This window comes from Blennius ocellaris (assembly GCF_963422515.1).
Source record: "Blennius ocellaris genome assembly, chromosome: 6".
Classification (NCBI taxonomy): domain Eukaryota; kingdom Metazoa; phylum Chordata; class Actinopteri; order Blenniiformes; family Blenniidae; genus Blennius; species Blennius ocellaris.
This window is the reverse complement of record NC_137655.1, coordinates 19248996-19382175: the sequence shown is the minus strand read 5'-3', so window position 1 is coordinate 19382175 and position 133180 is coordinate 19248996. Positions and strand designations below refer to the sequence as shown.

The window sequence follows — 133180 nt, the reverse complement described above, 5'->3', positions numbered from 1 at the left end:
TGACAATCCACTGTGTACCAAGAGACTGTGTATTTAAGTCTGTGTGTGTGTGCGTGTGCGTGTGCGTGTGCGTGTGTGTGTGTGTGTGTGTGTGTGTGTGTGTGTGTGTGCATGTGTGCGTGTGTGCGTGCGCGCGCGCAATGAGAACACACACGAATCTTTTGTTTTTGTGCCACACATGAGCCAATTACAGCAAATTGTCCTGAAGTTAATTAGAAAAGGTCTTAAATCAGCAGCACCATATTTGCATGAAAGTATTCTGACTTTCCACTTCCCACTCTTTTGGTATTTTAATTTGAAATTAAATTAAAAAAAAATTCCAATAGCAGTCCTCTAATATCAATTAAAAAAATTTAAACTAAATCTATTAAAAACAACAACATGAAATCACTCATTTACATAAGCTTTTATTGCTTTGACTATATCATATCAATTTAAAACAATTCTCAGTTTATCCAGTTATATCATCAACATGACAAGTCCATACTTCAAATATATTTTCTGTAGCCATGTCTGCACGACAGTAAAGTATGTACTGTCTGTTGGTGAGAGTGAATACTAAAGTACCACAGTAAGAAGCTTTCAGGTTTGACTCTTGGCTTCGGCACATTTCTGCGTGGGGTTTGCATGTTCTCTCTTTGTGACTCCTGTCTGTAATCTTACCACGGTCCAAAATTAGATTATAGGTGTGCTAATGTGTTCTTGGGTGTGTGTTTCCCGCACTGTGATGGACTGGTGACCTTGTCAGCTGGGAGAGGCTTCAGACACTCTGCAACCTTCAGCTGGCAAAAGTGGGCATAGGAGTTGGATTGATGGTTGGATGAGTGACGTGAAGGCTGATTCTTATTCATGTCCCATCAAAGCCTAAACATTCAACACTCTGTGTTTCCATGATTATTTTCTGCTGTTCGACTTCTATGAGGTTTGCTGTGACTCAAATCACTCACAAAAAAGACAAAAGTGGAGTCATCTATTTTTGTTTTTATATTCACACAGCAACCATTAAAACAAACGGTCATTGTCATCTGTGGCTAAATGTTCTGACAGTGGCTTCATCTTTTAAATTCTACTTTCATGTAGAAAAATCCAGACCACACAGCTGTGCTGTAGTTAGTTCTTGTGCCTGATATCAAGAAGACTTGACTTTCTGTGTGGAGTTGTATGCTGTTATTCGCCCATATTCGCTGGGATCACTTCCATCTTCCTTCATAGGTAGATGTGTGGGTAGATTTAATATTATATCAGGAACATGTTATTCTGAACAGTGAATTGGAATTGCTGATCGAAGCTAGAAATAATCTTGGATATTGCATTGCCTTTCCATTTCACGTTCGACAAAACATTTTCAATATTGCTCATTCAGAATTTAGTTGATTTGTTTGTTTCATTAGACAGGTTCGTTAAAAGTTGTTTCCCTCCCTTGCTAATGATTTATGTCTCCCATCTACAGATTTAATTATGTTACTTTACCTGTGCTTTACAGCAGCATTACCATTCAACTTTTTGCATATACTTGTTTGCTGCTATGCTTAACAGCAAGAAGATTACCATCCATGACCAGCCATTGGTAAAGCAAATGATTACAAGTGTTTGCACCCAAACAATCTCAACCTCTTCCCAAAATGTAAATATTTAGGAAACCTGACTTGATGTCTTATAGCCTGGCATTGAATTTGAGCCAGCAGAAGTGGAGCTACATAATGAACAGACTAGTTTTACAGTGTGCACGGAAGTTCCTGTGTTTACCTTCACAGCCAAACACCAAACATCAGATTTTGCTCAGAGTAAATCTTGTGATGAACTGAGGAGCTTGACTCTTGCTCACAGTGACTAGTGTTTTTAATTCGTATCTCATCGTCGATTTTTGAGCAGTTTGCAGGTTCTTTTTGTGCATGCAACCCCTTTTTACACTAATCCATGTATAGATTAAAACATGTTTACCGTAGATTTGCACTTCAAATGCTTCTCTTTCTCTGATTTTGTCCTACATAACATACCCAGGCAAATTATAACGAAGGGGGCTTCAGTTCATATGAAGGAAATAGACTTAATTTAAAATCACATGTGATCCGGTTTCGTCTGACAATTATAAACAGGTGCATTAGCATCTTTAAACTCATAGACGCACCCTTGGAAAACAGGAGATTCTTGCCTTTTTGCTTGATTTTGAGGAGCTAAAGCTCAAAGCTCAAGTTCCTGGTAAAATATTGGTACATTCTTAATGATGTCTTTGGAAGCTGATTCTTATAAAACAAAGTTTGAGGTTCAGCAAAATAGAATTTATCTTTTGCATATTTTTTTTGAGACTCGGTCATTGAACTTTCAGTGATTCTATACTTAAGTATATCTTTTCATCTTTGTTTAAAAGTGAGTTTCACAGTATTTTACAGTATTTCTTGCGCCACACTTTGAACTACTTTTATGCTGCACTCATAGGTAAGCTAAAAAGGCTCATTCATTCTGCAGATATTGTGCATAGAATGGGAGTAAAGTCATATATAGATCTAGTCAAACAACAGAAGAATAGCTTCTTCTTTACATGGATAAAGTGAGTGTTTTGCTGCTTCAACTTGGATGTGACTTCTTAATTTTTCAGCAGAGATGTTGCAGAGGAATGGCTTGTATTTCAATGTTTGAAGCCCATCACATCACCTGCATCATTACTTTGTTTATGTTGACCCTCAGGTGGAGCTAAACTTCATATTCTATGTAGATTTTTCCTGCTGTGTTGCTTTAAACCAGTCAAATACATTGATAAACTTCCACGACACACTTTGATTGTTTTTCTGTCACAGATGCAAGAAGCAGATTAACATAAACAGTATGAATGCGTTATCTGATTGAATTATCTATGCAGATTTGTTTGTGTATTGGCAAGAGCACATTCATGTGTTCTCGCTGTCATGTTGCATATTTTATATTTGCATTTACAATGTAAAATGATAGGATCAGTACACATTTAGGAGGCTGGCTTGGATAGGACTGTTGCATCTGCAGGCTAATAAAAACCTACAGGCTGCTGTAGGTCAGTAATAATGTAAAAACATCAACTCTACTGCTTATCTGTGTCTAAGTCTGCCCCCCCATTCATTTCTTATCCAAACCCATGTGCATGTCAGATAGCAACAAGTCAAAAAAAAAATAGCGCTCTAAAGCTGAAAAGAGACCTTCCATAGTGTATGTATCTGAAGGTGAGTGTGTATATCTGTTATGTCTCTGCTGGCAACCTTGCACCAGCACCCCCTCCCAGGCCATTTTTCATCCAGCTGCTGCAGTACACACTGCAGTGGGAGACAAAGGGGTGTCGAGTGGAGATGAGGTGGGGTAGGAGGTGGCATTGGATATCAGTGAGAGATTGCATTCCTGCAAAAAAATAAAAAAAAGTGGGGGGGGGGGGGATTGATGCTACAAAACTGTGCGGCTGTTGGAAACCGTTTCACAGATTACTTGCATTTATATAAACGTTTTTTCACAGGTTGGGACACTGTAGTGGGAACCCCAGAGTTGATAACTGAGACACAGGTACATGCAGACAAGCATGGTCTGGTTGAGCTAACATGAGGCTGTATGACTGCAGTGGGTGTTGATTCATCACTCTCACTCACAGTAGGCCCATCTTGTTGATAATTATCATTGTCAAATTAATTATCAGTGTAAGTGTCACCATGGCAGTGCCGATGGATTACATCCAGATAACCTTGATTAATCAACAAAATGAGTTTGGGGGCATTTTTTGGGCATATGGATAGCCTCTCTGAATAAAATGTCCTCTTCCATATTCATCCATCTTGATCTCCTCACATCCATAATTTTTCATATCTCTCTTCCTGTCTCCACTCATTTTGCTCCCATAAATGAGCTTTTTTTTTTTCTTCTCTTATCTTGTCGGTCTGTACACAAAGCTGTCTGGCTACAGTATGGGCACCAGACACAACAGCTGAGCTGTGAATGGAAACTTTACTCCAGCCTGAATTATCCAAACAACTATCCAATGGACTGCCATGAAAAGTAATGAAACATTGAACAGACATCATGGTGCCAAGAATGATCAATCTCAACGGCTGTTGTGATCCTCAGAATTCTCCTCCAACTCCAGTCTGAAGTTTTGTTTAACAGTGACTGAGGTGGTCTTGATTCCTTTGTAGTTTTGACATCTTGGCAAATGAATTCAGAGTTTTTGGTTTATGATCAAATGAACTGCATTTACTTTTGATAGCAGGTTGCTTTCCTGCCCTGGTTCAAAGGTTCAAGGTTCAAATACGGTTCCCCCATACGCAAGGCCAAGTTTGGACCCAATGCGCCACCAGGGAAAGGACTTTTCACATCAATTACTGGCTAAATGCCAGCATTTAGTCAAATACACTATCTGCTGGATTTTAACCTTTTGGTGCCACTTGTAAGGTTGTAGACATACAGTAACATGTTACAATATAACAGTGATTCCCAACACTGATTCTGCACGCGATATCTAGCTGATTGTATTAAAAGTGCAATAAACTGCAGGTAAAAAGCTGTAAAGAAAGGCAGAAGTGTCTGAAGCCCAGATTACATCTTCCCTACAATGCTTGTCAGGCTGCACCACAGAGAGAGCAAGATAAGGGAACCTTATGCAGTTGTAACCTTAAAAGACTTGTTGGGAAAGCGATCACATTTCACTAGTTGTGTTTGTAATGTGCTCAAGAAACATTGTCCATGACATCTTGGCAGAAAGCCACCTCAGGAGACGCATAGGGGAGCACAGAGCACCACCTGCTGCATACACGAGCGTCATACGTTCATTATTAATTCACACACTTGCCATGACCACGTCTTCCATTCTTTTCTTCTTTTTTTTTCATGCAGCCCTGCACTTGTGGTAGTTTGTCATTCAGCACTTATGAATTATACTTGTTATATTCTTGCCTATTCGAAGGGAAGCATCATTCTCTATTCAACTATGCCCCATCAAATATTTCAGCATAACAGCCAACGATTTCAATAATGTGGGTTTACTGTAACACAGACAGAGGGAGAGAGAGAGAGAGAGCGAGAGAGACAGTGAGAGAGAATTTCTTTATGTGTGCATGTTTGCTGTATAGTGTTTCAGCAGGATATGGCTCATCTTGGAGATACCAGTCCTTATGTGTCCAAATAGACACTGAAACATTAGCATCGATTTCATTGAATCATTGCACGAGTGGCTACTACTTCATTCTTATCAGTGTGTTGTGATGCGGCTTCAGTCTGCTGCCAGTCTCACTCATGCATTTGTGTCACTATTACATTCTCAATGGCTCCTATAATCATCTTGGCTAAAGCTGTCTGCTCGTTTTTACGTCTGTCTTGCTGCTGAGATCATTAGTTACAGTCAAATTTTCTCTATATAACGGCTGCTGACACGGTTTGTAAGCATGCCAGGTATTGGCGCCCCAGGCGCACATCCATTAAAGTCACGGTACACACAAGAAAATAAACATACATGCAGAATCCAATTACATGTTATCTGCCCAAGTTCGCAACATCATAATGCAATGATACTGAAGTCATTATAGACGGACTATCTGTGTAGAGATCTCTGGTTTGCTTTATATTCCCTTTGTGTTTAAGTTCACGCTTGAATTCATTCATGAAATTATTGGTGTGCTTAGCCATGCACACTGTGTTTGCCCATGTGAATGCTGGTGTTGTTTTGCTGATTATAGTTGGTGTAACCTTTCCTTTATGACCCCTCTGCTCATTATTTTGGATAAATCTCCACGGAGGCTTTGCTGCAGGAATTAAGGGGATTTTTTTTAGTAGCCAGTTTCAACTCGAGAACACCCTCTGTTTGACCCCTCGGATCTTCGGTCTTCTTAGCGTCACTGCCTGAATGGGTTGCTTTTACCATTCAGCAGTATGAAGAGCAGGCTGAACGATAATCCAGAACAAGCTCAATATAGGGGTTTTATCCAAAGCTGTGTACATTGTATAGGGTACATCAGTTACAATAATAAATGATGTGAAGTGTCATTAAAGTGAGTCAGAATAATCCTATTTCTAGTGAAAAGTTTAACATTTCTTTCACACAGTTAGGGTGAACATAGTGCATCTGTCTTTTAAAAATATTGTCATTGTTGACTGTAATGTTCAGTTTGTTAAGATAAATACTTTTTTAATGTTACACAAACACAATCTAGGAGATAATCATTTCAAGACAGGGTCAATGTCCTGAAAGAAAGAAAAAAACTTTTTTATTCTCAAGCAGCAAGTCATCTTCTTTGCCTGCTGTTATTTTCATCTACTCCCAAACCTCAAGTCTTACAAGGCTTAAGAGTAGTCAAATGCCAGGCTAGTGTGCTGTACACTTGTCCCAGTTGGGTTTTTAAGACAGGGATCATTTGAATAAACAGAGCAGAAAAGAGGATGAAACACAGGACAATTACCTAAATGCAGAGATGCTGCTGAACGCTGCTCTTCGTTGTAATTGACAAAGTGGCTCTCAGAATCCAGCAAGTTTATGTGCGGCGAGTTATTGTAATGTATGTTGAAAAGGAAGCTGTATTTTTTTCTGTGCTTCCTCGGCCTCTGCCCTCTGTCACATCCACGAGTCCAGAAGAAAAAAGAAAGGGAAAAAAGACATTGAAGATCAGGCACTGACAAGGCAGGGCCATCCGGGGCCACTTAAAACCAATACCGCAGGGCAGGGTATAAGGCCTTCCATCAATTACAACCTTATTAGCCTAATCATAATGAAATAATCCAATTCAGGAGACAGCTGAGTCTCAACTCTGCTGATCACCAGAAGGCAAGCAAACCAGTGGAGAGATGGATGAGAGTGAGTTATAACAACATTTTGCAGCATGGCGCTTTCGATTACAGAACTGATATCCAGCGAGAGCTGAGGAATAAATTGTCCTTTTCCTTATGTTTTCTCACTTTGACTGCTGAAGAGCCAAGAATGTTTCTCCTTTTACCCTGTAGCAACCAAATAATGTAATAATTGGAGAAAATGTAATGAAAAAGCCTCATATATATCCTCAGTAAATGAGTGTGATGACAATCCCATCCACTATATCTATTTTTGACAAGTAAACTGCTCAAAACCTTCAAACAAACCCTGTATTTCCAAGACATGCAGTCTTATTGATGCATTAATAAAGTATTGATTCCATTTACTACATCTTGAAAGATTTTCTTTTTCAAATGTTTCTCCTTAATGTGATCACTATTTATATTATTGGGAAAATGTGATTAAAGCAATAGCTCAAATATCTTATTACATTATAGGCTTTATTACATTGAAAAAGGATAAACTCATCACATTATTGGCAGGTATTACATTATTCATTGTTACCTAGCCAACGTGAGTTTGTCACTGCTGCCTTCAAATTTTGGTATCATCATCAATCCAACTTCTATACCAAACTTATCCAACTTGAGCTGGAGTGAATGCAGCCGACCACGGGTGACGACAGTGTGTTCTGACACAAACATTCACACCTATTGGCAATTTAGGACATCTTCATATGATAATTAAAGTGAAAATAGTGAACTGTTGGCATAAGTGTGTGCTTGTTTTACAAAGATATAGCACTGACTAGTGGCCTGGCATGCAATCCGTAGCATTTTTGGTAATTTTGATGTATGTTTGACAACTTTTCAGTAACTGGTGTTCAGACTCAGTCTGGAGACACGGTTACTTATCCCTGCACCACCAACGTTCCCCTGTTCCAGGTCGCTATCTTGTCTGACTAGACAGAGGTGTTTGGTATGTTTGGAATGAAAACAAGCTCATATGACATTTTTTCGGGCAATTTGAAGGGTTTGCAGAAATATGCTGTCCGTCACAATTCCTGCATTTTTGGTCACTTTGTATTCATAAAATGTCTACATGTCACTTTGGATTGCAAATTTCTGGTGGCTAACCAGGCACCAGGCACTTAGAAAACATTCAGCTTCGTCATAATATGGGTTCTTTATGCTAATTAGGACATTCCTTTGCTATACATTCCTTCGTTGACATGCATCTCATTTCCATCAATTTATTTGAAATGTATTTGAATTTATTAAATCCACCTCAGTGTACATTTTCCATATCCGTGCAACGAGGGAACTTCGTCATAAAGTGCCTACGATGAATTAAAAGGACTTTTTCTTTAAGTGTGATTTTTAAGATGCAGTCAAAGGATTGTCAAAGGCACTCTATTCAGATTAAAATATAACACTTCGCTTTTGAGAAACACAAGTAAAGCTTTACATCTCTTATCTTGAAGTTTGATCTGTTCTCACAGTTCTTCCATGTTTGTGTGGTGTTTGATATTCGTGTTCATGCAAACTCAACAATTCATTTCTGTTTACCTGTTCTCAAGAAATACATCAAATACAACACATAATGCAGCATTGATACACACAAATTTGGTTTATTTAGTGTTGTGCTACATTCAATTGAACTTTATTTATATAGCATCAAATACAACACAGTCATTTCCAGGAGCTTTTTACTGAGATAATCTCAACAGATCCATTCAGTTGTTTTCTTCTTGTTCTGTTATTATATATTTATTTGCTGTCAATTAACGTTACTTTCTTCATAATTATGAGCCACACAGTGTGCATTTTAATGTTCTCTTTGTGGGCCTGAAGGAATTGTCATGTATTTAATGAGATAAATACATATGTTCAAAAGCTATTATGCAGTATCAAGAAGTAGTGAGAATAATGTCATTGCAGATTTGCACTAAAGTGATCTTTTTTTGTGTGCGTTGTATTGTCATGGAGACCCATTGCACCAGAAGTATGTGGTGCTGTCGTGAAAAGTGAAAATGATCAAATTAAATGTTGATATTTGTATGCTGAAATTAGGCACTGTGAACAGATGTTTATTATATGTTGTCATTTTATATGAATTTTTTAAGTATAGGTAAGCTGTTCTTGCTGAATTGGCATCAAACCTTTAAAGAGCGCTCATTGGAATATTGTATAATTTAAACACTCAGCATTTACTAGAGAATATTTCGACACCTCTGTTTCTACGAATGCTACGTTTTGGAGTCGGACCAAAAACAAAATACGGAATCAAAGTGTAATATAGGGAGGAAAGTCAGTTGTAAAATGTTGTGAAAATATGACTTTAAAAAAAATAAGAAAAAAGCGTAAAGCAAACATACTGTATCTGGTCATACACGGTTAAACAGCGGTTACAAAGTAGAAATTGAAGCAGTTAGTACCTTGGCCTCACTGTAAAGGTTCGTGTTAATCATAGTTTTTTTTCCCCCACTGGCATGAAGCTGAAACCAGGGTGTTATAGTAGTTTGTAATACTATTGTCTCAATTCATGACAATGCCTTGGCTAATCACGGATTCTAAATTGCATGTGAGCGTGAATGTGAGAGTGTGTCTTTCTGTGCTTGTCCTGCGATGAGCTGGGATCAGCTCCAACATGAAATCACAATGAAATAGTAGGAAATGTTGCAATCACCTGCCTCAGCCTCACTGTGAGGGGCAGTGTTGAGCAATGAACACTATGCACACACTGCAGTCTTTACCTCAATGTGGTCTGTGGTCCACAGAGTACAACACAAACGCAGAAATGAAAAAGTATATCATTTGGAAAAATAAATATTTGAAAATGACGCTCACCTGCATTCCATGAAAATACTGTATATTACTAAATTACAAGCAGTGACGAGTTGATTCCTCACTTCATTCCGAAATACACTGACTCTTGTCAGACTTCATTACAGTGATGTGATCCACTCAGTGGGATAAATGGCAGAGTGACAGGTGTTAAGATAGTAAAAGTGAATGAGAGATGTAAAAGGAATTGATGAGAGACTTAAAAAAAAAAAAAAAGAAGCAGGATGAAAAATTGAGAGCCAGCTGGATGACCTCTGATTCAGTGACCGAGGAGCAAGCAAGGTTTTATTCCCTCCCGAAGGGGGCCGAGCAAACACAGGAGTTATATAAAAGGGAGAATGAGCCATACCGCTCTCTTCATGCACACACACTCTCCTTTCTATGAGTGTTTTGATGGTTGCTTCTTTGTCTCTCTCTGAAAACTGACAGACGGAGGATAAATTGCCAGTCATGGGTGTACAGTAGGTTGACAGTTGATGGCGTGCTGATCTGGTATGCAGCAGCAGCAGCGAGCTGCACTAACTGGGGCTGAGTGCAAAAGGACATGACTGAGTGGCAAAACGCCAAAAAAAAAAAAGAGCTGTTGCTTCGAGGCCGTATCTGTCACAGCCCGTGTGTTTAAGATGGATATGCTGCTGACTGACACCCTCAGCGTCCCGCTGACAGTCTGTCTGTGAGGTTTTGTGGACTTTCAGTAGTTGACACCCAGATCGAACCTGCTGTACTGTTTTTGTCTTCTGAGATAGGCTTTAGTGTTATTCGTCCATCCATTCATCTTCCCATACAGCTTCATTCACCACAGGACTGCAGGGTGCTGGAGCCGATCCCAGGACAGAATCAAGTCACCAGTTAAACCTCAAATGCACATTATTATGTTCACTGTGAGACAACAGTGTAAAACCACGAGTATAATAATAATAATAATAATAATAATAATAATAATAATAATAATAATAATAACAACAACAACAACAATAATAATAATAATAATAAACAAAAATACAAAAAACAGCTATAACAACAGCTGAATTGAGATCAAATACAAATAACAGGAATTGACAGGCTTAGTGGCTCGGTCACCACTGTGGGTCTCTGTGCATGACCCTTGACCCCTCACTAGCTGCCCGGAGCATCGTCATGTGGCTAACCACTGCATTCTAGAACTAAAATGGGTAAATGCAAAAAAAGGAATTTCCCCCAAGGAGATTAAAGTATTATTAATTCTGTTTAGAATTTAGAATTTTAGAATTCATAACCGAATAGACAATAAGAATTTAGACAGGGTAAAGGGTGTGTTGACTAAACTTAAGCTAAAAGGATTAATTTACTATAATGGCAACATGTATCTGCATAAGAAATCCTTTCAGTGTGTTTCATATTAAAATGTATAATATTGGCATATATTTATCTTGAATCAACCGCCAGCCCCAATGACCCAGCCCACAACCAATTTATCCATCTGTAAAAACCAAAGCAAACATGTGATGTTTAAAATGCAATCCTTCCTTCAAGTTATTGATTATTTGCTTTGGAATCTCATTCTCTTTATTCTCTGTGTCTCAGTGCGCATGACCAGACAGACCCAGTTGCTCATGTTCCTTTCTGATACCAAAATATCTGATGAATACAAAAACAGACAAATCCTGACAGTGATTCCTGCCAGTGTTGTTAATGTAGCATGATAAGTATCTGAGAGAGGACAGCTTGCATTTTTCCTCAGTTTGTCTTGTATCTCCCTGTCCTGACAGCTATAGCACGCACAGTTACCTGAACAACACATTGATGGTGCACAATGATGCAGAACCATTTGTACACACTCAGATCATAATATCCTTACTGTATTCATCTTATCGCAATGATTCAGCGTCCATATCTAGCAAATGTTGCATTATGTTCATCAATGTACCACCACAATAATGCAACAAAGGGTTAAATAAATGTTGACTGTTTCAGGACAATTCTTCTTGTATTGGAGAAAGTTTTTGTGTGACGTCAATAACATTAATTGAACCCATTCACTGATATACTGACGCCAAGCAGTATGTATGAAGGATAATATTCCTTTATGTAAAAAGTTATCATTTCTAATAACAGCACATCGTAAGTTAGATTATAGTACAGGGGTTTCCTGAATTCTCATTTAACATATGCATGTGTGGGGCAGCACCTTTGATGTTGCTGTCAAGGTGATCTGTGGTTCAGGTGGGAATGCAGCTTGTCCTCCAATCCCATTACTGTGGGTTCGATCTCCGGCTCGGCTTGTCAATACACTGAAGTGTCCTTGGACAAGACACTGAACCCAGAGTCAGCACCATGCTTTGCAACAATTAGTGTCCGTGTGTGTGAGTGTGTGTGTGTGTGTGTGTGTGTGTAATTGGTGACAATGCAGTGTGGAGTGCCATGAAACTTCTGTGAAATTGCATTTTATAACATTTACTGTTTGAAAGATCTTTCTGTGTACTTCGCTCCAAAAGTAACGTGACATTTCCACCATTAAGCTGTATGCGCCTCTGTGAGAGTATCCAGCTGGTGTACACACATATCCATGCAGTGAAAGTGAAAGTATTCATTGTACATCTTTTGACCAGATACAAGAATTAACTTTCTACCAACATATGTTCTGAATGTCTGTGTTAAACCACGTTTTCAGCAGAAGAATAGCCAATAAATGTTAATGTCACATGTCATTTGAGACCAGTCACGGGAGAATTTATTTAATAAATCCTAGTATTGGATCGATTTGAAATTTTACAAGCAACCAAATCAAAATCTACAACAATAGTACCTTCTTTTGCTTCTCATAGTAGACTTTATTGACTAGACTTCTTATCACACTGCATATTTATATCTGTTCCAAGCCTCCACATTGTTTTCATTACAGTAATATGAACCAATCAATATAATGTCCCTAAAATGTTTTCACTGTACTGTACACACACAAATATACACTGGGGGTACTGATAGTTTAGCAATATTAGCATAACATATGCACGATATGACTAATGTAACCATATTTTGCTACTGACTGACATTCATGGTGTGATAGCTGATTAGAATGACGGCGTGGGTGTGTGTGTGTGTGTATGTGTGCGTGCGTGCGTGCGTGCATGCATGATCCAGCCTTATCTTCAACTGGACCTCTAATTATTAGCACCAAGCCATGTCTATTTCTACACTATGTGTAAATGTGTACTGTGTGAGTTTGTGTGTCCAGTCACATGTTCAGTCATGCCGATATAACAGGCCGATCAGCGTGTAATATTCAGAACCGACATCGCCCACCAGTCCCTCTGTCACTTTTAATCAATATTTGTGTGATTTTAAACATTACAGGTTTTATATTTGAGGTACTAATCATTGTATTATGCTCAAAGAAGCACGAGACAAAAGACACGTGCCACAATAAAGATAAAAAGATGACATGGCGTAAATGATATAGTGTGAATGCATATTGACACTACCAATAATGCTTCTCCAATGTCCTATATAATGAGATAGTTTGTTATGCGGTAGACATTAATGTTGTAAAGCCTAAAGAAAATACACTTTATCCGCTCTTTAAAACAGTTACAAGGAGAAATCCAAGGATTTCTATTTTCTAATTATGTATTTTACTATAATTACAACTGACAACTCAGGTAATGTCTCAACAGCATGTGTACATTATTAGGACATTATTGTATTAGAAACAAGAAAATGTGATTTAATACACATTTTCAGGATCATAATATATTTAAACTGAATGATTGAAGTTCTTTTTCAGTATTTCTGAAGCTATGTTTTTCCCCTTGTATTCATGGATTGCATGAAAGTGTTAAGGAAGAGTGAAGGATTAATCAATAAAGCTGAAGTATATCCCTGGCATTGTCTGGGATTTTCTGTACTCTTCTGCTACCCTGTATTTCTTCAGTTCTGTCATTTTTGGTAACCAGCAGGAACATTTTTCATTGATTATTTTTGTTTTTGTTGAGATGCGAACTCGCGGCATGTTGTAAAAATACTGTCCTGTGGCCAGTACAAACATTGATTTGAAGTTATAATTATTCAGGATGTTTGGAGTCAAATCGCTCTGCTTGTTGTTTCTCGGTAGGCTTTCAAGTACCCCCCCCCCAAGAAAAAGTAAATAAAATTAAATAAAAAGATGATGACCCCGGTCTGCAACCTTCAGGACCAAAATAGATGTTTTTGACACTTTTCTCGAATACTATTGCTCACAATACTGTTATTGTCCCATTTTTATTCCCTGGCTTTTAACCCAGCTTGGAAATCTGCTCATGTTTTTATTGTTGTCATTTTAAATATATATATATATATATATATATATATATATATATATATATATATATATATATATATATATATATATATATATATATATATATATATGTTTTACCTACTTTGATTTTCTATTTTTAGCAATTGTATTTCTTTACCTGCTGTAATTTGTAACTTTTTTAGACATTTTAGATATATATATATTTTTTTTATCTTTTCCAGTGGTTTTAGCCACATTAGCTGTGTTATCCATTTCATCTATTTGCATTTTAGCCAGGAGATAAAACAAGAATGAAATTAAATGATTGAATGAAAATGAGTCCTTGCAAATAATATTTGTAAGTTCGTGTGTGTGTGTGTGTGTGTGTGTGTGTGTGTGTGTGTGTGTGTGTGTGTGTGTGTGTGTGTGTGTGTGTGTGTGTGTGTGTGTGTGTGTGTGTGTGTTTGTTCATTGTCAGAGCTTCAAGAAGCCACTATAGACACCTAAAGAGCCACGGGTTGCACTGCCATGCTGTTAAAAATGAAAATTGCACTGCAGCTGACCTGCAGGCCAGAGTTTGTACACCTCACACACAGAGAAAACAGTTTGCACTGTGATATCAATGTACACATCTTGTATGCACACACGCATATTTACTCAAAACATAAAGCCTCTGGCAGACACACACACACACACACACACACACACACACACACACACACACACACACACACACACACACACACACACACACACACACACACACACAAATGGCGAAGTATAACCACCCGTCACGGCAGAGCGATATGATCTGTGGTTCGGTCCATTGTTTTTAGTTGTGATGATTAACTCAGAGCAGGTGCTAGCTCACCTGAAACTCCCTGGGGTGTTTTACAGGAAATACCACTTAATTACTGCAGGTGATAATACCAAACAATGAGGCAAACACCTTATCACACCAGAAGAGAAAAACAAAGTGTAAAGTAGATCATTTGTACCCACTGGTGCCCTTGCAGAGATGAGAAAATTGGTGTTACCAAACGGCAACACACAAACATCATTACCACGACAAACCATAACAAAACAACCAAACACTGTATATTTGAATCACCCCTGCATGCACATTAAAAAGAAAAAATGGCGATTTACCATTCATTATGTTTCATCATGAACAGCAGTGTTTGTGTTATCAAGTGTTTATGAGCTAAATTCCATCTGCTGTGTTTTCAAGTGGTTTCGACGCAAACAGGCTTAACAGCAGCTATCGCTGAGCTCCCCAACACCAGCTGACCGGATCGGGTGAATCCAGTTCACTCTCAGTTAAATGGTGAATAAAAAGGATGAAAAATAAATAAATAAAACACAGCAGGAATCATCAATGGAGCTCCAATATTCACCATGGCAACAAATACAGAGCGCAGCTTCCATTTTAACCCAGCGTAGGTAGAAATGTTGTGTCGAATACACAGTGAATTAACACAGTGACACTCTTTCATTTATTCACCATTTAGAAGACTGGAAATTCTTTAGTGGATGGTTAAGTGCCAAAGCTTGACAGTATATGACATTTGTGACATTTGTTTATCCATAAAGTAGAAGAAAAGCTCAACATAGCAGATAAAATACTACAAAAACAAATCAGCCATAACATTATGACCACAGACGGGTGAAGTGAATGAAGTGGCATCTGTTAGTGATTGGGATACATTCGAAACATTATGTCCTCAGAGATTTTGTGTTGGAAAGAGAAACATGTAAAGGTCTGACAAGGCCAGACATCTGGTCAGAACAGCTATTGTGGAGTTCTCCCATCTGCAGTGATCAGTACCCATATAACGTAAAGTAACCAAGGAAAGAAAGGAAGAGACAAGGTTGTCAGTGGGGCAGGAAGGCCAGACAATGTGATCCGATCCAAGAGGATCCACTATAGGTCACATGCCTGCAGACGTTAATGTTGTTTCTGATGGAAATGTATTTGAATATATCACAGTTTGTTACATTTGAACCTTCCTTAAGTGATGGCCGCAGTAGTTGCTGGAGAGATCATATTGTTCTATCCACAACAATCACAGCCTATGTCAACATTGTGACTTAGGTTGGATTTAGTGTAAATCACAATACAATGTAAACATCAATCATGAAATTGTCTTTATTCAATTCAGTTTTTTTTCTGTTTTTAATGGAAAACTTGAGAGCATTGATAAAATGCATGGCTTTAATTCACCACACGATAAGTATAGACAGCATATGAATGTCTGATCTTATCACATTTACAGCTTTTCAGTGTTTTTACACATCATTATGTTCTTAAAGTGTATGGCTTAGGCCTCCTTTGTCTCACAGGTGTTCATTTCATCTCCACGAAGAAGAGCCTGCAGCAATTATTGCTTGCATTAATTAGCTAGAGATGATGTGTTATATTGATGCACATGAGCTGAATGAACGACGAGACATTAGCATGCTGATTTCAAGCTTCTTTTTTGTTCATTTTAGTGAAACAGTGGATTTTTCACTATTAAAGACAACCGATCCTCTCGACCCATTGTTTACTTAAGTGAGCTCTGCACTGATAAAACAACCGTATTTGTTGCATTTCTACAATAGTGTTTTTGCTGTTTTAGTATTATTATTAGTAGTATTATTATTGCTGTTGTTGTTGTTGTTGTCGTTGTTATTTTAATGACAGTTGTTAAGTCAACCAAATGCAAAATGACTTCAGAAAAAGATATTCCAGCTTGGATTTTGTCATCTAATTACAGTTTCTGAATAAATGTGAAAAGATCCATTTTTTATTTGAATGTTTGTGATTGTAAACTGATAACAGGGTACTGGACTGAGTCTTTACAAGTGTATGAAGTCAGTCTTTGGAGCTCTGATGCTATTCAAGCTTGCTAAATTGTGGAAATATTTATGTCAGATACACTGCAAATGCCCTACACAACAAAAGCTACCCTTGTTTAAAAAAAAAAAAAAACCAGTGACAAGAAAGAAAGATGGGTTATACTTTAGATGAAGTGGTCAAAGCCCAGCAACAGCCACATGTAACAGTGCACCTTAGGATCACCTCTGAGAAATCGATAGCTGTAGAGGTCATGATGATGCACGTACATGTGAGAATGTGCATGTGTGTATGCGTATCATCCAACGCACCCTCCCCCCCATCCTAACTCATCAATATCCTCTCACCTCTCTGTCTTCCACCTAGATGGTTTATAAGCCCTGGCTGTGTTCTCAGTACTTCCAGACCACCCAGGAGCACTGCAGCAAGCGAATCCCCTGTGGTCAGTACTGCCTGGAGGTGCAACAGCGGTGCCCCTTCGTTCTGCCCGACAATGATGATCTCATTCACGGAGGCAGCCCCAGTTTTATATGCACAGGTACAAAACCATTGCCTTACAGTGCACCCAATGTTCTGCTTGTATTTCTTCTTCTTCTATGTTTGTTCCTTGTGAAGGTTGTTTTTCATTCAGGGGAAAAAAAAAAAACAACATTAGTAAAGAGGAGTGAGACTTCGGTGCTGTTACCTCAGCTGCTCCTTCCAACTTCACTGCCTTGGAATCCTCTTTTAAGCTTTCGTAACTCATAATACGGAGAGTGAATGACTTTGTTGCTCAGAGCTTCAAACAACAAATAAGCACACTAAACTGGATTTGCAAAATGTCTTATATCTAATTTGACAAAGAAAGTACACCAAGCTCCAATCCACTATTAAAGGAAATGGTTTTAGAAAGAAAAAAAAACTTTAATAGCTATTTGGGACATTTTTAGGCTGTCTCTCCAAAACTTGATATGTTAACTTTCATCTGCTCTTAGTATCTGTAGTGTAGCTAACTCTACACAGGATGGGCTAAATACAGAGAAGTGACTTCCCCGAATGAATTAATAAAATAAATCTTCCTGGCTTGAACACAAAGATGCACAGTTCTGAATCAAAATCAATAATTCGATGTATCAGAATATGCTTCTGCTCTCCACATACTCTATATTAGGGGTGAATCCCAGCAATTGGGCTGTGAAAGCAATTATACAGGTTGATGCTTCCATCTGGTGGCCATATTGAGTATCACGCTACATGATTATACACTTCAAAATGAGTTTGAATTTGAGAATTCTTTATTCCTGGTGTGATGTGAATAGTTTGAGCTGATTAGTATCACAGAGAAAACTGAATGAAGCATGACATTATGGACATTTCATCTATGTATGTATGTATGTATGTATGTATGTATGTATGTATGTATGTATGTATGTATGTATGTATGTATGTATGTATGTATGCATGTAGGTACGCAACGTCATTGTGTGAACCATACATGTAGATTTTGTCAGTCGCACACAGTGATTTACTTGCCCTTTCTTGTCACGGTTGAGCTGCTAATCGTCAAACTGACAGTAAAAAAATTGTTCAAAGTTTACTTCATCACATGAGCTTGCTCACAGGCTGTGATCACTCATGACAGCACTGGGTTCGTCCATGTGGCATCAACCTTTCTATTGTAGAACAGAGTATAGCAGATTAAAGGAAAGACATCAGCTGCAGCATACAAGTTAAAATCTCATCATGCAGCTGCCACAGAAAACTTTTGTTTAGAAAGGTAAAGGAATAAACTTTATTGTTGACATTGAAATGTGCTTGAGAATGCTGTATATATCTAACCTCTTTTTCTACATATTGTATAAAGAGCAATAACAATACATACGTACGTACGTACGTACATTCAAACAATACATACATGCATACTTACATACATACATACATACATACAATCAATAATCTATCAAACAGGGATATTGAGAACTGAAACTGGTTGGATGGTCTAAATGAATAAGGATATCTCTTGTTTGTTTGTTTGCACAAAATGTGTGGGTTTTTTTCCCATTAATTTTCCTGAATATTTCTATGCTCCCTTGTCTCGTCTCTTAATCGTTCATTCTCCACCCCCACTTCTCCGAATCGCCCCCAGGGCTGCTGGAGGACCACCCATCAGGCGTGGACCCAGAAGCAAAGTGCTGCGACGTGCGGTGGGACTTGAAAGTGGACAACCGATCCCGGGGGACCCTGAAAAGAACTCACCCGCCATGCCAGCACCGCACCTCCCTCAGCTCCTCGGCAGCCTGCAGACTGTGTAACAGCCGGCTCAAACTCTGCCTGCTCGTCCTTGTCCTTCTACACACTGTTGCCAGCCTCACTGCATCCCACAATGCAACAGGACTGGGTCTCCCCACCATCGCGCCTCTGGAGGAGAGCCCTGCCAATGAGGAGTGATGGTGCTGCCAGGAGGAGGTGAGGTTGTTGAGGTGGGGGAATCCCTCGCCATGGCAACAGTTGTGGAAAAATACAGCCGCGGTTGCGTGAGCGGCTGGAGCTGTGTGCCTGTGGACACTCTGTAACACTCTCTGGCCAATGGGAAGTGTGGGAACGCATTGGGATGAAAGACACACAAATCAATCAAAGCGAATAAATAACTGAACACGCAGACGTACTGAGGGGTCCATCCAGTCCCTCCGGTAGGGAAAAGAGGACAATGCCACAGCCTTTGTTGAGAGGGAAGATCAGCTTTCGTTTGGGCTGAGTTTCTCTCACTACGCTTTTTTACACTGTGTTCCAGTTATTGGTTTCTGTTGCACTGGCTGACTATGGAATAACACAATCATATTCTCTCTTAATGTTCATCCTTTGTCTTTGTTTCTGGGTCTCTCATACAGGAAGAAAGTGTGTTCTCGAAACAGGATGGAAAATGTGTCACAAAAAAAAACAAACAAACAAAAAAATTGTTGCAAATTTGTGTGTGTGTATGTGTGTGTGTGTGTGCATGTCTGTGAGTGAGTGAGTGAGTGAGTGAGTGAGTGAGTGAGTGAGTGAGTGAGTGAGCGAGTGAACAAGAGATGGCTTCTTTTCTAGATTAAGTGTGCACGTGCAAACGTGCGTGTTTGAGAGGAGGAATGCGTGACGCTAACTCGTACCCTAAGAGCCTACCTAACACGCTGGTGCAGCTGATGTTTTTATAGAGGCCCCTCCCCCCTTCAGATGTCACCCTGCTCCGCCATGCTAAGTTCGTTGGCCAAAATCCTTCTAACGTGCACTGGGTTTTGAATGTGGTTCTGGTGTCTGTAATAAACTCTTGGTCGACACAGAGTTTATGGCATCCCTCCCTTTGTTTTGTGAGATAATTTTGCATTTATTATAAGACTGTTTCCAGGGTCTGTGACGCGCATCTGATTAAAAAAAAACAATAACACATGGCTCAACTGTGCAAAACACGATGCATTCCTCCATAATCTCAAATATAATATATTAGTCTCACCTCTATTAACCTTCTTAAATAAAGGCTAATAGAGGTGGGATGTACTTTCGGTCAGTTTGAATAAACCCAAGCAAATCACAGCAACTTATAGAATATTTTCTTACTCCTGTTATTGTGAAATGAGGATTCTTCCTGAACTTTTTCATGTTTCGAAGTTTTCAGCAAACAAACTTAGATAAAATATTATTATTGCCAATAGAACTGATGGTGAAGTGACAACCAGATTTATAGTAAAGGCCAAAACTACAATAGAGCCACATGATCAAACCAACTCTCTAAAGCAACAAACTGATATTGGAAAGTAAACACCATGGTACAAAAAAAATAAAAAAGTTCTACCATCTTTTTTAGTTGAATCTGCATGTGCTGACTCACTGGAGTAATGTTTAGCTGCGCTACCAGAGCTTGATTCATGTTTTGACTGTTTATGAACAAATGACAAGACCAGAGTACCTCTAAAAATGTTTACTACGCATATCAACGTGAGCAGAAGTAGGACGGTTAGTGAAAAGGATCGATTTTAATCTATGAGTCTTTTATAATACTTGCTGAAGTACTACATCTGGAATATCTTACAGCTTTAATTTGTGCACAGAAAACACATCCCCCTAAAAAAAAAAAGCACAGACCGAATAAATTTATCTCACCTAACAAAAGAAAGCTTATTTTGTTTCTCTTTACCAAAACCCCATTCAGGATCTGGTCACAGACGACTCAGTGAGACTAATTGATGACCAGATGAACATCTTCAATACTGTTACTCCATTTAAGTTTGATTATAAAGGTAGTATCCAGTCATCCATTAGGGGAAAAAAATGGTTTCGAAGGTTATTCTGTCTTACTTTATGTGATTTCCACCCAATCCCATAAACACTGCTTGAAAACAAAATTTGCCCCCTGGAGTGAAACTGTATTAGTTGGATTTTAATCTCAGGCCTTTTTCAAAGAAAACAGGATGACTGAATGTTACCTTTAAAGACTTGTCATCATTTGTTTACTATAAATATGCTGTGGCAGATGTAAGCAGGCTAAAATGTCAACTTCTGACTGCGAATGATCGCCTCCTGGTTGCAGAAATGCAGATTAATGTTACTCCTGCTCCCCGGCTCAGTGCATTGATCCAGTCCCACATAATAATGCCATTCTGCACCCAGTTTGTTTCTGTTCAATCCCACTGTGCGATATACCAACTGCATGTGCAAGCCTCTGCAAGGTTTTATTCTCAGCTTCACTTTCTCCTTTTTCAGCACCACATCCCCAAATCAGCTGCTGTAGCATGCCCCGCCACTGTCGTCCAGTTCCCTCCTCCAAGCACCCAATTAATGTCTCATCAAGTAAAGGGCTTATTAAAAATATACAGTACAAGCATCCTCACCGACACAGTCAGACACATTCAAAAACATGTACATTCAAAAGGGTAAAAGCATTTTAGACATTTTTTTTTTCCATGAATGAAGGCATTTGACTGGTGGTTACCGGAGAGCAGGAACAGAAACAAATATGGAGAGAGGAGCATGTCATTGTATGTTCAAGCACTGATCGCATTACCCGATAATCGTCAAAAGTCAGCTGACTCCCTGGGTTTCTTTTTTAAATGTTGATGTGTGTGAACAGAGAGGAACGGCGTGACCTTAAGGGCTGACTTATTCCTTTTGTTTCAAAGTTGTTATCTTCTGTTGTCTTCAACGGCTGTGAGATCAGGTATCCGATAAAGACAAGCAGGAAATTTGTTCGATGCGTTTTCTTTTCCCACTTTCAAGTATGACTATTACTGATATGAGATGTCCGATATCTGATGTCAAGAATTTTACTGTGTACCTTATATGAGAATTTCCATTTCATTATGATTGATACCATGTCTATATTACAGGTATAGGCTATTGACTTTTCTTTTGTTTTTAGCTGTTTAGATCTTCCCCCAGTCTGCACTGTATCTACCCTGTTTGGATGAAACACACACACACACACACACACACACACACACACACACACACACACACACACACACACACACACACACACACACACACACACACACACACACACACACACACACACACACACACACACACACACATCTGCTCATGCTCACCTGGCACAGCACACCCATGCCCACTTTGGATGACTGCTCTCTGATAGAACAATGCTGCTATACCAATGTCCACCAGTAGACGGAACCATAATTTTTACATTGACGCTGCTGCTTAAAGGCCTACCACACTGAAACTGTCATTCATGCAGGAATCAGAAAAGCTGACTCTGCAGGAATATGTGAGTCCTGGTAGTTTGTGGGTTAAAAACTGCTGTTGTATACATGCCTATCATTACATGCATATTGTTCTGTGTTCATGTCCGATTGCTACTTCATCAAGTCCTTGGGGTTGTTGGACAGGTGTCTGCTACATAACCTGTTCCATCAATAACTGCAATCACAGTATAAGACAATGCAGTGTAAGAACTGCATAATTGCTCCAAGACCCAAAACAGACAAGTGATTAATCATAATCTGTTTGCCAAATAGAAAATATCCTGCAATATATTCAATATGAAATGAAGTGGGAGAGGTCAGCTGGAGAGCAGATAAATCCAGGGTGAATAATGTGGCTTGATCTAAAACTTGTGCCAAAGCATAGTAGAATGCAAAAAATGTCATGATGAATTCATAATTAAACATATTGAATAAGTGTAGGAATACAGGGTCTGTCAGCCGTGTAGAAATGTGCCATGTCAGCAATATGCAGGCCTCACGGAACCTTTGTAAACACATGGAAGTGATCTCACAAAAGAGCAATGGATGTGAGTCCATCCTCCCCCATCATGTCAGCCATCGTGTTCGGACCATTACCTCTACTGGACATCCATTGAAACATAATGCAGAGAGGTGTTTGCTTTACATGGAGTGATGCATTCCCACTGTGGTTGCATGGGTGCGAATGCTGTGCATATTCGTCGTCATGTGTTTGTACACAAAAATGTATGTTTTTATGTGCCAAAAAAAGAACCTTCTTCTAAAGCAGAAACAGAATTCCATTTGGCTGATGTGAATCTCTGATTTGATATGAATGCAGGCATGCACACAACAGTTAATCGTTGATCATTTAATCATGTACTTTATTATTTGTCAACATTTACAGCATTTAACTGAGATGAAATTGTGTGGAGTCAGTCTCGATCCCAGACAATGGTCTGTAGCAGCCATAAGGTACGGTCTGTCACAATCCATCATACACCAACCTCCACAAGTTTGTGACCCTGCACAGACTACAAATATCCTTTGACCCTACCCAGTGCACCACCACCAAATAGTATGTACACAAATAATCCCCCCTTTCACTCTTTCTAAGCCTCTCTCTGTTTTAACGATAGTTCTGTTCTCTATCCTGTGGATCTATGCAGAAGCCCATTCTTTTTTTTTTGGTTGTAAATACGTTCCCTAGGATGCTGAATAATGTATGTCTCCTGTGTATTTTCATTTGATGTCATGTTGTTTCTTTCTTCTTCTCCCTCTTCTCCTTCTACTCCTTCTACTACTCCTTTGTTTTTCTTTTTTTGAGCGTCTGAAATCATTGATGTTAAAAGAGAATGTGGTGAGGTTTAACCAATAGACGTGTCCTCAGCTTCGCAACCTCATTGTGAAAGGTTGTGGTTGTGTGAGTGTGAGTGTGAGTGTGAGTGTGTGTGTGTGTGTGTGTGTGTGTGTGTGTGTGTGTGTGTGTGTGTGTGTGTGTGTGTGTGTGTGTGTGTGTGTGTGTGTGTGTGTGTGCGTGTGTGACTGAGTGAGAAAGCAAAAGATTTATGATTATAGAAATGATAAAAGGTTCAAAGGCATATAGAAGTATCATCGCGGTTATGATTATTATGATTACTATTATACTACCAGTATATTGTAATATTATAGATGCTTTAGTTCGAGTAACTTCTTTAATTTTTTTACAAACAACTTTGATGAAATGATTTATAAAACAGTCTCACAAGTCATGACCTTTTCGAAAAGTATGAAAACTACTGCTACAATGATTAAAATTGTGTTCTGATGAAAATAAATACAGACATATATAATCTGCTCCTCTATTGTGGTTTTAATTGATGGGATTTTGTTTCAGGTAAGATACAAAAAGTAAAAATAAATAAATAAAATGTACATGTTTCAGGATAATATACAGTTAGCATATACAGATAATGGGCTCTCAGAAAAAACTACATCAAAGTGTGAATGAACAGCAGAATAATGATGATAGAAAGGTTACCCCAACGTCATGATGACACAAGGTGTAATAATTCATTGCTCAGATGCAACAACTTCAAAAGTCCTTAATGAGGCAGTTGAGTGATGTGTAATGACAAGAGGCGTGCCTGTCTCCAGTTTCCTGAGCAAATAAAAGAAAGTAAATATTGAAAAATATGCAAACAAAAAAATAACTGCACATAACACAGATGAAAAGCCCTGTGGTTGAAGTATCTAACTAAAATTTGAAGAGCAGTGTGCACGACACAACCCTGAGATATCAGTGATGCTGCCATGAAAGCTAGCTACCTCAAAGCTATGCTGTAAATACATGCATAATGCAATAGTTATAGGAGAGGGTTTTTTTTTTTTTTTGGGGGGGGGGGTCACTATATATGTTTATATATAAAATATTTATGTTGAGTTTGTAGTCATTTTTGATAGTAATTGTTCAATTAGCTATATGCTATTTGACAATATATAGACATTTTCATCATGTGAACTGTGCCACAAAAAACAAAACCTTCAGGTTTAAATTTAAAGGTAATTATGTCAATATTTTTACTGGTCTGGACTATTTAAGATAAAATTGGTCTGTAAGTGGCCCCTCAACTAAAATGAGTTTGACACCCCTGCTCTGGAGGCTATTTTCATTGATCACTCAGAGACAGGCACTCCGTCTTAGGCACGCAACCAGCGAATACACGGTTTCATCCTTGGAGCTTTCTCATCACACCTCTAGTACTCAACCATTTCCAACCTGCCCCCAGCCGATTCTGGTCCGGCTGGGGGCTGGTTGGGGTGGCCCGGTTGGCCTGACATAGCTGGAGATGATTGCTGGAGCGAAACACCGGGGGAAAAATTGTCAAAAAGCTCCATAATGGACCCCCACAACCCTCTGCATGGGCCCACGTGAGTGATCCCACTCCTGGATACACTGTCTTACAAGACTTTGTGTGTTTTGTGGAAATACTTATCCACAATTTGACCTGTCGGTCAGATGTATTCATGCTCCTGGTACTCCAAACAGACTCTTGGCTAGAGTACCAGGGGCAAGGTAACATTTTGCCATTTTTCTGACTTTGCATGAAGTACCAGGGGCTATTGATGTACCTGTCTCGCACCTCTCACCCAGCACCTCTAATCCTGGCCGGGCACACACCTCAGCATATCTGCTGAGGAGGGCCCCGCTGCCAAAGACGTCACGGAGAGCCAGCGATCGGCTTGACATTATCCAGAGTCACCAAAGCTTGGTGTCACCCGGGGGTGGGAACATCCCCGCTTGGGTTTTGGATCTGATAAATACACGCATCCCAGAAGCTCAACGCTTATTTGCATGTATTAGCTCTAGAATTACCACAGTTATCCAAGCAACGGTGGAGCGATCAAAGGAACGACGCTTACGACATACGACACGGCCGGATGCACGGTGGTTCAGAAGCTCACGCTCTCTCCGGTTCTTGATGAGTGTCCCGCAGGTGCTTTGAGACGACAGCCAGGTTCTTTCTGCACAGAGGGCAAACATTTGAGTGCTTACAGCAAGGCTTCCTCCTGCAGTCAGACACTGCTTCCTTCTGCATTCAACAGGTGCATCAACTTTAGGGATGCTAATTTGGGTCCAGCGCTGATGCACCCTGCCAGCTATGTATCGACTATGCTACTTAAGATTAGGGTTAGTGCAACCACATGTCAGACAGTAATCCTTCCATCTTCTATATACACTTTCTTCATGTTAGGGTAGTGGAAAATGGAGCTGATCGAAACAAACATTAGGTGCAGTGATTACAGAGTTCATGTCGGACCGTCCTAGAAAGGGCCAATGCAGATTACTAGCTCCAGCTCCCCAATTTGGACAAATACAATGGATGGAGGGGCATGCTCTACAAACCATGCAAAAAAGCTTTCATGAAAAAAGACATGATGGAAAAGCAATGCTAATAACAACCTCAAGATGGCAGTGAAAACATGTTATAGGAAGTATACCACAACCCAGTCTAAAAATAGAATATGTTAGTGGGAAACAGCACAGGTGCGTAACAAGAGCCAGAGCAATCATAAGTGAATGTTAACTGATTCAGCTATGAACTGAACTCATCATATGTGACATACACTCACCAACCACCTCATTATGTTACAATTACCTACTCTAAAGTTATCCTGTACAACTACTCTACCCTTCTCATTTATGGTAATGGAGCATGCCACAACTGTAACAGCCTCTCCCAGTGCAATGAACATAAACAACCCTGACAACCACAACTTCATAAATTAACCATACAGTTTAATTAAACCCTCTCTAATGACATCTGGTTAACTATTTTGCAGACTGTGAGTGTGCATCATACTGTTTACAATGTGCCACCTTCATTCAACCACAACAGGGACATTATTTCCCCATCATACATTATGAAGCCGTGGACCAAGACCTGCTCAGGCCAGCCAGGTTATTTGCATACACACTCAACCTTTCAGTATTTCACGCCACAGCTCATACATTCATCCCGCTGTTTCTCGAGCATTAGTCACATTATATTTTCCCTGGGTTTACAGCACAATGTGTTAAAACTCTGATGGTTAGGTCACGGTTCATCCATTTATTTGGGGCCCATCAGATATGTCATAATGTGTGGATTAAAATGTTGAGATGGTTTGTCTCAGCTTTTTTTTCACTCGTTCACTAAAGTCAGTGCTATCATTAATGGTGGATTACAACACTGAAGAAGAGCATATTGCATATTCATATTTGACTTCCGCTCTGTCCCTGTGGCCCCTCCTTGTCGGATTAGGCCCTCATTTCCATTCCAGCTTGTTGGTGGGGATGAAGTGCTCAACTGACTAATCCTCAACTAGCCCGCCAATAGTCACCATCCAATATTCCAGCTGTCATTCAAACCACAATGTGGATGCATTTCATTGAAGCACGTGCATGGGTAAGTGGATTCCTCTTTATCATTTTGATTTATAAAGAAAATAGATCACTGATGCTGATGTTGTTATAGAGATTAATTCATCTTCATTGGCATAATAAAGAGGTTCATCATTATTTTAAGTGAGAATCATGGACACGCTGGTTTAACACAGTGATGTGGTGCATTCACCAACAGAGGTCAGTGCCATGCAGTTGATAAGAAAATGTGCAATTTCGGCTCTGTCTTTCATTTACCACTGTGGTAGCTGTTTCTTTCTCCTCTGTATGCATTGGCAGAAATTTCATGTAAGTGTTTGAGAGGAAAATAAACACTGTTTTTTCCAAAGAACAACTTTGGACAAATCATTTTGGTACAAGAGGGCATTTTCTGTTTGTCCAAGCAAATGAAGAAATCTAGGCCAACTTAGATTGTTGTATTGCCCATGGCTGATACCAGAGAAGAGAAAGGCTCAAAAAACTTCCACATGATTGTTAATAGGTGAGTTATTAGCACTAATATCCCCCCCCCCACTCTCTCTCTTCGACATAGATCTACTGTCAACACCAGGAACACAGGTAAAGTGGTGTATGTGCAGCGACAGAAACCTGATTTGAACTATCGCCAAATGTTCTTCTTTGTTTTTGTGTGAAAAAAATACAAGAAGTCCAGAAAAAGACCGCGCCATTAAATGTCCTCTATTGGAGTGTATTTTCTTTTCCTCTTTGCACTGCTTTCCCCCCCTTCTTTCTCTTTGTATTAAAATCTAAACTTCTACCTTCCAGAGTATTTTTCTTTGAGTTGGTGTACGACATGGTTTCTGCAGCTTTCTGAGCGTTTTAACAAATATGCTTTCACAGTAAGAAAGCACATTTTCCAGCAGACACTTGCTGAGCCTCAGTTCAGCTTTTTTTTGCACTTAACAATGTCCCTTCATGGGATATATGTTTAACGCCCCTACATAACCAAACAGTAGCATGCTGCAACCACTATGACCTCTAGTAATAGAAGTGTGTCCCATTGCTGGTTTGTTCAAATTCAAAACACAGACCCTGCACATTGCAAAATATATGGTCTTTCTCATCATAGCCACAATGAAGATCACACAATTATAGACATTAATGGAAATTTTATACATAATTTGACTTCTATGGGACCAGGATGGATGCTATATTCTGCATAAACCATGTTAATATCATGGAAACAGATTGTACTCTTAGTTTAAAAGTTTTGCAGGAAGGAGTACAACATGAGTGACACACGTGTGCACAAACAGGTGTATTAATATGAAACTTCTACGAAACCGTGTTGCTTTTGGAGAGATTGACTGGAGCAATGAGCCCCCACAAGCACAACATTAAGTGTGATACAATGGAGAGAGACGTGAATGGAGGAGGTCATCATATGACAGAAAACAAACCTGAATTTGGGAGGTGACTGGTGAAGTATTTAACAATGTAAAGTGCAGAATTAAAAGTTGGTTCAAAGGTTGAACTGCTTTGCATGTCCTTTTCAAACAGATATACTCAACACAAGCATTTTGAGATGTCAGAAATCTGGGCTTAATATACGGATCTATTCATATGACATCATATGCTCTCCATATAACATGTTAAATTGACAGTGTGCGTCACCAACAGTGTGTCCCATTCGTGGATCGACTTCCCTACATGTTTGGGTGGTCCTTAATATACATGAAAATGTGAATTACTGAGTTAACATGGGATGCTTTTTTTGACCTATCCCTCTACCTCGGCCTCCTTATCTGGCCTTTCTACCACTTAATAACTTCAGAATCTTATCAGACTGACAATGATTGCAACAACTATTCGGAGCTGGCGTACTTAAGTATAACAATAAGTTGCATTGAACATGACATTTAATGATCTTTGCATTTTATTAAAAATTAGCAACCAGAAAATAGTGGTATACATGCTTGTATTGCAACAGAAGGATAGGCCAAGAAGAGGTTCTCCATTGTGCAGTAGAAACACCTCCTTTTAAGTTTAATTGGTGGTTCTCCATAGCTTGTAGGTGTGTGTTGATATTTGTGTTTGTGTGCTTGTGATCCCCACACCCCTAACCTGGATGAAGCAGGTATTGAACACGATGGATGAACCTGTCTAAGCAGGTGTTGCTGTGCATGTACCGTATCCCATTGGTAGGCTTCTCTTGAGAGCAGTTGAAAAATGTCAGCCAAGATTATTATTTCACAAGTTAAAGCTTCTGAAGTTATGTAACTGTCCCTCGTAACCGTTTTTAAGCCAAGTCCTGGCGCATCCTCCTTTTTTTTTTTTTTTTTTTTTTGCAGCACAGTCTGTTTACTGTGTCTGTGTCTGTTCAGGTTTTAGAACATGTGGGAGGCTAGGAGAGCAACATCAGCACTAAACGGATTTATGGGGAAGAGGATCATTTTCTTGAGAGCAATTTCTACACAGAACAGCAGTGTCACTCATACTATTGGGCAACTCTAACAAAAATGGGAAAATCCCAATTGTTTATTTGGTTACTGTAGTTCATCAGGGTTCATGAAACAGGCTTAATCCAACAGATGTGTACGCATCATCAACTCATTAGAGAGATTTGGGCCTTAGGCTACAAATGTTGCCACGACAGCATGAGTCAGTTCCAGCCAGGGAAACAATGTTTAGGGCTGTGAATTTATTTTCAATGGCAAATGAAATAAACACTGATTAGGTGATAGTGTTGATGACTGCAGGCCGGGGACACCACTAAAGAGTTGTTTTCTGGAGATACTCTATTTTTGCAGCCAATACAATTTTGGCATTGACAAATGTCTGTTCACACACCAACACAGTCCAAACTCAAGAAGCCCACTTAAACATCATTCATTCTTCAGAGGCCCACCCACCTCTAATATCTCGAACTTCATAGAAATACAACACTAAGATTAAATTGCCTGAAACATTCATTCCAGAAGCACATCAATGAATACAAACATGGACTGATGGCAATAAAGTGCATCTTACTTATACATCTAGGAATAAAAAAATGTAACTCACAAAACCATCCAGTTAAACTGTTGAAATGAATCTTGCAGCAAAAAACAGAAAGCAAAAGTCTATGAATGTCCACACTGTCTCATCTACATGAATGCAACTCTTATTTAAGCAGTATGCAGAAACAAATTATGCACAAACCATTGATTGTTGATTAAAAAACACTTCATCACGGGCCAGCATTGTTCCAAAGTCTGGCAAAATATATGACTAGAATAGATTAGAAAAGAAAAACTTTATTAATCCAATGCACTCCCTTGTGACTGTGCCTTTCAACTTTCAATGATTATGATTGCAGACTCTTATTAGAGTCAGTTTTGAGAGTCTAATATAAATATTTACCACTGTGTAGGTTTAGGATACTAAACTCAATTATATAATCCAATAGTGAAAAATTTACATGTACATATTGTAAATGACCTTTGACAGCCGGCAGTACCTTAGGAAAGGTGGCAGGATGGAAATATTAGTAATATTCTATGTAACTGTCAGAGGTGATTTTGACATCGATAATCAATGTAGGTCATGATTTCACAATATCATAGTCATAGAGAGCATTATTTGGTGTCTGTCTACACTGAAATGTGATATAAAACAGAAGTTTACAAGCCTTACTGTTCTCCTGCATGAGGCCACAGCAATATTTCTCAGTATTTTGTAATGACTTTACAGCATCTTTAATCCTCAGTGGACCCGCAGAGAAGACATTTCAAGCATTGTTTCATATGGGGCTCACAAGAGTGAGCAGATAAACACATACAAAAACAAAGCTGGAATAAAAACAGTACAAACTTCTAAAAACTAGTTCGCTTCTAATGAGAATGATGACATTGTGAATCTCTTCCTGCTTTTCAAAGCTTTAATTGAGTTGTCTGTGTGAAGATTACAAGGTATGAATCACACAGGGCCGACGGTTGCCAGGCAAGAGCACACTCTCAAACGTGTTATCTGTAAATTTCAAACACTCTATGTACGTAAACACTTTATATCTAATATGTACATACTGAATATTCACACACCCACTCAACATATATCTGTTGGCATACCGGGACAAATTATGACGTACTCCAGTTGAGATATGAACGCATGGATTAGTCAGGTTTTCTGGTCTGCTGATACTCTTATCGACAGATAATCTTGATACATAATCATTCTGAGATTATGATGCAAGACGACTACTCTCTAGCTGAACTCATGGTGGAAATGTCACTTCGTTGCTTGGATTCCTACACTTCATGGTGAAGAAAATATGAGCTTACACTAGTGTGCTGAGCTACCTTTGGCTGTAATTATCAGTCAGAACACATAAAAGTAAACAATGTAAGTGGTTGAGTGTGTTGGCAAGTAAGCGCCCAATGTCCTATGCATTTGCTCAACCATGTCCATAATGAGAGAGAGTAAGAGAGCCAAGAGTTGCTGTGATTAACTTTTCTGTCCTCATTTCGACTGCCTTAACAAAAGATCGCAGACCCCTTCTCAAATTTCCGATATGCTAAACATTGCAGAGAAGCATTGTGGGTAGTTTCACATATCTTGTTTTGATTCTGTTAAAATAACTTAAGAGACCCCAAAATGCAATTTCTGTGTTTGTTTTCTTTCCACTGACTGTGGGGCATGCAGTAGGGAGCAATGCTGCTACTATTTTGTCCAGGTTGCCCTGCTTACTCATCCAATCCAAACACCTGTTAGGTTAGATTAGGTTAGGTTAGGTTAGGTTAGGTTAGGTTAGGTTAGGTTAGGTTAGGTTAGGTTAGGTTAGGTTAGGATAGGTTAGGTTAGGTAAGGTAAGGTGATGAACTCTAAATTGTGCAGGTGAGTATTTAATTTCAGCAGCAAACAACTTGAGCTTCCAAGGGCCCTAACTTAGGCATAAGGGTTAAGGTTAGGGTTAGATGATGCGTAGTTGCAGTGGTATTGATGCACACTTACCCAGGAGAGTAACTTAATAAATGTCTGCTCTTAAATCTTTCGATAACAAAATATTTCGGTCCCTCATCCCAAGTTGAAAAATGTCAGTCCACCATTAGGATGGGCACCACCTTTCATTTTTTTAATTCAAAACAAAGCATCAAGTAACATTTGTAAGTGTAATTATAGCAATAATTAAATAATGTGGCTGTTTTCATCATTGCCATTGTTACAGTTGCAAAGTATTATAGTGTTCATTGGCTGCACTCACAACAAGTTGGACACAATAGAAATGAATTATGTACTGCTGTTTTCAGTGGTACATTAGTCACAAGGTTACTAGGAAAAAGAGGATGCTTGCATGGGTGGTTCTGATGTCTGTGTTGTTCTCTCTCCACTGGATTGATGACAGCATTGATGGACAGAATAGAGACAGAGAATATTCCAACGAAAGTCCCACCTGAAATCTTTAAAGCCTCACTGAGCAGCAATTGGTTGTTCTTTGGAAGTACCTGACAGCAGCTGCAGTAAACAGAATTAATGATTATGAAATCTTTTGGGCTACAACATTCCTGAAAAAGAGACTGAAGTGCGCATCTGTAACTATGTAAGTAAACTGAGAAGAGTGACCTTTAATGAAATGCTGAAAACTTTAATGCGATTGATCTGAAAACGTGGTTTCAGATCGCAAGGTAACATGAAGGGCTTGAACTCCTGATCGGCTGTTTAGAAACATGGTGCTTCTCCACCAGCCATAGGCTGTGGAGACCTTTGATCTAATTCACCCGGTTCAAAGGAATAAAGAGTTGAAGCCATTACTGGGAGAGACCTTCAAATGGTCTTTTTTCTTATTGATAAACATGTTTTTACATACATCATGTGGTATTATGAAAGCGGCGATAGAATAGATATATAGTTGTTAAACTTTCTGAGAACAGGAATGCTCCCCCACGTACAAAACACCAACCAGTTTAATGGTCATGGACTGGTACTTTCAAAAACATTTTTGGTGAGTGGTCTGCAAGGGTTTACATAACTGACTACTTTACCCTCCTTCATCCGCCACATTTAGAAAACACTGCAGCTTTGTATTGACTCCTTTTTCCTTCATTTATATCTATTGTGCTTTGACAGATTGACTATTTTTGGCATTTAGGATCGTCTTTTTTCTTGTATTGTCTCAATGAATCTATTTTCAGGCAGCAGTGGCCTTGAGGTTCGAGAAGCGGACACGAGTTTAGAAGTTTGTACATTTGAATCAAACAGCTGACAGGTCGCCACGATGGCTCCCGGAGCAAGACTTGTGAACTCTTGTCAGTTCCCTGTGTGCCACACTGTGGCAGCCCACTGCTGCTCACAGTTGAAGTTAAGGTGAACGATATGAATGAACTGCATCTCCCTAAGGTGTTGCATAAAGTGTTTTCTTTCTTCTTGCAATAAAGCACTGTCATAAAAAGCACAAGTTGAATTGCACCCATATTTACAGTGTTTGAAATGAGGATCCTTGCCACTCCATAGATTTTTATGGCAATGTTGTATGAGCACCTCAGCCCAGATTACAAGTACGTAGATTTACATTCATTGCTTTCTTCTACATCATCAGCCTGATTGGCACCATGGGACCTCCTTGAGGTCTTGTTTTTACACTGTTCAATCCAGCAGCTCTGACTCATATTAACGTATCAGTGAAATAAGGAGGAGCACACAGGTATACAAAGTAAGATGTTGACAGAAGTTAATGTGCGGTTTTGTTTTCCTCTTTGTTGGTCATATGAAAAGTAAAAGCAATATGATATGGGTTTGTCATTATAATGTATGTTTTTTTAACAGACAGAACAGACACAACGACAACAACACATTAAAGCTTCAACTTGGCTGTATTGAGTTAACAAAAGTGTACCCATATGCAGCAATTACTTCATGCAATCAGAACATCCACTTCAATACACAAACAGACATTGTGCTTCTGCAGTCGGCTATGAATGAGTGAGGCCTATTCTCTATCTATCTGAGACATGTTGACATGAGGCAACTAGACAAACAGAGCAATTTTACATTCACAGCTCTTATTTTAACAACCGCTGTTGCTCTGAGTAATAACAAGATTAAACACAAAAATGTCCACAAGAATGATGACATTGTGATATTATTTTTTTCTATCTCACCCTCTTTTGCCATTACATCTATTCCCATGATTTACAGGTTTTGAATGCATTCAAACTAGTGCTGTCAATCGATTAAAAAAAATTACTAATTAATTGTACACTTTTCTGTAATTAATTACGATTAATCGCATTGTTTTTCTACTGAAGACTGAAGCTTGTAATGGATATTTATTCAGGGAACACCACAAAAGTAATGATGACCCAACACAGAGACTACATTTAAATTCAAAGACTAGTTTTATAAATACCTGCAAGTATTTCCTCCAGCTTTAGCAGTTTGGTGGCTACATGTCAGCCAACATGGCAACCTGCTGTTTTGCTACAGAATTACTTCTGTGGTCATTAAATTTGGCTTTACAAAGTGTGCTAGTGACTTTCACTTTCTCAATCAGCCATCAGCTAACTTTTTTTAAAAGTGAAACTTTCTGCCTTAATATTATTCCACTCGGTATTGTTTTACGTTACATTTTTTTAACGAGTTAAACCTCTCAAATCAATAAATTGAATGAACGCGTTATTTTTGACAGCACGAGTTCAAACATTTCAGCAACTGAAAGCAGAGGGTGTCTCAGCTGGCCATCTGTTTAATCTCAATATTTTTTAATGTTGCATTGTAATGTAGCAAGCAGCTGATGCACACAATGGGCTGAGCCTGTATGGAGGACCATACGTCCAAAGAGCAAGCTAATAAATCCTTTTTTCCCAAGTACTAACCTGTGTGAACACATCAGGAACATTATATTGTAAATTCAAGGACTCACTATTCTCTTTTATTTATTGTCTGGCCTCAGGTGGCCATTGGGATTGAAATCTATTTCATATTGTTCAGTTTACCTAATGGGATCATTGGAGGATGTCATAGATTCAGTATTGTCCAGGGCCATTGGTAATGAACCAAAATGTAATGTTAGAAATCAAATGATAGAGAGCCAGAAGAAACATTATACAGAATAAATATCAAAAGGAGCTCAGGGAGGAGAGATCAACTTTGCAGAGCAGTTCAATTATGCCTTTAGTGTTCTTCCATCTTTTCAGAAATATGACATTTCCGATCACGACCACAGTGGACACACATCAAAAGTGAAAACCTACTCATCCAAAAAGAAGACAGTAAAATAGTGGTAGAAAAGTAGTAGCTAAAACTTAATATGCCTTTATGAGGCAGATAAAGCTTCTACTCTCTGTGTTTGCTTTGTGATTGATTGGTTGACCTGTCCAGGGTGCGCTCTATTTAACTACGTAACATGAAGTGTTTCTGACACAATAACTTGCAGATTTTGTTGAATCCTGGAAAAGTGAGGTTAAAGTGAAGAAGCTTTGCATTTGTTAGCTACAAGCATTTCAGCTGGACACAAATTCAGCCAATTGCTTAGATATTGGACAAATTTTATTATTAATGCCATCGGTTTCTGATAATGTCACATTTAAGTAATGCAGAGGTAAAGTCTTTTGATTTCTTTGAAAAACGTTTGCTTGGCATATACATTGTCAATTTTTTCTTCCCATTGTGTGCCTAACTGAGGGTTAAAATCTTCAAAGTTCAGGAAGAAATCTCCATCCAATTATTGAGATTTTATCCACAATCTTTTCCAATATCCTATTATTTCATTTTCTGTCACTTTTTGCATCAGTGAATAGTGTATACATGTGAAAAAGTTTACAACAAAACAACAGAGACTAATTCTGTTGTGCTTTTCTGAACTTTTCCTTAACTTTTATTGCTTCCTCTGACATGAGAAATGGTCTAAATCCCACCAAAAAAAAAAAAACACGTGAAGTCCTGCTTGGTTTCAGTCCCTATAATACATCAGTGCAGCGGAGTTCTCATGCACACAAGGTTCTCATGCACACACGTTACAGAGGACCTGTCATGAATTACAAATACCACAGGACTCAAGTGTGGCTATGCTTAATGCAACAGTTCCCCTATAGTGTTATTGTACCACTTCTCCATTAAAAGTATCCTCACACATGGATCCGGGTGTGATGTAGCAGCTCTGCAGATGATGAAAAGGCCCTGCATAATGAGAAAAACTATACACGTCATAACAAACCACCTTGCCATCCTCACTTCCTGTTCCCATCAAAAGACACGCAACATGCTAAAGGACCCATTATCACCTCCAGTCTGCTGGAGGAAGATGGGTGGATGTTGTTCCCTAAAGCCATTATCCTGGGGAAGATTGAAGTGAAAGCACCCAGTGTCACAGCTTACAGTCTTCAAATGGTGAATATTGTATTAGTATGAGCAGTAATTTCAACTGCTTTGGCAAATATGAGTACATCCAGGGTGCGGTTTGCTGGAGGGGTGGAGGAATTACTTCCTCCCCTCATCTACATATTCTCAATCATCTAAAAAAAAAATTAAAAAAAATCAAGACAAGGAGTTAAAATGTATTGCCCCTTCATAGCACTTCAAACAACTTTACCATCATTCTGAAACACTGTTGTAAACTGCATATTGGGCGACAGGCCCGATATCATACATTCATGAAGACAAACATACTAAACATTTCGAGTGTGTTATTCTGCTGATCCACAAATGACTCTTTTCAAGTATCTTTTAGCATAGTTTCACACATCTAATTCTCCCGTCGTTATTAAATGCTTCTATAACAAGTCACATCCATATTTCTTTTGTGCATATTCATATATTAGTGCCTGAGTAAAATCAAACGGTTTGACTGTGATACTGTGTGCTGCAACTAAGCTCTGCAATTCATTTAATAATTACAGGTAGAGCAGAGCAGGTGCATGAGTGAGTGTGTGTGCTGTAGCCACAGAGGAGGTCACAGGCCACACAGATGGGATGGAGAGGAGATTTGAAAAGGGAGAGGGTAACTGGGTAAAAATGTTGGTGTCTGTCAAGCTGTCGACTTTGGTTCAGGACGGCTACTTTTAGATGTTACTAATCCTGCACATCCGCGCGCGCACACGCACAGTAACTATGTTCTCTATGACATGAGACAAATAGCTGTTGTTGATTTTAGCAAAAAAATTCTAACTTAAAAATATTTTACTCTCTCTCTCTCTCCCTCTCTCTCTTTCTCTCTGGTACACACACATCATGTGCATGCATGAAAACATGCTCACGCACAGGTCACAAAGAGCATTAGTGATTAGACCCAAATGGAACTAAACCTTGACTGATAGCATCTGTTTCTAATGCCATCTGCCACAGACATCAGTCAGATGATCTGCTTCGGACTAAAACAAACAGACCAGGAGTGAACACAGCTAGACTGACATCATATTGTTTCATAGTGGAAGCAAATTGCTGCATATTGTTTTGTCTTTATTAATCAAGATAAAGAATGTTAGAGTGATGCATGTACAGAAATTGACAGCATACAATCCTTCATGTTTGTTAAAGGCTAGAAAAATGCCAATCCATTGGTGAATTGTCAAACCCTGAATGCAAAAAATGGTAATGTTGAATGAAAATCCTATCGTTGAATTAGAAATGATCAAATTATTGTGCTCATCTTTTTGGGATATGCTGCACTTAGCGATTCTAGGTTGTAAGTCAAATCTGTGAACTGCATTTATCTTGAACAACAGAGCGGGATCACTTTCAAAACAGTATAATTGTATAAAAATCCGAATTCAGCCGAAATATATTTACTATTGTATAGATAGATATATCTAGAGATATAATGTTTGACAATGTAAATCACATTCATAATAACATATATCATGTGTCAACAAATAAAACACAAAGATTTTAGTTATAATCTTTTAACTTTCAAGTGTACTATCCACTATTTAAAAAGCCAGTAAGAGGGATGCAGGGAAGATAAAGTATCTTTTCAAATTTCGTGACTAAAAGCACAAATTAACAGAAATTCTCAAGTTCAGTGTGACAAAAATAGGAATGCATTGTTGCTCGGTATGTCTGTTGTCGACTTCACTCTTATATCACGTGTTGTGTCCCCTTATAACACTGATTTTATTTTTCCCACTTCAGCTGTTATTATAGATTCCCATTGTTTTAATTTAGTCCTGCATTTAGGTCCCTTTCTGCCCTCACTTTGGCAAGTTAGGACCAAATCACTGTTAACCTTACCTCTTTAAAGCCAAGGATAAAAGTTGTAATGAGTATTGAGAGTGGATTAATGAGTTGGTTACATGGTGGACAGTTTTTCTGCATCTGATCGACCTTTTCTCTGAGACACGACGCAAGTGTGCTTAACTGGTCTTCTCCTTTATTAGCATCATCATGACTCACCACTTATTGAAAGTTACGATGATATTTCCAAAACATGGCGAAACCACAGTACGTTTCTCCAATGAGGCTCCAAACTCAAGATTAATGAGGCAACCTACATACCTCACGCAGCATACACTATCAGGTGGGGAGCTCGGAGATAAAAGAACACCTTCTGTCGTACAGAAACTGGATTTGAGCTTGAAATGATCTGGATGGAGTGTAAAAGACAAAGCCTTCCAATCACTAAATGAATCTGAAGATTGCTCTGCCATGAACATTTACAATGATGTCTATCTCTTCCTGCTATGAGTCCGACATGCAGGATAAGCCTCCCCCCACAAGCCTTCGCACACATACGCAGTCGCAAATTAATTCACTCGTTAGACTCGCAGATTCCAGAAAGTTGATAATAGGATATTATATTAATCACAGTGGTGGTATGACTGATTCTGATCAGCTCATTAGTGGCGAGTGAACCTTCACCTTGAATTAACAATCAAACAGTATGCAGGAAAGAAAGGGCATGACACGGAATATGATCTAGTGTATAGAGTAAAAAAAAACACACTCAACTGTTCCTGTACAGATTTGTCACAACATATTTATACACAATTTCTATCCCAAAGCAGGTTCTATTTGATGCTAATATCACAGTGTATACATATATTTGCCATACGCTTTATAAGATGTTAGGTTATAAACATTTTCTCACATTTTTATGACAGAGCACGACGAGCAAGCTTTTCTTTCTTCATGTCTTCCGATTTCACAAATGCATTGTTTCCACATTCATTAATATCACCGAAGAGCTTTCAAATGTATCTAGAAAATGATAAATGGATCAACTACAAACAAAGTATGCATCACAGAGCTGTGCAGCTACCAGCCCATGCGATATGACATTGTGTGTGTGAAAGGCTCAACTGACCACCAGTGGCAGAACCATGCGAGCAGAAACATAGAAATTACATTAAACAGCAACATGGATTTAACAAATCCAGTTATTCTGCTTGACTTCTGCCTTAAAAAGTCAAGTAGAATGGTAGTGGAGCATTAGTGATCTCTTAATGCAAAAAAAATTTAATAAAGAGAATGTGGATCTCATGAATTCAAGAGCTTTCATTGTTTTGATCAGTTTGATTGTTTTTCTTTTCTTTCAGGTTTTTTCTTCTTCTTTTGTTCCCAATTGCGACAGATGGCATAATTTTTGCTCCCTTATTTTGATACGTCTAAACAAAGCCAGTTCTATTGTGGAGCAACATTAAACAACAACACCATCATACGGTAAATGTAAAAGTAAATGTAAACCATTGTGCAAAATATCTTGGTTTGTGGTTCACACAGGACAAACTAGAGAAATCGTCCTTCTTGCTTTAAAGTCAAAGCCTATTTACATTAGGTCAGCTCTGTTGTCAGGTGCTTTATAAAATGCTGTCGGGCTCGAACAACATGACAGGAATCCATATGGTGGCAGAGATGGTGTTCATGAAAGGGAGGTCAGCCCTCTATTCAGCGTTCACGGAGTTCATCAGTCACTGGTCTACATTTGACGGTTAAGTGCACGTCTCCGTGAAGCTAGTCACTCACATTGGTTAAATGATCCCCTGCTATACATTTACAGTGCTGAGTGACTGAAGTGTTAATGTATGTGCCTGTGAATTATCCATAAAAGCAAAAAGACATTCAATAATTGTTTTAATTAATTGTGTAGCCTTTGTGATCAGCCTGTATCAAGCGCTGGACACTACTGGTTCTAGAGGGAAGCAATCCTGCATGTTTAAAGTGTGTCTCTGCTCCAACACACCAAATCTATTTAAGTTGTCCCCTGAAAGTCTAATTTTGAGCCTCTCACTACATCTCAAGCAGGTAGACAATGAACTGTGACCACCCAGTAGCCTGATAGAACAGGAAGGCCCTCCTCTGCTGTATACATTTGAAGTGCCTCATGAAACTGGCTTCACCCCATCTGGACCGTGTGACTAAATAACTGTTTACTGGCCTTTATAACCCAATTGCAAGCTTTTCTGAGTAAATGTGACCCCAAAAAATTTGGAATTTGTTTACAAAACATCCAGTTGTAACATCTATCCACGCTATGGGCAAGTGAGGGTCATTACCTCAATTACATATACTTTGGAAACTGGAGTAAATCCATGCATGCACAGGAAGAACATAAACTCCAAACTCCAAACTCCAAACTCCACCTTATCCATTGGTGCAATGAGGGGAGAGCGCTAACCACTGCAGCTACAATTGACACTAATGATATTACACTCTTAAATCATGATCTCATCCTGCCTTGTTGTTGTTTTAAATTGGGATGTGCAATACCAAAGATGTTACTCCAGATCAAAAACCAAATAAAACCAGCACCAGTATCACATTTATCAATCTCATACCAATTTGTTTTGCCTCCAAGTAAACAACAGGAGTAACATGCAATGAAATTGCTACATATATTAATCTTTGTGTCAGTAATTAAGTAATTAAGTAAGTAAGTATGTAAGAAGGTAAGTTTTATTTATATAGGGTCATGTGATCAGGTACAAACTTAAGAAGCTTAAAATGCAAAGATAAAAACACACAGCATCAGTGGACTAAAAATGCTTCGCAGTGCTGGGATACATAAAACTCAAGTGGATAAATAGGGAGATAAAAATGCTTAAAAAGCAGCAACACATTGAAGGTCAGCTCAGTTTTAAAATGCTTGCTGAAACAAAAACGTTTTAAGGTGCTTTTTAAAAAGCATCAAATGAGGCCATAGAGCACAGGTCTAAAGGAAGTGCATTCCTGAGGTTGGGGGCAGTGGCTTTGAAAGATGGGTCGTTTTAAAGCGGGTAGGTGGGACCATCAGCAGGTGCTGCCCAGACGACCTTAGTCCTTGAGCTGGGCGGAAGGGCTTGATTAAGTCTGTGATGTAGGTGGGGGGTCAGCAGCAAGATTTTAAATTGGACATGATACACCACAGGGAGCCAGTGAAGGGATTATAATACCAGTGTGATGTGGGACCTTTTGTTGGTGCTGGTCAACAGTCTTGCAGCAGAGTTCTGGACATACTAAAGGTGAGCTAACTCATTTTTGTTAATTCAGGTGACAAGGCTGTTACAGTAGTCAAGCCACGAGGACACAAATGCATGGATAATCATTTCAAGCTCCCCCTTAGACACCATGGGTCTGAGCTTGGCAATGTTGTGCAGCTGAAAGAAACAGTTTTTGACCAGCTGTCTTGAATAGTGCTCTAAGTGACATAGCTTGTCAAAAGTCACCCCAAGATTCCTCAGTTTCGCTTTAATAGAGAGGCTGAGTTCACCTAAGTGTTGCCTGATGGTGGGGATGGCGCTGTCTGGGGCAATAATAAGCACCTCCGTTTTTTCAGAGTTGAGCTGAAGGTTGTTGTCACTTCGCCACTGACTTGTGCCAAGCACTTTAGGGAGCTCAATTTGTACGCTTCAGATGCCTTAAATGAACAGCACAGTTGAAGGTTGTCAGCAAAAAGATGGTATGATACCTCACTGAACTGCTGGATTATCTGACCGAGAGGAAGGACGTACAGCAGAAACAGGATGGGTCCCAGAACAGGGCCCTGAGGTACGTACGCCACACCACAGGTTTTCTGGCTCCTGACTCCAACCAGCCAAGTATGAGGAGAACCACTGGAGCACTGGACCTGACAATCCAACCAGGTCCCGCAGCCTGTTTACCAGGATCAAGTGGTCGACTGTGTCGACGGCAGAGGGCAGGTCACTGGACACTTTCAGTAGTGCAGTTTCTGTGGAGTGGAGTGCGTCTTGTATTTTACAGGAACTGTTTTTAAGAGTGGCATAATTAACATCTTCGCCTGAATGATTTCAAATTGTGAATAGTTGCACAGAAAACGCCTGAGTGTGGCTGAAACTTAGTGGAATTCTGTGCAATATAACTTTGTTGACTGACAAATATTGCACACAGTGTTGCTGTTTTCACAGCTACATTTGGGGTTAACCATTGTCAGCACCAGTAAGAACAGTCACACATGCACATGGCAGGCTGAGGTATTTTTCCAGTACATATTTCTATAACAGGCAGAATAAGTTGTCCCATCAAGCTGTGAAAGATTTCATTCCAAATATTAAAACCCCTTTAATATAGGGTGGATTAAATCACAAAGTTAAATCACATCAAAGTTTTTTGTATTTGAATTAATATGGTCTCAAAATGGATCTTTACCCTCCTTTAGCTTTCATATATTCACATACAAACAGTCTCTTATGTAAATGAAAGCTTACACAATCTCAGCCTCTTATGATCACAAAATGTGCAGCTCAACAACGACAGAAATAGGAACGCAGAGACTTTCCTTTGGAATGAATGGTCCTGCCTGTGTGCAGAACACATCAACCTCAGGTTGCAGTGAACACCTCAATTCATGAACAAATGACTGTTTGGATCTGGAGCAAGCAAACGAGAAAAAGACAACACAAAGGAAACTTGGGCTTCACTCAGAAATGGGTCTAATGTTACAAATAAGTTTGTCCATATTGTTGACTTTACCTGCAATTAATGACACGATAAAGAGTTGCTACTGCAGTGTGTTTATGCTTTCAGTTATTTCCAGCAGCAGCTTTTACCAGTCTTTAAATGCCCTGTTAAGGCAATGAGTGTGGAAAGTTGCTTTGCCCTCACAGAAGCGTGTCTGTGGAGTGTGTGCGGTCGACAATATCAGATTATAATCATGACTGTGGGGGTTTCATTATGTCTTTTCACTTAGGGCCTCCAAGTGGCCAGGAGCAAGACTGATTTAAACAAGTTTGCCTGTTGGTAGAGATTATCAGCTGATGATTACTTTGAAATAGCTTCGGAAGTAAAAATAGTCACAAACGTGTGTTTTCTTTGGCTTTGTCAGGGCTCAAAATGCAATTATGTGCATTTTAAACTTCAACAATTGTGCTGGCAATTATGTCTGCTCCTCTTTGTGGTGCATGTTGCATTGCAGGTTTTCATTTATGAGCAAATGTAGTAAAATCTTGTTTTAATACGACATTCCCCTGCACGAGAAATCCCTTTTGCCCCGGGCTATTTTCAAAGTGTGTGTACACGTCAAATAAATAACAAGATTTGGACTGGAGAACACAGATCTATTATACTACTTCAATTATAATTGATTTCCAGCAATTGAACTATTCCCAGGTTGAAACCAAACAACTTTGCAGGTGCAGAAATGGAAATGTAATGACATTTTAAAAACGGTGTTAAACCACCACTGGAGGGTGTGCTCAGTGTAAAAAAAATTTCACATGTTCACTTTACCAATAAATAGGTAGTATTCAGAACAAAACATTTCAGGTAATATTGTTTGTGTAAGAGCAGAAATGATAAACGATTTTTTCCATCTGTAAAACCGATAATGTGTGTGCTTATTATATTAGAAATCTTTCTCCTAGAAAGAATAAATATTGTATTAAAATTTCTAACGCATGTACATTTAACATTTGGAAACACTGTAAAAAAAAAAAATGCTTTTCTCTTCTGCAGTTCCTGCAGTGATACGTATTTATGGCACACACAAGGATGTGAAAAATGTGTATTTGAAGAAATGCTGACAAAGGAAAGTACATCTGCTTGTGGACTTTTATTCTAAGTTTTCTATAAACCACACATGGGTGTTATACAACCCGAGGAACATATGCACCGTCACGGCTGTCCCGAGGTGTGATGATTGAACAAGAAATGAAGAATCAGATGAAGACGAGTATACAATCTGCAAGTAATCCAATTACATTGCTTCTATTTTGAAGGTGGTAGCTTTATTTTATTTATAGTGTTCATAGTTCATGCTTGTTAAAATGTTTGAAATGTTCAAGTTGTTTTGCAAAACAATCTAACATGCAACTTTTTAATAGGACACATTTTGTGTTGACCAGAACTTGTTAAAAACTCTATAGAAGGCTGAATCAGTCACCATCTTTTCAAACATGTTATACATAAAGAGACACGAAATGACAAACATTTTCAGACATTGTCTGATATTATAGACAATGTATATATTATATACTATATTATAGTATTTTGTTTTCTACTGTCTGTTGGCATAAAGTCTTTCAAGTGTTTTATATGATCTGATACATATGGTTGATGATCCTGATTAAAGAAGCATTAGTGTCTGTCAGATGTGATCATCAGTGCGTCCTGTTAATCAATATCAGATTTCCCCAATTTTGATACTTGCAGACCTTTATGAGATTGGATCTAAATTTCTTTTTTCTCTCATTTTATCCTCTCACCCTAACTGGAACGGCAGGAAGCCGCCACCTCTGAGCCAGGTTCTGCCCGTTGTTGTTTTTCCTGTTATAAGGTAGTTTTTATTTTCTACTGCTTGCTCAAGCATTAAAGCGCCTTGAGATGACTGCGTTGTATTTAGTGCAATAAAGAACTTAAATTTAATTGAGTTGAGACTCAGATGTGACTGTACTCTGACCAGCTGTACGAGGACTGCTTTAAACACTAAACCAACATGCTGCAATAAGTCATCTTTTAAGCTCATACTGAGAATGTGAGACTCTGGTCATTAATATGTGAAGTGTGCACGTGGTAAATGAGATATGTCAGGATACCCCACCAAAGAGGTGTTAGCTCAGCTTTATCTGTGATTTGACATTGTTAGTATCCCTGTGTCTTTTTACGTTCACCCCTCGATGAAGTGGTAACCTGTCCATGTTACCTTTTAACCTTTGTCAACTGGAATCAGTCCCAGCTTCCTGCGACCCTAACTTGGATAGAGTAGGTATATAAAATGGATGAAAGAGACCTAAAAACAAGAAGGCTCAAATAGAAGTTGATTGACTTTCTTATCATGACACACCTTTATCTCTGACAAAAGCTGCTTTTGCCATTCAACCGAATCTAATCCAGGCACACCAGTTTCTTTAGTATGGTTGTCTATCAGTATTCTTTTTTAAGCTCAATGTTAAGAGTTACGGCTTCTATATTTCATATAAACAGTAGTTCTTATATCTAAATTCCACTCCAACTCCATTATTTCTTCATGTTTGTGAGCAACCACTTTTATGTTGGTATGGGAACAGAGGGCACAGTGGATAAAGCCTCCTCAACATGTTCCTCCATTTTCTGTTGGCCGTATTGAGTCACCAGTTAAGCCGAGGCAGATCAGTGTGTCAACAGGAGGATTCCAGTTGTTAAGCTGCTGTGGGTGGACTCCCACCCAAATAGGCAGAGCATTGTCTGTGACGTGCACTTCTCTATCTAGAAGTGGAAACTCTATCACTTACCCAAGTTTTATCACCGAATCTGCTACCCCACAATCAATGTTTTCCATCAGAACGACTGAAAGGTGCCAAGGCCGGGCTATTGTTATGTGTAAACAGAAGGACGTGTCCATGAGGATATTTTAGATCACATTGGACACCACAGTGCACACAACATCAGAGGGCAAATCTATTTAATGAGAAACTGAAGAGCAGCACTAACATTAATGCACAGCTACGAGACATCTTGCTTTCTCCCCTGTCAGATTGAGCCTATTTTCATGTTTCAAATCATATAGTCAGTTTATACCACTGTCACGCATAGGCTGCACAGTGGTGACATGTTTATTAGATATATATGGGACATGTCCTTCTTATGTAAAGAACCTCCAGAGGAATTATTTTAGCAATGCTGTGCGTTCAAAATTACAGTCGATGTGTATGGACATATTTAAGGTTTAGTTTGACATGGTTTATAACTCAGTTGAGTTAACATCTGCACTCCTGGGAAATGGGCCTGGCTGATTGCACTTCAAAGTAATGACTATGGATTTCCTGAATATCAAAACCCATGAGATGAAAGTCATGGGACAAAGACATCTGAAGGTTTCAGCAAGGAAATCATTAGGTTGCTAATTCATCTAGTTGTACTGTCAGGAGAGAATCAGTGATAAACCCCTTTACAAATCTCTTCGGCAAAGTTACAGTCACATTAAAGAAATGGATCTGCATGCTGAGGAAAAAAATATCCAACATATGTCTTATGTGTGAGCAACTTTTAATATCCTGTAATTACATTTCAGTATTGGATCTACAGCACCCGTTATAATTATGTCCAAAGGAGCAAGTAGGATGAGGTTGTATAACCATGTAATCCAGGCAGAGGTCAGGTTGGATGAATGGATTTTAACACAATAGAACCATGTTCTCTAATTTCAAGACGATAAGCAGCAATAGCCTTCATAATCAGAACTGATTAATAACCTCATCTTCATGTTCATTATTCTAATCACTAGCATATGCATCATCTACATCAACTGAAACTATATTACTTCCCTATCACATTAGAATCTTGACCTAGACAATATCTAAAGTTACTTTGCAATCATCCTCCAAAAACGAAACATTAATAAAGTAAACTGGCTTGAAATCAGCCAGTCCTTTTAACACCAGGGTTAAAATGACAAACATAGTTATGTGTTTTTTTTTAATACTGACTTGGATGCAAGTTATATAATAGAAAATCTCACAAAAAGCAAGGAAAACAAAATTAGTCAATGAATTCAATTCAACTTTATTCATATAGCACCAAATACAATACAGTCATTTCAAGGCCTTTTTATAGAGAAAACCCAACAATTCCACTTGAACAAGAATAGGAGACTGGAAGATAAAAATCACAATAAAATGGGGAGATGAGGAAAATTGCCCAGTACAAAGTCACAAAGTGTGTTGAGGCAAAACTATGCTTCCTTCACGCATTTGAAACATTGTCATACTTCCCTTACATCAGTGTGCTTGTTAATCATAGTTAATCATTCTTTTGCCGGTTGCACAAGAACGATACTGCACAACATTGCCCCCAACAAACAAACCAGGAATTGAAAAAAAAAAAGAAATTGCGAATAGTTGCAATACAATAGGTGGCATGTTATGTTTAATATGAACAATTTTATAATGGTGCCCTTTATGCTGTATAGTCCATTACTGAGCAACCTCGGGATGTGAAGGAGCCACATTTGGATCTTATTTTCATCTTCAGCTAGAATGGCCACAGCTGTTTTCCTCAAAGCAAAATGAGCTGTAAATTCATGGTGCAGAGCTTCTTCCTCATCAACAAAGTGACTACTTACAGATGTCTTTTTATTTCCTGGTGCATCAGAAGTTTTACAGGTGCACTGATAATAGTTCTGCGTTGAAGTAAATGTGAAATTTTCCAGGAGTCATTTAATTGAAAATTATGTTAAAGTCTCAGTGTTGCTTTTAAGGGTGGGATTTTGTGTCATACTGTCGTCTATTTTTTATCCTGCTGATGATCAATGCGTACTTAATAACAACAAGATCATATCAAACTGGAACTCTGTGTTAAAAAGGTCGCCACCCTTGCTGAAGTCCATTCTGTTAGATAATATAATCACTGATCATCAGGCAATAGAGACTTTGCCAATGACACTATGTAAAAAAATTTATTAAAAAAAATGCAGTTGTGTATTTCCAAACACCTACTCAGACCTGGTTTGAATGACAACTTGTACAGATAAATCTGATTTCTTAAGTTGTCAACACCACCATGGTACTGTAACAGCCTCCAGCCATCCACAGCTATACCACAAGAGGAATAAGGGAGAGGAGATGAAGTGCCACAAGGTTAATTGAAGGTTGATGAGACATTTCATGCCTGACTATAAAGGAACATTAATATTTCATAAAACATGACATATTGGCTCAGTCGCCATGCCTTAAACATTCATGGCTTATCTTTGCTGTACATAAAGACTGAGGTAATTTGAGAGTCAACAGGTGTGTTAGTAAAACACTTCATTTATATGGATGCATATACAGTGTTTGTTTTTGTGGAGAGTGGAGGTGTTAAAACCTGGTATAGTAGAACTGACATGCCTGCTTGTTTTCTCCTTGTAACCACATGAATGTAATAGGTGCCTTTTTAAAGGCTCTCTGCAGAGTTTAATTTCACTAGATTTAGGTGCAATGGAGCTGGGAAACTAAAGACATGCAGAGCAGTAGCCCTCGTAGTCTGAGATACACCACAATAACATTATCTTTTAGCCTGTTTTTGTCATGCCTGGGTTTATGACTGACTTATCTTTGGTCCAAACAGCCTCACTCTGTTGAAATTCAGCTCTGTTGCTGGAATTTATCAACAGCCCACAGGCAGACAGACAAAATGTTCCACATGCACCAATTGGCAATGGGCACGAGATTACTCCTTCCATTTCCTTTACTTGCAATCTCTCTTTCTGACTCCATCCATCATCATTAGGGGAAGGGGGGGCAGGTGATTTTATTAATTGCCTTTAACTATTTATTTGATGAGATGAGTTCCTTACAGTACACGTAGCGCATGTGCCCAAACATTTGCTGTGTGGAAACTAATTTCCTCATCATCCCCTCAGCTGGTTGGTTTTTGCTTCATATAATCGAATAATTCAGACGAGGGGTCAAAGTTCCGCATGCCGTCTCTAATCTCGTGTCCTAATGCTTGACCTCATAAATATGGAGATGGACCATGACCTGAGTGTTCTAAAACAGGCTCTGGAAATGAAATGGGAAATTCAGCTGCCTTCAGTCAAACCTGATTTATGTACCCCATCCTCAATTTGCCCATTTTACTTCCGAGAAAATAGCAAATTGCCTCTTGTGCATGAATAACTTTTTTATTGCTATTTTTCATTTTTGTAGATTCGAAAATACTTAAGTGATCATTTTACAAGAGGAAGGAAGCAATAAATCTGAGCAGCCTGAGCGCATTTGAGTCATTGTAGTCTCATGTGTGCAGTTTTAACTATTACTGCACCATTAAGGCACCGTGTGCAGTGGCGAGACATTTCAACCACAGAGCAACCCCTTTTCCCTACTTCATATAAAGTGGGTACAGAAGATGGATAAATAGATATTTAAACAAACAATTAATCTTTTAAATATATTTATCAGAACACATTCCTTACTAAACAAGTTTAGCATCTATGTTGTTGAATATTTTCGCAAAAGTGTATGTGGTGTTTAGCAACCAATATATTGTAGAAGCAGATTTGCTGATTGTATGATACAAAAACATTTAGCAACCAAAACTAATGGTCTGATATCTTGTTTTGAAACAGACTGATATTAGAATATAGGTCTTATAAAAGTTTTACATTGTGAATGTGAAGTCATCTTCTGTATCCAACTTAGAACTTAAGCAAGAGCTGATTTCGGTTCACGTTCGGTGAAAGCAGAGGACATTATCGACAGGACTCCCACCCATCACAGGGCTAACACAAAGGGAAAAATCACACGTGGACTATTTACAGCAAATTTACACTATTTAAACTATTTTTGGACTGTGGGAGGAAACCAGAGTACTCAGAAAATGCATGGAAGGACCTTTAAATCTGAAAACTTCACATGCCGTTAACCACTACACCACAGCTTTAAATGTGAACGTTAACTGCAGCTGAGGGGCAGTTGGTAGAGACTCATCTTACAGTGTATAGTGTAGTTGCAGTCTTTGGTGTTGAGGGTGAAGAGAAAGCGAAAGAGCACAGTCCCCTGACGGGCCCTGGTGTTGCTGACCACTCTTCCTGACCCACAGTCCTGCAGGAGCACACACTGTGCCGGTAGTCAACAATCCAGGACACGAGGTGGGCATCCACCTGTATTAACGTTAGCTTCTCATTGAGCACAGCTGGCTTAATGGTGTTGAAAGCACTGGAGAAGTCCAACAACATGACTCTCACCGTGCTGACTCGTCTGTCCAGGTGGGCGTGGACAGAGTTGAGCAGGAAGATGATGGCGTCCTCTGTCTCAAGCCACGGCTGGTAGAGCACCTTGCTCTGTCCTTATGCCAGAGTGTAAAAATCTCTGACTTTCAAAATATTATTTGTTGTCTCTGTACAATTGCGGATAAAATATGGTTTTAAGTGACTTGCAAGTAAGCGTTCTTTCAGTTATACTAATCGTCCTGTCTCCATTTTAATTCCTGCTTATCAGCTTTTCACACACATCATCCCTTTAATGATGTAAGCCGTGACTCGAATGTGCTCTACCCTTCTTCCCTAGGAGATTGTGGAAGCGACCTAAAGGTCACCCGTCTGTCTGCTGGAGGGTTTGCTCTTCCACCACTGGATCTCTTCACATTAGGAGCCCAAATAAGACAGCTGCCACCTCTTAAGGTATATTCTGTGTCACATAAGCTATGAAATTCAGATATATTGGGTCAAAAGTCATATTTGCAATTTTAATCCACGACTCTAATTGGTTCTGCGCTGGGCCCATTTCATTTCCAGTGATGTCTTTGTTCCCGGAGTGTCCTCAGCACACAGCAAAATCAACTTTATCTCATATTATACTCACTTTATATATTGTTATGTATGACTCCAAGTAGGGCCACATAGTGGAGAAATGGTTCACTCTCCCGCCGCACAGCGAGAAGGCCCGTGTTCATCCTGCCCGACCTGCCCAGGGTGTATCCCGCCCTTGCCAATAGTAAGCTGGGATTTGCTCCAGCCCCCCACGACCCTGCACAAGATTAAACAGTATAGAACATGGATGGATAGTCTACAAGTCAAATTAAAAAGTAAACTGTTTGCAGTGCACTATAATCATTTATTGGCATTAAGGAAACCGCCAGAGGTCTCATGTGACTCTGGTGCCAGATTCAGTCGTCTAACCCACGAGATTCGGAGCCAATCAATGTGCCTGCTATAAGGAATACTTTGTTAATGTTTGTTTGTTAATTGAAGAATTAATGGACTTTATTAATGTGGTTTTCGTAGTGGCAGTTAAGCAAGGAGATGCAATTAGAACAAGGTGCAGTGAACAACTGCAGTAATGTAATTAATTTAGCAGAATTAAATGGACTTCAAATGATAAATGACATGAAATTCAAAGAATTAAAGCAAAGCAGCTGAACAGAACGGAACTGAACATAACAGACCAAATCAGCAAACACATTTCTCATAGAATCCCCTGCATCAAAACAATGTGCAAGAACATGTATTGTGCTTTCATCTTTTCAGGCAAGTAGGTTTTTAAAATATACCTTTGACATGAAAACCTAAAGGCATAATACACTTAAGTGAACCGCTGCATGTGTATTTTTCATGTTTTGCACATTTACTGCTTCACAATTGTCTTGTTTTTTAGTGTCCTTTATATATAATCAATTTTGCCTTCACTATTCAGAGTTATATTTTTGCTTCATCTTTCATAGTGGAGAGCAACTTTATCTCACAATAAAGGCAGTGGGGCTTTTCTGGCTTTGATGTACTGTTGATGAACCCAAGCCGACTAATTTTTGACTTCAATTTTCGTTAAATAACAAAAACTGTTATGTGAATTAAAAAAAACTCAAATCTGCACAGATATATAATTCAATTAAATTCCTTTCAATTCAAATGTATTTATAAAGTGCCAAATACAACAAAGTAATTTGAGGGCACTCTTCCACAGAAGCCCGACAAATCGATGGCGATGGTAAGTGACAGCAGAAAGCTTTAATTTACACTCATCTGCCATAGCATTATGACCGTCTCCCTATTTTTTTGTAAGTGTCATTTGTGCTGCAGCTATGCAACAAACTGTAATGCTCCGTGTGTGAATTTAGTAAGAATTCCTGGAGCAATCTGAAGCAACATTAGTGCATCTGTTGCATTGAACTCCTTACACGCATTAATGACACGCCATCGGCTCTGTTGTCAGCTCACTGTTTTTTGTTCCTTCAATCACACTGGATCGATGACTGGTGCAGATTTATGACAATCAACATGAGCTTCAATATTTAAGGGGGTCGCACCCAGGAGTCCAGCCATGACAACTTGGTCCCTGTCAAACTCACTCAAATCCTTACACAGGTCCATTTTCTGTTTCCAAAACACAAATTAAGGGGATAAAATGCTCACTTGGTATCAAATTCATCCCATGAGCAGGTCTTTTGAAAAAGACATGCTATTCACTCCACATGTGAAAAGTCATCATGTTATCAATGGTATCACTATCATCTCTTAAGCCATCCTTCGTTAAGGCTTTACTATTCAATTCAATTCAATCTATTTATATAGCACCCATACAACCCAGTCATTTCTAGGTGCTTTTACAGTAACAGAGCGAAACCCAATAATCAAATATGAGAAGATACATTGTCATATTTAGTTAAAATCCATCCTCAAATGAAATTTTGATGCAGCAATCTTACTAATTAAACAAAGGTCAACCATATTTGTGGCAGTTTTTATAAGAACTGCGATACTCACTGAGCAGGAGTTCAGTATAAAGCAACTTAAAAGATTTACCTGCAAGACAATATGGAAGAAAACACTCCTGATAAAAAAAAAAGGATGAAAACCAACCAAAACAGTTCCCTTATGTTTGATTAAGTAACACAGAGCATATTTGCTCTCCATCAAACACTTGGCTGAAAAACAAAAAAGGACATCCTCAAAACTCTGACAAAGTGACTGAAATGGGATGAAAGTATGCACAAACAGAATACAAAAACAATATTTACTTGTCCAACAATTATTTTTCAATACAGTGACCAGGTTGGTACTACCGCACTTTCCAGTTATTCATGAATTCACAGTAAAGAAACATGAAAAGGAGAAAATGAATGAATCACAGATACTCTACTCCATTAGTGGGGAATTTTTCGAAAAACCAAGTCTTCTTTATGGTTTTGATACAGTCAAATTGTTCAACATTCAGTCCCAAATTTGTCCTGGAGAGACTAAAAAGTCAACTTCTGGCTTTCAAGTTTTATTCATGTAATGAGCATAGAATTACAGGCTCACTTAACACTTGTTTCAAAAAGTTGCCATTTTGAATGGGAACTTGTCAAATTCCTCAAGTGCTCTGATTTAGCAAATTCAATGGAGCCTTTATTGGACTATATCTATTTTCCAGACAGGAAACCCAGCGGCTCCGTAATGGATTTTAAAGTAGAGGTTCGCCAAATGAGGGAGAGCTCCGTCTTCACTGCGGCTCGCTTTTAGCCACGTGGCAACACTATCTACGCTGAGCGCCATCGGGTCTCTGAAAATGTTGTACAGTGCATTAAAACTCACTGTGGTCTCTGCCCACTTTTCCATCTGATCTTTTAGTGTGACAGTTAAGAAAGAACACAAGCCCTTTCTTTCCTTTTTGAGGGCCCTGCTGTTATTTTACTGCTTGTAACAACTTTTCTGCTTTTCATATTTAATTGATGACACAATGGAACTTTTTTTCATCATAAGTTCACATTTAAGTGTTTAACACTTTTACCAATTGGTTAAAGAACTACTTAAAGAAGTAAATACACCCTCTTTTTTATGTGGGATTCCTCATTCAAAAAACTAAGAGTGCTAAGATGTCTCCAACAAAAAGACATGTTTATATGGCTTCATGACATATCACTATGTATATTAAAAAAATAAAAATAAAGAAAATAAAAAATGATATATATATGTGTGTGTGTGTGTGTGTGTGTGTGTGTGTGTGTGTGTGTGTGTGTGTGTGTGTGTGTGTGTGTGTGTGTGTGTGTTACGCTCAAAGGAGATGAAGTTCATTCATTAAATATAATTACAACAGTACATCGTACAATAACTTTAAAGTGAGTGACAGAGATAACACTTGTGCTATTTTTTTCCACATGTGGTGACACTTCTCTCTCACCACTGTGAGACAAACAAAGGGTGTCTTTTCCCATTTATCCCCCAGAGTTTGTTGCTAAGTTACTGAGTTGCAGTATTGAAATCTTTCGAGCCTGGTGAACAGAAACTCAACAGAAATGCTCGTTCACCCTTTGTTCAATAATTTTTATTTATTTATTTACACAGCTGTAAAATCTATATTTCATAGTACACACACACACACACACACACACACACACACACACACACACACACACACACACACACACACACACACACACACACACACACACACACACTCTCTCTCCTGTATTTCTATACATACGCATGCAATATTAACAACTGAGTGTCAATTATTAAAGATTCAACATTTTGTTTTGTTAGAATTAGAGGCCAACAACACGTATTACAGGTTATTCAGGCATTGTTATTTATATTGGCCTTTTTTCTTTTGGCTGCTAATTTATACATGTAAACACAAAAAATGGGGGAAATGAAGTAAAAGATGAGCATGATCTTCATGGATAAAAATTAGAATAAGATGAAGAATAGTAGCTTGTACTTTCTTTATAGTAGTTTGGTTTTTGAAGCCTTTCTATGTGAGGTTTGCATATTCTCGAAGCAATTGCATGATTTTGTTTTCATGTTTATTCCTACAGAGCAAAATCATGTCTTTGAGGTTAATCTATAGATACAAATTCATACCATATTTAGCTTGCAAATAAGATGACTAATATTGTGGTAACTGAGGGGTAGACAGGAAATAGAAAAGCCCCCAAACTTCAGCTAACAAAAGCAGTTTGTCACATGCTCTTAAAGCCCAGAGCACCAACAATTGGTCCCAATGTTTTCAAAGGAGTTGTTGTTGTTGTTGTTGTTGTTGTTGTTGTTGTTGTTGTTGTTGTTGTTGTTGTTGTTGTTGTTGTTGTTTTTAAGCTAAAATGACACTTCATAGCAAGAGTAAGAAAGCCTGTAACATTTAATCCCTCTACTGAGTTACTTTATTGTCTTTTTTCTGCACACCAGAGCACAATGACATTTTCTAAAAACACAAAGACTTCACCCGAAATTGTAAAAAAAATACTTTCACTTCCTGGAGTAGTTTATTGTATTTCAATGAATACGAATGAGATGCAAAACAGGTTTATTATCTAGGTATAGCAAGTATTTGTATGTATTTTAATCCTTCTTGTGTTTCACGTGCATACATTTTATTCTTGTGGTTTTGCTTCGATACAGTAATTGACATCCCAACATGTCGAAAGCAATGGTTTGATGTTCACCTGCTCTCCTGACCAGGAGAGTAGAGGATGTCAATAATGTAATAACTATATAAAAATGCACATATACTCAAAATGAATGCGAGTGCCAAATATAGATACATATTTACATTGATCCTGAAAGTAATTTGTTGTCAAGTGTATCAATGTGTTTCATTGATTGAATAGTGTTGTCTCCTGAGACTGAGCCACTCATGGCTCAGTCACATACTAGCTCATATCAATAAATGGCATTAAAGACAACCAGAGACTTCAGCTATATGACTTATATTTTTAGATCCAATTTTTTTTTTCAGATCTTTCAATCTTTCTACAAAACAATCACAACGTATCTACTCTGTTTCAGAAGATGGCACAAACAGAGGTAATGTAGAACAGAAAAAAAAATTGTACTTCTGATGTTTGTAGTCCACCCCTTTAATAATTCTTTTTGAATTATAATAAAAAATCTATCCTGTCTTAAGTGAATCTTTGTAGCTACCTCTACGACTTTAGTCATCTTCACTCTGGCAGACTTCCACTGATCCACAGACAAAAGAAATGGAATGTAATTGGCAAACAAGCCACCAGTTTTTGTTTATAGTCTACAAAAAGTAGATTCCTCAAATCATTACTGCAAGCGCAAGTTATCTGTTCAGTTAAGGTTCTGGCCCTCAATTTTTTTAGGTAAATAAGGAACTTTATTGTTCCTGAATATGACTTGTTTTTGGTATTTCTTTCCTATATTAGAGAATTATATAAGGATATTGGAAATTCTAGCCTTCAAACAATGATGTTAAAGAACGATGTTGTTGAAATACTTTTTCAAACAATATTTTTGTTTTACCCTTTTATTCTTTATTTGATTTTATACATTGTTATATACAAACAAATATTCAAACAAAAACAAATATAGAAACAATACAAACAAAAACACAAACATTACACAAACTTAAAATAACATGCTCTACACAGAAACACATCTTAGAATACCCCATTGCTCAATAAAATCCAATCATTGTTTTCATACACATTCAAATTCTTCTACTTTAGCTCTGATGATGTGAGTTTCTCCAGCACAATAAAAGATGGCATCTTATACACTTATTGGAGATACATATATGAAATAATGCTAACAAAAATTTAATTAATTAGAACTGATTTTACAGGGCAGCTCAAGCTTTTATACAGAGACCTGCATGATAAACACTGTAAACCTCCTTGGGCATAAAATCAAATATGTTAATTATATGTAACTGGCATCCCTTGTGTGTCACGTGTAATATTTATGTTGTTGGTCTTTTCTGCTGAAAGGTTTAGCACCTTGCTGTCCTCCTTAATGTGTTCTGCTTGAATGGAGTTCAGACCATCATTTTTCTTGGTTTGTTTCTATCCATATTTTTTTATTGCTTGTTATTCTTGCCCCTGTACACATTTTATCCCGGGGAGGAAAAGGCAAATCCCTATTCAATTCACAGTTTCTGCAATATAGGACATGAAAGGTTATGGGGCGTCATTATTTTATATTCAGAACATGCCCTATGGGATATCAACACCTCGAACACAAACCCTTGGACTGTTTACTTACTGAAAGACAAATAAGCATTTCTGTGGGCATGTTACTGCAGATTAAAACACGCAAACCAAATCCAATCTTCAGTTGGATTTGCACACATCTCAGTAAAATATGCTCTTTCTGAGTGTTTGCAAAAACAAATATTTGCCTACAACCCTTTACCTGTCTTATGCTAGAACTTCCCCTCTATCATCTCCAAATTCCTTATAATAATACACGTAAACTATAAATCATTATCCAAATGAGCTGAACAAACTCTATATATGCATGCCACCTGCATGTGTTTAGGAGATATTCTGTTGTTAGAATATCCAACTGGACTTTAGAAGACCAAACTGTACGCCGTGTTGGATTAGACAATGTGAAGTCGGGTTATTGTTATTGTCTGATAGACATGACTCGTTTTGTTCCAGTCATCATAAGATATTAGGGCTCTATACTTTCAATAGTTCAAAGCAAAGCATACAAATTGCATCAATGGACGGTAAACCTCAATGGCACAGCAGAAAAAAACTTTCGAAAGGAGACAGTTGTATGTATACAAGCTTGTATTTGTATATTGATTTTTGTATGTGCGTATTGATATATGAGTATTTGTAATGACATTTATATGGCTACTTTAGATTTGTGTGTACACAATGTTGTCTGTATGTAACAACCTTGTTAATGTGTAATATGAGTAGTGAATATGATTGTGATAGACACCAAGAAGCTGCAAACATGTGCCTTTCACATCCACTTTTATTAGACCGTGTCCCATAATGTTACGTTTGAAATTATTGAACACTTTTACAGTGTTACTTATTGTTATGAAGTCTACGTATATTACTGAGGATACAATTGCAGACCAAGAGTGAGCCGCTCAGTCTTTACCGAGGACAAATAATATCCTTGAGTTACAAAAATAAATAAAAAAATAAAAAAAATCACTGACTGAAATCCAACAAACTAAGTATCTACTTTAAGTGGACCTTTGGAAATATACCAGTACCCATCCTTGGACACACACAAAACATATGTTACAAGTATATAAATTGAAATATCCACGTAACAATGTCCTTACACACACAGACATCTTGACACGTACACACAAATATCACGATGCAGTAACAGACATACATATATTATAACAAACACACAAATGCCAATGTAAACCAAAATTCACTTACCTCACCACATGTATACCCTTTGTTAGCCAAGTGGCGTGCAGGAGGTTGCCTCCAAATGGTCATTTTCAGATCACTCTTGAAGGAAGCGGTCACACAATAGTATGGACGCATGAACATTTCTGTGGAAACAGGACCCTACACACCACCTGGATGATGAGATCATTAAATCTTTCCCTGTATTTTGAGTGTGAGTGGAGTTTATAATTTTTTTTTCAAGAAATAATTGACTCAAGACCAGCATGTCAATGAGCGCATGAGAGGAGTTAAGACAGAAAAATAACAAAAACAAATCCCCAATTGATTTTTTGGGGCTGTACGCTGCTCTGTTTGTAAAGTAGTATGGCAGTGTTAATCCTCATCACTGCTACAATACTGATAATGTGTACTGTCCCAATCAATAATCATCCATTACTTGGAACTTCACTATATAAATCATATTTATATAATAGTGAGTACTTCTTCACTGAAACACTTATCTTATGTCCTGTCAAGAGGTGTCACATCATGACTGGAAGGGTGAATCACTGCATCTCTCTTCTGCTTGCAAGCGTCAAGTATTAAGGCTGCATCTCAATTCTACCCCTTAGCCCTTCATCTTGCCACTACCCCTTTGAAATGCGCGTTCACCAGAGTCTGAGGGGTGTCCCATTTCAATACTGTGCAGAGGCGGAGGGGTGAGGGGAAGAGCTATTCACCCCTCGAAACGAAGCGTTTACAGATGCACACTTTAAACAGAGGGGTATGAGGACATGGCGCCGAAGAACTCGCATTTCACATATATACGCTTCGAAAGTTATATAGACCTGTTGTGTTTTATACTAGTAAGAATGGCAGTAGCGCTGCCGTCTGCCGTATGTGGCTTCCGTGTGTATTTGTTTCGTAGAGACCGTGTTTATAACATTTTATTATTACACTGTATAGTTCCAAAGTCTTCTAATATGGGTGTTTTGAAAACAGGGAAACAGGCAAACAAGGAAGCTCATCCGCTTTCACATGGTGAATGAGGAAATATTTCTGAAGTCCAAATACAGCGCAAAAACTGAAGTAATCCATGTCTCCGTCTATTTCTTCGCCTTGATGTGGAAAGGCGGAAAACGAAACAAAGCAGCCAAACTACTGCAACATGTTGAATTTGGGATGGCATTACGATGCTCCTGCTGGAAAATGTATTACGACGTCAAAACTGTGAGACAGAGCGAGAGGGGCGGGGTTGAGCAAAGGGAGAGGGGTTTCAGTCTTTCAGTCAGGGCCAGCAGCAACAAAATATGAACACCAAGACCAGCGCTCGAAACTCTGCTGGCCCTAAGGCGTTCCATCAGTAACATATCAAAATCTGATTGGTTGATGATACTGTCACTCAACATTTTAACCCAATAGCAGCGTCCAGCTTCAGAGGTCAGTAATGGTTTCCACTGCTTGCCCTGGCAGACTAAAGGAGTTGTGATGCGTTTAGGGGACATAAGAGATTTGAGCTCCACACACTAGAACCAGTCGTCTTCTGGATAAAGTTGCTAAAGTCACTAATTGATCCCAGACACAGATTTCAGAAACACTTTTTAATTATTAAAAAAAAGAAAATTTTATTTTGACAAGGCTCGCAGTGCTAGCCCTGCTGCCCCTGACTGCACACCACTGTTTAAGTTTAAATCCATTAAGCCTACTCTGAGCAGAACATCCAAGTACACAAGAAAAAGGAATCAGAAGCAACTTGTGTGCACTCTACTTTCGGAAGTTTCAAGAATGAACAAGGTGAGGCCAGATTGCATCACAGTCATCATAGCTTTAATCATTATTGTTTAAGAAGCCACAAGAAAATATTAAGCAGTAACAAATAGAGCAAATCAAAACAAAGAAGTATATGTAGAGATTCTGCGTGCTTCAATCTTACATGGAGAGTTTGTGTGGCTGCTTGGGGGTAGAAGCAGTTTTTGAATTGTATTTGTCAAGGATTTTAAAGAGTGTATATAAACTTCTGAAGGGTGCCTTGAGAACAGATTGATGACCTCATAAATGGAGGGAATGGTCTGTTCATGAAGTGCTTTGCCACCCACTGCAGGTTCTTCCTGGTTTCCACTGGAGAAGTACACACTGCAGCAGTAAGTCAGGACTCTTGTTATGGCTTCTTCACCTGATGGGAGATATTTGGTTTCTGGTGTGTCTGGGTGAGCAGTCATGAGGAGGGGCTGATCACACCCTCAGCAGAGATGATGTGTGATGTCTCCTCCTGACATTTAGTGGTTGGTTCCCCCCAATTACCCAATCCACACACAAAAGTTCAAATTCATCATCCTCAAGAATAGAATTATGTACAATTTCACATAGACTTTATTAGAATTAAATAACAATGCATGCATGATTCTAAAACAAAAGACTACAGTAACAATCCATTGCTACAAACATATTTTACAGTGTATGCATCTCAAAAACAAAAAAATAACAATCAGAGACAGACAATGAAGCATTATGTTTATTAAGTGAGCTACAACAAGAGTAAAACAACATCTCATACTTGGGATAAACAAATGAATGCAAACCATATGATTTTTATTCTGAGATCAAATCTACTGCATCGGCCAAGTCACACACAATGAATAGTGGCCATAGCAACAGTCAGAGTAACCATATACCAACGCTCCCATAAAATGGAGACATAACTGTTGGTCTACCCTGATCAGCTAAAACAGGGGTAGGGAACCTTGGTCCTCGAGAGCCGTAGTCCTGCACGTTTTGCATATCTCCCTGCTTCAACACGGCTGATTGCAATGAGCAGCTCGTTATCTGGCTTTGTGCTGAACATGGTGATGAACCATCAGGACGTTCAGTGGAGGGAGACGTGGAAAACGTGCAGGACTATGGCTCTCGAGGACCAGGGTTCCCTCCCCCTGAGCTAAAAGATGATGACCACCAAGTTGGGATTAGTAAATGACACTGATTATGGGTGTATATATATCAAGGATATATATCCACAATTATATCAAGGAATAAAGTGAACATTTTGATGTGTCAGATGCAAACAAATGGCAAGAGAAAGAACTTAAGTGAGTTAGATGAGAGCCAAGTTGTGAAGGCAAGACGAGTGGGTCAGAACATCATGTGGCTCGGACTATGCACTGCTGAATATAAGAATAGGGGGGAAGAGATGGAAAAGCAGTGATGAGGGTCATGAGACTCATTGAGGCACATGGTTCCATGGAGGCAACTCCTTGTGACTTGTAAAACTTGGAAGGATCTCCTAACACCTTGGTGATAGAAACCACATGATGCCCTCAATGTAGTCCATACTTCTATAAGTCAGAGGCGTCTTCTCATCAAAAGGGCAAACTACACAAAATACAGATAATCGTAATAATATGGCTCCTTGGTGTAGCTCAGATAATACAAACTCTCAAACTCTGAGAAAATTCCTAAGGCCTTACAATGTTATAACAGCACTAACATACTCGTCAACACGTTTTCACAGACAACAGCCAAGAAAGCCACAACAAATATTTTCACAGATATTCATCTCAATGTTGTTACTGATTTAATTCACTCAGACAGCCGACAATATAAAGCCAACACTGAATTGTCCAGTCTTGACTGTGCTTATCATCAGCCATGTGTTTTTTTCCCTTCTTGGATGGAGAAACTAATGCAACAAATGTCATTTTGCCTCAAACTGTAGTGACTCATGTCTACACGTGTACAATGTACGAATGACCCCCACATATGTACACAAACTTACACATGTGCACTCATAACACACTTAAGGCAATGGTGGCCTGGCAACAGTGACTATTCGAGTACATCTAAATGTGCCCTTGCACGCTTCTCTAACTCTGTTCATCCCTTAAACGCCTACGACAAGAAAAGAAAAAAGAAAAAAACAGTTAGAATCGTGGCACACTACAAGACACAGCATCTGATCTTTCATTTAAAAACGTCTCTAATCAAAAATACCACAGGATATTTACATTTTCTCAGTTAATAGCTTATTTCAGTACAGTTTCACGGAGTTGGCGCACATAAATAGGCAACAGATGAGCACGTGCAGAGACAGTTATTGAGTGATTTATTATGTGCATTTCATGACGGGAGGTCTTTCTGCTTTCAAATATCTTTTCTCACACTCAGAATGATGGCTGCGCTGAACCAAAGCCTGCCTTGCATACAGTGAACACTAATTAAACAATATCCATATACTTAATTCTCAGGTGATACAGCATTTGATCCTCGATCTTTGATCCTTCCGTTCCATAATATGATTTCCACATGCATCATCTTAATACAATGACTACTGACTGATAAAGCTTTAATATAACACTGAAGACTATATTAAAACACAACTCAGACTGAAACTCCTCCTGCACATGTGCATGAAAAGACTCAATTCGATTTATCTTGGCATTTCCACTACAAAGATGGTTCAAATAAAACAGCCTGCTTTGTCTTTCAACCTTATTGTCACAAGAGACATTGGAGTGTTTGTTATGCTGGTCATGAGTTCCACGTTTGAAAAGAAATATGTACAAGTAATTAAAAGGGCAAAGCAAGGTGATCAGTGTGAAACTCCAGAGGAAACAAAAGCTGCGAACTCAGTTTCACTTTGGTAATTTAATTAATTCTGAAGTTATTTGGAGATTTACAGTTTCAAGAGAAACAAACCAAAGGTCTGAAAGATTTTTCCACCCCTAAATGTCATGTCTAAATATTTTCACACACATCAAGATATAGTATGTATTAACAAATTATTTATATTTTCTTGAATGTACTTTACCCATTGTGGTGTTCCACAGAGATCAAGTCTTGGACCACTATAGGTCTTACTTACTGTAAAGTCTGCTGATGTAATTGTCAATGACCAAATCTATAAATGTCCACAATAAAGGTCCTAATTCTTGCCTTTTATTGAAATCTAAGTCAAAACTGAATTATCCTAGACAATGTCATCCTGGTAGATTGATTCTACTGATATTTAGTGTATTTTCTACTATTTTGTCCCAACACAGAATGTGATTGCAGTCATATTCGGCTTCTGTTGATTGTTGTTTCCACATATTTTTGACTTAAGGATCTAATTTGATGCAGAATAAATCCTGTGACATCAGACATGACAAGTTTAATTCTCTAGTCACACTGACGTCAAAGTCCTGTAACTGAAGCTTCCTCCAACAGCTGTGCTTAGTAGTGATTCTGATGTGGTACATGTCATCATCCACATTTTTGTTTCCAATGTTTTTTCTTTCAGTCGAGTAAATTCCTGCTTCATATACATCAGGGGAGTTTTATTAACTTTCTCATTTTCTTGGAAATGTGCTTCTGTTAATGCAGTTAACCCAATTCTACACAATTTCTTGGAATGGTATTTTTACTAATGGGTAGAAAATAAGCAATGTGAGAGTAGTTATACTTGCATACTCTCTCCACTACTGATGTTTATTTAAACATACATCTATTTATCGCCATGTGTGGGCATTGGAAGAATCCAAAGGGAATTTCTGGGGAATGACATTTGCTTATTTAGTCATTTTAATTAAAGGCTTGCAAAGAAAGCTGTCCCCAAATATTTATCATGTGCTTGCTCTGTAAGCTACTTAGCAGGGCAGTGTGTAAGCAAGTTTTTCATTTTTCGTCCTGTCAGTCCTCCGAAATAGAATTCTCCAAACATGTGAAGATGGGGAAATTAACATGACAGCATTATCAAACAATAAAATCATCTTATCTGTGTGCATAATATATCTACTACTATGCATGCCAATTTACACAAGTTTCATTTACTATTCACATAACCTTTCTTTTTTTTCCTCATTATCCCTTTTTACACAGGGGATTTGTAATGAAAGTGCTGGTCTTGCTGCGTACGTCAGGCAAATTTGCTCTTCAAATATCGGCTTTGCTTGCATTAAAAAAAAAAAAAAAAATACAACCATACTCACTGCCGGCCCTGGTGCTCCAGAGATTCCCTCTGCTTCACCTGTGTGCTTATCAGTCACCAGCAGCATCCCCCCTGAGCCCTTCTGCACAATTTGCCCGTGAGTGCCAAAGGACTTTTTGTAATAAATGGTCACACTCTTATATTGGGAGACTATTCCACTCACTCTTTATGCCAAGCAGCTGCCAGAGGTTCAGCAGAGGATCTGATATCACATGTGGTTGGAATATGAACACAAATAATCTCATATAGCTCAAATAAACAGATGCCATGATCAAGTATGCTAATGAGAAGCCACAGGCATGTTGGGGGTGGCCAAAGCAAAAATCAATTAACACAACAAGTACCTGTTCCTGCAGTTATTATGGAAATGAGAAGGGCAGCAGGAGCATAATAATCACAGAATTGGGTGAACGTTTGTCACTTCATAAAGGCCACTTCATTGTCTTGACTTAACATGATTGATTACTCAGTAAAGGTGGACTTGTTAAAGTGATCAGCACACGGCATGCTCACACACCCCTCTGTCACCTAAATCTTGGACAATTACACTAACGTAATTCCAACGCTCCACACTAATTGATCCATCATAGGATCGTGAAATGCTCGAGCCAATCCCACCTGAGCACAGACAGACAATGACGTTCATATTTAGAATAATCAATTAACCTCAAACACATGTCTATAGGCTGTAACATTAGTTAACACTACCCAGGAATGCTCCCAGGATTCAAACTGAAAATCTATTTGCGATGAGATTAGTGAATTAACAACTAAAACCCTTTGCAGCCCATTTATGTAAGTCATGTAGAATGTTTTTTTTTCTTTCTTTTAACCCAATATTTGGAGGTAGTTTGGCACACAAGGTAGTGTGATGGTTGACACTGTCACCTCATAGTGAGGAAACCCAAATTTGAGTCAATAGTCTGGGATGTTTTTGTGTGTCTATTTTATGGTTCCTCCTCAAGACAACAAAAGTGTATTAATTAGAAACATTAAAGGGTTTATAATCTGGAAGATTGAATATATATAACATTGGCATGAAATATTAGAGTAATTGCCAAGTTATATGATAAATCTGTGTGTATTCATTGCAAACTCAACCCCTTTTCAAAACAACACTTAATCATTTAATTCATTGTTAATATGAAAACACAAAGACTGCTGCTCGGCCTCATGTTGGTTTCTTTGTGCAGATCTTTTCCGTAATTAGATCACCTAATGGACTTGTGAGGGAGAGATCAGAGTAACCTTTAGCACCATTGTTCACTGTGACATTTAACTATACATAAGTGAAATATGCTAATTTTAGATCCAACTGCTACCTTTTCGTCACATATTTTTATAACGAGATTCGATTTTTTCCAAAGAGCATTCATTTTTGTGAAGCCAGAAAGAAGTAATTACTGCAATCTGTCTGTAATTGGCTTTGAGCTGGTACATTTAAGGTGTAGTACAATGTGTGTGTGTGTGTGTGTGTGTGTGTGTGTGTGTGTGTGTGTGTGTGTGTGTGTGTGTGTGTGTGTGTGTGTGTGTGTGTGTGTGTGTGTGTGTGTGTGTGTGTGTGTGTGTGTGTGTGTGTGTGTGTGTGTGTGTGTGGATTAGGTGAAGGAGCAAAACATAACAGTCTCTGTGACACCACAGGGAAATCAATCTCTTCTAGCTCTTTTGGACAGGGAAAAAACACTTCCCTTTATCACTCTATCACTCATAAACACTCATAAACAACAGAGGCAGCTGTATGACAGTATTCCACTTATGGTGGAAATGATACACCACATGTCTGCTGTTCTCTTCTGCAGGAGAACGCCACTCACAGAGAAACAGTACTGATTTTGAACCATACAATGGTGGGACAATAACCTAATTTTTCATGCCACTACTTTGGCTTTATGAGCATATTGTCAACCTCTGTGTATAGAACCATACATCAGAAACCATGATGGCCCTGGGGTAGCATATAAAGCTTCTTATATTTGTATAAAAATATCACAGAAATATCAACAGCTGCTGGAGTGTCCACTTCTATTTGTAAGCTGGTGGGGCTGAAGTCGGCACAAGAACATGAGAAGAAATTCACGTTGTCCTCCATGTGGTGTCAGACGTGTCTCAATGTAGAAGATAGAAAATTGATTATCATATAAATAGGTCTTGGTGTGTCAACAGCATCCTTGTTCTGGAATATGTTTAGATTTTAGCTGATAAAAGTGAATGTCTACCTTTTAAAAAGTAAGAAACCGTGCGTTTGGAAAATTGTGTGATGTAGTAATGCTTCTTATGGTCTTATAATAAAACATTTTTTAATGATGCCAATTTGTTGCCAATATGTTGTTAATTCATCAAAGATTTGTCAATATGATCACAAGAGTCTTTGGCTTTGGCTACAAGTCTCTTCATAAGAATGGAAAGTGATCAACAACCTGGAAACAAATCTTCTTATGGAGTATTGGGTACTATGATATCATTGCGCCGTTCATCACTCTTTAGGCTGAATGCACTTTCAGCTTGCATGCTTTTTGAAGCAGCATGTATCCAGTGAGGGCTTTCTTTTCAAACAAGAACCTCTCCAGTTGTTGTAAACCACATTGAACATTGGTGTGTACTCTATTTACCGGTACATGTGTTATTCTGTGTTTGTCAGACGCAATCCTTAGAGGTTTATCAGCCCATTTTCATATGTGCAAAACCTCAGTGGATCACGAGTGTTGGATTATTTGAGGTTTCTGGAGTTTTCAAAAGTAGAATGTGCTGAATTTTAAGATCAGTCTTAAAACTCTAAGATTTGATGAAGTTGGAGCTGGCTTGGGTCATCTGTCACCGTTTTCTTAGTGAAAGTGCTCAAGGTTTATGTTGCTAAAAAGTCTTATTCATTCTAGGTAGCTCGAGCTGGAATATCCCATGATCTGTAGTTTCGACTATGGTTGCACAATAGTGTAGTGATTAATGATTGATATCCCCCATTCAAGAGAGCAGGTGACTTCAAATTGCTTGCTAATCGTCCATGTTAGTGTGTGTGTGCTCCTGTCTGTTTATCCTGCCATGGTGTACACTCCCATCAATTATACTTGATAGTAGTCTCTAGAGAGATCAATACAACCCCTCGCAACTCTCACTGGGATTAAACGGTCTAGAAGAGAAATGGATGAATGGTTTCTACCATTAGTCTGCAGCATGTTGTTTATCTTGCTGTCTATTATCAGTGCATACTTTAAACCGCTTCTTTTTTTGTCTTACTTTCCTTTAACCTCCAGCAGTCCAACCAGATGAGCCTTGAGTCTAGTTATGCTGAAGGTTTTCTACGGATTCTTTCCATAATAGAATGTGCTTCACTCATCAACTGCATTTTTTCCTACAAATGTGGCTTGATTTAGGGGCAAATTAAACACGATTTTAAACAGTATACATTTTATTGCCAAAAGGAACTGTTACAACACATGAATGATTTTCAAAGCACTAATGTTTTTTTCATTTGCTGCCAAGTATAGGCTACACGTTGTTCTCCCACTATAGGGCAGTAGCTATGCTCTATGTTTAGACCACATAGCAAAATAGCTCAAACAAGAACCCACACAAGCAGCAGGCCTAGCAATATTTGTAAAAACTGCCCACAAAAGCAGCTCATATATCTATTAGCTGCGAGACTGACAGCATTGTGCTTTGGTGCACTCAGTGAAATATGCTCAGCGATTCAGCCTGGCAGGGCTGAGGTTGTAACGCAATTAGCGTGAGGTGAGTAGAGGAGCCACAGTCAGCCACACAACAGTGACCTGACAGAGAGTGAGCTGAGAAACCTGACTTCCACTTGAAATCCTGCAGGTGGGCTCAAATGGGGACAGCGAGCCAGGAACTTCCATTAATAAATCCAGCCAGTAAGGCTGCCATGAGCGCATTGTTCACTCCACTTATCGTCTCAAAAGACTGGTTTATGAAATCACCCCTGCAAAAGAAGGAGAAGCTTGGGCTTCGTAGCTCTGAGCAACAATCTGATAGTACAGAAAGGTAATTTTGTTGCAGCATCACATACACATTTCAGATTTTATTACACATGCTGGTTGCTTTAATATTGGTAAACTTTAATGACACAAATGCACTTAAAACGTGTCTGGAATGAAACGCCCATAATGTTTCTTTAATGGCTTTTTAAATTTTACCACAACATTTTATTTTAAAAACACATGACACATTTTCTCTTTGTCGTTATTTGTTATTTGTTTAGATTTTGCCAAATACATCACTTTCTGTTGTGCGGACTGTAGTTGTTTATAAATTTCAAATTTCTTTCAGGATGCTATCTGAAAACTACAGGTCCTACCATCAGGAACTGTTTTTTTTGTATTCTGTTGCAATGCAAAGCACAAGTATGACTCGTGATACAATTGAAAATCACAGTTGCAATACATTACATATTTGTTTCGTTGTCCACTGCAGAGAACTATAGATACTGTATATAACTAACTCATTCATCCTTTTATATGTATGAATTTCTACATGAAAGTGATCTCACAAACCTTTGGAACATGAACAGTGAAAAAAAGCCAACGATTAATGACACAAATCAAGAACACACCAACATAACACTGTAAAGAGAAGCAGGCACTTAGTCAACAAGGCAAATGCATGAATCATGAAAAAAAAACAAAATACATCTGGCAGCAAAATATAAAACAATCCAAAAATACTGAGCAAACAGTAATCTAATTTCTATATTTTTATAACTATGTTACAAAACTGCCTGTGTCACTTCTAATCCTGTATGTATCCTATACATTTTACACACCATTTATATTTGCTTACCCTCTGGGCCATTGCATTGATTTACATTCATGTCTGTATGCTTATTCAGAACCTTTAATTCTTCAATATAATCTTCACCTAATCTTGAACTTTGTCTGACCATGAAACTCAAAATGTATTAGTTTTCCTTCTGGGCATCCGGTGCTCACCATGGAAATGTGTAAAGGGAATAATTCCACCAACAGTAATACGTCTGCATCCAAACATACACAAACAAACTTGATTTTGATAAGGGTTTCCAATCTGATTCCATACATTTCGTAGCCCCTTTCTTTAACTTTAATCTTCAAAACTGAGTGCCTAACGGGAACATTAAGCAAACTATAAAGTCAGGCATAAAAGCCGATAGTAACATACATAAACCAGCGTGTGGTGCTGCATTTTGGCCACTAAAGGGGAAGTCAGATTCATATTTCGCTTTGAAGTTTTAGGACCCCACTAAGAGATAAACGACAAACAGTACCTCGAGTCTCGTGCACACACACACACACACACACACACACACACACACACACACACACACACACACACACACACGATGCACTGTAAACATCTAAGTTGCCTTTGTCTATTGTAATGATAGACAACAGTATACTCAGATTTTTTTTTTTCGTCTGGTTTGACGGACTGAGTTGCAATACATAAATGTTTTAAGCTTCTATACTGCTACATTACATCGCCTGCTTTTAGAATTCACATTACTGTCCCTATGAGATTAGCGCTGGCCTAAAAATAAAGAAAATGGTGTGCTGCATTGCTGTTGCATCAGTTTCCCTCAGCAAGTTCCCATAGTGCTGACTGTAGTATAACTGAACTTGGACATGGACGCCCCTGTTGCCATGACATCCTCCTCATTGTCCCGTAGCCCACGACGACGATGACGGCGGAAAGGAGCAGCGCAGCACGAGAAAGTGGTAAGCAGACCTTTGCGGAAGCGCGTGTTCATGAAGCAGTAAATAATTGGGTTGACACAAGCAGAAGTGTAGCACAATAAATGAATAAAAGCGATGGGCGCCCCCGAGAGGGCGTGTTTGGCAGAGATGTCATCAAACGCCCGCCACGTGTTGACACAGTACAGCGGCATCCAGCAGATGAAAAACAGAACAACAATGACCACCAGCATACGAATGACCCGCTTCTTTGCCTTCAGCTTGGCCTCTGACGTGTTGCTGCGAGGTCTCTCCGCCTTGCTCGCCCTGCCCGACGCCGCCGTGGCGGACATCTCCATGGAGTGCGGCCGTTGGACCACGTTAACGTAACAACCGTCTCCGTCATCGCAACCAGCAGACGCAGTGGAGGTCAGGCCATTCTTCACATCTGCAAAGGAGAGCAGGATGAAACACAACATTAAAAGCTCAATATCCGAATCCTGTCCTGCCTAAAATGTGAAACTTTAATGTGTCAGCAATGAAACCGATTTGGATTTGAATTGATGTGTTTGGATATCATATAACAAATAAGTGGAACTTTAGAATATACGGTCAAGTGGAAGGTCATAATGACATCTGTAACAAATATCAACTATATAATTAGTCTGATTACTGTATAACAAAATGTATTGAGCTGAAAAATAAAATGTTTTGTTGGTTTGAAAAATTCAACCTCAAGACTTAGTTAGATCCTTTCATTAAACAAGTGCCAATAGTTCTCACATATGCTTTTGTTAAAATTGCCCATACACAATTTGGGCTTTTCACAATTTGGAGGCCTTCACAATGATAGATAATGACCACCAACAAGCTGAAGAAATGGTTTAATCAGACAACAAAACTAATATATGTTCAGTCTCTCCACATTTTTAGAATGTCAACAAAAAACAAATTTTTAGATGAAATTGAAGGAATAAGCGAAAACAATTCTTCAACCAATTAGCCATACAACCACAAGCTGAGATATGAAACACGATGCAGCTGCAGTGTTTGAGTTCCTCTATGCCGTTTTATGTATCAGGATTCTTAATACAGAGTCCTATGTCTTTATTTTACTCTCAAAGCAGACTATTATTGCTAAAAAGCATGTAAGCTACAGCCTTTGCACACATGACACATCGTATCAATCCTACAGTATCGTTACTGCTCATGCTGAGCCATCGAAACCAATTTTCTACATTTCTCAGGAGAAATCTGTTTAAAGTTGTGGCTGTTTTCAAGTAGTGCTGAACAGAGTTTTCATTTAATCCAATGCAAACATTGGGGAATTGTTATTTTTGTCAGCAGCTGAAAGCTTTTCTTCATACTTTGAGATGGTCTGCTGCAATGTGATGCAGCATTCATTATATTCATGTTGATGTAATAAATAAGAGGGAACCATTGCTTGGGTGTGGGAGAAACTGCAAGCATCTACAAATTCACAGAGCATTACAGTAAATTATTATAATGACAGCATTGCCATTGTCTGTAAATACTAATGAGCTGAACCAGGACAAAAACATGAATACCAGTTTGTATTTTAAGAACCTAGTTTTTATTTTAAGAACAAATACCTCCAAAAAGCTTCACCCTGGTAACCTGACTCCATCCACAAGAATACATTCGACATGGGCTTTCCCAGCAAATGATTTCAACTTTTCATCCATTTTAAATGGAAATTATTTATGAAATAACATCTTGAAAATGACTTCCCAATTTCGGCCTACTAGCAGAGAATGAAACAAAGCATTTTCCTGTGCTTCTTAAAAAATGGTTCTTAATTTAGAACAGATAAATTAAATTAAAATAATTAGGAAGGTAATCAAGATTTTTTTTCTTCAAATGCGTCTACTGTTATGAGTTTCATCTCAAATGATTTTGTTTTTATTGCACTCTTTTTCATAAAGTATTTTTATCAAGGGAATGGTCAAGGAAATTGAGCTGGTCCTGTGTCCAGCTGATTGATTTTTAACACGCACTGATTGGGAAGATTCATGTTGTGGGAACCGTACTGTGAAAAAGTAATCAGCTTGCAAAAATACACAGAAATGCAACAAGAAAAAAACCTGCCCAAATAATTATCCACAACATTATTATTATTAAATTATTATTCTTTTATACATATAATGTGCATATACAATACTGCATTAAAAAAGCTGAGAGTTAAACAGAATGTACACAGTCTCCATGTAAGCTTTTTTTTAATCACTAGTGTCTCTTACCCTCACCTCTAATTTCTAGTTTTTATGTTATTTTTGGTTGTTATTTATTAATTTGAGTAACATCTTTCTCTGTGAGAGCAGACAGATGGTGATGTCCAGACCTGCAGCTGCAGGCCGATTCCAACCTCCGCTACAAACAGCTACCATCCCGGTCACACACGGACATGCCCACAAAAGGTTATGTTTTACTTAACCTGCACACATTATCATGATTGTCGATCTAATGAAAATGTTGCAATTACAAAATGCAAAAACCTTATCATTTATTAAAAAATGTGAATGTCAGAACTGGCTGAGGGATTTTAAGTTCAATTGTATTCAGTATGAGACAACCGAATGATAATGCAATCAAAGTAGCATTTAGGTTGATGAAAGAACACTTAAAAGAAGGATTTATAACTTCCTCCAGGGGTGGGTACCGGTAATTAATTTTCCCGAAAGATGTGCATGAAAAAAACGAGGACAACTGTGGAGTTCTACTTAATTCTGTCCAATGTAATTATTTCTGGGGTTTTTTTCAAATCAGCCCATGAAAACAAGGCTTTCAAATGGTTTATGCATCAGTCAAGTTTTTATTTTCTTTTTCTTTTCAGGTTGGCCTGATGATGGTGATTTGAATTTGTTTTTACACCACAGCAAAGGTAGGTGACGGCATGATCTAAACTTTGAAAAAAAAAAAAAAACCCAGCAATCTTCAAACTGAAAGCAAAGACATATTTTATGTGCTTAATTACACAGATTATGATTTAAGTAATAATTTTGCCCAATGTCCGGGTCTGAGCCAAAATATAAAATTCATTTTCAAATGATATGAAATGATTGTTGGTGTAGTTAAAAAGACACAATTGAGCTTTTTTTCCCCGCTAGAGACATCGATTATGAAAAAAAGCCCTTTAATCTCTGTTTTTACACCGGTAGTGTGGTTGACAAGAGATTGGAAAACATTCAGTGGTTGTTGTTTTTTGTGTTTTTTCCCCCGTTAAAACAAGTAGTTCTTTAGGACACTGTTGAGAAGCAACATTTTTTGTCCCCAAACGACCTGCGACCTCTTATGAATGTTGTGTAGCAATTCATCAAAACAAACTACTAGCAGTAGAAAGTACTAAGTTCTGACATCTCCTGCTTGGAACCCAAAAGGTTTACCCTTACCCTGACAGAGTGTGATTACTCTCTGCAGAGCTCTTTACTCTCTGTAAAACAGATGAAGTGTTGAAGTGTAGTTTGTTTGAATGATACCATCATGAGGAGTGTTGTTGATATTAGGTATTTATAAAACCACTGAGCTATTTTTGACTCACCACTTATATTTCTGGTGCACTATGACCGTTCCAGGAAGGGAACCATGCAATCATGTGGTTTTAAAAACCTGACTTTGTGTTGGCATTTTCAGATTTTATTCAAAGAAAACCCTTCTATAATGGATCCTGAGCTCAGTTTCAAAAATCAGAAGCCTACTCTACAGGGTCATTAGAACACTGGTAATAACCCTTTTAAGGAAGCACAAACATTGATCTTTTTTTAATCTTAGATACTTTGTTCCCCTTAGGGAAATTACTTTTCTGCAATCAATTTTTTTATTTGTATTCATAGTTAATCAAACCAGGCCTGAGCAACCTGAGGCCATGGACCATACAGTATTCGTCCCTTTAGCTTTGCTTGACCGGCCCTCTGAGTGTTACTGCAAAATCCTGAATCAAATACATCTTGCTCAAAGTTTTGGTTTAATTACATCTAAAATTGTCATAGCTGGTTGGGGTTAGGGGGTATTGCTCATCAAAATATAGCAGTATCCACAAACTTTCAATTCCACTCCTTGAATATGAACTACTGTTTTCACTCATCTCGATCACTTCTGTCTTCATCGTGAGTTTGACTGGGTTGTGCTTCCCATGTGCTTTGTCCGTGGCCTCACCAGTTGAGTGTTTTTTGTTGCCCATCTCAAACTGGATGCCTCGATAAAGTTCCCTGGAGATCAGTCCGTAGGCCACAATCATGACCACACCGGGAATAGCAAACAGTACCAGCAAAAGCAGAATATACCTAGAAGAGACACAAAACAGGTGCAAAAACTCATTGTTTGTCGATCAGATGCATTCATGCAAAGCCTCAGATTGAATAACCCATGTACTTAATTACCATTGCTATGATTCATCAAACATCTGTTTAAGGCACTTAAATAAAATTACATTCCTCGCAATATTGAAAACAAATGTAGGTCGTAAAAAACAAAACTTAAGACTGAGGTCATTTTAAGATTCTCTGCTTTGTTTTTGTTTTTTTAATCCAAAAGATCACATTTCATTGTTGCAAGAACAAGCAAACCTTGCAGATATCCTCAACATAGATTAGTTCCACTCATAAGCCTAAACACACATATTAATGCACATTAACAACTGTTCTTTGTCATATAAGTATCATTCAAGGGAATTATTACTTCAGAGTTGGAGCTTTTCATTTGTTCAGCTTCCCACAAATACTGTTTCTTGTCATACAAATCAGCAATTTTTGTAAAGTTATAACCCAGTGTTGACAGACCTGATCAGATGCTATTAGCAGAGAGAAAATAATTTGCCTTTTCTCAAAATACAAATATGAATAAATACATTCGCTGTCCATAGTTGTTTGGAATCTTGTCTCATGGCTTGAAATAAGTGTATAAAGTTTGCATTTTTCTACTTCTGAGTACATGTTTATCCTGTTTTCCCCAGGATTAAGTGGTCACTCTAAATTGCCCGTCAATCTGAGTGTGTGCTTTATATTTTTTCTGTTTGTCTGAGTGTTTGAGAGTTGTCTCTGTGATGGATGCAAGGCTGTACGATGCCTTCCATCAATGTCAGCTTGGATTGGCCTCAATCTCACACGCACGGATATACGCACACACACATACACATACACACACACACACACACACACACACACACACACACACACACACACACACACACACACACACACACACACACACACACACACACACACACACACTCTCTTGCCAGTGAAACTTCCACTGAAGATACTAAAAAACACAATGAAGTATAAAAATAAGAAAGCAAGGAACAATACATCAATTAAAGAGCAAGTACATCAAGTACACTGATAATGAAGGTAGATAAGACCACAGCTTTCAATGTAAAAGCTTAACAATATGCACACATCTAAAATAATAAAACCTCTCTATGAAAACACAGATACAGTGCCTCTGTTGGACTGAAGTTACCCCAAGGCCTGTTCCTTCTCGGGTCCCAAAAAAACAGGGTTGAAAAAAAAAAAAAATCACAAACACCGTCTGTTCTCTTCATCTGTCCCAATGTTAAAACAAAAATATTCAAAAGAGTTACACAAAGAGCTGCTACAAACAGACTCCAGGCCCGAATATGGAAGTGGATGAGATGTTTCAGTCTAGCGTGTCTTGTTGAAAGTAGACAGAGCCCCACACACCCCTCAGACACAGACAGAGTTCATCTCAGGTTTATTTGATACAAAACGGCACACTGTCCAGGCGGCCAAGAGTGAAAGTAATGTACGACCTGGCAAATGATTTTATAATAAGTTGCACTCTACAAGCCGGTGTGGTTCTCATTACCCTGGACAAGTGGCTGATGATGTTCACCAGATAAAAGCAAAGTATGCGTAACTCAATATTAAGTTATAGCTCTGATACACTAAAGATATCCCAAGTGCCTATAGTGAACTGCAAAATCAGTTCATGATGGAAATGTTTCAATACAAGAGGTAACTTATTATATCCTCCTAAATGTAGTGAAAGTTGTAAAAATGAAGCTGTGGTGTCCGTGTGGTGTAGCACTGTCTCCTCACAGAAAAAAATATTCCAGGATCAAGTCCCATTTTAATGGCCTTACTGTGCAGTTAGCATGTTGTGTTGCTTGAGTTTCTTTAGGGAAAACCCGACAGTGTAAAGTTAATTGGTGGCTCCAAAATAGCCTGTATTTGCTATTACCTTAAATTGGATTAAGCCTTATAGAACTACTGGCTTTGATGTAAAATCTCATTTGCTCTGCTATTGGTTTTTGTCCTGTTTGATTTGCTAATGAAATGGAGAGAGTGGTGCATGCTTTTATAAGACTTCAGTGTAAGCTTCATTATAGAGAATTGTAGGAGGAATCCTTTGTCTGAGAAAATAGTCGTCCAGATTTTAAAATTAGTATCGGCTGCAGGGAGTGAATTTATTTATTTAGATAAAGACAATGTGACTTCAGTGACTGGACTTTGACATTATGTAACAGAATGTGATTGGACCTTGAAATGATCCTCACTGTGAACTGCTTTGTTTTCTGCTGACATCAAAGACACCGCAGCTCATCAACGGTTAGAGTAACTGTCACTTTGGACAACAAAGACTCAGTGCCATGATCCCGCCTGTTAACCTTCATTAGTTGATTTGTTAGATTTTGTGAGATTTCCAGAGAGACAATCACACACATACATGCTTATGCATGCACGCACACCTACTGGCAATTACGTGTGAGTCACCATTTAACATAACAAGCATGTCCTTGGATTCCAGGAGGGCGAAAACAGGGGGGAAAAAAACCCACTCAGGCACAGGAAGTGCATATGAACTGCAGACAGTGAAAGGGCCTCTCAGCTGGAACATCTTGTTTTGAGCTGGCAGTGTGATCCACTGACTCAAAAACGGTGGAAAATAAATTAGTCAAGTAAAATCAAAGGGCCGCATTGTGGTTATGCGGTTTGTCTCATGGCGACAATGTTATAGAATGAAATCTCAGTTTGCATGTGTGGGTTTTTCTCCAGGCAAGCCAGTTTCCTCCTACACTCCAAAACGTTCAAGTGAGGTGAATGCGAATGTGTATGGCCATCTTCTGTGTTGGATTGGCAACAATCAAAGGATGTAATTAGTGAAGACTGGCAACTGGAACTGGATAGGGCAGAATAGAAGACAGAAACAATTCAGTGGAATTCTATAAGGTTTGTTCAAACATGTTAAATGAAGTCAAATCAAAGTCTAGATTGATTTCTGCCTTATGGTAGTTTATTTGTGACACGCTAAATGTGTCCCGATGCACACCAAAAAGATAATTTACATACCAGCTATTAGTCTGAAGTTTGATCGAGGTCTGAACTTTGATGGGATAGAATATATACATTATCTATCGTTCAGTCTGAACTGAAAGGCCAAATCAGTACAAACTTTAATTTCATTCAAACTCAACCTCGTAACTTATCATAGCAAGAAAAAATGCATTGGATGATGGTAAGTAAGTAACAATACAGAAACTTTACATTTTTTTAATGCTGATACAAAAATAAATCCCCAATAACATCTTATGTAGCTCATGCCTCGTCATGTACACAGCAATTTTTGTGAGGTCCGAGATGTTTATATTTCTAATGTAGGTCTTATTGTGTTTCAATATTATTTTTAAAAGTCAAGTCTAATCTGATCATGCAGGTGCACGTTTAGCTTTTTGTCTACAATGTTTTTGTCTCTTACCTCTCCCTCTGTTTCAGGTCTGTCACTTTGATTGAGTCCTGTTACCGTCGACTCTCTATGTATAAAAGTGATGCATTGAGTTATGTCTGTTTCCATTTTGTCTTATTGTGGATTTCACAATTTGCCCATCTGTCTTGATTACTGTCACTTTTTGAATACTTGTGGCATAAAATTGCTCGACCGACCAAGAGATTAATAAAAACCACATAATGCATAATTGACAGTTGTCCACTCTGCGCTTTGTCAACACTTTATTTTATAAATTCTTATTGGAGTTTACTACTGCAGGTTCACTGCATTTCTGGCATCTTCAGAACCTCAAACATACAGGCATGCAAATAAATTAAAGTTACATTCAGAAATTAACAGCTGATAACTCAGACAGTCTATGAATGAAACACTGATGCATATTAAGAGAGACTTTAAGATGATGATTTATGCCAGTGTTCGTAGGGAGTACTGTTTTGCTAAAAGCACCTAGAAATGACTGTGTTGTATTTGGTGCTATATAAATAAGTTGAATTGAATTGAAATTGTCCTTGTGCATCTGCTATACACATTTCTGCATGTCCGAGAGCTTGGAATATGAAAGTGAAATGAACATTTAAGCCTTTATAAATGACCACGCAGGGAAATGTTACACCTTTAAAGACTGAAAGGTAGATGGAAAGCTCATTAGAAACGGCTTAAAAAAATTGCATGAATTATGTGAAAATATAGTGATGTATTTGAATCGAACAGGGGGACCCTGACTACATAGTACTATCCTGACTACGGTACTATGTATGATAAACATACTACAACACCAGTCGAATGCATTACCAAGTGCCCAAATCTATCCTGTAGCAAATCTGAGCAAATTAAAGAGAGACAAGCACAAGAACTCAGACAATTTGAAGCCATCAATTAACCTCACATGGATGTTTTTGAATGTGGAGGGTAACCGCAGCAGCTGGAGAAAACCCATGCACACAGATCATTAAACTACACACAGAAGGATCCAGTCTGGATTTAAACCCGAAAGCTTCAAACAATGCTATGCCAACCACATCTATAGCAGGGGAGAGAAATTGGTGGCCCCTTGGTCACATACAGCCTTTGTTCTCATTCATTGTGACGGGAAAACTATTTTTCCCAAAAATATTGCTCTCAAAGATAAAGTATTTCAATCATAGAGCTCTTTCTTTTCACAGATTCAAAGGTTCCTGGAAAGCTTTACAATGTAAGCCACATTCACCCATTCATACATCAGATGCCATGTAAGGCACTCAGGCCATCCACTGGAAGCAACTTGGGGTTCTGTGTCTCGCTCATTTGTGACATATGGAGAGCGGAAGATTGGGAATCCTGCAAACTTGTAATTGAAATGCAATCCACTTTACCAATTCAACCATAGGAGGATTCTCATTTTAACAACATGTGATTCATCTAGCAATTGGAACAGTTCCAAATAGCTTTTAGTTTTCTTTAAACCAATGTCTTAGATGTGCTTGGTCACAATTTAGCTTTATAGATGATGAGAATATGGATATCAAAGGCTCTACAATCATTTTAGAATGGCAAGGAATTATTGTATTTACTGAAAGGTTCAACAAACTGCGCTACTGATGTTTTCTCTACATTACACAGCAGAAATACTTGTGAGGTGTTCAAGGGTCTCGGCTGTAAACACTCACCATGTCTGTTCTGCCGTCGCGATGGGCCACTTGTGGCGACACTTGTGTGCTGTGGTGTTGTCATCACGCTGAAAAGACTCCAGGTGACTGATGATTGGGTAGGGAGTCATGATGATGAAGGCCAGCACCCATGTGGCCGCAATCACCCGATAGGCATGGGAGCGGGTCTGCCACACCCTGGACTTTAAAGGGTTACAGATGGCACTGTAGCGCTCAATCGCTATGGCAACCAGGCTAAATGTAGAGATGCTGACTGATATACCTGTAGGGAAAACAAGGCAGAACATTCAGAGAGAAAAAAAAAAAATCAAGTAAACATATTCAGTCCTGTCTGTCCTTACGTACTCTTTATTTTCATGAATGAAAAGTTATTTCCGCTCAGTACTCAGAATATAATTTAGGTTCATAATAAAAACAAGTCTGTTGATGTGAAAGTAATATCTGCAATCACAACAAAGCACAGTGCTCTGCTGAGACAGTCTCACGAATATAGTGCAAGGTGGAGGGGGGATGGTTATCTGAATCTTGTGATGGAGGAAATCATGTTGGCCTCGGCCACTGATGAGATCTGGCAAGTCCCTGCTGACAGGGGAAGACGGGAAATTACTCTTTACCTGCCTCATCCATATCCTCAATGAAAATCAAACTGTGTGAGTGTGTGAGAGAGGAAGAGAGAAAGAGGCGGCACCCAGGAGAGTACGATGCTGCCTAAAACCTATGAAGGAAGCTTTAGGCCAGAGCCCAGTGAAGCAAAGGACAATCAGGAGACAGTCTCACGAGGTCAGTCCACTTCCTCTCAATACACCCTAATGATTTCCTGCATTCACAAGTGATATGCTTTAATTCATAAACCTTTACAGTTCAACTCTCTGGTGACTCGCCTCTCAAGGACAGCACAGCCATCTTTGATTTAATGCTCTTTAAAACAAAAAAATTTAAAGAAATTAAATAAATAAATAAATAAATAAATAACTAAATATATATATATATATATATATATATATATATAATACCAATCCTTTCAGTGTAATTGTCTCCCCTTGGAGTTCAGTGACCAGGGATGACAACACGAAAAAAAATATTTACAGTTTTAGGAGTCTTGAGGGGACATAGACCAGCCTGAAGCTGAAGGTTCATTTCTAAGATTTCTAAACATTTTAAAGCAATTTTTGCTATATTTCATACAAAAACAATATAATAAGTAGACCTGGAATACAGCTTACACATTAAATAATATTCAACTTGCACAGTTTTCTGCGCAAGAGTCAGATTATGAAGTCACATCACATTTCTTGTCAACTGTCCAAGTGTCTTGCTGATTTCATTGATCTTTTTCCCCAGTTTTAACCCCGGCTGTGACTTCTCATTGTAACCATTCCAAGCAAACTTTGTTGTGACATCTTTGCCCATATCTGACACCGTTGCTTCTTGGTCTCATAATGAAAACTTCATATTTCTTAAGAAATTATTCAATATTAAATTGAACTTACTGTAGCATTTTTTTTAAATATTACAAATCACAATGCATAATTCAGAATTAAAATTTTCTCTGATGCAAAAATCAACACCTGCCATATTCACAATATGATTCTGAAGACCACAACTGAAGACACTTTTGCACTTTTTTCGCAAACACGATTAAAATTGAAGAAACGGACTTGAGACTTTTTGTAATGTTCACCTCTTTGTAATTCTAAAATCTCTTGTAATGCACAAGTGATTTTAGAATGGGGTTCAATATGGTCACCGCCATGAATGAGCTCAGTTAGATAGGTGCAATTGAAGATTCACCCTTTATTTTTTAAAAAGCGACTCAGACTCACTGAACTGTAGCTGCCCCTTGAAAAGTGTAATTATATTTTGACCGTGGTGAATGGAATTTTTTTTCTAATTTTAGATTTCTCTGAGTAAAATAATGAGTAGTTATAATTACAATACAGATTTATCCCCAACATGCCTAAATGTCCCTTCTAGCTTTTAAATGACCCGACAGAGAACTCATTAAACAGCAGCATGAATACTTGCTCAACTTGGTGAATTACCACTGAAGAGCCTTGAGTATTAATCAGAAGTCAGTACCGTAGTATAAGCACATCCAAGACCAAAGCACCATGTAACACTGTGAAAAATAATTCAAATGGTATTTAAAATCCCTTTTTCAAACCTTTAATGGGCAAGTCAAGACATTCAGCAACTTTCTCATTCCTTTAAGTTCACAACACTCAATGAGTATGTAAACTAATAGATTTGAGATTGTATGTTGCCCTCTGGCGTTTTGTATCAGTTCTCCCAGACTGCCTCCTTGTTGTGCATTTCTATCTCCTTTGTCTTGAGCTTTGCTACACTATCCATGTTTCCTGGACCAATCTCTTCATCTTCAGTCTCAAGCTTCCTTCTTTGTAATAAGTTTTAGTGTTTTAGGAGTTGCAATCTCTGCACCCATCTTCTCCTCTTCGACAAATCAGTGATTTCCTAAATCCTCCGTGGAATCAAAGAGGATTTGCTCACACAAACTGATGGTCTTTTTCAGTTGTTTCTTCTCTGGCTCAAGCTGAATTTTAAAGTCTGAGCTTTCAGCCTGTTGATCCTGAAGTTCATTCTTCAAGTTGGTGATCTCCTGTGTAACCTGATTCACTTTCTATCCCAGCTATTCACAGAGTGTTTTCAGTTGTTTCGTCCAGTGTTCATTTCTTTCAGCCATTCTTTTTTTCCCCAAGTGTTTTCCTGTCTTATTAGGTTCCTTCTCTTTTTTATTTAAGTGTACCTAGAGCTGTGCAGTCTTTCTCTATTGAGCTCTTTCTCTCAACTGAGCTGGTTGGCTTTATGCTTACAGTCCTTTTGCAACTCCTCTCTGTGTTCCTATTGTTTTAGCCACCGTTCATTGATATCAGCCATTATTTTCTCAGTATTTGATCACTTTTCTTCTACAGTTGTCTTCTCTGCAGCCAACTCTTGCCTAACGTCACCTTCATTTGGTCAATGGTTGGTGAGCAAATATATTTTTATCATATTTGATCACTGCACTGGCATAACTCTGCCCCATTCTGGCTTCAATTTTGTAGCATTTCTAGTGATTTCACCATTTGTGTCATTGAGTGCTTTTTCAAGGTTCATAAAATCAATAACTGTAATATGGTGCAGTTGTGATGCACTACTGTGCATTACCACTCGTGGTCGCCCTGCTTGTGCTTTCTTCTCTTCAGCTGCCTCATTTTGTCATATTTTCCAATGGATTTACCGCTCTTATAATTTGTAAAAAATAAATAAATTCAGAATTAATGTCTTCCTTTTGCAGAGTGTGTCTGTTTCATTCTTCTTGATCTTCATCTGAATGAAATTGAAAAATGTGATTGTTTTATACTTCTGTGAGAGGCTTAAGATTCAAGACTTCTGCTCAATCACCTCAATGTTTTACTCAATTTCCCAAATTTGATTGAACTCAAAGACACTTCAGGACAATAGATGGCGATCTCTTGTACCTCCATACGATACCCAATCTAAATTATTCTGTACAAGTAACTGACATGTTTAATCAACATTTCTAACTGCTCGGAGTGTAAAAATATTTACATTTATCTTCTCTCTTCTTGGTTTCCTGATTGTGACTGTCACAATATTGTCTTTCTTGTTGTGTTGAATACTGCATTGGTCCATCTTGAAAAATTTTGCATCTCACCAATATTAATGGGTAACCTTAACCATACATGTGAGGAGCAGAGGGCTGTCACAGTGAAGCAGTCCCTCCTGTTCCCTCACCTCAGCAGCTTCTCTTACCCATGAAGTAGGACACGATCTTGCACATTGCCGCTCCAAAGATAAAGTCCTTGAGGATGCTGGGGATCAGCGTGAAGGGCATACAGAAGATGGCCATCATCAGGTCACTGACAGCGAGCGACAGCAGGAAGGTGTTGGTCACAGTGCGCATGCGCTTGTTGACTGTAAGAACCACAATGATCAGCATGTTTCCAAATACGCTCAGAAAGAAGATGAGTGAGTAGAGCAGGATCCGCAGCGTGTGGTCTGTTAAAGGCAGAAGAAAAGGAAAAATTACACATTTAATAATTTTGCTATATTGAACAAACCTTTAAGTTGTTTCCAACATGATTTGTGTGATTATACAGTCGTGGATAACCCTGCCTGGGTAACAGGGGTGTATATACCTATGACAGCCAATGGGACTTTTTCCCTTGTTTACACAGTGACTGAACTGGGGAATTTCCACCTCGGGAACCTTTTGCAAGGAGTTGTGTTTTCAGTGGCTCTGAGCACCGTTGTCGTAAAATCGGAGCCTGCCTCTGCAGGTTAGTTGCTGAATTATACCCCCCCCCCCCCACCACCACCACCACCAAACACCCCTTATACCTTTTGAGTCTAATCTATTCTAATTTATTGCTTCCACATTTAACAAAAAAAAAAATCTCGAAGATAAAATCATTGATACAACAAACATTTCCCTGGCTTATCTCTTCCTGCATGAAACACCATGCAGACAAAGTTCATTTGCCCAGACGACTCGAATAATCAAAGCGAGCATCTGTGCCGCTCAATCTAGTCCAAGCACAACAAAAACACAGAAGAAAAGAGGATGAACCTCATCCATCAACTCGTGACATATGGTGTGTATGTATGTGTGTGAAAGCTGTGCAAAGCCATGCTATAAAATGAGCAGTCTTCCTAATTAAAACATTCTTTTATGCATTTCTTCTTGTTTATCCAGAGCTAAAGGTCTGGTTCAACTGCTCATGGCACGATGATGGATCAAAAGCCATTTTGCTGAAAATGAAACACATTGATTTGAATGTGGATAAATGAGGATCACCCTATTTTGAATGTCGAAGTGTTCTGGTTCTGGTGTTGTGCCCAGTTCTACATCAGACACAAAGAAAAATATGTGGAATATAATCAATTGAAACCTCACTGAGCCAGTAAAACATCAGGTGCACACAATGAGCTGCAATGGCATGAAAGCTGGTGAAAGGCTGGAAAAAGCTTTGGACAAAAATCTACGGGAGGACCAGGCTGAACCTGAGCGTGACGATAGCTGAAAAGAAGCGAGACAGGTGATCAGTTTGAGGAATAGTCCTGAGAAACACTCGAGAGTGCAGACCAGGGGTGTCCAACATGACCTCAGAGGGCAATTGCAAGGCTCGGTATTGGGATTTCTTAGAAACTTGGAGATTATTGATGATGTGGTAGGATGACTTAGGGCAGTGGTTGTCAAACTTTCCACAGTGTGTGCCACCAGAGAAAATATGGAGCGCTCCACCATCATGGCTGACCTGAACATATGATAGTGGTGGCTTACCTCATTCGCTATGGACTTATTACATATATACTTATCTTATATATGAATTTCATATATTTTATATTTTTCATTCAAGTTTTGTATATATTTTGCCCCAAAATGATGGTTTGCCCCTACGTACCAGAGGGAGCTTGCATACGTGTACCACAGTGTTAGAATCCCAAACTTAGGGGATGTGAAGGTAAGTTCAATTAAGCCACAACACCACATGGTGTCAGGAGCGCTGCGAGTACATGGAGTGAGAAGTGTGGACATTTAGGTGCCACGAGCTTGAGCCTGTACAATTTTGAATGCTTTTGTCGAAGGCCAGCATGTCTGAGAGACAGCGTGGAGGCGACGGAGCAGCAGTGAGAGTACCAGCTCAACAACCACCTTGGCCATATGCTCGTGCTACTTTTGGCATACAGCCACCTGAAAGTTGTGACTTGTGAATACTGCAGGGATGGGGTAAACGGATCGATCTGAACGTTTGATAGATTCCATCTGGCAAGTGATTTAAATATGAGTTCTGAAGAGAACCAGATCAACAGAAAGATTTACTGCATAGGAGATTAGGCAGATGATATGCTGCAGGGATTAACGATTCTCGCAACAACAACAACAAATCTAAGGCAGGTCACACTGAGAGGGTCCACTTTTGTTGTTGTTGTTGTTTTTTTTAGAAATAAAGTTAATTTAACATTTGTAAAACCCACAAATCCTGTTTTCTGATATAAAATGTTCTCATTTGCAGAGAAACAAGTATGAATCTTATAAAAGAGGAAGTTATCTTATAATCAGGGTCATTTTATAGTCAGACCAAAACTGTAATTACTGTAATTGTCTAACTATCATCAACTCAATGTTCTACTAATAAACTTACTGTAGCAGAGGAATGGGTTGCTGGATAAAAACAATCCTCTGCTATTTGAGGCTGAGATTTCTTCAGGTTATGATATGGATTTTCAGAAAATGTAGACTATTACTGCTCCCTGTAAGGAGGTAAAGGCTTTCCACACAGAGAGAAGGAGACTTGTTTCTATCGTTTAAGAGGATATTGCACTGAAGTACATTCATTTCCTGGTGGCCCTGACCCTGACCTGAGACTATCCACAGCTACCTTCAATGATTGATTTAAATTATGGGAATGTTTTGTTATTATTATTATTATTATCCCAGTGGTCTGTAGGCTTCCGTGAGACAGTGTTGCTTTGAAGAAGTAAAGGAATACAAACAGGCTTCATGTTTCACTTTGAGAAAATGGATGTCTTTGGCCGCATGATGGGAATAACAAGTAACACAGAGTGTCCTTTACAACACGACACAAGACAGTGTATTTATCATGTTAACATCAGCATCCTTTTCATGTTTTTGTTCCCTTTAGTTTATGGTATATCACATCTGCATCACAAGTGATCTCCACTTTATCAAGAAAATAGCTCAGGGTCATGTGCCCTGACAGAAAAGGAAAAGTGAGGAGAACAAATTGATAAAATGCTATGTGCACATTTATTACACTAGACGATATGAGAGTTATTGCAATACTTTTAAAGTATACATTTCAGTTAGATCTGGTATGTTGTTGTTTCTGACTGCTAGTGTGTGTTCCCTGTTTAATTGTAGATTAAATCAAACTAATCTAATAATCTAAAAATATACTTTTTTTAAGTCTCTTTTTTGTTTAGAAAAAAAAGGCACTCTTAAAAGTGCAAAGAAGAATTGTCAATGTCCTGATAATCTGAAGCATGAATTGGTCCACGCTGTTTCAGATAATTTTTTAGCATTCAACAGTTTGAAAAAGCAATTTTCAAATTTTAGCATAAGAGTAAAAACAAATGACCTTGACCAGCACATTGGTCCTGTTCTGAGTCACCTGCTGAGCTGAAAGATTCAGCTAATTAGCACTCTTGCTCTTGAAGGCCTCCATGTATAATAAGTCTAATTTATATTGGAGAGTGATTTATAATCTAATGTTTGCAAAGCAAATTAGTAGTTTATTTAAGTTTGGTTCAAGTGTCACGTGGGAACTGAACTCTGTAAGTAATTGCTGTTAATTTATGGCCAATTTCCAGCAGTAATATACAGTATTGATGTCATATGGTTTTGTATTGTGATTTGCAATGCATTGTGGTTTTTTCAATGTGAACCACAAGCAATCAGGCCTTCAACAGTATGGTGATGTGGTAAATAAAACTAATCAACAGTATTTTTCAAAATGTGAGGCTTGTGTAACTTGTGAGGGGAAATTATCTTGCTGGATCATTGGGATCAAGAAGACAGACTTACTCTGCATCTGCAAATAACTATAACTAAAAAAAAACAACTTGTCTTTGTTTCTTGACCAGGGGAATGCAACTGAAGTGATGTTGAAGAGCAAGTGAGTGTGTGATTTTCAATGCCACAATGGGGCTGAGATTTGAATGATAATAATAGCAATATTTTTTCTGGGTTATTTTGGTCTTGGTATTAGTTTTATGTTTCTTTCTTGCCTTCGTCTGTTGTTATTCCTGTCTCTCTTATGTCTTCCCCCCAGGGGTCCTTGTGTTTTTGGTAACTGGTGTTATATTCATTGTTTGTGGTTCTGGTGTCACTTCCTATTTTACTGTTCCTTGTCACATCTACAGTATATTATAAGTATTTTCTTCAAGGTTTTTTGATTTTTTTTTCTACATTAGGTGATTTATATGCAAATACAATGCTCAATGCCAATATTTCTTCTGTATAGTACAAAATACTGTTTGTGCTTTCAATCATCAGCAGCTCGACTGGATACTATCCTGTTAAAGCCATGGTATTTACTTTCACTCTCATCTTCACCTTACTCCCCTGCTTGGATGCAAAACTCTTTAATCATGTTTCCTGCTGTGTTTGTATCCTGATAATTAAAAGAACCCTCGTGTTGCACATCTGCAGGAGACAATAGACAAATCATATCAGACATGAGTCTCTCCTTTACTGACACAGTTGTGGAGCTGCAGCCAAACACACTTTAATGTTCTGGAAAATATACCACCGACAGCTGCACAGAGACGCTGACAACAACCTGCAAATATATGTTAGAACAGGTTTGTTCTCTCTACAAAGATGATTCTGCTGCGTAGCTTTCTAGTTTTAAACATTTGTACTTTCTGCAGTTCATTTTGAGTGCAAATGTTTTGGGTTTTGGTTCACTGTGTATTTTTATCTTGCTTTGATCTGTGCTGTTTTCTATCTTTGGGGGTCAATTGCAGTTTGGCCTCTGCTTCATATTGCAAACCATGTCTTCTGCTTTCACTTTCAATTAAAAGTGAAAAGATTTTGCCTAAATATACTAAGAAAAAGCAACACAGGAGAAAAGCAGGTCAGACAGTGACTCGTTGCTCAAATTAAACTGTTGTGTTGATTTCTGACTGTCACATTTTATTCAACGGGAATCAAGGTATGATGCCACTGACATGGGTTATCATTCCTTGATCAGAAAACCTCCATTCACTGCATTACAAAGAGAATTGAATGACAAAACAAAGCACCTCAATTTCCCTTGGTCATTGCTCCATCTATTGAAACCAATCATCAACCTAAATCAGATTAATTTTGAGTAATCCACCTGAGATGTAAGTATGTATAATGCGCACAGCTGGTTGGGGCTGCTTAATCCGAGATCTAATTATCAGCCTGCTTAACAGGAAGCAGCAGAATGTGCAGAAAATCTGGCAAAAATGTCAGCACATGTCGTTACAGAAGTACATCTGAATGTGTGCATAGGAAAACCCAGGGTTTTTGAATGATATATTTAGCGTGTACTGAGATGTACTAGATGTACTCTGATCCACAACTGAGGCCAAATGAACCCAAGCAGTAGAATGGAGATCAATCGTAAGGCTCATGGACTCCACTTGTAAATCCATAACAACCATAATGAATTCAGTATTTTGTAGTTTAACCTTTTAATGAGAATTGAGGATTTCCAAATGACAAAAAAAAACCAATGAAACCAGTCATTGGCAAAGGATTATGACTGGTCCTGATACAGAGGGAATTGCTGGACAGAGGCTTGGATGAAGGAGGGACTCTTGCTGAAAATTTGGTGAAAAGGACCGGAAGAATAGTGTCCATCAATTTAGTGATGGTCAATGATGGTCCCAAAAACAACACAACAGATGTATACAAAACACAAACGCACCAAATTATTTCCCTGAATATCCATTTTCCGTAGCTCACATTACCATCGTTGAGAAATATCCTTAAACTGGCTAAAGCTAAATTACAGCAACATAACCACAAAATAGTTACAAAGGTAAATCGGAAATGAAACACAAACTTATTTGCAACATAACATCCATTGTGACTTATTGGATGATGAAGTGCATTCTCATTTCACCCCTTTCCTTTTCTTTCATTTTCACTTAAACAACAGTGATAGCGATTAACAGGACTAACACATTTCAGCAGCTCAGGAAAAATACAATGATTCTGTCAGAGAGAGGAGGTCAATCTCACTTGAGGGAAATTGGGACGAAAGACGCAAGTAACTCCAAAATAAATTTTTCTGTAGTCTTCTGTTGTTGAAAGTAGTTTTCTTAATGGAATGAAAACAGACATTTACACGACGTGGAACAAATGAAAATCTTAAATACAAAATGATTAACCAAATAAATTCTATTAAAGATAAAGACAGTAGAGTGATAAGATAAATACTGGGAAAATATGTGGAAATATAAAGAATGACAGCAAAATGTATAATACACTGTGGTATAAGCCACAATAGTGAAAAACCAGCAGTGACTCCTGTTACAAAACTCACAAACGCGAGATGATTGGTTTTACACCCATCTGTTGTCCTACAACATTGTTTTCTGAAAAAGTGCAAAGTGGCCAATTTCCTATTTTAACAGAATTCCTCTTGAAAAGGAGTAGTCGGTTCAAACAAAATGAGCATCTGCTGTTTTTGTTCACACATTTGTGATTCAAATTCTTATTATTTTTGTTATTATTATATTCATTATTGTTATTATTATTATTTCTTCTTTTTGTGTTTTGACACTCTTCCTTCTCTTCCTCCTCCAATCTGTTTTGAATAACTACTGCTATTACCTAATCTTTACTCTAACCTCTCCCTGAGCCTTCACGTTTTACCTTAAAACATGTCAAATGATGTGCACATTTTTTTTTCTCCATAGAGGCTTGATTTTTGTCTCTATGAGGACATAAAACCACCATAATGTGAAGGTGTCCACAGATTTATGCACATGCACACATGTTGCTTCTGTGTGAGGAAACTGATGCACCAAGAGAAAACCCCACACTGATGGACTCCCAACCACAACCTGGAGAGTTCCAAAACACTACACCACTGTGCGACCCAATTGCAGCTTGCATAAAATTAATAGATGCACAAACACTACTATCATGAAGATTCTCATGCCTCACCAGCAAATCAATAGAGAGCTGAAACATCAGCAGTGAGCAGCCGAACATCACCGCGTCTCCGCCAACAAAGAAATGCAAACAGCAGCATCTGCAGTTGTTTAATTCCGTATTTTTACACGCATATAAGTGGATTTGCGTCCACATGAGAGCAATGGAAATGTGCAGACACATGATTGGCAAGAGGTTGCAGGAAGCGCTCCTTTGTTTATGACGACTCTCACGGGCTCCGTGAAAAATGTTACTCTGGCTTCTGCCTAATCGGAGCCAATTAGTTTCCCTGTGAGCTCGCTGATAACTCCCCGAGCACATTTACAAGTTCCTTCGGGCAGGCATTACCATTTTGCTTTCCAATGGTTTACCTACATCCACAGGCAAATGTGCAGCTCACTAAAAGCACTCCAATATGTCAGTCTCACGTTTCTCAGCCTCGATAGGTTGTTTGTACTGGAGAATAAAATGATAAATGTTAACTATTTTAAATTAGGGATTGAAAGCCTGTTGAATGGGGTTGAAATTGATGTTTTCATCTCTACAGACCTGTAGCATCAGTTTGATGACGAAAAGTCTGCGGCTTCTCTAAAACCTTTTACTTTTATATAGAGATGCATTGTTCATCATATTATTTTTTTATGACTTCTTGAATCTGGTAATGTCTTTTATTTTGAGGTTTGTTAGGAGAGAGTGTTCCTTTAACTTTATTTCTAATCTATTCTAACTAAGAAACTAAATAAAGCTTCTTTCGTCTCCACTGCTGTGAGTGAACAAGTTTCCCTGCCTGCTGTCTGGCGCTACAAAGATGGGGAACGTACTGTGGCCTGCTGACATATTAATATTGTTTAACCGAACCAGTAAGGTTACATCCTGAGTGGAGAAAGCTACAGATTTAAATCATGTCTTCACAACTCATTTCCTGTCCTTATTTCAATGCTTCAATTTCTATTTATTTGTAAATAAGTAACAATTGTGCATTAACTAAGTGTGAAGTGAGTTTCCACAGCAGCAGTTTACTTGATGAACGGCTTTTTTTTGTGACATTTGTTATGTAAATTTTATTGCACTTTGAGGGCCTCTTACGAGTCAAACTCTTTTGACTAATGCTCCCTTTCTACTCCCCCCAAAAAAACATTATCATGACCATGAAATTGTCCTTGCACTGCATTGATCATAATTCCCTGTTTCAGGAGGTTCCCAGGAAAACAGGGAACTATCTATTTCTTTTTTTGTAGATATGTCTTGAGCATTCTCCTTTGTGTGTGCGTGTGTGTGTGTGTGTGCGTGTGTGTGTGTGTGTGTGTGTGTGTGTGTGTGTGTGTGTGTGTGTGTGTGTGTGTGTGTGTGTGTGTGCGCGTGCGTGCGTGCGTGCATGTGTGCGCCCTCTCTTAATTCTGTAACAGAACGCAATTGCGTTTGTTAAAGTGAGGCCGCCAACGTGAAGTGAGGCGATACATTCTGCCTGACATTAGTTTATATTGTATTTAAGTGATAGCTAAGACTGAAAGTACTCTGGTATTGAGACACTTAAACTTTGCAGTGGTTGTGTATAACTTTTTTTTAGCCTGTGAAAAGGTCTCTAAAAAAATATAAACATTTAAATCTGGAACCGTTCTTCACGTTGGTGCCACCATAATTTATTTTAGGTGGCAGTTTAGGAGGTCTACATAAATTTTTTTTTAAAGAAGTTTTCATCTTATACTATAAACAATGTCTCTCTTTAAAAGAAACAGCCACTATGTTCCAAACTTTTTTGATGCAGGTAACTTTTCAATGCTTTGAGATGATTGTGTCGTAAGACTCAAACCATCAACAAGCCATCAACTCATGATTTATTGATTAATGGACTGCAAAGACCATGGCATCAAAGAGTGAGATTCCACATTTTTCAGTAATCTTTAACATCTGCAGCCAAAACAAGCTGCAGCTACTGACACTGTAGGAAAGTGGTCAACAGTTCCTATGGAAACCAGTGGTTCAGAAATCTTGGTTCTGTCACATCTCTGTACATGTCACGTCCAAAACTTGGTGGTGCAGCTTGTTTCACATTAGTCCATCAAAACATTTGTTTCTGACAACTTTAAGGACTTTCACAACATGTGTTGTTCCTTGCTTTTGAGGCCCTATTATCACAACATTTTATAGCGAAAATGTTAAATTTTTGTTGCATTTTGGGCGTCTGTTTACACGATAACTGTGCTCGTAGCCACTGAAAATGCAACATTTTGAAAACAGCTTCCAAATGTGGAGGTTTTTCACGATTTTGCGAGTCAATTTCGCACCCTTGTCGTGAAAACACACGTGCCAAACTGTTCCTTGCAACAGGCTGTGGATTCAAAAACAACTCTGTAGTTTGGGCAGTAAAATAATTAATGAGATACAATCGATCAAAGAATCATGAATCATCTGGTAATAATCGATCCATAAATAAATGTGAGACATTGCACTGACCCCAGGGTTTGACTAATTAATCAGCACCTGCCGCAGACTGCTGGCCAACTGGCAGAGAGATTTCTTATTTGGAGAGCCTTTAAACCAGATGCACACGTTGGCAGATGTGTAACTGTGATTGTATGATACAGGATAACTTTTTGATTACACTGAAATTCATTTTGCATCACTGGCCCTATTCAAGAGATTTACATAGTTACAAAGGTGGTGTGCTCCACAAAACCATAAAACGCCCCAACAGCAACTCTATCACCTAAAGTTGAACATGCTCAATCGGGAAAAGTCCTGGGGTATATTTTCCTCAGTTAATAGCATTGCAATGTAAGCTTTTCAGGAGCTTAGAATTTCTCATAACCCTCGGCAAGATTATTTAAAAATATTCAAATTATGAACTTACCCTGAAGCCAATAAACCCAACAGGATATATGCTAAGTAGATGTGACATTATATTAACATGTAAGGGATCTATAAGGGAATTAATGCTGTTGGAGTTGTCTCAGCGCTTTTTGAGTGCATGTATGCATGCACGCACAAAATCAACCTGCAATAACTTCATGTCTTCCCCCATGTATCATGTTATTGTAAAACAAATCATTTTATATCCTAAATACAATGATCACAAATGTTTTGTGTGCTCAAGGATGAGAGAAGATGCAACTTTTTTTCCCCCTACACTTTTGTTTAAAACTCTTTTCTCTTAAATTGTTAGGCATTTCACTTTACACTCTGGTGTTATACCACCACCCATCTTTATTGTTTTATCCAAATTAAGAGGGGCGGGTCAATTTAGAGTCTTACACTCTAAACAAATGTTTTTGGACTGATTCAGCAATAATGCATGGAGAGAACACAAACTCTACACAGAAAGATCTGATCAACATACAACAATTACATTTTTAGTCAAGAGGCCATGCAAAAACAATAATAACATGAGATTTGGCCATTAAGGAAGAATAAAATAATTTACCAAAAAAAAAGCTGGCTCAACTTAATAATCATTTATTTCATAGTAATACAATCTTATTTACATTTACTTTAGAATCAATGTTTTACTTGTAGTGATGTGGACACAGCATGTATTTTTTTTATTGGAGAAAGAATGATATGAACCAAACGAAACTAGCAATATGTCTTGTGCTATATTTATAATTTATTTCCTGCACTGTTAGCGTCTGCCACAGCATTCTGTGTAATTCTAAACAAACGTAAATGCAAAATAAATGAATTGTAAAGTGGATGCATTTAGTCCACTGCGAGGACTTTCAGACAAATGGTCGAAAACCATTCTTTTTACAACAAGGACAATCTTTCAGAATCAGGCATAGCAAACAATAGTTATTTTTTTGATATTTATTAAAAGTAATAAAATGTTTAGAAGATCATTATCATTTTCAAATGTATGCAAAGTGTTGCTTGCTGAGGAAAACTCTTCCTCTCTTGAACTACTGTACGTCAAACTGCTGCAAGCTGTGGTTGTTTTGCATTACTGCTGGAAATCACAAGAAGGTGAAAAACAACCAAAAAAGTCAAAATCTTTATTTCAGAACATAGCTCTCAATCACTAATATTAGATTATGAATTCAGCATAATATAAGTAATGCATGTCCCCCACTTAAGAGAGACGCAACATCCTGACCTGGAGGTCAGGGCCAATCGATTGCACTTTCAGTTCATGTGCATCGCGCAGATGATCAACTGGGAAGAATGATAATTGATGATTGACATCATGCACAAACAGGAGAATTCAAATAAGGGTTTTGCATGCATTATTTATTGTGTTCACCATGGAGTGATGCGGCGCAGTTATAGATGTAAAGTCCACTTATTAAAGTTGTAGAGAGCCCGCTGAGGAAATAACTTTCCCAACAATACTGTCATGACGGCATCTTCGCTAAAGTCTGAGCTGCATCAAACATGATGAGCACACACAATCATGAACAACTCAAATGTGTTAATATGTAACAAATCAAATGCCTTGTACATTAATTTATTAGCGTATACTCTTTACAGTATTTTCCATGTTCTGGTACATGCCCAGCATTACATCTCCATGAAGACAAATGCACTTCATTGAGTTTGTTATTTTACATGTCTGTCAGATATAATCTCCAGTGTGTCATATTAGTAGATCAGCTTCTTTATGTGTGTGTTTGCACCCATTTTTTTATAAGTTCAAAAACCTCACAGATCCTTAAGTTGGACAAAGCATGAATAAAGATGGATTCATGGCTGGACATTCAGTAGCATCCACAGGCTGCTTATTGCAAACATCTGATGGACACGTCTCCCAGCTTGCTCTTGCAAAAGTGTATTGTGTCCATGAAAACACAGAGAGAGAGAGGATTCTGTGGAGACATGGCAGCGTGACATGATCCACTACCTGGAAAAAATGTAATTGGTCCACTTGAATATGAAGGCCTCATTTCAGCAACCAACAACCATAATTATCAATGTATCATGCTGTCACACAGTGCAATTTAAAAAAAAAAAATATGAGAGAAACTATTCTCTAAAAGAGCTAAGCGATTTCTCAGACGGTATGAATTCTTCTCAACTAATCATTTAAGGACCTATTTTCAGTCAGAAGAGCCAAATGAGAAAAACAGAGTCTGTAGCATGGCTACATCTCACCACTTACTCTGCTTTATTAGGTTTTCTCTGAGCATGTAAACAGGATGAATTACTCACTTAAAATTCCTTTATTGGCACAATCAGATGTTTTCCACCTGCAATCATCCGAAACAGAATAGAAGGTTTGGGTTCACACTGTCTCATTCACATTTCATTAAGCCTCATTGCCTCCACATACCTCATTTATGACATTTGTGGTATTGCACTCTTGTGTTTACAATTTGTCCTACTTTAGCTTCATATCGGAAAGACTGTAAGTATTAATATACCAGCAATTTAAGTGTCAGTGAAAGACGGGCCAGATGATTTTCTCACAAATGAGGCCTCGTAGTGATTCATGCAAAAATTTAATGGCAGTGGAAGACGATATTATTAGTTATTCAGTGAAATTGTCAATGAATTAATAATGAGGTTCATATTACGTCCGTTAATATTTAAAGGTTGATCTGCTTTGTTGCCCCCTCATTCAGTAGTAGCTATAGAGGACGTTATATGGACCAGGCGGCAACACGCACCCTCCAATACGTATGCTGTGTGTGTCACTTTCTCTCCCCGAGGGTCCGGGTGTCACCAAATCTATCAGACAAAAGCGCGCAATGCTTCTGTAAGACCTAGGTATGGGTAAATGTCACAGCTAGTGGCTAAGCCAGCATGGTAAATGTCATCTAAGCCTTGCCGCTAAGCCAAATGCTCTCCGAACTGTCGATGGAGGCAATGGAGGAAAGGGGTTTCTGTTGATTGACACCAGGCGACTCATGGGAGGCCCTGGCCACACTGGAAGGAACACAAAACAACAGGCTTTTTGTTCAGCCCAATGTGTACACGTGTATTAAACACCTCCCCTCCCAATAGGCAGGGGGACATGAGAAGGTGTGAGCTATGGAGGTAGCAAAATATGTAGTTATGTGTCCTGGAGCTCAGAAGGATTTTAAAATCCAATTCAGCCCTTTTATCGTAAATGATGGTGCGATCCTCAAAGTGGCCTTTAAAATGTGTTTTGTTTATCATGACCCATGTCAAAGGACACAATCAACCACCGTCTGCTTCGCTAACATTTAATAATTTACCGTCCCTGCTTCTTGTAGAGTCAACAGATATATTGGACGGCCATCACCGGGTATCAAGCCGCAAAGTACTCCAAAAGCTGGCAGGTGTTTGAAAATCATCCAAACACCATGACAGCGACCGGCATGAAAACAGGGGTGTTTTCTGGCTCAATGTGCTTCGAGCTGAAGCGGAACAAATAACATGCATTTGACAGTTTAGGCAGTAAAAATCCCAGCTTGTCTCTTAATAGAGCATCTTAATGAGTTTGCCTTAATTTATGGACTGCAACTGCTACATTTCTTACAATGATGGTTCAACACTTTTGTGTCCATTACAGCTACGATAAATCCAGTTCTAAAAATGTGTGCTAATTAAATGATGAAGTGTCCATTTTTTATTTTTTATTTTAAAGAAAAACACTGCTTGGCTACCCTGGCTCTCAGTGAATATTTCCTTGCATGTCTATTGGAATAAACACGAAACTCCATCACAAAAAATCATATGCAAGTACAATAAGATGTAGTTGTAGACAGCAAAAAGCCCAGAGTTGAATGAACTCCCACAGTGTTTATTTGAGTCCGTAGGACACTTAAATTAAAAAGAAAAGAAAAAAACTATATATTTTTTTTCAATTGAAATAAGCATCACATCTTACTGTCTAACCTGCCTGGTGCCTTTCAGTGCAGGTGACTGTAACCCCCAATGAGAAATTACAGTACAAAAGTACAGATAAATGAGCAAAAAATAGTTTTTTTATATTTGAAGACCTAAATAGTGAAAAAAAGAAGAAAAAAAACTGTCATTGTGTTCTTTTATATTCATGAATGCAGAATACACCATTTTTCAGGATACACAACAAAACTACTGTTTATATAAACCTTTATAGTGGTTAAGTGTTTTTCTCAGCTGCAGGTTGACTTGATTTGATTAAGATGAAGCAAAAGCGGCTTTTTAGGTTGAAAAGGTTGCAGAACTAAGAACCACACCAAGGTCACCCTCCCCTGAATAGGCCTCCAGACGGTCTCACTCCAAATTGCATAATGTTTTGTGCATTTTTGTGAAATGACTATTTGGTCCCAGGAGTCACAATCTATACAGATACATCTCAGTTAAGGGTAGAGGCATACTGGCATCGACAAAAGGTACAAAAAAATACTCGAGGGGGAATTTAACAATGATACAATCTCTATGTGCTGCAAAACACAGAAACTATGTGATGGACAGCGGTAGAGGAGATGACAAGAATGAGTGACTGGGGTGGAGATGTAATCAATTTTGATGTGACGGAGGGAGTAATGATGGTGTCAGCAGATGGCATGGTTCAGATGTCTTTTTTATTTCTCATTAGATGGGTGGGATGCCGTGTCACAAGATACAGTGAGATCACTAAAAATGGAAAAATAATACTCAGGCTTGGGAGGAAATGATGAATACACCACCTGGGCAAAATAGTCAAATGTTTCCACATAAAAAAAAGAATTAAGATCTGCTGCAAGTCTGAGTCGATCTAATTGTCACTCTAAAAGCTGAGTACTAAAAATTATTGATCACTGGAAGACGAAGCTGTCTCTTTATGCTGGTCATTTCTAAAGCCTGAATGATAAAACATTACATTGAGCATGCAAAGTTGCATTCACTCCTACGCCTGTGTATGAATGGTCGTTTTCACTGTAAGCACATGCAGCACAAACATCTCATCAACACATGAAAACAGTGATGAAGAGCTTTAACAGTGTCAAGAAGAGTGAAAATAGCACGTGTTGATTATGTGGCAGGGGGAACAGGCACTGGGAGGAAATTGGAACAGTGGAATTTTTTTTTTCTCTTGTTCAAGGTGAATTCAAATCATTTCAGTTTTATTACTATTGTAAAAATGAGTGACCAATGTTCCATCCCTGGACTTTTAATTTGAATAAAGTGCTTGAAAATGTTTTGAAAATACACAGATACAGCAGAGTGGAGCCCAATGACCAGAAGGGAAGGCGCTTTTATGAACAAATCCCCTCCTGCATTGCAAGGATTAAATGTCTCTCTCTCTCTCTCTCTCTCTCTCTCTCTCTCTCTCTCTCTCTCTCTCTCTCTCTCTCTCTCGCTCCCTCTCTCTTTCTCTCTCTCGCGATCTTTCTCTCACTCATTTCACTTCACTGATTTTGTCTCAAAATAGACCAAAACAAGACCAAACGTATAAATCTTAATGAAGGGAACTGTTGAAGCCAACTTTTCATCTTGGTGAATTTGAGCTTCAGATTTCACTTGAAGCAATAAATATCAATTAAGTGATTCTGACAGGCAGAAATAATCGGTTTAGCATAGGTGGAAATGGGGTTGGGGGGGATGCACCCCCTTACCCACTCACTCCTACACACTGACACAAAAAAACCGCACCGTTTAGGTTCATTTTAGAACCTAAACGGTTTATTACCACCTTATTAGAGCTTATTTAGTAAAGCTTACAAGTTAAATTTGGATTGTTAAAAAAAAAAAAAATTAATCATTCAGTGCGAACAATTGTTTCACGTTTCGGAGGAATCCAAATACTCAAAATCCGTCATGGTTGCGCCTTTGGTGATGAAGCGGTGGCTGAGTGGTGTGTGTGTGTGTCCGCTCACCTCTCTGCCTCACATGTTGCTGTGTGAGGAATGTGGACGAGTTGTTGCAGGCGATGCTGGAGCTCTCCAGGCTCTCGTTCCTGGTCCCGTTCTGGAGCGCATCAGCCTGCGCCCCGACGCACAACCACGTCTTATTCCTGGTAAAGAAATCCATGTCTTCTTTAAATATTGGTTGTTGTTTTTTTGGCAAAGTAAAGTAACGTCGACAATTGTTGGAGATGGAGAAAAAAAAGAAAAGAAGAACTTCTGTCAATATCTGCCCAAGCTTTTTAAGGAGTAAAATAAAACCTCGAATCTATATTCCATCACATTTGATTAATGAGGTTAAGTTGATTGCTCTCGTGGAAAAAAAAAAGTACATTTCCTTTTGGTTTTCCGGCTCTCACGTTAATGAAGACGCACTCAGACGTTTGCGTCACGCGTGTTAATTGAAAGAGGCGTGCGTCCCGCACCGCACGCACGAGGGTGAGAAGGAGCGGCGGATCACTGCGCTCTCCTGCTAAATGAACCGCGCGCGCATGGAGAGCGAGTGACCGCGGGATGGAGGGCTATTGTTATACTGAGTTTATGTTAGTGTGCGTGTGTGCGCTTGAGAGAGAGAGAGAGAGAGAGAGAGAGAGAGAGAGAGAGAGAGAGAGAGAGAGAGAGAGAGAGAGAGAGAGAGAGGTCCAGTTGGAGGAATCAGTCGGGATCTACCGCCACATACCATATTTACCTTTACGCACAGATTTCAAGAACCCCCCCCCCCCCCCCCCCCACACACACACACACACGAAATGACTGTACAAGTGTTAAATATACATTTCTAAAACAAAGAAAGCTGTAAACATAACGTGTTCTTAGTTTTCCAAGTCCATCTATTTTGCCACATCCCATATCCGATTGCAAATCATCCTGACATAACAAGCTGCACACCCGTTGGGACTTCTACACTCAATTTTACATAATCAGAGGTTTTTTATTTCTTTCTTTTTTTCTTTTTCTTTTTTTACTTAAACTGTAAAGGAATTTAAAGAAAATTCACGGAGTAGAAATACTTTCTCGTCCGTGGTTGTAATGCCTTTAGTGTAACGAGTCGCCACATAGTGGGCAGTAAATTAATTTTTAGTCTTGTAATGTCACTCTCAAATTTAATTACAATCACAAGTGTTTCTGCTGTGTACAATCTGATGACTGGAAGCGTTTGAAGCCGGTTTGCACGTTCGCCTGTGCCCTCTAGTGGTGATTTGACAAGTAAAGGTCTGCTCGAAACATATTGAGGTGGGACATCTTTGTGAATTTGAACACATCTGAAGCGAAGTCCAAAATAAATCCCAGGATCTAAGGGGACTGTCAATGATTCTTTCTATATCATTATTTGGATTTTTGTTTCCTGCCCTCGAGCTGTGACCATGGACTAGAATAGTCATTATATTATTCACATATTTCCTACATCAGAAATAATTATACACAATGCAAAGCCCTATGCAAGGTTTGAAACATACATTGATCAGCCATAAGATTATGATTCCCGGGTTCCATTATATCTCCTGAACAGCCCCTAACCCACAGAGACATGGACTCCACTTCAGAAGGTATATTGTGACGTCTGACATAAGATTTTAGCTGCAGGACCTCATTTGAACCAAATGGTTAATACATGTTTGGGTGTCGTGAGTGTGGTGCTGGTTCACTGCTTTTTCTTCTGTCTGACCAGTGCAGACCAGGAACAATTGAAAATAGAGAGGATCCTAAACCGCCAAGACTAAAAAAGTAATTATAAGTAATTATAGGGGGGGTTAAATTGTGTGTGCAGAGGACTGATATAGACTGATAAATAACCTGTCACCTTCCACCTCACCACAAAAATTTTTAAATACTTCCTACTTGATCAATGATTTATGATTTTGATGATTGACGAGTTTTATTTGGCTGCAGGTTGCCTCACTATAGTAAGGATACAGGTTCGATCCCCCATGTGTCAAAGTGTCCTTGAGCAAGATACTGAACCCTAAACTGCTCCCAACGGATGAACTGAGTGCTTTGCATGACAGCCGCCGCCACTGATGTGTGTGAATGGGTGATTATAAAGTGCTCTGGGTGCTGCTGAATCAGTGGAAAAGCACTATAATGTAATTCCTTTAACACTGTATAGATCCATTCACCATCTATATTGCTTCATCCAACTGACGGCTGCAGCGGGCCGGCGCCACCCCACCTGATTGTGATGGAAAACTGGGACTCCTGCTAAAAGCTTTAAACAGCTTCCTTGTTGTCATCCTTCACACACCCAGCCACTGTGAGAATCTCAATGTATTTATTGGTGGTTATGACAATCAAAGCGAGATCCTCTCCTCCACAACAATTACTTAAACACATTAAAAAGTCACCAAAAAAAAGAAAGTTCTCAAATGTGGAAGCCTGACACGCCTCTGCAGAAGGAAAGGAGTGCTGGAAAATCAGAAGAAAATCAGCATGCTGGGAAAAAAAAAAGAAGTGAATAGATATTTTCTTTTTGGAAAGACAAGATAAAAACACCAGCCTGATGTCAGGGTGGAAAACACCTGCATGGTTCAGTTTGCAAGGTAACAACCCGTTTCAAGTTTGAAAGACTGATATCCTTTATTTCTACCGCAACCATTAGGGCCTTTAGTACTCTCAACACTCATACAGTTACCGACTTAATACAGCCTTCTCTTCATCTTTATGATTAGCTGTGGATTCCAAAATGCCTTTGAGCAAATGAAAAAAAAAAAAAAAAGTTATGGATTAATAGTTTGGTAACAAAAGGTTTTCCTTGAAGCTATGTGTCTTGGGCCAGGACAGGCGACATGCTTGTTTTTTTTAAAGAAGGCAATAGAGAAAGTCTCTCTTCCGTGCCACCTGTGCATTTGGGGAGGTTAAAATGTCACTGCTTTCTGAGGCGTGTTATTGCTGCGGAGAGCAGGGAGCATCTGCTCGGCCTCTGAACACTCAGGCACACAGGAGGGGGGGAAAGGAGGCCATTATTTCAAGCAGCCCCATCCTTAATCTTTCTGCTAGTCTAATTAGCTGGCTCGAGCAGGTCATACATGCCAAGCCACTTTCCCAAAATAAGCCTTGCAAGGATGCCAATCAAGAAGCAGAGAGAGAGAGAGAGAGAGAGAGATAGAGAGAGAGACTCATGCTCCCTGTTGAGTGTAGTAAGTGCAAACTGGCATGGCGTGTTGATTACTGATGCTCCACTGCTGATGAAGGCAGGCTGGAGATAATCACTCTTCAGGTGGAAATTTACAGCTCATGTCGGCATCTTGTGACGCGACAGTGGAGGCATAGTTTTCGGCAACTTCTGTAAACACCACTGAGGTCACGTTCAAGGCTGAGGAAACAAATCCGAGGACACGTCGATACAACCGTCGGCATCATGGAAAGACTTTTTACTCTGGCAAACACAAGGTGATGTCTGAAGGTAATGGATAGTGAATGCATCTGTGCTCAGCCAAGCTGAAGAGGGGTCCTGTCTCCTTCCACTCAGCCCTCCACTGGTTGTGGCTCCTGCAGCCCTGCGATCGATTATTTAAACACAGCTTCTGAGATGTGTGTGTTTTAATGGGGGAGCTCAACCCATCAGCGGTTGGGGTCCCTCGTCTGAACCTGCACACATCTGTACGAGCTGCTTTGGGTGCACGCAGATGTGGGAGGCGCCACAATGTCACCCACACCACAGTCGAAATCTCAGCGTAGCTCTCCATCCTATCTGCTCCAAGCCGAGGTCGCGGTGCGAGGAACTCGAGCTCATACAACAATGGGTTGTGTACAGAGTTATGTAAATGAACAACAAATCGAGACAAAGAGCCTGAAACTGAAACAGGGACCTCTCCACCACCCTATGACCCTCAATGCAACATGTTACGCCAAATATCATAACCTTTGTATATAACCCAATATAAGACCCTGATTGTTTTACAAGGCTCATATTTCGAAGGGGAAAAAAAGGTTCATATCAAAGGTTCATTTTAATCATATCCATAAGACACACACACTTCCTTTCTCTGCAAACCTATGACGATGCCTATTTCCCCAGGAGAAACATTGTCTTACATTCTCACCAACATGGTGATTTATTTACCTTTGTGACTTGCCAGACCTCATCTTCAAAGGACAAAATTTAATGATATTAAGAATAAAACTGACCAAAATTACATTACATTTCACAACTTGTTGTAGAAAAAAAAAAAAAAAAAAAAACCTCAAATCGGGCTAAAATTTTCATTGGTTGTCTTAAAATTAATTTCATAATCCTGTTGTGTCATGGTATTAGTGTCCTGAAAAAAAAGAAAGATTTTTAAGAGAAATATATAATGTTCCATAATAGATTTAATTTGAAATGGACAGTTTTAAAGAAACAAGAAAAAGCTAGAAGTGACCATATATGGCTACTTGCCCTATAAAAGGTTAAAAGCCATTGAGCACATATAGTTAAAAGAATTCCAATAAAATGAAAGCAACAATTTCACTGAGCTGGCAACAGTTGCCGACTGGGCGAGCAGCAGAAAAACATAGACTCAATCTTAGGGCTGTTAACTCTCAAGTATTTGATGGTAAAATGACAGTGTTATGCCACACATGACTTTTTTTTTTCACACTCAGCTGCAGTTTTCAGCTCTGAATTTCCTTTCTTTCACAACCAATATTGTCACTCTTAAATCAGTACAAAGCAAAACAGCAACGTGTAGCAGGGAACGTTATTCCTTGATTTTATGCAGTTGAACTGAGCTCTTCCCTTCTGCTCACTTTAAGATGTCGTTCCTATCTGAGGTGACAGATTGATGTGGAAGGTAAACACAATGCAGCTAAACTCTAAATTGTTGGTTATCTCTCCCAGTAAATAGAGGTAGATAGTAGGCATTTTTAAGTTCTAGTTATAATGTTAATCATTTACTGAATTCTCTTGGTTGATGCCTGCGGCAACTTGCCCAATGCTGTTTATGCATAATCTAGCAGTGGGGCTGATGCCCTAAGGCCTGCAAAGACTCCACAGAAAGGCCAAATTGAAAAAAAAAAAAAATATATATATATATATATATTTTTTTTTTTTTTTTTTTACCTTTACACATTTCTGCTGACTGTTGAGGGACGGTAATGGACATCAGTACATCTTTCCACCGATACGCGTTTATGTCGATATGCATTACGGCTGCTGGAGGAAATGTGCTGTGAAAGGCAGCATGGTGCCAAAAAAACAGGAGGAAGAATGTCGGCTCATTGAAGTTTGAAGGAACTAAAAAGGAGTTTGCAAAAGAAAAAAAAATGTCTGAAGTTTTGTGATTTAAATATTTATTTCAGAGACGCAGTTTCAGTGTGGAAATGTTAATTATGTGTTCAAACTCATTACTTGTCAAGGGTGTTTTCATTAAACGAGATACATCATTTTTTAATACGGGTTTTGAAGGCAGAGAGTCGCATTTCTCATATTTTCCTCAGTTCTGTTAGTTAATATGTGGCGGCTTGTCAGAGGACGTTTTCACCTTGACCATGACGAATCCTGGCTGCAGCAGAAAAGGCCTCCAGCATGAAAACTAAAGAAGTGCAACCTTTTGTAATTTCCTGCAGCAACACCTCTTAAAAGAGATAATAGCTTCTTTACTGTTAGTTGTTATTTATTATGCCCTAATGTTTTGATGAACTAAAACATAGAGCACATAAGAGCATTTTGATTACAGAACCACTACAATACTGTCACTGTTACACAAAACATTTACTTTGTACTAACCAAACGCGTTGTGGTGCAGACTCCGCCTCAAAGAGATTATTGTTTATGTAAACAATAGTCAAATCACTTCTATTCTATAAAGCGATATCGTTAAAATCTACTTAACAGCCTGTCTGAAGAACAATACAGGTAAAATGTCAAACCAATTTTTAACAGCATAATTCAACAACTCTTGCTGTAAACACCAGCTTAGTAATGAATTGCCAGACTTTGCTGGGCTTTGCTTTATTCTTGTCACCTTTGTCCCAATCCGAGGACTCTTGTACCATCATAATGGTTTTATGAGTGAAGGACTCTCCACAACCCTGCAAGCCACAACTACACCCAAGCTTTTCCCGGCCACCATAAACCTTCACATCTGTTCTCAATGTACAAAGGTTTATTAATATTCTATGAATGTGTGCTTGTTGGAACCACATGAGGGATCAAACTGATTTACATTACATGTTTTGTTTCATTAAATAAGAGCAATATTCTTGTGACTTAGCTGTGCAAGCCAGTTTTTCTCCTTTATAAACTGGATTTATAGGATTAAGAATTACACATTGAACGCATCCGCGCTGACATATTGTTGACCTGTGATGTAATACCTTTCTTTTCTCATTTGCGTCGTCCACCTCTGAACCAATACATTACTATACACCTCTGGAAGGACAAATTGAATATGGCTGACATCTCCCTGGACAGTGGTGACATGAGACACTGTTAAATAACTCAGCTTTTATTCCCACCTTTGGCCTGTCAAAGTCCCTGCAGGGAGCAGGGAGAGGGCGGGAGAAGGAGGAAACAAGGAGGGAGGCAGGTTGCAAAGAACAGAAATATCAGGTAATCAGTAGCAGGTGAGCTCTCTCTTAGGAATCGGACGCTGAGCGAACACGAGCCGGTGAGTTTACCTTTGAAACAGACAGCTGTGCTCTATATAGTATTGCTTTTTTACCTGATAAATCAAATAAATATTTACAATTCTAAACGAAAACTGTATTCAATCGTCCATTTCAGATTCTCACACACAGTAATAGTTAGTGAACGAGGATCAAGGTGAATTTGTATGCAACATGAAAATCATGAAATGTAAAAATTTACTTTTTTAGTTTACCAGTTAATTATTGACATCAGATATTTCTTCATTACAATTCTGATACATAAAATACAAATTGTTTTCACTCTATCCATTTCTGAAATGCAACAATTTTGTAAATGTGATGTTCAAACCAGCAGAACATTATCAGATTTATGTGAGTTCAAAGGCATTTTTGTGTGTTTTAAATAGTATATTATGTGTTACTGTGTTTTATATACAGAGAGGTTTTGAAATGCACTGTTGTAAAATCTTGTGGAAAGATTTGATTTTCAGATATAGCGCAATAACAATATTCAAATTCAAGTGTTTTTATGGGTGAAATGAAGCGATCATTTAGAAATATAAAACAGCTCATTCACTTTGAATACAAATAAACCAACAAAGAATCAAGCGTTCACTTTGGTTTAAAGTGTTTCTGAGCATTGTTGCGTCACGGAGTTACTGTAACACTGAACACGTATGTCAACATTTCACCTTGCACACGATTCCTCACCTTCCTGCGTAGAAATAACAGAGACAACAGTAACATGCTTCACGGGGTATTCAAAGTCCAAGCTGTCCTATATTTTATGGAGTGTTGACTATGGCTGTCAGCTGTGCCTTCTATCAACCATTAACTGCCACTAAAGAGCTGACAAAGAACATTAACTTCTCATCTGACCCCACCAACACCCTGCAGTTCAAATACCTGCAGGAAGAACCGTGTTGAAAGGGAAGCCGTTAAGGCCGACACTGTTGATTTAATACCTCGTCGGATTCACACAAATAGGGTCAGATTGTCTGGCTGCTCCTATCCTTTACCACTTCTGCTGAATCACATCTTTCTTCACAAGTATGAATCTCTTCCGAGGTGTTCCTCTTCTTCTCCTGCCTGGCAACTTCATCTCCAACAACTTTTGTCTCATTAATTAATAACAGTCAATCAATAACAAATCAATAACAGTCGCACTGCCTCCAAAATTCCCAACACGTCTAAGTTTAGTCAAACATCAGACGTTATAACCACATATGTATATTTAAAGTTGGCAGGCTCAGCTATTTTGTGGTATGATGTTATTTAATTGTTTCTCCACCCAGTGCCAAAAGCTCTTGCAATATCCCATCAGTACATTTACTTGTGATGCTTCACTTTCTTCTACATCAGGATATGGACATCTACAAGCCAAAGGTGATTTCTCTCAACAAGAAGCCAAATCAGACATTTGGCTTCAACCTGAGAGTGGAGCAGAGTGAAGAGGGTCACCTGATCCGCTGCCTGGAAATGGGAGGCCGGGCTGAACTGGCTGGCATGAAGGATGGAGACCGCATCCTCCGGGTCAATGGGACCTTCGTTGATTCGATGTCCCATTCAGAGGTGAGTGGGATGCAGGCTTACTACAACACATCAATAAAATTGTTTTTAAGCACTCTTGCCCAAGAGAATGGAAACACTTTGCAGTGCTTATTACAGGGTTCATTTGAGGTTTTACCCACCTCTGCAATGCATAAGTTCCCACGAGTGGCATTTTCTGAGTTAACGCTTATAATTCCTGAATAAAACAGGGTGAAATGATCCATAAATCACAACACTACAAGTCAGACAATAGTGTTGATGGATGAAAAAGAATAAAGTTGCTCCAAGCATACATAAAAATCATTACACATTTCATTCACCAGAGCAGCAAAACTTGTAATCCACTATAGCAGAATTGACTCTACAAGGCATCAGAACAGGTGGAACGCGTCCACATGTTGTAAAAACTCAATGCAGGAACCCTCTTCAAAACAAATGTTAAGGTCTTCAAAGCTGCTCTGCATTTATTATCTACCTTTTGACTCAAAGATTCAAACCTGCTCTTCATAATGCCAAAAACAGATCAGAAAAACAAGGTCTGAGCCAACTGGAAAATGCATTTGATATTTAGTTCTGTATCGATCCTTTTTTCCAAGAAAAAGGTCTGGAAAACTTGACCTACACTGAAGGTTTAATATTCAGCTCATGGCTTCATGTTCAGTTGTGCATAGCAGTATGAGGGGTTCAGAAATTAAAGGAACATCCTGGATGTGATCAGGAGACACCCGTCAGTCAGTTGTCGAATTAAGTGTTGCATCTTGAAAGTCAGGTGGCAGCGAGGGTGATGTGCTATGGGAGGAGCAGGCCCCACCGGAGCATGAGAAAAATGATGGCCAACCAGTGAAGCAAACAGTATGAGCAAAGAACAGGCTGTAGACACTGGAGATTGTATATAAAACTGTTTGTAACCAGGAAGGAAAGCTGAGACGTTTGCCAAAGTCACAATCTTGAGCTGATGGATGATCATGTACATGCTGATCCTATTACCGGCATTCCGCAACGGTACAATTCAATGAGTTTGCGTTGGTGTGATTTGTCTCAGGGGACATTGAGAACCGCTGCTTTAAGACTGTGGGAATACATAAATCCCAAGCCGTGTTCTTTAGACCCTTCTCTCTCTCTTGGGAACAGGTGGTGGACCTGGTGAGAAGCAGTGGGGCATCTGTCACCTTCCACATCCTGGGTGAATCGGCCTACAAGCAAGCAAAACAACAAGGGGTCAACCTGTCCGACCCCAAGAGCTCACCAGTCGGCAACGGCGAAGCCAAACAAAGTCCAAAGCCTAAACTCTGCTACATGGTGAAGTCCAGCTCAGGGTTTGGATTTTCCATCCGCTCAGTCAAACGTGAGTCACGAAGAAATGAAAATGGTGTATGTTCCATTGTATTTACTAAAGCCATGCAAAACCTTTGGGTTTAAATCTTTCACAACACTCTCTCATGTTTCTCACCACGTTCTTTGGATTAAACATTCCAAAGAACCTTTATCGATCATATTTCCTTATCAAACAGCGTAAACTACTGCCGTATCTTAGTGCGAGGATATCGGGTGTGGCACATATAACAGCAGCAATCACTGATATACACACTGGGTGTGGCTTCATGTGTTACATAGCTGAAGTAGCCACACCAAAGATTTGTATCATAGCAATAAATAACAGCATTTTCCCAAAGCACTGCCGCTGACCCTGAAAAACCCAATTTTGTTTGCTCCGCCGGAGTATAACATCTATAACTATAATAATGTGGCTGTTAAACTTGGGAACACTAGTAAATACACATCGCCATCAAAGAAAATATTATAAAACTATAAATGCTTGTAACTATATAATACACTTATAAATGCAGAGAGAGACGTTCTAACACTTTAAGGCGCTCCTTGCATATTTTCCAAAGATCATACCAAAACTCGGAGAGGGAAGAAAAATCACTGGTTTCCATTTAGTTTTGCATTGGTTTCATCAAATCTTCAATCTCATCCTCTGTAGACGAGCCTGGTCTGTTCATGACAGAGGTGATCCAAGGAAGTGTTGCGGACAGAGCAGGCGTCAAACTGCACGACCGGCTTGTGGAGGTCAACGGGGACAACGTTGAAAAGCGCACCCACGAAGAGGTGGTGGAGAAGATTACAATGGTGGGCAGCAGCATCATGCTCCTGCTGGTTGACGACGAAACAGAAAAGTTCTACCAGAGCAAGCACACAAAGATCAGAACGTGGGAAGCAACAACAAAGTACCTCCCTCACAAACCACGCATCATCGATATGACCAGAGACTCTGATGGATATGGCTTCACACTCAGAGAGGAACCCAACAAAACCGGCAAGAAAACATTACATCAGCATGATGTACCTTTTAGTTGTAAGAGAATGCTGTTTCTATAATGTCTTTCTTGGCTCTCCGCAGGACACTTCATCAAAAACATTGATAGAGGCAGCCCAGCGGCAAGAAATGGCATCAAGGAAATGGACCGGCTGGTGACTGTGAACGGAAAGGAGGTGGACAACTTCAGCCATGACATGGTGGTGGACTTAATCAGGCAGAGTGGCCACAAATGCTGCCTCCTCGTGGTGGACAGAGAAACAGACGAGATGTACCAGCTGGTAAGCCGGTGTGCCACTGTTCATCTTCAGTTCAGTCAGCAGATGTAATCATGCTCTGTTCCTCACAGGGGAATGTGTCTCCTATGCTCTACTGGGAGGAAAATAAGGATGCCAACTCACCACCAAGTTACAATGAGGCCATCAATTTCCCCAGTCTGATCACAGCATCCACAGCTTTTCAAGCGTGGGATGAGGAACTTAAGCCTAAATTGTGTAAAATGGAGAAAACCGCTCGTGGATTTGGCTTTCACCTGAATGGCATCCAGGGGGTGCATGGGCAGTACATCAAAAACGTAAGAATTAGAAGTTTTTGCAATTGTTTTGTCCAACACTCTATTTCAAACCACAGTGGGGAGACACAGTTTGTCTCGCACACAGGTGGTGAAGGGGGGAGTGGCTGACAGGGCTGGCATGGAGGAAGAAGACATCGTGGTGGAAATAAACGGGGTGAATGTGGAGGAGTGCAGCCATGAGGAGGCGGTGACGCTGATCCGCAATAGTGGAGACGCTCTGGAGATGCTGGTGGCTAAAAAGAGCGTCTACGACCAGCTGAAAGAGAAAGGGGTGGCCATCACAAGCCTACTTCTCAGGGAAACGCTATACGCTCAGGTCCACAAGGCCAACAGTCCAGAGACCAGGAAGACGGAGAGACAAGAGGAACCCAGAGCAGAAACCCCAACTGAACCAGAGAAACAGAGGGTCAGTAAAACTCAGTAAATCTTCACTTTTTAGCAACAAGAAATTGGAGTGCTTCTTATCAATCTGATTTTGGTACTATGTTGTATTTAGTATAGTTCTTTACGGTCACAGAGGATAAATGCAAATGACCCTGGTGGTGCCAAGTTCCAAACAACTGCTCTGATGTTCACTTTCTTATCAGGGTAACTTGAATTGTTTGTGTTTGTTATTTATATGTGATTATGTCACTAAAATAAGCACTTTGAGATTCTTAAATGAAAAAGTGCATTAGCGATCGAAAGTATTACCATTATTATAACAGCTTAAATGATATGGCCTGTCATCCTAAACTGGCCCACATCAGGGTTCAATCACGGCGTTTGATGCAAAACATGAAAGTAAAAAGTAGATGTTTAATGCAATTTTTTCAGTTGGAGGCAATGCAAATAGTAGAAAAAATTAAAACAGCCATTCCTAATTTGTCTAAGAGAATATGCAGCAATAAAAGAAACAGTGCTGAATAATTCATGAGATATGATAGTTACCTTATTGTAAACAAAACAGCATCAATACCAAACCATGAGGTGCGTTTATAAAAACATACAAAAAGTTTCTGAAATGTTTTGGGATGTGCAAGAGACTAACTGTAGCTCGTGGTATTTCCGATTCAGTTCTCCTTTTTCCTTCACCGAAACTGAGGAAAATCTTTATAATTCTTTGAAATTATTTATCAGTTTCTGGTTCTCCACCAAAATGAGCTAGACACTCATGGCTTAAATGGTAAATGGACTTTACTTATATTGCACATTTTACTCAACACACTTTTATAAGCTCGGTCACATTCTCCCTTTCACTCACATACCAATGGCGATGGCTCGGGGTCTTCCGTCGCGCTCAGATTGGAAAATGATCCACATCAGACTGAGTCACAGGTGCTTCACAGCAAAACTGGCAAGAGGCTAATTCATTTGATTCTGCTTGTTCTCTCTTTCAGACATCATCCGTATCATCAAATTCGTCTGTTGACAGTATTGATGAGAGATTCTGAGAAGCCACCAGAAGGAAACCTGTCCTGATTTTGCCCTAATCAAATGTTTGATCTGTTTTTGTCGATGAACAACTTCTCTGGAATCACACATCTTTAATATGCCATGAAAAGCAAAGATTAAGTAAACAACAATGAAAGCAATGTACAGAATTTATAAATGTGTGGTCAATATCTGTATTTATAGCAGCTGCATTATTTGGAAAAAAAAACAAAAAAGGGCTTTGTTTTAAGAATGTTCATGGACATTCGCAGTACAGACATTTATCTTTTCCCATACCTGAGATTACCAATATGACTGAGAATAAAAAACATGGTTAATATTGAAAGTTAACACTGGTTTCCATGTATTTTACCTTATGCACATGCTGCTGCCTTTATTTAATGTTCTTTAAAGACAAAATTTGCTGTTCCTATTCCTAAAATGAAAAACACAATATTTAAGAAAAATAAATCAAGTGATGTCTAAAATAACCTGACTTTTTGTGGCATCTCCCCCCCCCCCACATTCTCAATCAATTAACACACAACGCTGTGATTTGTGATATGTGATATGTGAATCACAACAGGCTCACTCCATTTTTCAATTAAAAGTGTACCTCAGGTTCCAGTGTGTTAAACTAATAGCATCTAAACTCTAATGTGTGCAAAAACAATAAAAACAAATATGATGAAAAATAAATGTGTATTTGCAAGAGAAGTTTAAACCCTAACAATTGTTTTTTTTCTGGAAATACTTTAATTTCAAGAGAGTCCACATTCAAAGTTGCTGCATTATGTGCTCCAAGACCCCAAGACTCCCCCCACTCCAACAGAAAACAACTGTTCCTGATTCAGAAACAGGCAGTCCAGATAATCCCAAAAAACAGAAACATGTTGGAAGAGACGCCCCGGTGGAGTCCAAACCCAGTGAGAGGGAATCAAAGGGCCATGTGTTTCTCTGGCGACTGCTTGTGGGCAAGATAAAGAAAGAGGATGCTGGACAGGGCGCTGACCAGGAAGATGACGTCGAACCAGCGGTGGTAGAAGTTGAACTGCAGTTCTCCCAGAACCTCGGTCACGATGGAGCGGTACTCCAGCGGCATGCTCATACGCATCAGCAGCACGGACGACACAAAGTACATCCCCTGTTTGATTATAAGAGTCGGTTAATCTGTAATGCGATTTCCGAGTGTTAAGACACAACTGCGAAGCAAACGCACTCACCATGATCTGAGCGAGGACGAGCACGATGACATTGGAAGACTTGCTGCTTGATATCGCATAGAAGAACTAAAATAAAGCAACATGTAAGACTACGAATGAAAGGAAACATCACGTTTAGTCTGTTTAAAAATGTGCAATGTGATTACTTTACCTTTGTGAGAGTGATTAGCAAGCCTCGTATGGACGTGACGATTATTATGCCTACTAAAATGAAAGAGATGTGTTGGGACCAAAACTTGACCTGAGACAAAAAGGACGAGAACAAGATCATTAAAAAAACCCCAAAACAAAACAGAACAACACAGAAAAAAACATCAGTAGGCAGTCATTCATTCACTCAAATTGAAAGGAAATGATCTTTGACTGTGAACCGTAAAAAACCCCAATCTAATAATTGCCTGCGTGGGATAAGATTAAAAGTGAACATGACTGGGTTTATTGCACAGACAGATGATAATGTCCTGGAAATGATCGTTACGGGAGATCACGCTGTTTCCCACCTGACTTTGTTACTATAGGTGTGCGTGTGCGTGTGTGTGTGTGCGCTCCATTTTCTATACTTGTGGAGACCCAACTACGCATGAACCGATGACGACTCAGGTTACCAGCGGGACAAAAATGGAGGTTAAGGAACAAGTATTTATAGCTGAGTTGAGAGTAAGTCCCCATAAGGCATAGACATGTGTGCGTATGCATGTATGTGTGTGTGTGTGTGTGTGTGTGTCTCACATCAAACTGGATGCCCAAGTAGTTGACAGTGATTTCGATGCCCCTTGTCACTGGATCCGTCTTTCCAACCCGATCAAAAACTATATTTATTGTGGCCTATGAAATACAAAATGTAGAGAAAATATTAAAATATTGAACATTTCCCTTTTAAGTGAATGTGTGAAAAGTGCGGAGACACAATCTCAGAGAGCAGGATGACAGCATTCTTACCATGAATATTTTCCAAACACAATAAATGGAAAAGAAGTAACCAAGGAAGTTGAAATATTTTCCCTGGAATGTCTTTGAGTACTCGATCCGCTCCTACAAAGACAGGCTGTGTTGAACAATTCAGTCTCACATGGATGTCAATATGACATGTATGTCAGTACTTATCACTACTTTATAAGAAGGCATAATTGTATGTAGTTAGTCTGTCTTCACCCTGGATATATACATACAATTACCTAAACAGATCTGGTAGAATGTACTGAAAATTCGAAGAAATATTTCTAATAAATCAGATATTACTGCGCAGTAGTTTAGATTGACAATAAGCCTGGCTTCAGTGGAAGGTAAATATAAAAAGTAAACCTTGCACTATCGAACACAGTGGAATAACAATGACTGAATAAGCTTTAATCAGCGGAATATGTTTAGCAAAAGCTATTTCCTGGAATAACTGTAGAAAACGTCATCTTCTAATTTCCGAAGAAAAATTACAACCAGTGGAAATGATGACCGAAAAACACAGTTATTTTTCCGTCTTATTCGCAGAGTTTATTCTATTGAGTCTATTCAAACTGCCCCATCCATCAGCTCATTGTGTGGAGCTGCCCGGCGTGACATTTTCTTTGCTTCAGCAGCAATACAGATATGTGCACAAGCAGAAAACCTAATAAAAGTAGAAATATTGATGCAGCTTCTTTGATAATGGTGTTTACATGATAATCATCGTACAAAAGTAGAGGTGGCCCCTTAAAAGATGCAAATGACATATCAAGCAGTCAGATTCAAAGGATTATATCAATGTAAGGTCATCAATAGTGGCTCTGAATCTACTACAAGTTTACTCCTCTGGTTTACTTTCAGTCATGCTAACTCTAAAAAGTGTGTGTGCATGTGTGCATGTGTGAGTCTGTGTGTGTGTGAGTGTGTGTGTGTGTGTGTGTGTGTGTGTGTGTGTTACCTTAGTGGCTTGTAGATCGACTGTCTCTAGAAAGAGTTGCCGACTCAGTTCCTCCAGAGCATCAACCTCCTGCTGGATCAGAGAAAGGTCTGGAAGAAGAAGTTAAGGCTGGAATCCTCTTTAAATACTTTAGTTAATACATTTAACTAAAGTAAAGTTAAGTATAAAGGATACTTTCGCTGCCTGTTTGGGTGGATGTTACGCTCTTGATCATTCCCCAGAATCCAGTCTGTTTGTTCTGGTCTTCCCCTCGTTGGTACATCTGCCTCCGTGTCATGGCAATTCTGAAATCGAAAGAAGAGCTTTTTTAAAATGCAGTAGTAACAGTATACCACAAGTTTAATTGCTTGAGCAGTCTTGTATCGATTATTCATACACTCGTACAAAAATACCGACGGCTTCGGTACTATGTGCTCGCACCTGGGAACGATGGCCCGCTGTAATAGCTGAGGCACAGCCGCACGCAAAGTACAAAAATATTGTTTTGAAGTGAAATTGAAGATTATTAAAAAAAAAAAAAACTGTCTCACCGTTTCTTTTTGCTGACGATCATGTCCATAGTTTGGAGAAGTCGCCTCTCCAAAGCGAGGATGTCACTGTCGGTCACATTTCTGTGAACACGACGACGACATATTCTGTTTGAGCTCTAATACTAAATACTAACACACCGTATGATCAACCAGGAAAACGCAAGAGAAAAACCGTAGCCTCTTACCGGAGGAAGTAGGACATGTACGTGTAGGGACAGTTGACGGCACCAAACCCCGACAGCAGAGCCATGAGAGTGACGCCGATCACCCCGACACGACTGATGAGCTGCTCAATGGACAGGATCCCTGGACAAAAGATGTTAACAACATCGCCTGTTCACTGGCCTTTCAACATACTTTCTAGAGAAACGATTTTCACTTTGTCAGTGAAAAGACTTCCGGGATAGATGAAATGCAGAATTCCAAGAAAGTCACACTCACCATGTTTTGGACTCAAGATGGGAAACGGATCTCCCAGCTTCCAGAAGAAATACATGAAGGTGAACCACACCATACAGGAAAAGAGAAGCCTTTGTCTCTGCACTGAACAGACACGCAGCAGCTTATCAACATGTGCAAATTGACAGTTCACCTATTTTTTCTCTGCGGGATCAAATGTGGTGACACTCACACAGGCGTATGTTGCTGACAACAAAGTAGCCAATGTAGAAAGGCACCACAAAGATTAAAACCAGTAGAATCACATACAGATTCAGCTTCCAGTGGAAATACCTGGAACTGCAATCAAAACACCAGAGTTAATAATCCATTCCCCTGGGATGAGAAATAAACATTGACATGTTAAAAAGGGAAATAAACTAACCTGCTGCTTAAGGCACCCAGAATCTCAAAGATAATGAGCTCAAACATCGTACATGAAAAAGCAAAGGTGACAGAGAAAACCACCTGGACAACATACTGTCGCACCTGGTGACAAACAAAACCATCAACAGTCAAAACCTTCATATGTCTACTTGTAATCAAGAGGTGAAGCATGGGTTAAATGCTCATGCTTCACTTTGACATCTTTGATTAATGCATTGCAATCACACAGTACCTCATAATCTTTGAACAGCTTCCGCATAAAGAATAACCATCCAAATCCGAAGAACAGCACCTGGGTGGAATTAAGAGGAACATTTTAGGGTGAAAAGAAAGCAGCAGGAGGAGGAAGAAGAAGAAGTTCAACATTCAAAACAAACCAGGGCGGATAATTCCATATCCTATTTTTGACCCATTCCGATCAAACAAATTATATCTGCCACTATACAAGGAACCATAACTTTCAACTTCATGAGTACCATGCCAAACTGAGAAAATGCTGGAATATAATTTTAAAAAAATCTGATTTTAATATATTTGTAAATAACAAAGCAAGGACAGAATGAATCACTTGTACTATATATTTCTAAAATAACAGAAAAAAGGCTTAACATAATCCAATAAACCAGCATGACTACAACTCATAATACCTAGCATATACATATATAGCGCCGTGCTGCTCCATCTTTGGCAATAAATTGGTCTGACGTAAATGATTCTCACATCCACAATGCCAACTTCAGTGTAGAAGACTGACTGTAAACATCTGAATAATGTTTTATCAGTGTCCTCAGTTAACAACAAAGACCCGGAAGGGGAGGAAAATCTCCCTATATGACACATTTTTACTTTTATTGTTTCTTTTACAAAACTATGTTGATACGATCAATAAACTAAAGAAACCAGTGTACTGAAGTGTGCATTTTACCTGCGAGGTGAACATGATCACCGAGTCCACCAGGAACGACATGTCTGTAAAACCCAGCGCTCAGTCCGCATCAACGTGGCTCTGCAGGTGTACCACGACCAGGGTGGTCTCAGTTCATCACTGATATGATGAAAACTATTCGGCCTCCAAAAGAACTGTGAGTTATGTCGCTAATAAACTCATTTTTAGAAGAACTTTTGTAGTAAAGTAGCTGTCAAGAAGCTACGGCGCGCGACACGTCATCAAAGCCCGACATAAAGAGATACACTTCCGTCGCACATGCTTGACGCCATCAAACGTTTACTCTTTTTAAAAACGAATTAACTACATTTAATTACTTAATAACGCAATAACTAATTTTAATTATCAACCATGAATGTGTTTGCGGTATAGGATTTCAGTCTTTAATATACTGTGGAATGTTGCATTGCATTTATTGTTTACATACCACTAAAATGTAAAATTGTAATAGCTTTTTATAATTATTTTGGTTTTCTGACAAATTAAATAAATAAATAAATAAATACATACATACATACATACATACATACATACATACAAACATACATACAAACATACATAGCTGTCTGGTTCATGTTCCACTGTGGATTGTCTTATTGTTATGATTCTGATTTTATATATATATATATATATATATATATATATATATATATATATATATATATATATATATATATATATACATATATATTATTATTTACAATCATTTTAATTGTACAATTATAATTGATTGATAATTAATCGAATGCACACCACCTTTCCTTTAATCTTTAAAAATACAAGTGTGAATGCTGGAGCTGAAAAACAGCTCAACTGTAATGCTGAAGAAGAAGGACTGGAGTTGTACCAGCATCAGTAAAGTAATAATAATAATAATAATAATAATAATAATAATAATAATAATAACAACAGCATATTTTACAAAGACACTGAAGTGACCTCTATGATTGTACAAAAATTATTTCTTCCAATGAAAAAAAATAAATAAAAGACTTGCTGAAGCTGAGCACATGGCGTTCCTGTTGGGGGCGCTGTGTTCACAGTAACATGGTGCTTTCTCTGGGGAGCGCTCTGCTCACTGCTGCTCAGCCTGGTCTCAGCGCTCCTGCAGTCTGCTGCTGCTGCTGGCTGGTGCACATCGGTCCATGGTGCGCGCAGCAGAAAACATTTGGATGAGTTAAAAGAGTTTATCTTCTGTTCTGGGGTGATGTTCCCAAACACTGCTATATAATGAGGATGAAAAGAAGATTGTGCAGAGGTAGAGCGTCTTAAACTTTGTATAGTGAAATAAGGGGTAAGTGTCTCAGTTTCTTGGATGTAACCTTAATTAAAATTAATTATTCTCATAAATAACTGCAAATGATTTACTTTAATCAGAATTTAAAATGTAAACTTCATTGTTTCTAATTGTTTCACAGCCGCCTGTGATTGTTCTGAGGTTGAATACAATTACATTTAATTGACTTTTTCAAGTGAATTGTGAGGAAAAACAGTTAAGTCTTTGTACATTACGAGTTAGTGGATTGTTTTCAGTGAAGATATTGTATTGTAATTCTCCAATAAATACGTTTGAACGTGAGTTGAGCTTGTTTAATTTTTTTTTTCTTGATTCACAAGTTTAAAGAACTGAGCTCATGTGCATGCTGCACAGATGTTGATAAAGAATGTAGACCTTCTTTTTTTTCATCCTTTGAAGAAACAGCGGATAAAATGATGGCCCAGGCTTCTTCGGGCTTCAGTCTGCAGGTGTGTTTGTTCCTCCTGATGTTGGTCTCAGCACAAGGTGAGTATGACCTTGAAAGAAAGTACAACTGAGGAATCATGATACCATTTCAATATTTTTTTTCTCTTTTTCCTTCTTTTTTTTTTTCAGGGAAAGTCACAGCCCCAGAGCGTCTTGAAGCTCCGGTGGAGAAGCCCTTCACTCTGACCTGCAGTGTTTCCAGGGAGCGGGGGGAGTCCCTAAGGCAGGTGCGCTGGCTGGATGTTCAGAACCAGACTCTCCTGACCTACCAGCCCGGCAACAGAGACAGTGTGAGTGGACAGCAGCACGTGGAGCTGGTCTCCTCCCCGAGGGACACCTCGGCCATCACCATCCGCAGGGTGGGCTTCCGAGACGAAGGCTGTTACACCTGCATCTTTGACCTGCAACCCTCCGGTTCCAAGGAGGGACGGACGTGCCTCACTGTGCACTGTGAGTGGGACACTGTTTTATGTCATAATGTTAGGTTTAATCAAAATTTCTTTGCTACAGTGCATTAGTTATTCATTTATGTATTCTGCCTGCTCTCATAAAAGTTACACCTGGTTATTTCAAAACATTTTATTGTTTCAAATACTTGGTAAATTATGTCATTTTGGTTTGATTTGAACTCTTTCCCACAAATTTGATGACACACATATTCCCAACTCCCATTGTCTCTGGTCATCTTTTCTTTGAAACATTTTTTTTTTTTTTAAAGCATTCCAATCTGTTCGAAGAGTCACAAGTAGGAGAATAAGTTCTTCATTTGTCATATCAACACAGTGAGGTCTGTTTTTAATCCATTCCTCACCATAGCCACTGTGTGACGCCCTATTAGGCATTAAGGGGCCACGCTCCAGGGCCAACAGCACTGGTGATTAAGACATCTTAGGGATTTCATTTGGGACTTTTAGAGGTGATAAGCTCACTTCTCGAGGCCTTTAAGACAGGCGCAAGGGTTTTTAGCAAAGCAATACTACATATGTAGTATCAACCACGGAGAGCCACACACACTATGTTATATTTAAAGCATTAAATGCATGTCATTGGACTGTGGGATGAAACTTGAGTACTTGGAGAATCGTGCAAATTCCACAAAGAAACAGTTCCCTAGCTTTGACTCAAGTAGAGGATTTTCTCACTTATGAGGTGAGAGCACTAAATGGACCTTTACAAGCTAAAAATGTTGCTCAGGGACTGCAGTGTTGATAGTCAAGGTATTTCTGCTGATCATTAGTCACTGTCTTAAAACCCTGAACTACTCAAAATGCCTGAAATATCACTAAAGTAAGCCAATCTGCTCTGATGCCAGGTACTGACCCAAAATGACATGAAGATAAGCAGAGACAATATTTTTTTCTTCCTTGTATAAACAGAAAAATATGTAGAAAAGGTAGCTTCAGTGATGAGGGAAGGGCTAAAATAGTCTTCATGTTAAAGGCTGCCTGAGCGAGGAGGGTGACAGAAGAGGGAATTAGATGCTTTCCTCCAGAGGCCTGTCCTCTGTGTGATACTGCCTCCTAACAATTCACATCTGGTTCTGCTTTTTGAGTCTGGCAAGTCACTTTAAGAATTAATGCCTCAGGTTGGCTATAGCTGTTGATATAGGAGCCATCAGTGTAAGAGAGGAGTATCACACCTTAACACAGAAAGACGTACAAGAGAATCACAAAAGACAGTCCTCGTGCTTCAGTTTCTTTTATCTTTGTTTCAAAGTCTAATTTTGGATGCTGGCATATTGAACATTTAATAGGGAAAATATGGGATTGCACATGTGCCGTACACATGTAAACATGTGAACACAAGCTGATGAGTCTTCTGAGGCTCAGCCGGTCATGTTAATAAAGAGCTGTGGAGCAGAGGGAGAACGAGGGCTCAGCTTACTAACCAGAAACAGCTGCGCTAGATTCCAGCGACTGGTTTCTGTTTGGGTAGCTCATATCTCTCGATATTCGCATTGTCTTGGCTGCACCATCTTTTTTCCCTTGGTTCATTTCTGTATCTTCCTCCTCTCATCCATCATCCTCTCACTGACTGGCGTTGCTTTGTTAACCCCAGCGCAAGTCACCGGTGACAGAAACAAAACAGCGGTGAGCGGGAAGAAGGCCTCCCTGTCCTGCTCCTACGGCCTGCCCGAGAAGGTGCAGCAGGTAGTTTGGAAACACACGTCTCCTCGGGGGGATGCCACAGAGGTGGCCTCCTTCGCAAAGCGGAGCGACCCCATGATCGAGCCCACGTACCAGGGCAGGGTGTGGCTCACCGCCTCACTGTCCGACACTCAGCTCACCATCCAGCCAGTCGCCATCCAGGATGAGGGCTGCTACACCTGCCTGTATGAGACGTACCAGGAAGGGGTGAAGAGCTCCGTGGTTTGCCTCTCCACTTTCGGTAAATATCTGCCCCCCCCCCCCCATTGAGCTGTTACAGATCTGTGTCAATGTGACCTGTCTAAAAAATACAGTGCAGGTACTTTTCTGAAGATTTCATAGCAAGATAACTATATTTTCCAGACTTGAAGTCACACAGTCAGTATAAATCACATCTGTGAAAAACTGCAACTCGAAGAGGAAAGAAACGTGTGGATTGCCCTGGTGTATAAAAAAAAAAAAGCGTATTTTTCCAATCTTAAATATAAGCACCATCGATGCACCTCAGCCAGCAGCTGCTTTACATTTGCTCCTCCAGCTCAGGTTGTTGTGTTTTTAATCCCACAACTAACCTTCAGAGCCTCAAATTCTGTCCTTGATTCTAATAGTTTTCACTGATCTCCGTCTTGTTTGGTTTTGAACTTTAGTAATCCGTAAACTGTTTGACGGAACTAATTAAGACAAAAGATTTGTATCTGATTTTGATACTTCGAATGGTTACCTAACTCAAGCAAACCTGAGTGGGGCAATGGTGGTACACCTTTCTTAAAATTTAAATTTGATCATATATTTTAGATTAGTTCTTGCTCTGTATATATGAATTACAGAGAGGCATAACAATGCAAGATGATTTTCAAACAAGGCTTTAGCACAAAATATACTCTGTAAATTATAAAGTCATGATTAGGTTTGCTGCTCATGGTGCTGTAGATTATTTTTACCACTCTCATATCTTCATATGAAGCAACTGCAAGCAGGGATGGCTCAAAGCATGCCGTCATATTCGAAATTAAAAATTCTTTGAAAAGTCATCATGTAAGGGGCTGAGCGGATTTTAAAGTTAATGCACATATGTGGAGAGTTGGATGTAATGGTTACATTGGGTAATTAAGAAAATGCCCAATTAGAAAAGTGGTATGTTGTAAAACCATAGGTGTAATGATAAGATCATTTAGCCAATCAAAGTGAGGCCGCCCTACTTCACCAGATGCCTGCCCACTAGGTAGAAGTGAGTGAACAAACAAAACAAAGGACAAAAGGTCACAGTTGGTTTAGATTAAGGGAAAGAGCACCGTTAATTATACATGTTTGCATGTATCAAATCATATTGCTATTGAGATTCTTGACAAGATTATCGCATATTGCAAGTTCATCTGAAAAGCCCGTGTTTTAAAATCCTCTGGAACAAATACTTACTGGCAGAAGTTCTTCTTTGGCTGTGCGAGTTCCCAACAGTTTGTCCACATGGAGCCCACAGGACAACCCACTGCTGCAACTCAGCGAAGATCCACTAAAACATAAATACATTTCTTTGAAATCTACCATCACCCCTTACAGAGCTCGATCAACACACATTATAAACTCATTGAACTCAAATAGTTAGAATATGAGTTGGTCAGATTTAATATTACAATATGCAAAATTCAATGATAAATGAAAAAGACTACCTTCCTATTGGGGTGTAAAGATAAATATTTTCTTTTGTACTTAATTAGCTACAATTTACTTCTATTTCTGTACTATTTCACTACAGTATCTTCACCAGTTTTTGAGAGTCTCAGCTCTGTAATCATGCACATAGAAATTAATTTCTATTCAGTTTTAAAATGCATCACTCAATTTTTATGGCTTCACCCTGCAACATACCAGCATCTTGCCGGACTTCTTTTTTTCTATCTCATATTCTGTGTCACACCTCTGGTTCTCCTTGCTCATTGTGGATATTTAATCATGACAAAATTGTGGAGATCAACTCTTTTAAAGATGTGAGTCATAGTCTGGACCATAGTTTCCCAAACTACCCCCCCCCCCCATCTCTCTCGCTCTCTCTCTCGCTCTCTCTCTCTCTCTCGAACACTCTGAAATAAGTCAGTGAAGTGAAGAGAGGCTGCAGTGGGTTTAAAGTTTAAAACCAAATTTAATGTGGCTTACTGCACCCTCGCCTTTCTTAACTCATATCAGATTTCATATTATTTGTGATTGGTGGTTTCTTGTGGTCTTTCTGTTATTTTGGTTTTGCAAAGTGTTATAAAAGTTGGTTAAGGTATGTTGTTACTTGTTAAAGATGATGTGTTTTTCTTCTTTTGGACACTCAGCTGAGGCGGAACCAGAGGAAATTGTGGCAGGATTAGGAATTTTTACGATCATCTTATTTTTGCCTTCGGTTCCATTTAAAACTGTCCTGTGTCTGCACACAGATTAACTTGCGTTTTGCGTATACATTTGGGACTTAATGTGACTTGGGAAAATAATTTTAAGACGTTCCCTATCCTAATTGTTTCATTTTCATACTCTATGGTTAGCTTGTTTTCTTTCTTTCTTTTTTTCTTGCTTAATTAAATACTGTACAATTTGAAAAATTTACTTGTTGCTGGCACCCAAGCAAATCAGCGGACTCACTAAGTCATGGCAAGATTCACTCTCCAGCCATGAATGTCTGAATCATAATACTCACCAGATTTCAATCAAGACAGTCAATTAAATATATAGTTTAGTTTGAGCCCCACATCCATCATGCTTTGAATGGATATAGAAGCTCGTAGGACAGTAGAAATGTGGAGGGGAGGTAAAATAAAGAGCTTATCCTGGACTTTGCCTGCAGGAGAGACAGGTACTCCTGGGATTTAGACAGGAATGTTGATCTTTTCTTCCTTCCTCCATGTTTTCATGCTACGGCAGCGGGGCCATGCTGGTGGCTGATTTGTTAACACGCAAACACTGAACGAGTGTGTTTATGTGATGAATGGAGCATTCGAAAGAATGATGGAGGCAGGGTGCGAGGTCCTGATGCATGACTGTGTTAGTGTTTGTGCTGGACAGTGATTCCCTCTGTGCTTTGTCTCTCTTTCTCTCTTTGTGCTGCTTTGCTTTTCCACTTTATCTCCCTTCGCCTTTCTCTCACAGTCGTGTCATTAACAGATGTGCTTTTGTTTGATATTGAACTGTACAGTACAGTAGGTGTTCCCAGTGCTGGAGCACCATTAATATTAATGTTTTTCTTTATCCTACCAGTCCAACTTTGGATGAAATGATAGCCTCTTTGTTCCCACTATTAAACATGCTGTCCAGGAACAATGACCAGTAAATCATGCAGTGGGTCAGGGATGGGCAGCATCCATCACTATGAGGGTCACTAAAATGTCATCCTTGCCTTGAAGTAAACCCAATCCATTAATTTGGACAATTTTCATTTGATTTGTGGTTCAAATTGTCTTAAAATCACCACGATCCTGCCAGCAACAGAAGCAATTAAATTGTAGCCACAAAATATGGGAATTAGTACCACATGTGGCCCATGTCTACAGTATAGGCTCATGTGACGACACTCTTTCTTTAAAACAACATGTTATTTTATTGTGTTTTTGCTATTAAAGAGCACTCCAAGCCACACATTTTTCAGCTAATTTGGTTTTATTTCATGTCATTAGATTATTATGTCGTAGTGTTTAAAAACAAATAGCCACTGTTTGAATTGTAGGTGACACTCGGCAATATGAAAGATGGCTATTTAATGCAATTTGTACGCAAAGCAAGCATCACACTATAAGTGCCCACCGGGGTCAAATATGTACGGAATGAAATGACATGTGATTTGACAAATTTTATACCCTTCTCGTTGACGTTGAAGGGTATGGTATCAGTCTTGGTATTGAACGTAGAGCAATATGTTAATTTAAAAAGAGCATTATTAGTATTTTAGTATTTTATGAGTATTTTCACACGCATGAATACTGGAATCTCTGGAACTGTACAAGATAAACACTAACAGTCTTCTTGAAGAACAAAATGGAATTGCGAAAGACAACTCTGAATGCTAACTCAAAGCCGATCGCCCAACATAACATCAAGCGCAGCAGACTGCTGTTCTGCATAGACAAGAACCCACTAATCAGATCATCACAAAGACGGGCGATGGATACCGATTCCGAAATGAAGCAACAAACAGCCAAATGTTCTCCATGGATGATGTCCAGTTGTACACCAAGAATAAAATCAACTTACTGAGCTACACCACCTGGGTCTACAGTACTGACATAGAGATGTCATATGGATAAAACAAGTATGATTGGAGCGTATTTGGTACAGAGGGCAGGATGATCAGGACTGAAGGACTAACATGGCTTTAGCTGAGAGTTTGCTGCTCATTTCATACATTTTTTTTACACAATTAGAGTTTACTTGCGGTTTGTGGCAAAGCGTTCAGTTATTGAACCACTATTTTTAAAGGGTTATGATAAATGAAAGCATAAAATCAACTGATGTCAGTAGAAAAATTGTTGATCACGTTTGTAGGATATGATCACAGTTCCTGTTTTTTAACTTTATGCTCTGATCTGCCCCATATTATCTCCCTGCACATACCGATATCATCATCACCACAAAAGTCTTGAGAAAATATGAAAACTGTACACGCCAAATATCTGTGGCTAAATGTGTTCAAGCCAACAAAAATGTTCTCCATTCCAGTGCACTGCATTCCTCACTCAGCCCAGAGAACCGAGGACTGAGAGCAGCCAAACATTTACGAAGTGCAGGACTTCCCATATCACGGCTGGTCCGAATGGCTGATCCCAGATATTGTTTTAGCAATTTAACCGAAGACTCTTGCATTATAAACACCTACAAACTGAATGAAAAAAAAAGTCCAACTTGTTGGTTAAAACAATGTGTTTTATAAATCTGCCTTACCAAAGCATACCTGACATTATTTTTTTCCACAGTTTTTCACATATCGAGCAACATAATTTCATATGTTTCTTTTCCCCCCAGTCCTGCCCAAACCTCAGGTGAGCTACAAGACCACCTCTCCAGGTGTGATAGAAGCCAACTGCACCTCTGTGTCGCGCCCGCCGGCGGAGATTGTGTGGAATGTGGAGCGGGACAACCGCACCATGGGCCCACCCGTGACCACTCAGCTCCCGCAGGCCGATGGAACCACGCTGGTCATCAGCACGCTGACGGTCCGATCGGGTCTGCTGAAGGACGTGTCCATCAAGTGCTTGGTGCACCACAAAGGGTTTGAGTCACCGATTGCTGTGTCTATGAACACAAAGAGTGAGTCGCTGTCAGTGATCATTCCAAACCTCCGTCTCTATCACTAAATGTCTTGACTTATCCACTGATCAGCCATAATGTTGCACCTGTATGTACTGTCTTTGCAGCCCCATAATTCACATTCACAGTGCATTCGGACAAATTTGGATTTTTGCAGCGGTTTGAGTTGCAGTAGTTGTATTAGAGCCTTCACCACGTGCATCAATCCAGAAAATTGTAAAACTAATACAAAGCTGGGAAATATAGCTTTGCTTTCATGTTTTAATAGTTACATTAGTCTCGAGGACTTCTGTGGAATGGTCGGCCAGTCACAGAAAGGTTTCACCAGCATGTCACACGTTTGTAATCTGAGCATCTCAATGCAGTCAAATAATGAAAAACTGCCTGATAACAAATGTTCATGTTGATAGAAACTGTGGATATAAGAGGGTTAAAGTCTCTTCTTCCATTTCCACTGTGAAGCTTTTTGTAAAATAATTTGGGGTTTCAGGCTTAATTCAAAGTTTCAGAAAATGTACTTCTTGGATGATTAAGATGACGCATTCAATTTCTGTCAAAGTTTAACTACTGATAGACGATCAACCGATAAAGAGATGTGCCTCAAAGTTAAGTCACATGTGCTTTAACATTGAGGAAAGGTGTGTTTGGTTTGATATAATGTCAAAAGGCTTATTTTTATTACAACTATAACACTTTAAATGGGAATGTGGAGGCTAAGAGCATTGTCACAAGAAAAAGAGAATGATAATCTTCTTGAATTTGTGAACTTTGTTTTGTTTTATTACAAAAAAAATATCCAGGAGTCCACAAAGTATGCAACACATTGAGTCCTGCCATAGCTTCATCTATACAGCAATATTAAATGGTAAACTTGATCAATAGAGAAGTCGTAGTCTGACTGATGAAGCTACACAATATACCACTATCTGATATCTATAGCCAATGAGGTTGAACAGGTTTCTCTCTCGCTCTCTCTTGTTCTTAGTTGGAACAGCTCTCACCATCCTGATCTCGGTCACCACAGTAGCTGCCCTGCTGGTTATGTCTCTGTGTTTCTGTCTCTGGAAGTGTTTCTTGCACAAAGAAGGTGAGTGGCATGAATTGTTATGATGAGCTCTTCAAGAATTTCCGACAAAGTGTCTATCTGACTTTTCCAACATGTAACAAAGTCCACACAAAACTCGGAAGACATTTTAGACTTGGTCATTTCTGAGGTTGTGGTGAAGGATGTTGCCAGGTCTGATTCTGACTTTGTTTCATTTAAAGTCTCCATCTCAGCTGACTGCAGCTGAAGTAAAACAGAGTTGAACAGAAGATGTCACATTGATGAAAAGTGACATACCTTGTAGATTCAACTCTGAACTTATAAGTGATGCCATTGACCCAGTCAGAGCTAAATCTATGGTTAAAGAAGAACCCCATCAAGGAGTGATGCTCTGTAAGAAGCTCAAAGAAAAGAGTGCAGACAAGCAGAACACGGGGGGTGAAAATCAGTGTCATGTGCCACAATATCACTTTACCACCCATTTGAACACCCCCAGTGTTTATTAGATCGGGCTATTTTCTATTTTTCAGTGCATTTCTTTAAATATTGTTTGCGTTTCTTTTCAGCTGATTGATTTTTCAGATCAGACAAGAGAGTGAGAAGAAGAGGCCCTGCTGTTCAGATTAAGGCTTGCAGAATTCTCTACTTGCTGCATCATCATCCTCTTGGTCCAAAAGGAAGATGTTCTGACAGGCCGCCGTAGGATGTCCAATACAATCCCATCTATGAGAACCAACTGAACAATGACATTCAACTCTGCTGCCTCCGAATCTTATTTAATCTCCAGGCTGTCCTCACATGGAGTTTAAGACGAACTCTCGAGTGGATCACGTTTTTCCTCAACAACATTAATCGATTGAGTTAATGTCTACGTACTCCACCACCAACAGGTGACTCACAGCTGTATTATAATTCTGCAGCATGTCACATAGTGTTTTACAATACTTTCGTCTGTCTGCCTGTGTCTTTTATGTGGTGCTTAAAGAAAATCTGAAGTGATATAATATATATTTTTCTTACTCGGCACGTGCGCCATTGACATGCTTTGCAGTTCAGGTGCAAAACACAAAATATGTCTTTTTCCACAGCTCAAAACATAAATTCATAAAGTCATTATTTACCATTTTCAGTAATACCATTGCTACAGCATCAGATTTTATTTCAAGAAATAATTTAACCATTTCCTTAAATGAAAAAAAAACCCAACTTTTCTTATTCTTAAAGTCAGTGGTTTGTACTTCTTTTACCCCAATGAGAAACCCCCTCAATTGTCCTGAAGAAAAAAGTTCTTCTCAATGGCTAAAACATCCCCGGGTTTCCCAGGTCTACTGTAAAGTCTATACCACGTTTCCTTTTGATTTTGTTTGACCTGTGAAAATCTAATAATGTCAACTACACAGCAGGCAAAGCCTCATGCCTTACCCTTCTTGTGATCTCTGCCCGCCCCCACCAGGTTGGGAAGCACTACTTTAAGTAACCAATCTTATTGAGTTGTCATTTACATTTTCTTTCTCCTTATTATACCTCAGATGAAGACCTTTCCCACTCCAGTAGAGCATAAGGTGTGGTTCTGAATAGTATTTGACTAAAGGGGCTTTGTACCTCAGTTCTGTTTGTGTTGATAACTTTCTGTATATTTTCTTCATGTTTTGAGGTTTGTTGTATATTTTTATTGGAGTCTACATTCCATGGTCAGATGGGTTAAATCAACTGCCTGATGAAGCAGGACTAAACCTTTTGGGTGCCTCCAGAAAGGAATGCGTGTCTTGTGGCCTGTCGAGCACGATGTGTTGTGAAGCTACTTGATAGACTAAAGGTTAAACATCTTAGTCGGTTTGGAACTGCAAAATACATTGCAATGATGCTTGTTGGTCATGCATGTGCACAGAGGCATTTTAAAGTGCAAGTTTGAGAAATACAATGTATCAAAGCTTATGATTTGCATCAGTTAGATATTACTTTTATGTTTTAGGTTTGTCATCATTAGTTTCCAGTACACATATCTATCCTGTGGTTGTAAATGTGTTATAATACAAGAATAGAGCTGCATCCAGTTCTTTATAGAGTTGTTGTCCGTTAAACAAAACATTAATAGGACCTTCTCCAGTTGGATTGTTGTTGTGATAAATACAACAAGCAAAAATAAAGACAAATATGAATCTGTGGTTGTTTTCTTCTCAAAAGACTCATGTAACAATTTCAACATGTGAGTTCTGCTTTTGACAGCTCACACTGAATTCACTAAAAACACATTAAATTCCTGTCTGTTGTTCCAAACCTGGATCCCAGATGCTCTTTTTTTAGATCATGATTCTTTCATTCCAACTCATGCAGCTTATGAAGAACCTTTCAAATTCTCGCAAACCCTCCTGTGTAAAAAGCTCTGTTGTGATTCAGACATTGTGTATTTGCCTTTAAATATGAAGAAAAATACAGTGCAAATTTACATCTTAAATTCCTGAAATAGAGAAAGATTAGACCAGCGCTGAGTTAATAGATTGAGATATGTTACAAATTGCTTGTAAATACTCATCTATTTTTTTAGTTGTCCTACACATCTAAGTGAAGATCTTAAATATATATATCTGTATTTCAAGTTACTCTACCAGAAAAACCTTTTTTTTTTAAATATACTTCCTATAAAAGGTATCACTTTAGTGCAGAGAAGAAACCGATATAACAAAACAAGACCATCACCACTCATTTCCACAAACTTCAAACTTGTAGTTGCCTAAATCGATTACACCAAAGTTGATATGTTTACAAACAAACCAGAATTTGTATCCAGCAAACTGTACTTTATGTAGCTTTTCAAACCTGCTGCAAGGGTTTCTGGGATATGCAAGATGGCATTGCAGCAGCGCAATCCAAAATATGAACATTTGACAGATTCAGCTCCCAAAAAAGCCAGACTTTCTCAAAGAAAGAGTATTCAAGCCATGAGAATAGTCTTAAATGTTGTGAAACTGATCGTTGATTGATCTTTTTACCAGTGCGAATCAAAATCTCGTAAGATCGGGTGTAAAAACAGGATCTTGAGACACTCCACCTTGGGAAGGTTCAAGAGTTACCATGATGCTAAGATGTCAACAAGCTGGGGATATTTGGTTAAATGCTGCAAATAAGTGTTTGTATGAGTGTAATAATACATTTTCTTCAGAAAAGTACTGAGAACATATTAGAGATGTAATTAGGTTGGAAATGTTTTCATTTTTCCCGTGTAGATGCTGGCAGAGGAACTTTAAATAAGCTGCAATGCATATATTTTAGCCTACCTTCACACACAAGATTTATACTTTTCTTTTTTCTTTTTTTTTTTAGACCACATAGCTTGAGTTCCCTGGTTGTTATATGTTTCCTCTGGCCCAAAACCTTATGTCTTGTTCTCTAAAGTCTCCATGTTGGATCATTTTTTTTGTTCCCATCAAAGGCATTCATGTCTTTATGGATGTGTACTTTGGGGTTAAGCGACTGTGTGTAAGGAGGGCTGGTATGCAGACAGCGCTGTGGCGAGGGGCTGAGAGACTTGGTTTTGAATTTCAATACAGCACAAATCCCTAAAATATTAGCCCTGGGTCATTTTAAGTGTGAAGACATTTTACAGCAGGAGAATAACGGAATCCTCAATCAGAACCCAAAATCTCACGTTCTGATTAAACGGTTGCTTTGGGTCAGTTGAAGGATTTATTAGAGTTACTAGAGGAAATCTAACAGGAAAATTGTTTTTCACTGGAAATAAACTCTGTATTACAGTAATTTGGAGTTCTTTCAAATGAAACCTGGTTCACATGTACTTAGAATGACCCGCTGTGATTTTTTTTGTTGTTTTTGATTCAAAATCTGATCAGGTCTGAAAATACAAGCGAGCAAGCAAGTGAGGGTTTTGGTCGTTTAGAGGTTAGAAGTTGATTAGCAGGTTCAAATTCCACAGGTGACAGGTCAACAGGGAGGCGCAGGCAAAAATGAACTTCCCCAAGGAAAATAAATACAGTTTAGTTTAGTTTAGTTTACAGTGTGAGGTGAATTGCAAGCGAGAAAGTGAGTAAGTGAATGAGACTGAACGTGTGAGCAAGAGAAAGCGACAGAGCGAGTGGGAGTAGAACAGTAAAATCACTAACCGTGTGTGTGTGTGTGTGTGTGTGTGGAGACCTGAAGACAGGGTTGCTGATAAAAGTTTCCACTCATACTCACGACTCATGAAATGTCAATTTTTCACCTTCCTCTGCTCCTCTGAATCTCATGTGACAAATTTGGTCTGAACATTTCAACATAGCAGATTAGAGCCGCTTTCCCGAGTTAAGCTCGAAAGAAAATGGAAAAATCGAATAAGTTAGTCTGTGTGTCTTTTTAGCGAGACGAGTCTGCTTGTTGCAGGCTGCATAAGGTGAATAGGAGAACATGAGAACAGAATTTTTCTCTGTTCAGGCTGTTTTCTGACCTGTTTTCAGCTTCCTCTACAGATTCTATTCCACTTTATCCTGATTCCCTGTTTATTTCTCATTAACGTTTGCTGCTCACCTTGCTGACTAAACAGCCCCAACGTATCAGGACACCCTGTTACTCTGGCATCTAATACCAAGATACAGCAGATCCTTTCATTCCTGAAAGTCTGTCACCAATTCACCAATTCACCACTTCACCTTGGAACAAAACCACAAAATCAACTTTTTTTTCTGAGATGATCTTATTTTCAGTTTATGGCTGTTGCATTGTTTAAAAAAAAATAGTGCTGTGAGTGAAGAAATGTTTTTTTTTCAAGATGACCTTTACTTTCATTTTCTGCCCTCTTTGATATTACTTTATGTTTTGATGTTACTGAATAATTTTGTTAAAAGTATGACATTTGTTTGTGAAGATGATTTTACTGCAGTCCTTTGAGCCTCTCTAATGACTTAAATAATGTAAGCGCATTATTTTAAAATATAGATATAAACAGACCAGCTGTTATATTTATTACATGAAACAAGCGACAACTGTAGAAAGGGTGAAACATTCAAGTAGCAGAATCCATGGAAACAACATCAGGCAAGAGTGTTACCTTTTAAAACCTTTTACTAAAGATACAAAAATAAACAGTCAAGAGGCCACCGCAGGATTAAACCTGATTCACTGACTTCTTTTCAGTAAACCTTCCATAGTTTTTGGCAGCAGAGGTAAACATGCCAACAAAGCTATCCAAGCCATGTACATGCAACAACTAGAAGAAAAACATGTATAAAAACAGAAATGAAAGATCCCACAATGATAGCACATGTAATGATGCACACCAGCGTTGGCTGAAACCAACCTGAGTGTGAGAAAATGAAGTTCTTGTCACCGCAGGTTGACTTAAAACAACCCTGTGCACAGTGCTGACCACACACAATCTCCATTCACCTCTTCTGCAGAGTGGTTAATGGTTTCACCTCCGTCGGGTCCATGACGACACACCACCACATGACACGTGTTTTCTTATTTCCATACCATATCTGTACGTGTCCATGGCAAATCGATGAAACTTCAGGGAAAAATTATCACACCATATTCTCCCTCTGGTTTAGCAGTTGCATGCAGTCCACTGGTGTGATTCCCAGGTCTGCGGTGGTTGATGACAGCATACACTGGAGAGCTGGACACTTGACTTCCATGTGCCGCGTTCGCAGCAGCAGGCTGAGTTGCGGCGGGCATCAGAGTTGGAGGTGGTCTGGGAGTTTCTGCAACACTCACTACAGCGAGTCTGGGAGTTGACGGAACGCCACACTCAGGAAGTCCTGCAGTTCCATGAGTGAATGGTTCCTATGACACGAAAAACACCAGAATGAGAATGCACAGGACACTAATTTACTGATGACAACGGATAATCTAAGTTGTTTATGAACCATACTGCCAAATGGCTAACTTCCACATGTATTTTTCCAAAACATCTCAATGACTACTGGCGCTGATGCTCACTGTTCAGTGGTAGACTGAGGTCAGCATCAGACTCGTACAGAATACATTTTCAGTGAATGGTTCAGCAGCCTTTATAAGTTACAGCAGCTTCCCCGTTCTATCAGATCACATGAGCCAGCGTTCACTCCACACGGCCATCAGCGGAAACACTTTTGATACGAACTGACCACTAAAAGAGCTGCAGTTTTGGAGATGTTCTAGTTGTCTATCTTTCACAGTTTGGTCCTTGTCAAATTCTATTAAATCCTTACAATTTTTCCTACTTTGAAGACACATCTGATCAACTAACATCTGCTACATTACAATCATTAGTGTCACGTCGTTTATCTGTTATTACTGAATGATATACATCTCATTACCTGTCTCTTTGAGTAGTCGTGAGTCTCCGTGTCTGCCAAAAAGATACAAAAAACAATGACAAAGCTTTTTCATCTGATAGATTTGACACATTTTCTTACAATAATCCAAAATTTATAATAATATTCTTACAAGGGCGGCAACAGAAAGTCCGAAGAGTTAATACGGCCAAAATGATGACTGGAAGCGCTGTGATGAAAAAGATGCCAAGATACGGCAGCCACA

At 38.9% G+C, this 133180-nt stretch overlaps 5 protein-coding genes across 5 annotated transcripts in view; 3 read left to right on the top strand and 2 right to left on the bottom strand.

Moving 5' to 3' along the window:
* The window catches only part of nalf1b (NALCN channel auxiliary factor 1b), a gene marked incomplete at both ends in the record, with an annotated part of 87428 nt that extends 68313 nt beyond the window's left edge, over positions 1–19115 (top strand). The window contains 2 exons of the mRNA XM_080498484.1: positions 17055–17226; positions 18814–19115. Of these exons, the coding sequence (XP_080354610.1) occupies positions 17055–17226; positions 18814–19115 (474 nt within the window). The remainder of the gene's footprint in view (positions 1–17054; positions 17227–18813) is intronic.
* A 50543-nt stretch (positions 19116–69658) lies between these two features.
* cckbrb (cholecystokinin B receptor b) lies at positions 69659–98738 on the bottom strand (the record flags this gene model as incomplete). Its single annotated transcript, XM_080498213.1, has 5 exons — positions 69659–70200; positions 73926–74053; positions 79163–79424; positions 82937–83182; positions 98585–98738. The coding sequence occupies 5 exons, from the start codon at positions 98736–98738 to the stop codon at positions 69659–69661; spliced, it is 1332 nt and encodes a 443-aa protein (XP_080354339.1).
* Positions 98739–106543: 7805 nt separating this feature from the next.
* Positions 106544–110047, top strand: pdzk1 (PDZ domain containing 1; the record flags this gene model as incomplete). The annotated part of the gene is made up of 6 exons (XM_080498212.1): positions 106544–106750; positions 107861–108074; positions 108717–109049; positions 109134–109330; positions 109399–109623; positions 109709–110047. 6 exons carry the CDS (start codon positions 106544–106546, stop codon positions 110045–110047), a joined length of 1515 nt encoding a protein of 504 aa, XP_080354338.1.
* Positions 110048–111153: 1106 nt separating this feature from the next.
* On the bottom strand, positions 111154–116664 carry LOC308131276 (Golgi pH regulator). The gene is made up of 14 exons (XM_080497943.1): positions 116437–116664; positions 115744–115803; positions 115510–115613; positions 115318–115424; positions 115128–115229; positions 114872–114992; positions 114687–114767; positions 114331–114440; positions 114157–114245; positions 113199–113291; positions 112989–113084; positions 112411–112500; positions 112260–112325; positions 111154–112180 (listed from the first exon to the last, which is right to left on the bottom strand). Exons 1-14 carry the CDS (start codon positions 116476–116478, stop codon positions 111974–111976), a joined length of 1368 nt encoding a protein of 455 aa, XP_080354069.1. The 5' UTR covers positions 116479–116664; the 3' UTR covers positions 111154–111973.
* A 935-nt stretch (positions 116665–117599) lies between these two features.
* LOC308131854 (OX-2 membrane glycoprotein) lies at positions 117600–128845 on the top strand. The gene is made up of 7 exons (XM_080498724.1): positions 117600–117751; positions 118154–118240; positions 118331–118651; positions 120260–120589; positions 125338–125622; positions 126608–126709; positions 127234–128845. The coding sequence occupies exons 2-7, from the start codon at positions 118168–118170 to the stop codon at positions 127239–127241; spliced, it is 1119 nt and encodes a 372-aa protein (XP_080354850.1). The 5' UTR covers positions 117600–117751; positions 118154–118167; the 3' UTR covers positions 127242–128845.
* The last annotated feature ends 4335 nt before the right edge of the window (positions 128846–133180 follow it).

What these genes read in the sequence shown, in the direction of transcription:
- LOC308131854 (XM_080498724.1), top strand. Translation starts at nt 118,168, where the DNA reads ATGATGGCCCAGGCTTCTTCGGGCTTCAGTCTGCAGGTGTGTTTGTTC. An exon ending in GATGTTGGTCTCAGCACAAG is followed by an intron (nt 118,241 to 118,330) that starts GTGAGTATGACC and finishes TTTTTTTTTCAG; the next exon opens with GGAAAGTCACAGCCCCAGAG. An exon ending in GGTTTGCCTCTCCACTTTCG is followed by an intron (nt 120,590 to 125,337) that starts GTAAATATCTGC and finishes TTTTCCCCCCAG; the next exon opens with TCCTGCCCAAACCTCAGGTG.
- LOC308131276 (XM_080497943.1), bottom strand. Translation starts at nt 116,478, where the DNA reads ATGTCGTTCCTGGTGGACTCGGTGATCATGTTCACCTCGCAG. An exon ending in GTGTTTGGAAAATATTCATG is followed by an intron (nt 113,085 to 113,198) that starts GTAAGAATGCTG and finishes TGTATTTCATAG; the next exon opens with GCCACAATAAATATAGTTTT. An exon ending in TGCTAATCACTCTCACAAAG is followed by an intron (nt 112,326 to 112,410) that starts GTAAAGTAATCA and finishes GCTTTATTTTAG; the next exon opens with TTCTTCTATGCGATATCAAG.